Source organism: Trematomus bernacchii, unplaced genomic scaffold (assembly GCF_902827165.1).
Source record: "Trematomus bernacchii unplaced genomic scaffold, fTreBer1.1, whole genome shotgun sequence".
In the NCBI taxonomy this organism is placed as follows: domain Eukaryota; kingdom Metazoa; phylum Chordata; class Actinopteri; order Perciformes; family Nototheniidae; genus Trematomus; species Trematomus bernacchii.
Genome location: NW_022987609.1, coordinates 1,290,867 through 1,435,045, shown reverse-complemented (window position 1 = coordinate 1,435,045; position 144,179 = coordinate 1,290,867). Strand labels below are relative to the sequence as shown.

The 144,179-nt window shown below is 39.8% G+C and overlaps 4 protein-coding genes across 6 annotated transcripts in view; all 4 read right to left on the bottom strand.

Moving 5' to 3' along the window:
- The window catches only part of kcng1 (potassium voltage-gated channel, subfamily G, member 1), a 15,447-nt gene extending 11,512 nt beyond the window's left edge, over positions 1-3,935 (bottom strand). The window contains exon 1 of the mRNA XM_034131738.1: positions 3,802-3,935. The gene's annotated coding sequence lies outside the window, so the exon portion shown is untranslated. The remainder of the gene's footprint in view (positions 1-3,801) is intronic.
- Positions 3,936-34,659: 30,724 nt separating this feature from the next.
- On the bottom strand, positions 34,660-56,910 carry nfatc2a (nuclear factor of activated T cells 2a). 3 transcript variants are annotated; one of them, XM_034131823.1, is made up of 10 exons: positions 56,463-56,910; positions 53,708-54,635; positions 53,432-53,600; positions 50,555-50,757; positions 50,290-50,462; positions 48,263-48,403; positions 45,601-45,656; positions 45,344-45,476; positions 44,307-44,969; positions 34,660-36,677 (listed from the first exon to the last, which is right to left on the bottom strand). In XM_034131823.1, the coding sequence occupies exons 1-10, from the start codon at positions 56,518-56,520 to the stop codon at positions 36,622-36,624; spliced, it is 2,580 nt and encodes an 859-aa protein (XP_033987714.1). In that variant the 5' UTR covers positions 56,521-56,910; the 3' UTR covers positions 34,660-36,621. The 3 variants fall into 3 exon arrangements, with proteins under 3 accessions (XP_033987714.1, XP_033987712.1, XP_033987713.1); XM_034131821.1 differs by lacking the exon at positions 56,463-56,910 and adding an exon at positions 55,021-55,449; XM_034131822.1 differs by lacking the exon at positions 56,463-56,910 and adding an exon at positions 55,021-55,448 and having other exon boundaries at positions 44,313-44,969.
- A 9,405-nt stretch (positions 56,911-66,315) lies between these two features.
- LOC117483452 (probable phospholipid-transporting ATPase IIA) lies at positions 66,316-108,232 on the bottom strand. The gene is made up of 28 exons (XM_034131792.1): positions 108,079-108,232; positions 105,416-105,560; positions 103,573-103,686; positions 103,262-103,370; positions 101,640-101,698; positions 100,727-100,778; positions 98,368-98,462; positions 97,516-97,596; positions 96,446-96,521; positions 95,465-95,541; positions 94,125-94,285; positions 93,800-93,942; positions 91,533-91,645; positions 89,421-89,630; positions 86,336-86,497; positions 85,748-85,840; positions 85,579-85,662; positions 83,605-83,775; positions 81,161-81,259; positions 76,940-77,029; positions 76,564-76,708; positions 75,441-75,505; positions 73,879-74,034; positions 71,802-71,866; positions 71,484-71,592; positions 71,315-71,372; positions 70,171-70,374; positions 66,316-68,047 (listed from the first exon to the last, which is right to left on the bottom strand). Exons 1-28 carry the CDS (start codon positions 108,144-108,146, stop codon positions 67,911-67,913), a joined length of 3,141 nt encoding a protein of 1,046 aa, XP_033987683.1. The 5' UTR covers positions 108,147-108,232; the 3' UTR covers positions 66,316-67,910.
- Positions 108,233-109,683: 1,451 nt separating this feature from the next.
- On the bottom strand, positions 109,684-117,334 carry sall4 (spalt-like transcription factor 4). Its single transcript, XM_034131947.1, has 4 exons — positions 116,877-117,334; positions 112,146-114,602; positions 111,747-112,048; positions 109,684-111,657 (listed from the first exon to the last, which is right to left on the bottom strand). The coding sequence occupies exons 1-4, from the start codon at positions 116,941-116,943 to the stop codon at positions 111,223-111,225; spliced, it is 3,261 nt and encodes a 1,086-aa protein (XP_033987838.1). The 5' UTR covers positions 116,944-117,334; the 3' UTR covers positions 109,684-111,222.
- Between the last annotated feature and the right edge of the window lie 26,845 nt (positions 117,335-144,179).

The following is a 144,179-nucleotide window of genomic DNA, read 5'->3' as shown; positions in this document are numbered from 1 at the left end:
GAATGCTTATTAGGCACCTGCACTGTCAGCCTCTGTGAGCGCTGATTACAGTCAGCATCGTTTTCCATCCATGAAATTAAAGCAATATACCCCAAAGGTCTTCTCTCCCAAACTGATTTTGTGCATTATTAGATAGGAATATGTCTCTTTTGGAAACCCTTACATCTGCACATTCTCCATATTTTGAGTTCAGTTATTGTCTATCAAATCAACAATTGTCCATAACAACCAAAACACAAGCATGAAAATCATTTATCCAAACAGTGTAAAATCCCTGCTTTTTGCTGCTACAAATCCGTCAATTCTCACATTCTTCCTCCATGCAGCGGAGGTTATCGATACGCCCTCAATGCATCACCAGTGCTCATGTGCTCAGGCCTCCCCTGCTCTCCCTCTAGATTAAATCACACTTAACCCCTTGAGGCTGTTTGATTTCTCACTTTGCCTTCAAACCGACTGTGCTTTTGCCTCTCTGTACAGTCGCAGGAGCATTTTTTTTACAACATGTTGTTTTTTCTCTGCTCTGTTGTGCCTCAGATGTCTCCTCTGGGGGATGCAGTCTATCTGGGAAGGAGAGATGAAGCAGTGCAAAGACAGCGAGGGCTGTTCTCCCCCTCCAGATCGGCTAAGGTCTGGCCTCTCTCTGTGCCAGCGTTATCACAGCTAAGCCACAGGGCATGTTCTCCAGATTGCCTGGTGACTCACAGGGTTGCGAGTCTCTGTTGCCGTACTGCATTGAGTATGCATTTCCCACAGTGCACTCCTCGAGAGTCTTTGGAGAGCTTCACTACCGCCAATACTCATTGAAATTAATTTAATGAGCCCCATAATGATACCGAGCACTGCAAGGTTGATGCTTCAAATATTTCTGAGGCCTTTAGAAGCTGTTGGTCTGCAGAGCAATTTGTAGAACATTCCTGTTCAGTAAGGATTGTTATGATTTAGGATTCAAGATGGATATAAGCCATCCGTCGTCAACCGCGTATCCAGAGTCGGTCTCAGAGGAAGCAGCTTCAGCAGAAATATATATGGATATTAGCTTTTTGTTATAATCTGGCATATAGCATCTTTTCTCTCTTTGGAGAACATGTGCAAATCAACATGAATAGTTCATTTATTAATAATCATTGCTATTTATGGCTGCATATCTGCGCATGGGATGCGTAATTTGCAAAGAGTCAGAATTGGACAGATTTTTCCAATCTCTCTCTGAATGGAGGATTTGCAATTCAACTCGACTCAGTCTGTGAAACACAAACACATGGTAATTAAGCGGCTGATCATTTCAGAGGAAAAGTCTGAACCTCAGAGACTCACAATTACAGTGAAGCATATTTACCAGCTGTTAGCCTTCCGGTGACAGCTTGTTAGAGCGCCGTCTTCATTTTCGTGTACACAACCTAAGAACCATATTCAATGAACATAGCAATAACGCATGATTGTACAGTAAAAGAACGCTCTTTACTGAGATGCTTCAGTACTCTCTCAGGCTAAATGACCATTCAGATCACACGATGTCCCTTTATTCTCAACAACATTTCTCCTCCTGTTCCCTTAACAACCCACTGTTCTCTAATGGACTATTAGAGGATGGTTTTAGCAGAAATGGACTTGAAACCACAGAGACGTCTGTCTCATTCTCTCTCTCCCTCAGGAATCTAGTAAAGGTCAGGCCTGCCCGAAGCTGTTCCTGAAGCTGAAAAGGCAAAAGCCATTTTCTTACAGTAATTCCAGCAGGAATAGTTGTACACATAAATGTATTTTTGTGTTGTTGTTAGTGGGCGGCATTAATGCATACTGAAATCCCTGGAAGAAGAAACAGCTCCGGGGCAGTAAATGTCTCCCTAACTCTCGATGTGGTCCACCACACTGCGCTGCTCTCCGGTTCTGAGAGCAGAGAAGTACGCTGTGGATATCAAACCAAATGTAAATAATGAGCAATGTTAGCATGAACATTGCTTATTTTGTGTTCTTAACCATTTCAACTTCAACCCACACATGTGCTTAAAAAGTGCAGCGCATCTAAAACAGCTATCCTTTTCTTGAAATATCTGCATGATCTTATTGATCCTGTTATGCTTATTTTCAGATTAATATTTATATGTTGTGCTCCTACTGTAACATGTTTAATACGCTTTAAAAAGGTCTTTATTTTCCTCATACTGCCTGTGCTGCAGCACCTCTTTTCACCCTCTGTCTGAAACCAGAGCCCAGTCTGCTCTGATTGGTGAGCTGGCCAGCTCTGTTGTGATTGCTCAATCATTTAGAGAAGTCCCGCCCCTTAGCTAACCATATACACGTGTGTTGGAGCGCTAACCAATAGCAGCACAGGTGTTACAGAGTGATGTCACTACGTTTTTGAAGTAAACAAAGGACTACAATTGAGGCATTTCAGGCAAGCAGAGGGGGGGGGGGGGGGGGGGGACTTTGGGAATTGAGCCTCTGCAGACCATGTACATGCACTAAAACCTATATAACACACTAAAGGAAAGGGGAAACCCCAAAAAGCATAATAGGGCCCCTTAAATGCTTAAAAAAGGACAAACTTTTGAAATAAATGTCTCCGCAACAAAGAGCAAATGAGAAGCATCACACCTCTGTCATTTCCTGTGGACAGTTTAATTCTACCCCAACAAATCCCCCCTAAAGTCTGAGCAATCCGGGCAAATCCCAACATATCTGCATCACTGCACATTATGCCTCAGCACCGCTCCTCCTAACCCCAGCAAACTCTACAATAATAATTATTGTTCTGTTTGACTATATGTAATAAACCTACAAAACATCTCACCATCCCCTTTCCACCTTTACCGACTATTTCCGGTTTATTTAAATGTGTCCTGCCTGAGTGGATGATTGTACACTCACCATATGTGCTGATTATATAAAGATTGCGTAACATTAAGTTCTCTGCATTGTCTGTGTGTATTTTCATTTTTGATGTTCTTTTTTTCTGCAGATCTGAAATCATGTATAGAATGTATTTTTCACAGGCTGATAAGAAAAGTGGCGCTGAGGCCGGGGCGAGTGCAGGCACCTCATCACTGTGAAGACGGTCTGTCTGTCACTTTGGATCGAGTGTTTTCAAAGGCTTTCTGCAGCGGTACTCAGTGCACATCTCTGCGGGATGAGGTGACAGAAACATACAGGCACTGCCCGATCAAAGACAGGTGATGGAAAACTCTTCACACCATTACACTGACAGTGAAAAAGGGCTTTAGTTGAGGAGATGGAATAAATGGAACAGACAAATAACCACACAGGGATTACAGTCTGGCTTTGTTTGATGGCTGGAAAGAATGAAGAGTCCCCACTTGATGCGTATACACTTAAAGTGTTGATGTTGAGTGCAGAAAGTTATAGACTTCTAGACACAGAAAATGACAGTCCATGCCATATGAGAAAAGCTGCAAGTGACAGTTGTAATTTGGAGTGGATTGATAAAAAGTGATAAGAAATCTCATCAAAATATGCATCAAATATGCAGACTCAATGTCTTGGCAGAACGCTGTGACAGAAATCGGATGTTTGATGATAGGGACGAAGGGATGTCTCATACAGGAAATGATTATCACCATCAGAGCCTTTACGTTTTTGTTTAATGCTTCTGATCTTTTGTTCCAAATTGCCATTGAAGTCATGTCTTGTCTTCACATGATATGGCAGATGATAGTGTTTAAAATCAGAAAACAAAATACGAAACTGAAATGAAATGAAAAAGGTGCAAATAATTCAATGTTGAGAGAGGACATTTTTTCTTTTAAATTTGCAAAGCCTGTGAAAAAACGTGATCCTACTTACATTTCAAAGCACACCCATCCCTCAATTGGTGTTGACTCTGAGCCTTGAGCAAAGGTCTGTTTGTGTAGCTTCACACCCCGGTCCTCCTGGGAAATAGAGTTGCTGGTGACAGTGACACTTCGATCCGTTTTAATGACACTTCATGATATGTATCTCAGGTTCCCTCGAGACACCTGGGAATAGCAGATTATAATTAGTTTGCCGACCCTTTCTTTGTGGGGGAGAATCAGACCGGTCGCTGATAGTCATTAGTTCATCTCATTACAGTCACAATTACCTGGAGGAGGGAGAGAGAATGATGTAGTATCACGTATCATATATCACCGATCCAAAGTGAAAGAGCCATTTGCGTTGTGGAACTATAATCACATTATGGGGCATAATCTTCAAAGAGAGACCGTGTGCTGTACTGAAAATGACCACTTACGGAAACATAACATCAGCACTGAATCACTGTTTGAGGACTTAAAGTGGCTCTCAGATTGAAAAGTGACTATGCTTTTTACATTTTTGTTTTAAGTTGCAGCTAGTTTAAACTCTGCATTAATGAATAGTTGCGAAAATGTGTCTTTGCAGCAGTGGACCTTTTCTCCGATGAAATATCGGTAAATGTTGACAGATCATAATGAAGCGTCTTGTTACCATGGTGTAGAGTAAGGGTATTCATCCGCAAATAACTGCCATATCAGAATCAGAATACCTTTATTAGTCCCGCAGAGGGGAAATGTACATTGTTACAGCTGAAAAAGAGCCAAAGACAGCTTAATGTTACGTACAAATGTATGTTAGTGACATAAATACAAAAATAAAATAAAGTAATACCACTTTTAATCCAAAGTGGTCACTTCTTCTGTCAGAATATTACATGACAGTAAGAAGCACTGCTTGCATAGATCAGATTTGTTTTTAAGTGGAAACAAAACCATAGACGTGAAGGTGGTTATCTACTGTAACACGCACTAAGTAACGACATGATAAACAAACAATTTTCCTCATATCAACCCTTAGGAAATCAGCAGAAAATGTCAGTCAGCCCTGTCATCTCCAACTTCTTTCTGTGGAAACGAACGCTGCGCAGCATGTGACAAACTCTCAAAGTGCCACTTAGAGTGTGCGTCTTAATGTATTATTAATACGCACAGTATTGTAAAATAGAAATCAAAATACTCACTGTGCTCCAGATTCAGTTCCTGAGCAGCTGTTAGTTTGCTGAAGGCACAGAGAAGAATGCACATGAAGAAAAAAAATGTGTTTTCAGCGCCTGCTCCATCCGAACACAGGCACTATGCATGTGGAGTACGGGGAGGTTATTTGATGATCATGAGCAACAGGCTGCCTCCCCTCCATCCCTCCCTCCTTCCTCTCTCTCTCTCTCAACTCCATCCTCTCCCCCTCCTCTAACAATGACATCAGAAGTGGGTGTGCCATTATACAAAAAAAGCTTTTGAGAGAAATCCATGGCAACCAACATCTAGAGAGCCGTGCGTCCCCTAAATGAGAATAATCCCCGTCTTTTGATTATTGAATCACACACAGGTTTATATTTGTCCGGTGGGTTACCCTGCTGAGGGAGAGGGAGGGAGGCGAGGAGGAGGAAGGGCTGCAGTAGGCAGACTCACCAGGGTGTCCAATTTTAGACAAGTGGTGGGAATTCATGAGGTATGATGATAAGGATGAAGGGATGGCTCATACAGAGAATGTTTATCACCACCAGAGCAAATGCTGCCTTCATGGGGTTTTTTCTTATGTTCCCTATGTTCTCCCAAAGCACATTGAAGTCATATCTTGCCTTTAGATGATTTAGCAAATGGTAGTGTTTACATCCAGAGAAGGAAATGGTCACTTCATATCCAATGAATGCAATTTATAGAGCGTACCATAAAACAAATGTAACGTGCGCATGCAGGTTGTCCGCTGAGCATTAACTCAAAACTGTGTTCGGGTCTATTATCCCTTTATTGATCTTCCTGTCTTGAACTGAAGTGAAACTGCAGAGGTAAACACACATGACAAGTCAATCCCAGTGTGTTATATTCACTCCTGTCATGACCCACAGTGAAAACACCTAAATGTGTCATTTTCTGGTGAAGTTCCAATTTTCTTTCCATGTCTGCTGTGCATGACTAGAGTGTTAAAATAAATGGGATTATTATTTCATGGCTGTGGACCGAACAGGAAGTATGGGTTTTCAGAGATGTATTGTAAAGCAAAGGAAGCATGTCATTCATGTACTGTAAGCCAGGTATGTCTCCGGAGGATTGTGTTTTTCTAGCTGGATGACCAACTGAAAATAATGATACAGACCAGAATGAGAAAACAACAATCCCAACATCCTATAGGTATAGGTATAGAGAGAGAGAGAGAGAGAGAGAGAGAGAGAGAGAGAGAGAGAGAGAGAGAGAGAGAGAGAGAGAGAGAGAGAGAGAGAGAGAGAGAGAAATACATATGTGCGATGCCGCATAGGAGTTTAAATTCTTAAATGCTGATTTTATATTGAGCGATATGAGAGATGCAGTCCTTGTCAAAACAAACAAAGTTAAATAATTATATTTTACATGCACAGCTGCATCCGCCAGGCTGCATATTGATTTTGTCTGACTGATGGTACACAGCGCATTGCCAGGCCACAATGGCAAACAAGAGTCCTGTGTGATATACGATCATGCCCCATCATATCAAGACCAACAAGCAATTCTTAATTCCAGACATCCTTCACAAAAGGGCTGAAAGGCAAAAGCACATTACAAATAATGGAGGAGATTTTTTTTCAATTAAATTAAATGAACAAGACCAAGCCATTCTTGATTAACATTAGGCCTATTGGAGTAAATGAAATCCTAATAATAAATGTTCACAAAACATTTAAGTTTTACAGATCATCTTGTTGGTGATGTGAATTTGAACAAGGACAATCCACCTAATATTTGTGGAGGAATGTAACCAAATGTCAAACAAATGACTGACTCTTTGCCAGGAGGCGTTTAGTTGGGCATGAGTAACAGGGATGAGCTAAAAACATCCACTGCTGTACCATCTTTTATTTAGAGAAATATTTAAAATACACAACCTACTCCCTTTTCTGATCCCACATCTGTCCCATCTCCAGTCATTTCCCAAAGTCCTTATTGGAGAAACATTGGAGATTGTCAGTGTATCTCCAAAAAGACAATAGTCGTACAACATTTCATGCAAATGCTTAAATAGGTGTTGAGATTTGTCAGTATGGATGATTAAAATCCAAAGTGGTGGACCAACCAGACCCAGAACTGTATTGCCATTGATAGAACCATGCTGCAATTAAAAGTGCTCACGGAGCCAATATTTTAATTGTAGATTAAAGCTGACTTGTTCGTGACTAAATCTTAATATTTGCCAATTGTGGCTTGACATTTGAGTGGGCTTCAGTTAGAATCATGGCACAGAGAAGGGGTCGAAATATATTCAGAAATCACATCACGTTGCTGTATTTGCAATGCAAACTATTAATCACATTAGAATTCAGCTATGCTGTACAAATCAGGTAGAAGTAGGCTTTCTGGAATAGAAAATCATCCACACAAAGGATTAATAGACTTTTAAGAAACAAGCACCAGCAGTGATTGCACACACGTCTTCACTTGCTGATTATTGATAATAATAATTACTATATTTATTTAATACACTTTGTTCTGAGGATTGATGTACCAAATGTACACTTGACATTTTTCTCAGTTGTGAATTGCTGCCTTTCCACGGCTTCAAAAGAGGCCAAATGTTCAGCCTTACCCTTTGATCCCCCGGCTTTAGAAGAATTGTATTGGCATCATAATAAAAAACCCTTTTCAAAAGGCAGCTTTCATCTTTAAAATTTGCAAAACAAACATTGAGAAAGGTCATTCGTGTCGTCCTGACACTTTTTAAACTTCCCAGGTTACGAATAAAGAACACAGACGTGGTTCAATTTTGGTGGATCATTATTGATGGTGTTTGATACATGGTCAACAAACTATAGTCTTTTCTGTTAACATTTTAGCATGAAGTGAATCTTAACACATGCCTACTCTTAATCAATGTGGATTACATTTGTTCACATCTGGTGTGCCACAGGGCTCACTATTTGGGTGCCTGTTGTTTTCTTTATGCAGGACACTTTGAGCCAAATAATGCTAATAGTTCTGCTGCTCTAACTCAACAATAGCATCGACACAACATTTCAAATAATGGATCCAAGATCAAAATCACATAACATCTTTCTAATCCCATTTCATGTTGTGCCACTTTGTAAAGGTTCATCGCAATCATTATTTCCAAAATAAATTGGCTTTGCAATACATTTTGTATCAACATTACATTTAGATAACTCCTTCATTGAGTTTTAGGCGTACATTTTAGATGAATATTGAGTGGCATTAGCCAATTTTGGATATTGGTACACAGGCTTGTTATTGCTATTGGTCTTCACGTATCTCATTATACAATCTACACATCTCATCTTGAATCTACAGTAGAATGATATTAATCTGCTCATCAGACTCTTTGCAAGAAAGTGAACACGCTTATTTAAACCTAAGATTGAGCTAGTCTTTTAACTCTACTCTGAACCCTACATAGTTACTTGTTTGGCCATTTTTGCTTATGTAGTTGTGCTGAACGACTGCATTTCAACTACTCAGAAGAAAGGACCCACTGATTTATTTTTACAGAAGAAGCTCTGAGAGTGATTGCTTCGGTCTTCCAGTGAATTGGCATTTCCACCAAAGTGTTCAGGGGTAGGATAAAGCTGTGGCACCATTCATCAGTCACTATTTCAATCAGCGCTTTGAGGGATGGTATGTTGTATTGATCTGGACGACTCACATCTTTCTGTGTGTTGGAATAGACTTGGAACCCATAAAAATACAGATACATCTCATACATTTATTTCCTTTAATTAAATCAGTGTGGTTCTCAATAACAAGCATGCCAATACGTATTGAATTGTGTCCTAATGTCTCTCTATTAGCCAACTAACCTCTGAACATTTAACTGGAATAGGTCAAAATCTAGTAAGACATCCAAGAGGAGTACAATTGATCTAGTGATGCCATGTTTTGTAACCATGAAAAGCTAGGTGAAAACTTTGTGGCAGGCATTCTTTGAATATAAATTGTCTTTATTTCCATACGAACAGACACACTAGCTCTCTAACTCACATAATTGCATGGGTTCAACAGCTGGTCCCTATCATTGTAATCAGAGTAGCTGGAATGGCTTTCTTTGTTATTAGTGCTGCTTGCTCACTGCATATAAAGCAGGTCATGCAGCATTATTTTTCACAGTAACACAACAAGAATCTAATGATAGACAAAGACATTGCAGCTAATGACAATCACTCTCCTTATCATTCCGTGTTTTTCTAATGGTGTTAGCAAATGGAAACATTCAGCATGCCCTATCCTGGCTCTGAGGAATTAAGAAACGTAATGAGTGTAGGAGGGAAGATATAGATTGATTGTCTAATTTTCTCATTAGCTGACCTGCAGGAAAAGTATATGTTGCTCTGCCAGGAGCTGCACAAAGGTCAATACAACAGCAACAACGTGATGTGCAACCTGCAGAAATCCCTACATACATGTATATGAGCAAAAGCACAGCAGCTTTTCTCCTGTGATGTGTGAAAGCCCTGAGCCTGTTGTTCAGGTCTCAGGCTCGAAAATGACATTCCCAGAACAAATGACTATAACTTCACTTCTAAAAGGGGTAAATGAATAATCTTTTTTCTCAAAGCAATGATAAACCTGTGAGTTGGATGTAGAAGAGTCAGAATCAATATAGATGTTTTTATTTTAAAGTAAATTCAGATTGAACATAGTAAAACTATTTAAATTATAGTGTCCGTCCAAAAAAATAACATTACTTATGGTGAAAACCACCCTTGAATGATGGGATAGTAGACTAAAAGCTTTAGGAATCCAAATTATAACATATGATAAGTACCCTGTATCAAGATTGATGCAAAACAAGTGACATTTGACCTTTTTAGAGAGGTTTAGCAAGAACAAAAAAACACTTATGAAGCTCAGCATAAGTTCAACCAGGAAGACCGTCTTTACTCTTCATTTACTATTCCCATGTAACTACTCTCTCTGCTCTCAATAAGTGATCGGGGGCGTCACTCCGCAGCTTAACCAATCACTTCACTCTATTCCCAAGAGCCTATCATAGCGCTCTGCTAAACCTTTTAAACCTGCTCTCCCCCCTCTGACAGCTGTCATTTCAGGTGACTCGACGCAACCCCCCTCCACCCCTTTTCACCTCCTGCCCCTCTGAACCCAGGGTCAAGCTAAGCCACTCCCCTTCAGACCGAACCCAACTATCCATTCACCACCACCAGTGTCTAGACCCCGGGGGGTTTCATCGGATCGGTTCTCCCCTCCCGAATGATACTTCCTGCACAACGGGGCCTAATCGCCAAAATCACCATTACATTCATTTGTGTATCTCTGCAATAAATATGTATTCTTACATCAAAACCGTCTCTCCTGATTGAACTAGGGTCATTTGGGTGGATTTGCTCTTTGGGTGGATATCTCTGGCTCCCCCTCGGTCAATTTTGATGATTGACACCTCTTTTGAACCGTTAGAGCCAATAGAATCGAGGGGAAGTTCCTAAAATCCATCTAAACATTACCATTGGTGAATGCATGCCAGCACGCCCAAAACCGGAAGCTGGGTTGTAGCTCTCACAAGCATGCATATGAAATCTCAGTTTTTGAGGGTTTTTGACAAAAATGGAAGGATGGATTATCAGTAATAATTTTAAAGTGACACAGAGACATTGGATTAACCTTGAGCAGCGTTTTTATTCCCTTGAACACAACTTTTGATCACAAAACAGCAAAGGTAAGACGTAATTATTGTTATGGTTTTAAATACGGATGTTGTTTTCTTGCTCTGTTCTGGCTGCTAGCTCAGTGAGTTCTGGCCGTGCAGTGATGAGTTATGACCGGAAGTAGCATTAGCCCGTTTTAGCTAAGGGCTTATTTAGACGCTTCTTGTGAGAGTTGTGTTTTGTTTCGGTAAAAATGGTTCGTATCGTCAGTTAGCTCAGTTTGTTCCCGTTAGGTGGGTATGACACATTCATCGTTTTTTAAATGTTAAGAAGCCCTGAGACACAGTTTCGTGAACAAAAAAAGCCTGTAGCCCCCGCCGGCGGGGGCTATGGGGCTTAACAGGTGGTGAAAGAAGGGTTCAGATACAGTCTGTGGTTCAGATACATACTTCCATAAAAATAACAATACAATATTTTAAACATACTCCTTTAAAAGTAAAGGTATTGCATTCAATATCATAATTCAGTATATCAGCAATTTATCCAGAGTAAAGGGAGTCATGCTGCAGAAAATGCGCCCTTATGATACATACTGTATATTAATAATACATCTAAATTATAACGTCAACCTGATACAGAGCTATTTAAAGTTGTAAAGATGCTTTACATACTGTCGGATAAAAACAAGCAGACAACTCATTAAAATATAAGACAAAAAAAGAGACAGAGGACTGCAATTAAATTGTGTTGACAAAAAATGATAAAAGTATACATTATCTGCGACGTACTGTAATGATATGATTATTATGGTTTCAAGGCAGAATGAATAAGTGTACCACTCATATTGGTATTGACATGATTCAATCTTTGCTTTTATGGTGGAAACATTTAATTAAATTAGTTTCTTTGAAATCTGAACTCAGGGGGCCTTAACTTGATAATGCTTTCAATCCAAAACGGTTGGAAAGCACTGTCAAAATGTTTAAAGTGCATTGTTTTTTACAAATGTATTCCATGCAGTTAATGTAAAAACCTTAATGTGTAAAGTGACTAAAGCTATCAGGTCAATGTAGCCGTGTAGAAGTAAGAAGTATCATTAAGTGGAAAGACTCAAGTTATGTACCCAAATATTTACTTCAGCCAAGTTTATTTATGTATTTGTTGTTTATTTTGTACTTAATAAATGTACTTATTTACCTCCCACCACTGGTGATTCATAGATAATTTACAATGTAAGCATTACACTCAATATTATGTTTGCTAAAAGTCATTCAGATGTGGAAAACACATGAAAAATGGATGCATGATTTGCACCATCTGTAAAAATCCCCCTCAAATAAGGTTTAAGTGTGGAAGAGGCACATCTGTGTCTGTTTGACTGCGATCAGTCGTAATCTGAACTTTACTTTGCAAACACAATTGAGGTGATCTGGCACTGCATGTGTCAATATTGCAACTAACCTAAGTGCGAGTTGAAGATAAAGATAACCTCAGTGTGAGCTGGAATCAAACATGAGCAGAATGAGTATACAGTAAAGAGAGACCTGCTATCACGGAGCGAGAGTCAGAACATATAATGTATGACAGTGTGGAAACGTGTGGGTGGTGTTTGTGACCTCAGCCTATTTCTGACAGCTGTCAGGCCAAAGTGTTGGTTAAAACAATACACTCTTCATGCTACTAACATGTGAACATCTTCAAAGACGGCGACCATTAAGAGCTGTACATTGAAACAGATATGAGTTTTCAGCCCTCTGCATTCAGTTTCAGAGAAAGAATCTGCAAGATAACTTCAATTTATATTCAATGTCTAAGTTCAACCTTCTTGATATTAAATATTCAGGAAAAATAATTTAAAATCTTCACCCTGATTTAGTTTTTAATGTGATGACACATTTTTACCCTTTACGGTTTTCATTACATGTAAAACCGTCCACCTGGATGCTCTAAAAATGCCATCTTTCAGAAGTAGCTGACGGATCTATTTTAAACCCTTTTTGTTGGCAGGTAAAGTGGTCCATCTGTTGGGTGAACCACTTCTGATGGTTCCTAAAATATGAGCTTTTTGTTCCTCTTGAAGTAATGGCTTATTAAGCAGCTTTGTAAAGACTCGGAGCACACAGTCTCAAGAGGCTTAAAATGCAGCCGGATCAAACTGGCAAAAAGAGATTGATGGTTAAAAAAAACAATCACCCTTCATCTGATTCAAGTGCAGGCTTTTAAATTATCTGGATCAGTAGTGAAGCGAAGTGAATGTGTTGTACATAAGGCAAATAACTGTAATGTTGCCTTAAACTGCAGAAACAAGCTGTGAACACAACATAAACAACTCTTTTTAAGTCATATATTTGACTAAACATGTAAGAAAACTCCTGCAACACATCCGGACACAGAGCAACAAAAGCATTCATTTTGATCTGCGTTCCTGAGAAGTCCACTATTTACTCTCCTTAAAGTTCTACTTTTGGTGTCTAAACGTATCCGGTTCTACAATTTGCGTGCTGTTTGGAAATATTCTCTTATAAACAACCTGCGGTGATTGTAGATATTTCCTCGATGCCTGCTGCAAACAATGCTATGAGACCAAGAGAGTAAACAAAAGCAGTGCCAGAAAAATAAAACAATGGGCTAAAGGACGCCAAAAGAAGCAAAAAGCAGTCGGGTGATAATCAATCAATGCAGCTCATGACAGATGTCTAATAGATTATGGTTGAAAGTCAAAATGTCAAGTTCTATTGAGTGTTATTTTACACATAGAATAACAAGTTTCCATTACCTGCTACCTTCTCTATCATAGATACCTATATGTAAGACTATTTTCAACCACAGTAAGTGCAGTCTACATTCAAACATTGTGGTTGCCTCTGTGAGGAGAGGAAATTACAGGTTGTGAAAGGGAGAGACTGAGTGCTTGCGAAGAGAGGAAGTTGTCAAAAATAGTGTGATGAAAATGTTCCTCGTCTAACAGCACTCCATTTTAATTGAAGCCTGCATCTTAAATTAAAATTCCTACATTGATTTCCATGTTCTACTTTATAGATTTTCTTTTAATATTCAGTTTAAATGTAGGCTTTTCATTCATGTTTTTCCACTGTCAATATGTGACTTACAGGAGAGGATATGATGTGATGTTTCAGGACATAGATTAGAAAGGGGTTTTTTGTTACGGCACAGACAGCCTGCTGAACACATTAGAAAACTTCCATTGGATTATAAATTCACAAATGTAGTAAATACTTGAGATTAGTACATTTGAACATATTGAATCCAGTATAGAAAAGGTGTAATTATCTCAGAGGTGGTCCAAATGTTTACAAGTTATTAAAGGTAGGGTAGGTAAGTTTGAGAAACCGGCTCGAGATACACTTGTTGTTATATTCCATGGAATGCTCTTAACATCCCGATAGCAATGAATATCTTAAGTGCTTTGACAAAAAATCCATAAAAAATGTCATCTGTGGAAGCCGTAGTACTGTAAAAAGCACGACCAATCATTTTAGCCGGCCCGGCTAAAATAACTGGATGGCCTACCTGCCTGTCAGCCTTCCATCTGTGCACAAACTTATCTCGTGCCCTCATTGGTCATGTGCGCGTTCGTGTGTGTTGGAGGAGGGGCTCTGTAAGGAAGTGACAGATTTTCTCCGGTTGTGTATTTTCAAATTCTAGCGATCTCGAGCCGGTTTCTCAAACTACCTTTAAATGAAAAATCTAATACAAATCTTTTTTGCTGACCACCAGTGATGAAAGTGTCTCCTTGTAGTAATGTGAAGTATTATCTATCTATAATATCAAGTTACTTCATCTGCAAGAAAGCATATTAAAAAAAGGCCCCTATCGTGCTTTTTGGGGGTTTTCTCTTACAGGTTTTCGTGCATGTAAATGGTCAGCAAAGGCTAAAATCCCAAAGTTCCCTCAGAGGGAGTTTCTCTCCAACACTCCCCCCCCCCCCCCCTGCCTGAAACGCTTCAATTGTAGTCCTTTCTTTACTTCAACAACATAATGACATCACTCTGTAACTAACACGTGTGCTGTTATTGGCTAGCGCTCCAACACATTGTACGGGGCGGGACATCTCTAAGCAGTTGACCAATCAGAGCCGGGTTCAGACAGCACAGGCAGTATGAGAATATATAAATATCTTTTTGAACATTAAAGCTAAAACATGTCATAGAAAAGGCACAAAATACAAATATGAACCTGAAAATGAGCAGAATATGGCCCCTTTAAGATATTACTGCAGAAAGCTGCAAGATGACACGATCTTCTGCTGAAACGGATAAGGAACCAACCATTCAGCAGGAACAAAGCATGAGTTAGGAAGTCATTAGTGAGTTTAATGAACTGAGACTGTAATTGCACTATAATCCCTCTCTGCGTGTTCTATACTCTTCTCTACCAGAAGCATATTACACAATTTAAAGTTATTGTCTAATTCTTGTTAAGCCCTTTAGCTGACATTACACAACGAGACTATGTGTAAATGCAGCGTCTTGGAGCGTTACAGCTGTTAATGACAGAACATAAATGACTGCATCACATTAATAAAAGTAGAGAAAACACAGTTGGCATGGTGATATCATATCCACATATCTGCCCGCTTCATTCACACGCTCATTTGTCAAGAGTTCACATGGCTCGATACCAACAATGGCACAAGCTCTTAGCCCCGCATGAGGTTTTGTCAAGATGCTGGCTGCAGAATAATGATTTCTGTGTTATTAGTTGTGTTGTTGCCATGGACAAAATGTTTCCTTTCCGCCCCGCTCTTTCTCCAGGGACTGTATATTCAGCCTGACCTGCGTGACTTCCCTCTTAATTCCCTTAGCAGGCTAATCTTAGCTCTAGGATTTCTGTTAAAGCACACAATACCATTAAGAGGCTGAAAGATCTCAGAGCCACATACTGTACTGTTTCTGTCAATATTGTTTCCTAAGATTTCTTCCAGTGTTGTATGACGACTATGATGATTTTTAAACGACAGCTAAAGACACATCTTTTTAGATTAGCTTTTTATTAGCAACCCCTCACTTTAAATGTTCTTTTAGTTGCATCGACTCAGTTGTCTTGTGTCTTATCTGTCAGAGAGAAACCATTATTTATTTTGATTTTATTATCATACATTTGACCTCCTTGTGTCTATCTGATCAAATGTTATATTTAGCTCCATGTACCTTTTAAAGTTCTTAACAAATAATCTGAGGGGAATTTCTTGTTTGTTTTTGTGATGTGTCATTTTGTAAAGCACTTTGAGCTGCATGTGTTACATTATTATTATGATAAAGTATAATTTAACTTTGCCTGTGGCTATGTATAATTATGTACAATTATTTGTATTTAGTTTGTTTGGCTTTAAGATGGTTAAAATAGGAGGATCAGTTTTGTTTTCACATCATATTGAATTGTCAATTGCATGAAATTATGAGCTGTTTTGTTTTATGTATGTTTGACTGTGTGTGTGAGGAAGAATAGCCAATGCTCATGCTAGTGCTAATGGGGATCCTAATCAAATATAAGAATACGAATTTGAAATACAGAGCTCTGTCGAGGATAATAATAACAACGTTGAAAATACGATGTACATATGAAGATACATTTTCTATGCTGGCCAACCTGTTACGTACTTTAATACTCATTTCAAGAGATTCAAATCCCTTAGCTCAGACCACTTTAAATGCTAAACATCAAAACCTTTCCATAATCTTATATCATGACAGGAAAAATCACAGGTGGAAACATTTAATTAGCGATGGTTCTTTTCCATTAAGTGTCCCTGGAGGCTTCAACACTGACTCACTATTTGAAATACCAAACCCTGGAACTGGCTCAGCGAAATGAAACACATCCAGCATTCAATGTTATTGATTGGGACTGTGCTTTCTCTGCATTGACTTTTCTACATGTCTGCCATGTCATTGAATTAGTGTTTTAAAGTCGTATTTAAAATGGCATGGGGTGAAAATAGTATAAATATGCTTTACATTAAATGGTGCACCTTTCCAGACATTTTGATACAGAGATACATATTTGTTTATATTGTTTACTGCAGTCTGTGATTTCATTCGCGTCCAAATGTGCTTGTTTCAGTAAAAAAATGAACACGTTTTTATTCATTAAAACTCTGAAATGTTTAGCTTCTTTGTGAAATGTGTGACTATTCATCCCACTTTATTAAGCCCTGTATTCATCTTGTGCAAAATAATGCCATCATGGTTTAGGCGCTGGTTTTTAATACAAAGAGGAAACTACTTTCCTTCCCACTGTTTTTCTACATTTTCCACGGGAGTTATTCCTTATCCTTAATTCATCTGCAACCCACTGTTGGTCACGGAGAATGACTTCCACTCCAACACCCTACACTGCTCCTGATACCACCTAAGTGCAACCATTTTAGCTTAAAGTCTCTACATAATTAGCTCCACAAAAAACTGTGTGCAGATCGGATTATAAGGGTCAGTTTTAGCATATAGCTTTTGGTTAATGGCACTTCATTGTACTCTGTGTGAAACATTTGCTCAGATTGATTTAGTCTCCTACAGCACCAATCCCATTGGAATAAATTCAGATGCTATGACAATAAAAACTACAATCACTTTCTGTTTAAAGGGGACCTATCATGCAAAATGCACTTTTGTACGTCTTTTATACATGAATATGTGTCCCCGGTGTTCCAGGGAACTCACCAAGTGTCAGAAAACACAACCCTCTCTATTTTCCTCCATACCCAAATCTCTAAAAAAGGGGCTGCAACAGATCTGATCAAAACTGATCCAGATTTGAACACTGTCCTGACGTCAGGACAGTGGCGCTACGGCTATTGGGCCAACTCCACCAATCAGGAGGAGACAGCCACGGACATTGCCGTTTGAAAGCGCTGGAGACGCTGTAGTACATATGCCAGGCCAGTAGATGGTGCTGTTCTCACAGAATCTGCCCTTGCAAAAACAGAGCTAGAAATTGTCAAATTGAGCGAAATGAGGCATGGCTAAAATGCATGATCTGTTTGGTATTTTGAAAAAAAAAAAGTATAAATATGCCTTATATAGGTATGGTCCTACACTATATTATTCAAATATAGCATGATAGGTCCACTTTAATGATATCTTAGGTTTCAGTTTTTTCCCACAAATAGTTTGGATTGAGTTTGATTATGTCTTTATTTTTTTATAAAGTCAAACATAATTGCAGTTAATAGAAAAGAATGGAAAAAGAAAAACAAATGGTGAAGAGGACTACATTGTTTCTAGACAATTGTGACTGCTAGGCAGAGGTGGGAAGTAACTAAGTAGATTTACTCAAGTACTGTACTTCAGTACAATTTGGAGGTACTTGTACTTTACTTGAGTATTTCCATGTTATGCTACTTTGTACTTCAACCCCCCTACAATTCAGAGGTAAATCGAGTACTGCATTTATTTTGTACCTTAGTTACTTTGCAGATTTGGATTAATGATGTGAAATATAATCAACTCTTTTTAAAGGTGGGGTAGGTAATTCACTTCAGAAACACTTTTTGTTATATTCCATGGAATGCTCTTAACATCCCGATAGCAATGAATACATTAAATGCTTTGACAATAAATACATACAAATCTTCATCTGTGGAAGCCGTGGCGCTGTAAAAAGCATGACCAATCATCTGAGCCGGCCCGGCTAAAATAACTGGATGGCCTACCTGCCTGTCAGCCTTCCATATGTGCACAGACTTATCTCGTGCCCTCATTGGTCATGTGCGCGTTCGTGTGTGTTGGAGGAGGGGCTCTGTAAGGAAGTCTGAAGGAAGGGGCAGATTTTTTCCGGTTGTGTACTTTCAAATTCTAGCGCACTCGAGCTGGTTTCTCCATTCTTACCTACCCTACCTTTAAATCAGACTTTAGTTCCACCTGGAGTAAATTCACAAGCTACCCTGCAGTATACAATGTCATTAAAACTACCTTCACCTTCACCAGCTTTTTTATTTACTTTATTCCTCCTGCTTTCTTCACAAGAAACTCTAACGAAAGAAAGTGAGGTATCAAACTGTGCAGCTCCTCTTGCTCTCCTCCTGCTGACGGGGAGCAGCTGATGACCTTTGGTTTCACAGGGAGCAGCAGGATTCATCCCTGTAGAAACCGCATCGTCTGATCACTGGGAGAGTTGTGAAAATGAGTCACATGCACTCTAAATCAGCTTGAAAGTGGCATGATAGGTCACTCAGGTGTGGAGGTCGGTGACCAGAATGGGAGAAGGAGTGCATTTGTAAAAATAGCTGAGAGGTTTCTGAAGATCCGGCTGTTCAAAGACATATTCAGCTAAATGAAGCACAAAGTGCACTCGACATTCTCTCTGTCAGTCGTGAGCAGCATACATGGCTCTGTGGTGACGGAAATACGGTGTTTTTGAAAATGCCACGGACTGATATTGAATTATTTAGACTTTAGTTTGATGTAATTATGCAAATACATACTCTCCATTTGCATGATACATAGAGGGCCATCCCAATTTGTGACTGTAGTAGAGATAAGAGCCCCGCTGACCTTCTCCCGAGCCATCTGATCACGCAGCGTTTACACCTGGGATGCAAAGTATGGAGAAGGATAGAAAAACAGCTGTATGCTGAATCCCTGGGATCATAGCTGAAGACTACAGGGCTAAATGAATTAAATGTATTCAGGCTCTTGAGATTAATGCGCCTGTGTGAAGGAATGATTGCGAGCAGCAACAGTCAGGTGCAGAGTGGCATGTCAATCTTATTTTAGAGAATCACTTTCAATTCCAAAAGCCTTAAAGAATTCAGGCCAATCTACATTCCTGGAAATTAAAGTACCGCATTATTCTCCTAGTTAAATGTTAATCAATCTTGCAACCACTGGCTATTGGTCTGATGAATATAAGCCTTTGGGGGCAATGGGCTAAGAAATCCTTTTAATATGATGGATACATTATTGTACTGGCCTTATTATGCTCATTTCCAGTTTCTTATACATGTATGTAGTGTCTCTACCGTGACATGTCTCCATGCTTCAATGTCCAAAAAGCTCTTTATTTTTCTCATACTGCCTGTGCTGCAGCACCTCTTTTCACCCTCTGTCTGAAACCAGAGCCCAGTCTACTCTGATTGGTTAGCTGGCCTGCTCTGTTGTGATTGGTCAACCGCTTAGAGATGTCCCGCCCCTTAGCCTATCATGTACAATGTGTTGGAGTGCTAGCCAATAGAAGCCTGAATGTAACTAACTATGTTGTTGAAGTAAACAACAGAGTCCAACAGAGGCGTTATAGGTAGGGAGGGGGGGGGGGCAGGGATAGTGTTTGTGAGTGAAACTCCTTCTGGACTTTGGGATTTTAACCTTTGCAGACCATTAACATGCACAACAATCTAAAGGAAAGGGAAAACCCCCAAAAGCTTAAAAGGGCCCCTTTAAATCAATGGAGTAAAAAGCATACAGACAAAATGATATGAGCAAATGATCCATCCCTACTGACAGCTATTTTTACCGATGATATGTTATAAATACCCCTTGTTTAAGTTTAATTCTGTTGCTATGGATACGGTTTTGTTGCTATGTGACGGAGTTGACAGTTGGGGAGTATATGTAGCGTGTGAGGCGTAAATTATAAATGTAAATACAATTATAACAAAAAAGGAACAAATATCGTTTTTCCATCTATTTCACAATAAGGATATCATTGAATCCATGTTTATTATAATTATATTATCATAAGGATATTGATTTTTGTAGAATAAGCGTTATGTTTGAGTATTCATGGTTGAAATTCAGTTGTAGAGTGAAGACACTCACTGCTTTTTTTCTGCAAATATTCTCCTCAAATCAGATTTCTAATTATCCCGAGGTCGATGGTGAGGATTAACACCGACTATGGCCTGTTTGTCAAAGGGCTTAGATTGACCAAAAACCCAATTAGTCACCGTTCATTAATTCAATGGAACTGCTTTCCTCTTTCAGCATTACTTGGGAGCCTCTTTGTTTTGGTGATTAGGCTTCACAGAAATACAAAGTAATTAAAGAGAGAACATAAATATGCCAAAAATAAGATAATTTGTCCTTGCTTTTTCCTTCTGTTCTGCCTCTCTATCATCTGTAATTGATGTGTTCCCGTCGGCTGTCAGTGTCGAGGAGATGTCTGTTGATCACTATGTCTTTGATTACAGCTTCAGAAATAACAGCTTCTCTCTCAATGTGTGCAGGACTTCCTCTGTCTGCTCCGCTGTGTGCCGTTTAATGAGCTCCTCTGTTCCTGTGATGCCTTTCTGTGATAATAGTTATAACAAAGCTTTGTTCCCCTTGAAGGGTTAGTCATTAAACTCAACCATTTATCAATTTGAATATGCTTTCTCCATCCTTAGGTTATTATAGCAAAAGCTTTTTCAATATGGGAATATGGGAGCTACCGCCTGGTGATAGATATTAATATATTATCATTCTTATAACCATTTACATATTAGATGATGACATAATCTTTTAGAAATAATTCTGTGTAATAATAAACCCGTGAAACCATCGTTCTGTAGGTAACATAACTCAAGAAGGCTCTATTATGCTTTTTGGAGTTTTCCCTTGTGTGTTATATAATTATGTGTGCATGTAAATGGTCTGCAAAGGCTAAAAGTTGATCTCGGTAGAGGCCCAAAATACAATTATGAAAATTAGCATAATGTCCTCTTAAACAATTACCTTATTTAAAGGGGACCTATCATGCAAAATGCACTTTTGTACGTCTTTTATACATGAATATGTGTCCCCGGTGTTCCAGGGAACTCACCAAGTGTCAGAAAACACAACCCTCTCTATTTTCCTCCATACCCAAATCTCTAAAAAAGGGGCTGCAACGGATCTGATAAAAACTGATCCAGATTTGAACGCGCTACGGCTATTGGGCCAACTCCACCAATCAGGAGGAGACAGCCACGGCCATTGCCGTTCGAAAGCGCTGGAGACGCTGTAGTACATATGCCAGGCCAGTAGATGGTGCTGTTCTCACTGAATCTGCCCTTGCAGAGCAGAGCTAAAAAAAAGTGCAAATTGAGCGAAATGAGGCATGGCTAAAATGCATGATCTGTTTGGTATTTTGAAAACAGAAACGTATAAATATACCTTATATAGGTATGGCCCTACAATATATCATTTAAATATACCATGATAGGTCCACTTTAATTATTTAGACATTAAATGACTCTACATTTGAAATAAAATACATGTTGTTGTGACTTTTGCATTTTAGTTTGTTATCTGAACTGAGGTCTCTTATGGGATGTTAGCACAAGCTTTTTGATTTCTTCTCAAACTAAGAACTTGTGCCGTTTCTTCATGAAGACTACAAGGTTACTCGCACCAGTTGGGACTCAGATTCATGGCATCAGACGCGCTCTCTGCTGGATGTAAATTAGGTCTTGGATTCCCTTTGTATGTGAGATGAAGGAACAGGAGGCCTTTGGTGTCTGTTCTCGCTCGCCAGATGGACGACCCCCCGCAAGCCTTCGCTCAAACACAATATGGACTTTTAGAAAACAGCTCAAACGGAAGTTGAGTTCATTATAAGAAAAATTAAAAAATATAACAAAAATAATATTCTTATGATGTATAAATACTCAAAATGTGTGTACTGTCTCGTAGATCTTGACACACTATGTGTAATACATTCTACTTATAGAAGGTGGTGGAAGAAGTACTCATGTATTTAGATTAAAAGTACTTTATATATTGCTGCTGTACTGTATATCTGTATTTATAATTATATGTCAATATTTGTATTTATTAGTAGATTTACATAGTAACTTAATTTTTTTAAATAACTGTACTGTAGCAAAAACATTGTCTTCTGAACTGTAGTGGCATATAAATTGTACAGTACTTCCATAGTTAGATAGTTTTTCTCTTTTCTCTTCACTGTACATTTTACATTTATATATTCAGTCTAATATTTAATATTCCATCTGTCACATACTTGTGTAAATATAATGCCTTGCTTATATCTTATTGTTCATTTGTAAATTCAACATGTTGGTTTTCTACTTTTTGTTTATTTATTGTCTTTACATTTGTATTGTACAATGCCATATCTTGTTATGCTGCTGCAACACAAAAATGTCCCAAATTGGGATCAATAAAGTTCTATCTTATCTTATCTTATATTCCACCAATTCGTATAGAGCATCTTTGATTTAGACTTAGCCTCCTAATTGACACAAAACGCCACAAATAGCTTAAACTGAGGGACCACAATATTGGCCAAATTGTAAAAAGGTACCTGGTGATGGTAATTACTTCTAGGAGTACATGCAATATGTGGTACTGAAGGAAAAGCCAGTGAACAACCAATGTGAGTGTGATGAATCCTCTGGGGACCATGAATGTCAGCTCCAAATCTGTACAGTATGGATTGAAGTGGAGCATAGAGCACCATGGGTAAAATGTTTGTTAGTAACTTGGTTTGCCAATCACTTGACCTTAAGTCCCTTACACACCAAGCCGATTTCGGCCGTCGATAGATGTCAAGCCGTCGATGAGCGTCGTGTCGCCCTACTCAGATTGTTGTGTCGTGGTGTGTCCCGCACCGTCGTGTCTTTTCGGCCGCTTCTCGCTGTAGAGTGAAAATGGAACGCACACGCTATTTGTTGTTTGTTTATATCACGCAGTCTGTTCTTCTTCTCTCGGTGTATCACGCAGTCTGTCTTCCGGTTGTTGCCTCTTTTGAATGACGAATACACACTACCGCTGCCTGCTGGTAAGGAGAGTTATTGCTACTCACGCATGCGCAGTTCGTACGTGCAACTTGGCCGTCGGCTGAAGTCTTTGCGGTGTGTTCCAGTGCGAAACATGGCCAAGACGCAGGAGACGTGAGGCGACGTTCCTTCGGGGCGTGTTCTTTGGTGTCAGTTTGGTGTGTAAGGACCTTTGGATGTAAAAACTGTATACGTTTATTTAGAGCTTTAAGGTCGGCTGACCAGCTGCTGCTGATAGTGCCCAAGACCAGGCTCAAAACCCGAGGGCACCGAGCCTTCGCAGCTGCTGGCCCCAGGCTCTGGAACACTCTACCCCTCCATGTGAGGTCGGCCCAGACCCTAGGGGTTTTTAAATCCTCACTAAAGATTCACTTCTTCTCCCTGGCCTTCTAGTCAGAGCGGAGCACGACTCCTGACATTTCCCTGTGTGTGATTTTTATTTTAGCTGTTGTAATTTATTGTCTTCTGTTTGCCATTGTAGTAAAGTGTTTTTATTGCATGTACAGCACTTTAGCTCAACCAAAAATCGTTTTAGAATTATATAAATAAATGCTATATAAATAAAACTTGATTTGATTTGATAAGGCTGATTGACAGGAATTTAAAGTCAAGGATTATACAGAGTCCAAAAAACATTATTTGGTGTTGCCAAGTCACACATTTTTCAAAGTTAACATGGGATTTCTTTCTTTCAAAATGTGTACTGTATGTGATCAAAAAACATGATGTGTTTGTATGTATAAGGAAAAGACAGATGTGGACCGTTGTTTCTGCAGAAAGGAAGCAGATAGATGTTAAATGGTTTCTGAGCTGAAACCACGGATGCTACTTTATTCTCCTCTGAGACATCGCTACAGCTGAGTGCTTGTGAAATGTGAGAGGAAAGGAAGTCAGATTTCTATGTAATTTGACTTACAGGCAGCACTTGATGCTGGACATCCAATAATACTCCCTAATGAGGAATACATGGTAACATGAGATCAAACACATCGTGAGCAAACGCCTGAACACCAAATATGAAACTGCTTCTACTGAGTTTTAAAAATAAAATAAACAAATAAATAATACAGTGACCAACCACATAACACATAGGTTTTAAGAATAACTAAATATTGCTAAGCAGAAGCATTGAATCCAAATTGAAAGCACTTGTTATGTTTCTTGAATATATGTATACAAACCATGCAGGACTTTAATCAATATGCCTGGCATGTTATTTTATTTAGATTTCCTGAAATAATTACACTACTTTCTCAATGTTTTCGGTATACAACATGGTTGGAATAACAAAAAGTAACATATATTATGCATGTAGATTGTATAGGTCTGAATTTTAAAGTACAGTATGAGCTTGTGGGCAAAATAACTTGTGCTATATTAAAAAAATACCAACAACTATGGCTTCAAAAATTACCATAGACCCCAATTCTGACCAGTTACTCTGACAGACAAATGATACCAATACAGTAGTACAGGGTATGAGCAGTGGTGGAATATAATATAATATAATAATAATGTACTCAAGTACTTAGTGCAGCCAGTAGGTAACAAGATGTGACCAAGTCATGCTCATGAAATTGGCCTATGGTGGACTCAGCCATTCATTTAAAAACACCTAATTGTGGTTAAACACCAAACACTTGAAGCAGCTTTCCACAATATATTTTTAACTTGAAATTCCACTTACCGTGATTAAGTCAGTTGCTGCCAGCAGTCTCAAAAAAGCTCAAACTGTGCATAATGGTAACAGAAACAAAGATTTTAAAAGGTTTTCTGAATACATATGATTAGTAAATATGACTTGAAGTCAGACTACACAAATAATTCACCCTAAGATTAAAGAAATATATATACAAGTACTTGACATTTGATGGTAGCTGATTGTTGTTGTAAATTTGAGTACTTTTTTTGCTAGTGTTGCAGCTAACTTAGCAAACATTTGATGTGTCCTTACCACATTTCAGTCAGGGAACAGGTTTAAATACAGCTGCCCGACTCAGGGACTAGCATGATAATTCAACTTTACATTTACTTGAAATCAAAACACATATGAATTGCTCAAACAAGCAAAAGTCAGTCAGGCTGAGGGACAGAGGTCTGATGTTCAGTCAGGGTTCTGTACAGGATGAGCTACAGTATATCAGCTTTTACAACGCACAACATGGCTAGTAATGAGTGAAAGCTAGTGGGTGTTTCTCAATGTCGAGGACGCTTCCTTGGTAGGACAAGTCCCTCCGAGTCAGGTCCTTCAGAAGCGATGCAAGAATCCTTCCTAGCCTTGGAAAACGAAGAATTGTGAAACAGGCTAACAGGTGCGCAGGTGTGCGACATATGCGAGGCCCCGCCTTAAATGGAGCGCGATTTCCGGCAAAGATGACGTAGCATCCTTGAAATAGTGGCTCTGGAGCAGCCTTCCTCGACATTGAGAAACACCCCAAATGTGTGTGACAGGGCTGACGAGGTAAGTGGAACCAGGTGAGCAGGTGAGAGAGAGTCAGGTGACGTGAACAGGTGGGAAGGTCTGAGGGCATCTCGTGGATCGATCGGGAATAGCAAGTCAAGGATTTCCTAGCATGGGCTTGGAGGTAAGAAGTGGTTGGAGACAGGGTCCTGGGTGCAGACTGAGAAATATAAAAACTACGAGACAAAAGTTGTTACAGTAAAACCACAAAGAAAGAAAGACATAGGGGAAATTCAGTTCTTCACTCTGTTAGTATTTACATTACACATTAGGTCAATACATGAACACATGCACAAACATGACTCATGGTCCGATTGGGACTTGAACTGGCGACCCTACAGACTACCTCAAAAGGGCCAAATTCATGGAGGCACTGGAAAAGTCAGGGGATCACTGAAGTCATTTGGATACATTGCGTGAACATCATTTTGTGCCAGTCCATAAGATATAATAAGACATACTTTACTGTGCCCATAGGGACATTTGTTTATGAAGTATATGCAGGGATGCAAACTCATCAGGTATGAAAAAGGTGACAAGGATCCGAGCCCCCCGACCCCACGGAATATCGGCTTTAAAATGAGGAATAACAGAGGATTTTAGCAGTCAGAACAACTAAAGCAGCAGTTAATAATAACAGAAACGCCAAAGAGTCACATCTAATAGAAATATATTTAAGCATTTATTTTAATTGTGTAGCAGTCAGTTTATAATTTTGGCAGGACTGTTGAGCATTTTGAAAATGTATTTTCATGCCTCTGTGCAAGGCTGTCTTTCTATCTTTATAGCCAGTGGTGTAAAGTAACTAAGTTCATAAACTCAAGTACTATACTTGGGTACAATTTTTAGATACTTGTACTTTATTTAAGTATTTCAATGTTTTGCTACTTTGTTCTTCTTCTCCACTACAGTTCAGAGGTAAATGGTGTACTTTTACTCTACTACATGTATTTAATACCTTTAGTTACTTTACAGATGTGGATGAATGATGTGAAATATAATCAAGTGTTAAATCAGACTTTAGTTCCACCTGGAGTAAATTCACAAGCTACCCTGCAGTATACAAAGTCATTCAAACTAGCTGCACCTTTACCAGCTTTGAGAACACTTTCATGATCAATCATTATAAAACATATCATATATATTATTCTGAAATGGACCAATCTGCACAATGACTACTTTTGCTGTCGCTACTTTAACTATATTTTGATGATAATACTTTTCTACTTTTACTTGAGGAACATTTTGAATGCAGGACTTTTACTGTAACAGAGTATTCCTACACTCTGGTACTTCTACTTTTACTCAAGTACAAGATCTGAGTACTTCTACTTTTACTCAAGAACAAGATCTGAGTACTTCTACTTGTACTCAAGTACAAGACCTGAGTACTTCAACTTTTACTCAAGAACAAGATCTGAGTACTTCTACTTTTACTCAAGTACTCAAGTACAAGATACTATACCACCTCCGTTTATAGGCTATGAAAGAAACTATTTGAAAACGAAGGCTAAAGCTAACGTTAGCAGATAGTGACAATGTATGCTAGTTAGCTATCTCAACGATTCATTAAATAATATTGCGACAGAAACACTTTTCAGTGCACATCACGCTCTGCCGCTCCGACAGGGAGCTCTGCTCTGAACACCCCGTTCTAACCAGCGGTCCAGTCTGTGCCACAGTGACTCTGGACCGCACAGTTAATATTAACGAACGCACCGTAGGTAATGTAGCTGCTGAAGCTAGACCCTCATCCCGGAGCAGCAGAGCCTTATTATACATCCATGAGCAGAGCTGACAGGCAGGAAGACTTGTGCTCGCGCTTCATTATAATATATAAAAAAAGAACACCATGCGTGTCATGATGGCACATAACAGCTCGCGGCCGCAGATTACTCCGGGTCCCAGACCCCCCCCCCATACCCCAAAAATATTTTTATTGCAGATCTACATGAATCACACAAACGACCTATTTTGGAATCAAAACGGCGAAAGGTGACAAGTTTGCATCCCTGATATGTCTAGATACTTTACTTGATAAATATAACTTTAGCCTGTCATTTCATCTTCAGCTTCCTCTTGTGGAGTTCATGAACGTCAAAGTCTATCTTAACGAAATGTCATTTATATCTATTAAATCCTTTTTTTGTTTGTTATTTTAACTTATTTAGTTACCATCTCTAAAGGCAGACAGTTAGTTTTGTGGGGAAAAAACATACACAATTCACTCTTTTACTCTGGTACTGAACAATCCAGCTGATAAATCCATCATAGAACGAGCAGAGAATTTCCCCATCAGTTTTGTAATGTATGTATACCACTGCTGTGTGAGGAAGGAGGCCACCACGAGGGCAGGATGTTCACTAACTAGCCCGCTATACCTTGCCTGCTGCACCCACACACACACCCACCTTTGATTAGAGCTCACACCCGCTCTCTGCAGAAAGTCATTCTGGGAAACACAGGAAATTGCAGTAGGTACAAAGTGAAGTATGTGTAGGGGAGCTCTGTGCAGCAAAACAGAAACTCCTACAGAAGAGAGACGTATGATATCTGAGCGTTATTATCTCTACAGTGAGTCCCCACACTGCAGAGCTTTATATCCTATCTTTTTACATTGGCTTTTGTTTCTACTTGAGATGTGTGTTCTGCTCAGGACTCCACGTGGTCTGTGTTTTGTTTTTATGTTGACCTTAAATGTCTGCCTCATGTTGTTATTGTATTCATGCTTCTGTGGTCTTCATTTGAACTTTTGTTCTTTCTTGTGAAGCACTTTGTGAATTCTACATCTGTGAAAGGTGCTATACTAAATACACTTATTATTATATTATTATTATTATATGCAAAACATATACCAATGCAGCAGCTTTACAAAGTCTAATATTCACCTTTGTTAGCAAACACATGATTATGAGGTTTGAAATGATACTTTGATATAACTATATAACTTATACCTGTTATCTGTGGACTGTAGCGAGAGGGAAACATTGTGTAAACGCAGGAACTCTGACACCGGAGAGGGAACTGGAGTAATGATCTATGGAGCAGCCTGTGTTGTGTTGTTGTTGTTGTTGTTGTTGTTGTTGTTGTTGTTGTGTTGTTGTGTTGTTGGAGGTGGGCGGCAGCTGTATTTACCGCTGGAGCCGCTTGTTTCCTCTCACTTAATGAGCAGCGGGGCCACTTCAGAGCTGAGGTCAGCGCTCACCTCTGCAGAGCAACAGAGGGCTTTCACCAGCTGCTTCAATGGATAATAAAGAAACGTTAGAAAAATAGAAAAATAAATAAATAGTAATATAATAAAAAAATTAATACAAAATGATAATCATAAATAAATACAAAATGATAATAACAAATACATACATAAATAATAACTACAATAATCATAATTATAATTATCTGCATGAGTGCATTTTATAATTTGAAATGTGAATGCAAATTAACAAAAATATAGGCTGCACATGTTGTGGCATGTTTTAAGTTCATTTTGGGATGTAATTTGTTATAAAGTTCATTGTCAAGTCAATTAATAATATCTTTTTTTTTATCACATTAATATTGCTGGAATTGCAATTATTAATATCATCATTACTTATTGTGTTTATGTCCTGATGTGACATTCATCCTGCAGACATTGACTTACTAGTATAATATAATAACTCAGAGCTTAAGCCCTGGCTTAATGTTAATGACTTAATTAAATGAATAATACTTTTACTTTACTAATTGGTAAGTTGTCATTTTACGTGTAGATTTGTGTTCTTTATTTCTTTTTGTCAGTGTTCAAGCCTGTAGCTCAGTTTCTGATTTGGACTTCAGTTTCTAAAGAGAGGCGAGTGGTACATCACTTTGATTTTCTGGCTGTCAAATTGCAGTTAAAGTGGGTTGTCTCTCTTTGACATTGAAATATAGGTAAACAAAACACTATTCACTGAGTTTCTTGTGCATGACTAACTAACTAAAAATCACATTTGGTCCAGAAAAATGCAAATGTGGCTTTCATAACATACAAACGACTGAGCACCGGCAGCTGAATATAAAGAGGCTCTACAATGTTTGTCAAATCTGTATTTGCATCTTTGTCTGCTCCTTTATTTAACTCCCCTGCTGCTTCCTGATCCAAAAGAAGTCATTCTACTGAGGAAATTCAGACTTTTTTTTACAATTGGATTTAATATATGCACAAGCTGCACTGACTGGGTCTGACTACAACAGACTGACTATGTGTTGAAAATCTGCAACTCGTGACACGGTTAAATAGGATTATAGTTCATGCAAAACATCCTAAGAAAAGCTAAATAAGGCATGCAGCTGTTTAGTCAAAGACGCTTTTGTAATACTCACTAAATAACATTCAATTTGCAATTCTTAAGGGACTGATTTGTCTAGTTCAGTGTTAAAAATACACAGCGCTGAAGTATTCCCATTCCTCCACTGAGAGAGGCGCACTTCTGTTTGATAATGTACCTCAGTTATAATGTCTCTTGATTCACTGAGTGCGGTTGAAGAGCTTTTAGTTTTTTTAAATCACATTTCCACGTCCCTGTCTCCCCCTGCAGGAAGTCAGCAGAGCGCACGTCTGACTTTTACTTTCCTCTTGTTACACTAGCTGTCACTGTAGCACAGGGTATGAGCAGTGGTGGAATATAACTGAGAAAATGTACTCAAGTATCATTTTGGGGTACTTGTACTTTACTGGAGTACAGTATCTCCATTTTCTGCTACTCTACTAATCCACTACATTTATTTCACTTGCTGTTACTTTTTACATAAATAATGTTGGTTTAATATATTAACTATAAATACACTTTCAAAAAGAAAATGCTCCATATTGATGGATTACGACATTTAACAAAACATACATGCATTTTCTAATGATACAAACTGAGTAAAAGTGTGTGTAAGTTGCAATATAGACTGTACATTAATTAGATTCTAATTTTTAAACAGTTAACCCGGATGCAATATCATCTGCCTCAGGGCCGGCTCTAGACAATTTGCAGCCCTAGGCGAGATTTTAGCTGGCGCCCCCCCCCCCCTATAGAATATATAAAGAATAAATAAAAAATCTCTACAAAAGACGAATACACTACAAAAACAGTGTATTGACATAGGTAATATACATCAAAAAGGCTTCAAATGTATTCAGTATTGTATGAACATGTTTGAATTGGGGGATGGACGTCACATCCTCTAGGGGGGTCCGGGGGTATGCCCCCCCCGGGAAGAAATGTTTGAACATTTTAAAGTAAAATGCTTCAATCTGGTGCACTTTGAGCACACAATTACTAGGGGGTACAACAAGTATTCATATTTTTTTATCTCTCCAGTTTTAAACGATATTTTTGGTTTACTGTCCTATAGTATATATAGTAGCGCGTGCGTGCGTGCGTGTGTGCGTGCGTGCGTGCGTGCGTGTTACATTAACATGTACATTATTAGTAATACAGTAGAAGTGCTATTGTAATGTGCAATAATAAACTAGAAAATGGTGGTACTGTGCTGGGAAGCTTCCAGGTGTGAACGTGTGTATGAACTACCCACCACCCTAATAAACTCAACAGGCAATATCACAAAAAACTTGACTGAACTCACCTGCTACAGGCAGTGATGCAGTAGACTCAGGTTGTGCAGTGGTGGGAGTGGGATTACCCAGATATTTTAACAATGCACCTGGAAATTACACAGAGAATAATGTAGTAGGTATCTATCTGCAATAATACTGAGCAGTTCAGACTAGCTGACATAATTTCCTGTGCCCAGATATGCAAAATAATTGTTTTGAAGTGATAACCTAGCTAGTTAATGATTTAGCAGACTTATTTTGTGTCCATTACCATTTGTAAGCTACAGATGGAACAAAATAGATAGCTTTAATAATAATAAATATATATAATGAATACAAGAAAAACCACACAGTGCAATTTGTGTAAAAAGAGCTATCTAGCTACAGTAGATGGTAAAGCAGCTCATCTGCCAGCTTCTATCATACTATCAGCTGCTATCATTAGCTAACGTTAGCTAGCTAGCTTTAAACCTTTGCTTGAAAAATGCCAATAAACACAAACAGTCATCAGACATACCTCTGTTTTCCTGGTTTCCTCCTCTCTCTTTCTTCCCCTTTTCCAATGCGCCCCAGAAGGCTTTTTGTTGGGGTTACCCCTCTTCATGTTGTGATTCAGTGAAGTTCTAATTCTCGTTCAAGCCGTGAGCGCGCGCGACACGCGAAACACAAATGGACAGAACCAAAGAAAACATAGAGACATGGCTGCCTTGATATAATATGCCATAGTAATACACTTTTATAATAGCCATTATGCACAATGAGTACTTTAATTTGCTTTTAGCTGAGAATACTTCTGTTCATTTTTACTTAAGAAACAATTTGAAATTATTATTTATACTTGTAATGAAGTACATTTAGACTATGGTATTAGTACTTTTACTTAAGCAGAGGATAGGCACGGTCATTTTGTTGTAGCCTACTTACAGCGTTTCCTACATGTCTGGATTTTCATCATTCAGGTCATATGGAAAACGAATCAAACTGCATCCTGCATTTCCCCCCTGAGTGTTTCTCACGGGTCAAATAACGTTAAACTTAACCACTAAATAATTAAGAAGCTTGTTGCCCAATGAGCACATGAACACATTAGATTAACAACAACATCATTCATCACATTTTTATCCTTGCCTTTATTTGGATAATGTTTTGATGTAAATTCCCTCCACCTCAATAAAACTTCCTACTTTAGCGACCAGAGGGGAATTTACTCACCTGAAGCTGACTGAAGGAAACTGACTCACGTCTCTGAGAAAATGATGTGGAAGTGTCTGCACACGGACAATGTCATCTTTATTCCTCACAAACAGCCCGTTATACTGCCGCTCTGAAGCTAACCCTGACATTTAAAATAAAAATACTTCATTCGTTTTTTAACACTGTATCAAAAGGCATGGTTTGGGGGAAATGGCTGGCAAATCAGAGGTGAAATGAGTTCTTACTGAGGTGAAAGTAACACAACTCAAGTTTAAAAATACTCAGGTACAAAACATACTTAAAGTACCACAAGTAAAAGTACTCATTATGCAGTATGGCCCATTTCAGAATAATACTGTTATATTTATTGATGCATTAATGTGTTGCAGCTGGTGGGGTTAGGTTTAGATGACTATACACAGTGATGGGTAGCTTAAACTATAATAACAAATTGTGTTTAATGGTTGATTTATTTTTTGTTTAATAATCTAAATATAATCCGAAGTAGCCAGTAACTCTTGCTGTAAAATAAATGGAGGGAAAAGTGTTTGCCTACAACATGTACTGCAGTAAAAATAAGATACTCAAGTAAAGTACAACTACATCATTTTTTACAGTAGCCTACTTCAGTACAGTAAATGTGCTTTGTTCAATTTCGATTTAAAATCTGAATCCAGATACTTCATTAATCCCGGTGGGGTCAATTTCGGTTCTGTGATAGTTGCTTCATTTTAGATTAAAGTAAAATAAGATTATACAAAAAAGAGGAAGATACAAATTAATTCACATTTAAATAAGTAACAATAAGTGCAATAAAATAAAACAAAAATGAATAAAATATTAATGCATACGTAGGAATGTGAACTAAATGTGTGCAATATGTAGACATGTGTATATTACATTTAAAGCAAATGTGTATTAGGATTAATAAAACTGGGTACTAGGAAATACAACCAATGTTAGACATTATGTTAAACCTTCATTCGCCTGCTGGTAAGGAGAGTTATTGCCACTCACGCATGCGCAGTTCGTACGTGCTACTTGGCCGTCGGCGTCGGCTGAAGTCTTTGCGGTGTGTTCCAGTGCGACTGTTGGCCAAGACGCAGGAGACGTGAGGCGACACAACAGTCGTGTTCCGTCGGGACGTGTTCTTTGGTGTCAGTTTGGTGTGTCTGGGCCTAAGATGTAATCAACAGTTGACAGTGATGTTGGCCTGTTCAGCTTCATGCCCTTTGTGTCCCGATGAGCTCAGACCCCCTTTTTTTTTTTTTTTTACTAAATAACACAAAAGCGAGATGAATGAAATGCCAAGCTCATCATGTATTTCATTCTTGTTGGATTTCACACATAAAGCAGTATTCGCTCCGAACTCATTACAGCATCTGGAGCTAAAGGGCGCGTGAGTCACCGCTGCAGATCTGTGGGGGGGGGGGGGGGGGGGGGGGCTTTGAGAAGACCCACGTGCTGAGTTTTAGCCCGTGGTGATGTCATACAAGAGACTTCCTGAACACAGGGTTCATTCACAGAGACCTCATCCCAAACAAGCCGTCTCCATGGCAACTGCAGCCTCCGGGCATGAGAGTCCCCTTTTAGTTGTTGTTTGTTATTAAAGGGAAGGAATGGGCAGTTTGAAACTGTGTGCCTACTGTACACGGATATGTGTGTTTATGTAAATAGCACATAATGTAACCAATTTAAACTTTTAAGTTCATTTTTTTTATGTCAAATTATATAAATTATAAAGAAACATGTTGATTTTTCCCTTAGTCTGTCTGCTCAGAAGCTTGTGATGAGTCAGTGTCTACTGTGGGTCTGCTATATTTCAATGTTCCTCTCATGAGCATAGAGAGTGAAGAGACACCTCTGAGCTGCACACACACTCTCTATTATCTGAAATCGTCTAATGTTCTGGGCTCAGGACCTGAATGCATGTTAAATATTCATGCATTCATGAGAGTCAATGCTGGGGAAAGATAAATAAAAAAAGGGGACCTATTATGCTTTTTGGGGTTTTCCCTTTCCTGTAGTGTGTTATAATGGTTTCTGTGCATGTAAATGGTCTGCAAAGGCTAAAAGAGGGAGTTTTCTCTCCCACACATTTCTTCCTTGGGGCCCCATTGAAACAAGGACAATCGTGATGTATATGGTTATTATTTATTGCTACTTTTTACGGATACAAAAATAGCATAAAACAGAGATTTTTTAAGAAGGCACGAAGTCCAGTAGACTCAAAATGAAACCAATACATGACAACTATGAACACATCAAATAAAACGGTATTAAAAAAAGTTATCATTAACAATGATTTCTCTAAAGACTATACAATTATAATAACAAATGACTAAAGAAAAATAAAAACTATTAAAGTGAAAGTTTTAGGGAAAACCTTTTACATTGTAATAGAACAGACAAACCATATGATGATAACGACAACATTGTGTATGTTATTAACAGAAAAACATGGAAAATACTTGAAAGACAACAATTTACTTCTATTTGCGTCTACTGAAACTTTAAGGCAACACAATTTGTATGTCATATTTACAGAAAAGGGGATTTAATATAGATTACATTCAAGAAATGTCAAATGCACTGGCTCAATAAGAAATATCATGAATAGATCAATATAAGCTTTAATAATATTACAAAATAAATTCTCATTTTATTTTTCTATCGAATAGGTCCATATCAAATATTTAAAAAAATTAGATTCAGTCCTACAATTTAACTTCTTTTTAAAATTACATTTGTATATGCTTTACTTCATTTTCAACATTTTTTTACAATAAAAAAAAATTGCACTTGGCACTTTCAATGTACTCCAATTCACTCAGTGAAATCTTAGAAAAATATTCTATTAAAATACACTTTTATTTTAAATCAAACCAAGCTGTATTAGCCCATGATTTATACACACCGCTTCCCTCCTGTGAGTACAGTGTGTATAAAGTATAATGACGATTACAGAAAATATGAAAGCTCTTTACATTGGCAAGATTAAAGCTTCTGAATACAGCAACTGTCATTATGGGTAGACTCAAATTTCAACTATACACAAAACAATACACTCAGTATAAGCTTTGGGATATCTTGCTTTCAACTGATGAGCAATACAAATAGACACAATAAAGTTGCTCACTTTAGCTTGCATTAGCCAGCTTTTAAAATCAATGTCTATGCAAGACTGAAAACTAATGAACTAAAGCATATAAACCATTACAAAAAGTTATGCTACAAGCTATTGCTGTAGCATGACAGGCCCCTGTGAAGCCACTTTGGCATTATAACCTGAATATAATGCAATATATATTTTACGCATATAAATTGGCACATTATTCACAAATATTATATAAAAAAGTTATAACATTGACCCCCTGTTTTTAAAAACAGTGCATACTAGGAGGTGTCACAATATTTCATTTGTTTATGGTTAAGGCAGTGTGCGCTTCACTTCCATTAGAAAACTGCACTTAAAATGAGATGATCAGCATGTAAGCTTTGGACAATGTTTCCATGTAAAACTGCATATTGAGTTACACACAGATTAAATACACACTTTGTGCAAGAAGAATGAAAAGGTTTTTTTAGCAAAAGTGATTTGTTATATCGTTTTTGGTATGAATTGAAGCTGTTTACCAACTAGTTTACTACAAATGTATAACAGCTGCTACATGAGAGTCATTCACTAGTATCAGGCCAACATGTAGGAGGCAATCAGGTGTTTATTGCCTGGACAGAATGGCTAAGGCAATTAAGGGGAGACATTTAATTCCCCACATGTTGTCTCTTTATTTCTCTGTAAAATTAAATAAAATATGAAGTAGTTCGCCTGTTGTTTTTCATCGGTTTGCTGGAAACCTGCTGGGTGGCAGACGTTGTGAGTCAAAATAAATTCTTGCCAAATGAAACTGTTTATTGCAGGAAAATAAAAAAATCCAAAGCAAACACAGCAGCTGATATTTGTATCTCTATGGGTACAGAAAAGGAGGAAGAGAAGGTCTGATTGTTTGTGGATGTGCGTCACCTCACTGGAAGGTTGAAGACCGTGTGTGTGTGTGTCGAGGAGGGGGGGGGAGTGTTGTCACTTCCTGCCTCTATGTCTGCCCTCTCGCCTGAACGCCCGTCAGATCCTTTCTTATGATCTCATTCACTGTAAAGCAAACAAAAAGAGACATGTTAGACAATGACAGGATCAATACAATTGATTCACAATAACATTTCAAATTATTGTTAATAAAAACACAAAGTTAAATTGATCCTGAAATTCGATTGACAGAGAAGCATTTTGGTTCCATTGACATCTTTCTGCAAGGCATTGATGGAAGGCAGATAAATGCTGCAATAATGTTGAGTAACCACTAGAGGTGGAACTACTGTATGTAAGGGCCGTTCCTCCCTGTTGCTGGGATGATTAAAGTGTGTGTGTATACACCAATAGAAGAGGAAGGGGGTTGAAATGGAAACTTTCGCTGTCATGGTTCTAAAAATAGATTCACTATGTGCAAAGGGGGGCGTGAAGCCTGTCGAATGCAATTCAATAAAAGATCAAATATTACATTACAGTATTGACATTCTCAATCTTTGCCACCATGTTACTATTTAAAGCTTTGCTGTGTATGTGCGGAAATGACCCCTGATATCTAAGCGGTAACATGAAGAGGAAGTGTTACTACCTGTGTTTGCTCACCTCTGTTTTTTAAAAAGTCCCACGAGTAGTTCTGCATTAGGTTAAAAAATAATGGCAGGTATGTGTGACATGTCACCTCTGCAGATATTCAGTGTGTGTGTAGCTGCTGGGTTCATCTGAGCCTGGGAGCCTGCTGTGTGTACACTGGCGCTCTCAGACATTATAGTGTGTGTCCACTCTGCCTCGGGGAACTCATTAGGGTCGATGAGTAATATAGGTATTTCAAAGTGGGCCAAAATAACTTTTTGACTGTAACCAAGAAATTACGGAGCATTTTTGTCTGTGATATTATAACCATGGTTACAACAAGCTAAAAAACAACTTTGGTTGAATAGGGTTATTCAACTTAAAATAGTATTGTAAAAACATGTTAATATGTGAAAATCAGCATTGGTCATTCAGCTAGTACTTGAGCTATTTGTAAAAAAAGTTATTAGTCTAAACATTTTGCCATGATTTTGTTGTGTCATTCTTTATAAAATCATGTTGTTCCTGTTACACTTATTTGCCAGGATCAAATGAGAAGATTACAACTCTCAGTAAGCTTAATATGAAGCTAAAGCTAGCAGCCAGTTAGCTCAGTGTCGCATTAAAGGGCCCATGTCATGGCCATTTCCACTGATCATAATTCCATTGTTGAGGTCTACTAGAATATACTTATATTGTGCAATTTTCCAAACTCACATTGGTTTCTCATACAGCATCTCTGTAAACTACGTGTATTCACTGAATTTCACTCTCTGCCTTTAACGGCTCGTTGTAGCTCCAATAGCTCCAGCCCCCACCCTCCCTGTGAGCACAGTGTGCTCTGATTGGTCGGGACGTTGTGAATCGCGCTGAGCTCCGTTTGTTTAGGATACATAGCGAAACACAGCCAAACTCATCCTGAGCACACACAAAGTCACAGCCGAAGTAAAAACAATAAGTGTGGCTTGATATTGAGTAAGAAAAAGGTTGATAAACGCTGTGAGAATGGGTCTGCAGAGAGAATTTCGCCGCGATCCCAACTGTCTGTTATCAGCCTGCAGCCAGGGAGGAGAAATCAGCTGAGCTGCCTGCTCCCTGCACACAGATGTGTGTGTGAGGAAGTCCGTGGATTGGTCAATTTGGACCAATAAGCGGGGGCTTAACGTAACGGCTCCGCGGATGTAACGTAACGGCTCCACGGATTGGTCCATTTCGTTCCGGGTACGGCTTGACACCATGCCGTACCCGGAACGAAATGGAAGAATCAAATGGACAATGACGTATCTCCAACGAGGCGTTTTGGGGAGGTATTTTCTGTGTTAGAGTTTTACTCGCTACAGGGTGTACTTTGAGGGTTTGTGACTCTGCACACCGTTTACATGCATAAAAACCTTCATAACACACAAGGGGACGGGTAATAACCGGAAAAGCATGACATGGGCCCTTTAAGACTAGAAATTGTGGCAAACCGACTAACTCTACTCATTAAAAAAAATAAAAAGACAAATAAGAAATAATGTCTCGATAAGTTAGCTTATGAAGTGCTGGGATATACATTTGATTAGCCTTTGTATGGTCAACTATGCTCTTTTTCAGGTTCCAGTATTGCTAAGCTTAGCAAAGCTAATTGGCTGCTAATCGGTTGTAGCCTCATAATCAATTAAAAGATATTGGTATTGATATTCTCATCTGTTAGTAAGGGGGTTAATAAGTCAAACCATTCCCTACAACTCAACAGGATGAAAGATGAGAAAATACTAAGATAATAAGATGAGCCAGAGAACAGTAGTACACACAACTGAATGTTGCTAAATGCTAACTTGGAACATTTTTATTCTAGAGCTAGCATAACTTTAGACAGTAAGGGCTTGTGTTAGTTCTATTAAAAGCGTTGATTTACATAGTAGCTAAGGCAAAGGGTGCGACTATTAAAACCCATGTAAAACGATATCAGACACAATCTCCCCCACACACCATCTCTCTGAACAGATGATAGATTGGGGGGAACAGTTAGCCGCAAAAATGTTTTAAAGACTAGCAGCTTGGATGTGTAAATAAAAGCAAAGAAATCAATGGATGGAACATATTATTTATGACTGAAGAGATGAAGTAGCAGCCGCAACTGCAGTGAAGTGTTGTGAAATCTAACTAAGCGATGAAACAGATATCCTTTTCGAGCCAACAAACCAATTTTTTTTTTCCTATCTGATTATTTGCAGATGTGAAAGAGAAACAACCCGTTACAGCAGCTCAACACACTGAGCACAGTTTATAGCCGGAGCAGCATCTGAGGGTTTGCAAAACTGCGGGAGCAGCCAAACTGGGTGCTATGCTGTCGTCACAACATCAGCGTCCGTGTTTATTTTAGTCTGTAGTGGAATTCCCTCTGACACCTAATGCCTTAAAGAAACGTTCATATCCCCAACGGTGCCACAGAATTTTTCCTGAGCATAAAACAAGCTTAGAGAAGCAGCATGAGCGCCGCACTGGGGCAACATACACTGGGGCTTTACTGAATCTAATGAAGGGTTGGCACGGAGCGGCTATTTGAGGCCGGGGAACACTCGGTCTGTTCAATAGGTGAGTGTCTGGCTCCTGAGTTCTGCACCAATGAGCTGCACTGTTTACCGACTGTGAGAGGAGAGACACCCTGTACAGTAGCTGACTCTCTGCACACTGCCTGCCGCGACCTTCAATGTGTGTGTTTGTCTGTCTGCAAGCATTTGCATGTTAATACAGAGTACAAACAGCTTTTGTGTGTAGAAGGGTGTAAAGTACATTCATGTCTGATGAGGGATCGTAACGACAGCGTGAAGCTGAAAACCATAGAGAGGAAAGAGAAAGTAGAGTGAGTGGACTGAAAGCTAACCAACAACTTAACCACAAATCCGGTGTGTCAGCGCTCACATCTTTCATTGTCTGCCTTCGAACAATGCTTACACACACTCCTTTGTACAGTGCAAAAGTTATTGGTTGCCATTGTTGTTCCTATTTTTCACCAATCCTTTCTTATATGATTTCAATGAACATTTCAGCCTCTATGTGTATACACTTATTCTCACATTCAAATCAGTCTCAGTAAACTAGGTATTTATAATTTGACCATGTTTTCTAACAAAATGAACTCACGTAGATTAGCAACACTGAGTAGGGAAACACAAAGAGATCATTTTCCACAGAGAAAATGTGCTTGAAATATTTTATTTACCTAGACTACTTCAAATGAGCTTTTGAATAAATGTTTCGCTACTCATGCTAGCATCATGGCTTTGGGGATGGCAATGTCTTGGTTGGTTGGTTACCTGGTTCATTACATAACATATCTAAATTATTATAAAAATAATTGCCATGACATTTTGTACAGATTTTCATGGTCCACAGACGATTCATTTGAATGACCTAAATAAGACTCTGAAATGTCTTCTATCTAGCCTTGAGGTTGACATTTCAGTTTTCTTTTTACTGAAGTCTTGGAAGACATTAATGTTTTTCTCAGGATGAATTCTTGTGATCAACTGGCGATTTCCTTTTAGTGCCACCATCTACAGTACAGGTCAACATTTCAATGTATCTAATACTTTGGTTTAAAACTAAGGATATTCCCATCTATCTTAACTGTATTCTCTGTTTTGTGCTAATTAACTCATGTGTGCTTGCTAACATGCTAAACAGAGAAGGTGAACAAGGTATGGTGAATATTATCAGCATGTAAGCATTAGCTCAAAGCACCGCTGTGGCTAAGTGCAACATCACAGAGCCTGTAGTGTGGCTGCAGACTGTCTGTTTAGTTGTAAATGAAGAATGGACTTTGACCTCCTTGTCCTATAGTGAAATTGCATTTGAAAGAAGATCACTTCACAGTATGGAGTGAGGGAACAATCACAGATACTGATGAATCCTACACTTGGACAGGCTTTAGAAAAATGCTTTAGAATATTTTTAAGAGGCTGATCAATACAAAACTTGAATTACTCGTACACTGTAAATGAAACGACAACAAAGCAGTCGTCGTGCGCTCATCACTCGGTTGTAGCACCGTCTGGATACGGCAAAGAGTATTTGATCAAGCCTTTCAAATGGGTTGTAAGTGAGCTGAGACTAATGCGTGGCCAGCAGGCTGTTGCTGTGTGCTTTATCTCTCCTGCACTGATCTCTACCTGCTGGAACAATTTCACCTGCTCCACTGCCTCCGGGCTTTATTCCAGACCCACTAAATATGTCACTCTCTGCCTTTGTAGACTAGTCCAGTGGCTCTTTTACTGTTTTCACAAACGATGTGGCATGCAGTGAAATCTGTGAGACATTCTAGACCGTTGTAGTCTAACGGTAAGGCAGGCTCATACAGGTATCTTTTTTTAAGTTTGATATATAGATAGTTGAATTTATTTCTCACCAACATGAGGCATGGGAATTTGTGTGAGGCATGATGATATACACTGTTTGTGTGGGAGTCTTGGCACCAAAATGAAAATACCTGACTTTCATTTAACACTCTTCACTCAAGTTGACACACTTAAGGCATGTTCAGATGTGACAGTTATCGACCACAACACTGTGACGATACCAGGATGTGGCATCCCCCTTCTGTCTAAAATGACTACACACTGAAACACATGTCTCGATGAGTAATGTTGACATCTCACTTTGGTGAAAAACTGTTTGATGCTCCCAACTTGAATGATTATTTTGTGGTCAGGATCATATTTCGACACCTTTGCAGGCAAACACGGAGGGGATTTTTTTGACACCTCTTATCTTCTCACCATTTGTTTTATAAAATGTTTTGAATATCGGGAAGTCCCGACTTTTTCCTCGTTAATGACATGCTACCATGATGTGGGTGGGCGGATTATCACCTTTAAGAGAATAAACAGGGGCTGGAACCAATTGTATGTGATTTGCTAAGGGGCGGGACATCTCTAAGCGGTTGACCAATCACAACAGAGCCGGCCATTTAACCAATCAGAGCAGACTGGGCTCTGGTTTCAGACAGAGGGCGAAAAGAGGTGAAATAAAGAGCTTTTTGAACATCAAAGCATGGAAAATGTCAAAGAAGTGGCACAAAGTACAACTATGAACCTGAAAATATGTATAATAGGGCCCCTTTCATGCATTAGAAATTACAAATATGGAATTATAGATGTGGCAATCATCATATTGTAGCTTAAGATAATAAAATCGCCTGCAGTTCTTGGATAAAAAAGGCAATTAATGCGAAGTAACTGCTAATTCTGCAATATGATTTTTATGAGATTTCCAGAGAGAGGGTAATGTGCTATTTAAAATAAAATCTGAAATTGAAAAAAGATGCAGAGGCACTCTGGGAAGCAGACTGGCCGTCATCAACTTTTGATGGTGGGAGGATCAAACAGGAGGCCCAGTTTGCCTGTTCCTCTGACTGGTGGGGACACACACACACACACACACACACACACACACACACACACAACACACACACACAATACACACACACACACACACACACACACACACTACACACACACACACACACACACACTACACACAAACACAATACACACTACACAACACACACACACACACAACACACACAACACACACACACACACACACACACACACCACACACACACACACACACACACACACACACACACACACACACACACACACACACACACACACACACACACACACACACACACACACACACACACACACACACACACACACACACACACACACCACACACACACACACACACACACACACACACACACACACACACACACACACACACACACACACACACACACACACAATCTTACAGGGATCAGATCTGATTTCTGAAGGGGAGCAGCTGCAAATAGGAATTTCTAGTGCCAGATTGGCAGAATCCAGTGGTCGGAAAAAAATCTAATCCTCTGGTGGGTTCCCCTCACTAAATCGAGGGGCGTAAGGCCAAGGAGAAGCCCCGGGCCAACTATAACAAACAAAGAGGCTTTCCCCAGCTCTCCCAGGCAGCCCGTTCCACTGTTTGACAATGGTTGCCATGGAGGTTGTTTTTTAACTTCATAACAGTGTCAACATGTCCAGGCGGTCAGGAGAGCGACATTTTTCTTCTCCCCTTGCTCTGTCTTTAATGCGAGAAAGAAAAAAGCTAATTTCCTGATGTGTGGAGCTGCCAGACGAACCCCTGCGACCGACAGAGTGAACGCTGCTGAACGGAGCAACGCGATGACAACCTCAACCTGCATTTACCTCACCTGACCACACACAGTGATTTTACTGTAAAACAATACAGTTTGGAGAACCTTTAACTCCAAAGTGAGGAAGACGTCCAACCTCCTGCTGGATGTGGCCTGACATTAATTCTGTCAGAGGGTAATGGGGTTGACAAGAGTAAGTATAAACACATGACTCATAATCCCTGTTATTTCCACCTTGAGTGGAACATAATTACACCTCCTAGGGAGGATTGTTTTAACAGTACGGGGCCTTTTTCTTTTTGCTTTGTTCAGAGGGATACTATAGCACGCAGATCTTATTGTAAATATCCTTGAATTGTTCTTAGGAATCGTCAAATCTCTGATGGCGCGTCAAAAAAGGAACTGAGCAGATCCATCACTTGTCTGCCTTCACTGATAAAGACCAGAGGTGTAAAGTAATCACACTTCTTAAGTAAAATGTTGAGGTACTTGTACTTTACTTCAATTGCTACTTTGTACTTCTACCCCACTGCATTCAGAGGTACATTATGTATATTTACTCCACTAACTTTATTGAATACCTTTATTTACTTTGCAGATTTAGTTGAATGATGCTTAAGCTGCACCTTTCCCAGCTTTAATAACACTCTAATGCATCAATAATTACAACCAAAACATATCATTTACATTATTCTGTAATTGGCCAATCTGCATAATAAGTACTTCTACTTTTGGTACTTTAAGTGTCTTTTGATGCTTATACTTTTGTACTTTCACAGTAACATTTTGAATGCAGGACTTTTACTTGTAACAGAGTATTCTTACACTCTGGTACTTCTACTTTTACTCAAGTACTTCTTCCACCTCTCATAAACACACACACACACACACACACACACACCACACCACTCGCACAGAGTATAAAAGCATGAACTTACACTCACCATCATCTAGGTAGGCCTGGTCCAGGTTCTCCTCTTTCACCGTCACCCTCCGCTGCCCGTCAGCGTCCATCTGCCCCGTGCCGGGTGGATCTCTTCCTTTCTGCTGCCCTTTCTGCACCAATGGCTGCTGCTGGATCACGGTGGAGTAATGCTGAGGCTGGGGCACCTGGGGGGGAGTGGGGGAGTGTGCGGTTGCTGCTGCTTGTGGGGAGTAGCCGTCGCAGTAGATGATCTCCTGTGGATCAGGGTCTCCTCCCCGAAGCACCTGGTGGTTGGTGGGGGAGAACTGGATGATGGAGGGCTGGCCAACACTGATGGGCCCCACAGAGGAGCCCGTGTGGACCAGCACCGAGCGGTGGGGGTCCGGCAGCATCCCCCCGCTCTGCTGGTAGAGGCTGGGGCTGCCACTCACACTCTTCCCCCCGCGGGAGAACACGATGGCCGGGCTCTGCTGCTGGAAGCGAGCGTCCTGGGTGGGGAGGCTGGAGCTGAGGCGCTGGCAGGAGGCCAGGCTGGAGACCAGGCCGCTGTCCGGGTGGAGCGCGCTGCGGGGGGTGTGGTAGTAGGAATGAGGGGATAGACCCAGGATCTGAGGCATGGCAAAACCCATGTGGTCCGCTTCATACTCATCCAGGGGCTCCGTCTTGATGGAAGGAGCTGTGAGGAAGTAGAAAGCATTGTATTTGATATTCAAGATTCAAGGCTTTCATTGTCATTTGTACATAGCTACAGTGTAGATATGTCAATGAAGATCTTAGGTCACAGGCTCCTCCAACGGTGCAACATAATAAAACAGACAAAATAGTTAAAATAGTGCAAGTAATACAAATAATATAGAATAGAAATAGAAATTATATATTGATATTTGGGTTATTGGAAAAAGCAACAGAGGGAATGTGGTTACTTTTATATGGTGATACTTAGATTAGGTTACATTTTCATAGAAAGCTAGTAATTGTAACAGGATACATTTTTTAATTAACCCTCCCAACCCTGGTATACGCCACAAAGAGGCTGAGCAGCATTCTTACATGCCAGTGGTGTGTAAGCGAAGTGCTGAGGCTGACTGCGCTTCCTCTTGCCATTGATGACGTAAAAGTTGACTTTGACAGGATGGCAGACAGAGGAGTCCTGGTAGGACGGCACCTCCACAAACAGCATACTCTGCAAGACAAGACAATGCTCTGTTATAGCCTGAAACTGACCTATAATTTGAATCAAGCATGACAACTGGTCTGTTTTACAGGTATTATGCAATTATTCAACATATCACGTTTCTAATACATACGGGCTGGCTCTTGTCTTTGTCTACTGTTGCTTCCATTTCCCAGATTTGCTGTCCGTCTAGAAAGAAGAGAAGAGAGAAAAGAGTATATGTAAGGTTGAATGTTTCAAGATGTACCAGATGGTCATATGTGTCACTTAAGCATCCATGTACCCATCCGTTTTCAAAGGTATAAATTGTTAAAATTGTTCTTTCGAATAGCATGCACAAGGAGATGTTATTAATGAGAACACTTTGGTTTTTTGAAAACATGTACAATCTTGAGAACAGTTTGTTCATTCACAGCGATAAGGTGTAATATGTTTTCATCACCTATGGTAGGCTCACGTAAGTAGATACGCAAGTATACAGCGATATGATGTAATATATTGTTTCGCAGGCGGTAGGCTTATGTAATTTTCTTGTCATCAAGTGGTTGTTTTTTTTAAAACATTAAGCCATTCTCTATCATCTGTGCCAGGATGTGTGATATGGTGGAAGTCCTGTTTGATAAGGAATACAGGTTGATATGCTACTATTTGATATAGGTCTGCACGCAGAATGAGTGTGTGTGAGTGTGAGTGTCAGTGTCAGTGTGAGTGTGAGTGTGAGTGTGTGTGTGTGCGTGTGTGTGTGTGTGTGTGTGTGTGTGTGTGTGTGTGTGTGTGTGAGAGAGAGACTGGGCTCTGGTTTCAGACAGAGGGTGAAGAGAGGTGCTGCAGCACAGGCAGTATGAGGAAAGAAAAGACCTTTTTGAACATTAAAGCATGGAGACATGTCACAGTAGAGACACTACATACAAAAATGAACCTGAAAGTGAGCACAATAGGGCCCCTTTAATTTTTCTGACACCATTAAGTACACGAAAAGGTGGAGATGCTCTGCAGGTGTAGCCAAAACACAACTTTATTCACACCCGTGTGCTCTCCACTGCAGCGCTGACAGGAACGTAACACTAGCAGGGACGTGATGAGAAGTGCAGGCTTTGCTCTGCTTCTGCTCTTTAACGATTATAGTTAATGTATTGTTACAGTAAACCTCTTCAGATGACATTAGAGCTGCCATTTAGGTAGAAAAGTAGAAAGGCTAATGTCCCGTTAAATATAAACTCCATATGCCCTGACACATGACACGACATGTGCTGCAGGGAGTTCTGTCTGAATGTTAGCGTAGGTGGGAAGCCCTGTGTCAAATTAAAAACACATGGCGTATGTGAGTCAGCAGGAGAAAGGGGGGATTCCAAACATCTTGCCAACGTTTTTTCCTAAACTTTATTTTTTATGATCAACTCTCTCCACGTCTTACAAAGTGTGATGACTCTTGCTTTCTTGGCGTTTGTGTTTGTTTTGTTGAAAGTCTACTCTCAGGGATACCCCGATTCTGGTTTTCCCTGGAGGTGGAAAGGAGAGAAAGCCCGAGCAGTCTCGATTTGGCGGAAGAAGGTTTCCTTCTCTCCGTAAAAAAACCCTCCCTGTCGGAGCACATCAGCCAGAGGAGCTCCGGCCAGAGGCAGCTGTCTCTCATCCAGAGGGATTTCACAGCTGCACTGCTCCAGAGCTTTGTGTCATACAGAAACCCTCCAAAACAATGGCAATCCCTGCTCGTAAGATCTATTTTTCCGTCTCTGTCGTACTATCCATTACTGTGGAGTGTCGTAACGCAGGGCCAGGGAACCCTCGGAGAAAAGAGGCTGGGGTAGCCTGTGGAGCGCCTGCTTTAACCCCTGTGTTTCCTCCCTTTTTACAAAGCATAAAATGTATAAATTATCCCCCAAATCTATGTTACACCTTTTAAGGCAACTTTTTTCTTACTTATAACCACAAGTTTTACTCTTCTTTTTTAAATGTATGGTCAATAGATTTCATGTATGCTAAATCTCTGAGTTAGAAAAGGAAGAAATGTTGGTTGATTTTACAAAATTGACCCCAGTAGACAACAGATGCTATACATTTGAATAAAACCCAAAACCTATTGAGAATGATCATATTTCTTTTCTCATGGAAAAATGTAGTATAAAAGTATATTGGCACTAACATAAAATAAAACTTTATACCGATATAAAAACATTTGGGAACGTGTCATTTTAACCAAGGACAACAGGAGAAAACTAAGCTCTCAGACAGCAGTGGAGTCAGTGAGTCATTTAAGTATGTTAACACAACTGTCCTTCCACAGAACCAAATATTAGTTCAAAGGAAATGGATTTCAATGCCATTTATAAAAATGAATCATTTCAGTGTCAACCAGGATTGTCATACGATACGTCATGTGACACATAACTATTAATCACATGACAAAAGGCCCCATCTGCGCAGAGATAAGACATCACGGCACTCAGGGAGGAAGAAGAATTGCGAAAGGAAGCGAGGCAGCCGTGTTATCATTTCAATCATGCAAAAAGCTCATATGTCTCCATTCTATACAATGATACTGGTTAAAAGGTGAACGCAGAGTGACAATGAGTCATTGTTATCACTTACTGTTGTGGTGTTACTGTGACAATGCGTTGTGTAATAGCAGAACTAACAGATGCATAGACCGTAAAGGTTTTATAGACTCAGTCATAGATTTCCCGGCAACGTATGTCTTTATTGTTACCAAAAGAACAATTAAAATCCGTTATTTGAGAATGGGAAATGACTATCTCCCGTGGGAAAATGCGATGATGGGATTTGATGGCACTCACCCTGGGTTTTCTCCAAGAAGATGACCTTGGAATCGGAGCTGAAGTTCTGCCCGGTCAGGATCATCTGCTGGCCTCCGAGCACGGAGCAGCTGTCCAGGTCCTGCTTCTCCACCATGGGAAGCTCATGAGCCGAGCGCTGGGCTACAGGGACACAGAGGGGGAGGGGTGGGGGTTACATTTACTGACTATCTGCTGTCACACACACTCGCATAAAGAGACCATTAAGCACCTTAACTAGCATTAAACTGCATACAGAAATGAATTAATTTCATATTCTGTTCTTGTATATATCCCATATTCTATTGACATGTATATAGACTTTTTGCACTACTTTTTATTTTGTATTTTTGTATTTTATTATATATGTTGCATTGTTGGAGGAGCTCAGGTCAGAATAATTTCATTGCTACACTGTAGCTTTGTGAATATGACAATAAAACCTTTGAATCTTGCATCTTGAATTAGACAATTGGCAACAATTTGATTTCATTTATTGTTTCAGACACGTTTTTAAAGCAAAAATAGTGAAAAGGATGCAGAAAATCATCAGTTTAATTCATCAAATGGGAGAATTGCTGCTATTCTCTACTCAACCACAGTAAAGTAATGAATTGACAGAAGAATAATTGGAAACTATTTGATTTCATTCATTGTTTCAGCAATTCTTTATATAAAAATAGTGAAAAACCCTCAGAAAAACCAATCCAATGTGAGTATATCCCTTACTTTTAATCATTAAAAACAGAATATCTTTGACTTTTCTGAGACAGAACTATCAATCGATGACTGTAAATCTTTAAAAGCAGTCTAAAGATGACTCGCCCTAAACTACCGTGAAAAAAAACATGCAACATCTCTTTTGAAAGCTCTGTATTTGATGTAACAGGAGAAAAATAAAGGTTTTAACAAGAAGTGTCATTTAGTTTTACAATAAAAAGCTGCTGCTCAGTCATTCAAAGATCACAGCAATCACTTTCTATCCAATCACAATTTAGGAGAGGTTACACTGGAGGCCGCTTTGGTTTACAGTGAAGTGCTGCACAGCTAAATAACAGGAACAACTAACAGTCTGATGCAATCTGATAACCCAATTCGGCAACAAATACTTCCTACTGTAGTGAAGATTAAAATGCTGAAAGATATTAAGTAAAGTCGTGCTATGCAGTTACATTTTGTACATTCTCAAGGGAAGTGTCTGAAGATGCCAAATATGTATGATTTTTTGTGAAATGTGCATAAAACGATGCACACAACTATTTATTTTCTATTTCAAGGAACGGGTATGTTGAGGGGTTAATGTCAGTGTTACTCTCTCATGTTATTATCACCCATTAGTTCAGCTGAAACTCCACACTCACTGAGGCGAGCTGAGGTGTCGACAAACAACCCTGTGACCTTTGAACGGGATTTTCTGGCCTTACTGCACCACGAGCGGAGACAACACAGACACCCTCATCAGGCCTGACAGATGTGTCACTGTATAAACTCTACACGTGACAGTGTTCATCTCAACAGGTTATTACCATTGTTCTGTCCTTTTTCTGTGATCGGGAAACAGATGGGAAACGCCAATTCTAAAATGATATCATATGCGTCATGATTTTTTACAATGACACGAGCATATTGCACCCAAGCTATCTCGCCTTGACTAGGGTGTTAGTCAAGGCGAGATAAAAGGACCTTCTTGTTTGAGATTTGATTACACCAGGTGCTTTAATAACACTGTGTACACACGCACTGATGTACCCAAACACACACTTTACTACAGCGCACACACAGAAACATGCAGCGCCCACCAATTGGATAGAAGCCATGATTTCATAAAGACATCTCTGTGTGCAGGACTCCGGACTCATTTGAGTTCAGGTTCCTTTTTTTATGATGTTTATAAAGTTTTGTTAACTGATAAAAACATCAGCAGGAAGCATACATAGGGAATCCATAAAGCCTTCACTGTATTCAACTATTTTATTAAAGATCAGGTTAAAAAAGCATATATTTAAAGTGTTTAATGTGACGCTGCTTACAGCACTCGATGGGATGCGAGGCCACTTGGAGAGAGACGTGCTGTCCTCCGGGTTGAGGTATGTGCACACGAAACACAAGACGAACACGCGTGTTTTTCCGACCGACGTCCGTCTCGCCCTTCCTCAGCTCGATGTCGGCGTTCCTGAGCTTCAGGATCCCTGCACAGTCGATTCTGCAAGAAAGGCATATATTTGTAAGAAAAACAGACAAAGAAAAAGGAGTTTGAGTGGAAAATATTCAGAAATCAAATGATTGTATTCTCACATTGCTTTCATGTTGTTCTTTGGCTCCAGTGGGATCTCAAGGACTTTGGTGCCGTGGATAACCTTCTCATAACTGGTGGTGGTAACCGTCTTCCCAGTGATGCGGTGCACTTGATAAAAGGCGTGCGGCTTGAGGATGCGCTCATCTGCTGTACCAATGAAGATCTGCAGGCCAAGTGGCTCCTTGCCTCTGTAGCCATGTAACTGCAGACATTAAAAACAATCATAAATCACTAAAAAGCGTCCGCTACAAGGCGATGAAACAGAGATACAGTACGAAGGAAATGTTCAAGTTGCTTTAAACTGGCTGTGTTCCAACTCTTGCTTTCCACATGTTGTTTCCCCAGAGGTGGCTAATCAGTGTCAGACCCACGTGGAAAAGCACGAGTCTCCTTTCTGCAGCCTTGAAGAGGAACCAGCAGAGAGCCACTTCATATATCCTTGTGATCTAGTACTTTCCTAACTGAGTAAAGTATTTAGCAGGGGTCCTGATCATTCAACCTGAAAAACACATTTAGTATTAAAATAATCAGATAGGTGAAGCTGTGAGCTGGTGATAGATATAGAGCCAGATAGGAGGTGAGAGAGATGTTACTTTTAACCTGAAAGTGCCACCTGAGGAAACCTGCAAAAACCACAAAGCATCAGCTTGCATCTAAATGCTGGTTTTTGTGCAAACAGTGTAGCGCATAACCTTTATCACTGAATATAACCCTCAACTGGTTGCAGAAGTGTGGCACAAACACAACAGGGAACTATTTTTTTTAAGAGGTGTATTCTAAATATAGAAAAGGTTGCTGCAGTAAGCACAGGTTATTTAAATGTAAGTCTACTTCATTTGCCATTTTATTCTATTAATCCCATTAAGACTGCTTGTTTTAAAAGCAGCACAATTTTACCTTAAATAACAGATTTAAAATATTCCAAACGCTTGATCTTGTGCTATGTCAAATTACGTAACACTTTATGGTACTAAGTTGATATTTGCTGTAACAAGCTCATATTTTATAGAAATAAAAGTGTCTGGTCTTCTCTCTGATGTATTTCGGCTTCTCTACCTCAAATGTCTTATTTACAGAGGTTCCTGATGGTCAGAAAGCTCTACTTGTTGCTAAAGTACAGTAACCGCAAACTGCAGCTAACAGAAGCCGCTATCGGCTAGTTAGCTCAGTTAGCCCAGTTAGCCGTTATGCTAAGACTGGAAGAGCACCAGGTGAGTGTTGGTGTTTATTAATCTTTACATCGCTAGGACAGTGGCAATAAATTGTGGGGGGGGGGGTGGTTTCAGGCCTGTATGAACCAGAGCCAGGTGGGCAAGCTTTTGAACCAGGTTAGCAATTTGAGCTAACTTGCAATGTCTTGTCTTGTTGCACATGCTAAAAATGTTGCTATTTTATCAACGTCGTTGCGGTTTTTGAAATATAAGTAATGTAATCTTAACAGATGCTTTCCATATTTACGAAAGATGTGTATAAGAGATTAGCAATCTATAACTTTGAGGGCACTAAACCACAAAAGTACTGAAATCTACATTATGTTGCTTTAATGTAGTTAGAAAAACTACAAACAGCGTGTACATCAATCACATTTCAGAAATGATTATCTGAGTGGATGTAGCTGACAGGCTTCACAGCAGCTGCTGGATGTGAGCAGGAACTATGGCAACATGAATGAGCATGTGGCTCCATATCCAGGTAGCACACACACACACACACACACACAGACACAGACACACACACACACACACACACAGAGAGAGGAAGCTGCCTGCAAACACTCAACAGGCCATGTGAGCAGTCGGCCCGTTGTCATGGCAGTGCAGGAGCAGTGAGTCATGACAGAAAGCAGCGTAGGAAAAGTAAAGTGGAGGGTACGGGGCTCAGAGCGAGAAAGAGGGATGAAGAAGGAAAAACATAAGGAGTGAAGGAGGAGAGGAGGAAGGGAAAGATGAGGTGGAGGAGGGCGGCCGTGGCTACTCAAGCCTGACCATCTGATTGGCCGGGCAAACCGGGCAGAACTGACCTCAGGGTGAGGCTTTTGGGATGGACAGAAAATGGAAAAGATGCAGGAGAAGCTTCTATTCCCCCATGTCTTAACTATATCCAACAAAACAGCCACAGTAACACAGAGAACCTATTCTTGGACCATGCAGCGTACAACATGCTGTGTTTAATTTTAAATGTTGTGACTGTGAGAGTAATATTAGCACATTTCCTGATCTACAATTATCCTAACCACAGGCACTATTCATTTGCTTTTACACGCGTCGAGAGAGTGTTTCAACACTTTGAGTCCGCTTCCTAATATGAGACCCACGCAGTCAACAAACCAGTGTGTAAGAGGAAGTCACGGACAACATGAACACAGACCTGTCTGTGTGGTTAAAATAAACACAGGGGCGGGGGCGGGGGCGGGGGCGCGGGCGCACAACAGAAAACTATTTTAAGCAGCAAAGCAGAAGAAAAAAAGCTTGTGTCGCTCACTGACCTGAGTTCAGTTGTGAGGGTTTTCACGAGGCTACTGGGTGGTTAACATTGTGTCATATGTCTGGGGTGAGAGCGTGCTGTATGATTTGTTTTAGACAGTTTTGAAATAGGAAAGGAGTTATGAGATGAGCCAGAGTAACTCACATAAAGTCATTTTCATACAGCTGGCCCTGGGCAATAGCACCACCACCACTGAGTGCATAATGAGTGGAAATACCATTACACAGCGCTGCCTGAGGCTCACACACTGGAAGGCTACTGTAATGTAATGGACAAGCCTCACAGCATCCTTTCATATGGCCATTCAACACTTTATATATATATATATATATATATATATATATAAAGGATATCAAGTACTTTTATGCATTGAATCCAGTTTTTGGTCGTACCTGCACAACAGTATGTCCTCCTGTGGGGGCTTTGACCGCCCCCCTGCTTCCCTCCGTCTCATAGTGAGCCCTGTGGTGCGGTTTGGGCTGCACCTCGATGAGGAGTTCATACTGGTCCGTGCGTCTGGGCATCGGCCATTCCAGAGGAGGGAGAGAAGCCACAGGGATGCTAAAGAATAGGGATACAAAAAAGAATATAAATCATGGAAATCAATAGTGTTATGCAGCTTGGAAGATGGGAATGTTTCTTTTGACCCGGCATTCATCCTGATTTACCTGCGGATGCTGGAAACCAGCGGCTTGGACCAGATTGGGGGGATAACAAAGAAAGGCTCTGTGGTTTTTAAGTCCTGGTCGCAGGAGACCAGGTAGTTCCCTTCTGCGTGGTTCTCTGGGTACAGAGTGTAAACCTGGTTGGACGTCTTGACTATTTTAGTGGGCATGAGGCCTTGCTGACCGGGGCCAAAACCATTCATGGCCTCGGCCAGGCTGCTGTGTGTATAGTGGGCGCTTATGTTGTGATCTTCATGGCCGCTGTGGGGAGAGGGGCTGCGGGAGCGGTGCCCCAGGACCAGGCCCGGGTTCCTGTACATGTCGTAGGTGCGTTTGCCCTGCGGGGAGGTGGAGCGGGAGCTGGGTCTGGAGGAGGGCGAGCGGGCCCCCAGGCAGCCGTCCTCCGCTAGGCTGGTGCGGGGCGAGGTTCCCGGGGAGGTACGGGGGGAGCCAGTGTGGATGTTCTGTAATCTGGGGCACAGGTCTCCGGGGTTCTGGCCGCTGCTGGGGGACACACAGGGGGACGTCCAGGGGGAGTAGCTCTCAGAGTGCCAGCTGGTGGAGGAGTTGCTGCTAGCGGGACTCAGGCACTGAGGCTCTCGGTAGGTGAGGCTGTCATGGCCCGGCACGGTGAGGGTGGGTCGGGGGCTGATGTTCAGGTTCTGGTTCTGCAGGGAATCCCGGACATAGTTGTAGTGCTCGCGGGACGGGGTGATCTCGATGCGGGGGCTCAGGGCCAGGCCTGCAGGCCGGGTGCTGTCCAGGTAGTGTCGGGCCTCCTGGTTCTCATATCCCGAGAGAACCTCTGTGATGTTGTGGTCGATGTAGGAGGGGCTGCAGGACTTGAGGCCGTACGGCGAGGCCTCCTGCAGGGGGTACACCTGCTCAGACTCAGGATTGAAGATTTTGTGAGGTGTGAGGTTGGGGTCATCTGCAGGGGAGGTAAGAGGGGAAATCGTTACAAACCACATGTTTGCAAATCGTCAGTGTTGCAGATATATTTCCCATTTTCCAATACAGCAATGTTTCTCAATCATTTCAACACAAGTGAAGCTTTTTGAACCACACAGACAACTTCACCTGTTGACAAAGATCGTGTTATTTTAACTTTTGAAAGAAAAACACACACATTCTTCAGCTGAAACAAACTCTTCATGTTGACATTTTCTGCGAACCATTACCCAGTAGACTGTCAAATGTACTTCCTGTTTTTATTTTTAGCCACATGAATAAGCCTCAGGCCACACATTCATTATGAGTCTCGAATAACCAAGACAGATTAAGGAGTGATTGTCAACAAAAAGCCCCGGACAAACCTTGATCTCCCGCAGCAAAGTCGCTGCAAGGTGGTTCATATTCAAACAAGTACTCAAACTCCAAATCCTCATCAGGACAGTTCACTCGACTGAGATCTTCCTCCAAGTCTTTCTCGTCGTAAAAAGAGGTCATCTGTCTCAGTGTTTTCCTCACGACTCCTCAGAGTTCAGGCGAAGCGACAAAGTTGGAGGTGTAGCGCTGAGGTGGGTTTGGGGAACCTGTTCAAGTGTCAAATGATGCATCGGTGAGCCTGCAGGAGGTGAGGCGTTCAGGTTTCCTGTTTCTGCCGCGTTATTTTCAGATGAAGGCGGATCTGTTTTCACACTCAGTGCAGAGTTGTCGGGTTCATCTGTGTGTCTGATCACGCCTCTGCTTTGATGCGTCGAGGAAGAGTAAACACACAGCTTGGCGGAGATGAATTGCCAGCACCGTTCAAAGTTATCCCTGTGAGGTTTGACAGGCTGTGCTGCCCCCGGGTGTCTGACACGTGATAGTGACACAGCAGGGATCACCTGACCTACAACCATCCATTCAAACTGGGTTGAGATTCAGGTGAGTTTACACGGGTACTTGGGTGGATTAACCAGGTTCCCTGACTGGATTGGATTTCATGATATTTACCGGTTAACGTGTGGATACTTTTTTTGCACTTCATAAAAAAAATGCACTCCTGAGGGAATCCCCAGTTTTACGCACGACGCAGCACACACCAGGGCGTTTCTTCCTCTTTGAGTAGCATACATGCTCAGTCAGCAAAATATACAGACGTACTAAACTCCAATAATAAATTTACATTTTGGGGATTTAATGGTGAAGTATGGAAATCGTGTGGCAAACCAGAAGAAAACATATCGGACAGGATATACATCTTAAAAATAATGAAAGCACTTTTACTCTTTTAATTTTAAGAGACAACCTGGATTTATATTTTGCACCGTTATTATTCTTATAGAGTTTTAAACCTTGGCCAATACCTTCTTAGACAGTAAAATCATAAGCGGACCGAAATGTAATGTTACATAATACTCACACCCAGGTGACTTTAAATGTGACTTTTTGTTTTCCTATTACAAACCCATGTCATCTTTTACTCTAAATGTTGACATCATGTCTATATTAAACGTCTTTTTGCATCCATATCCAAAGTGCCTTTCTCTTTTACTCTGATAAAATAAAGTTATTTCCATATTAATAACTACCATTATGCTTCTGGTATCTCCCCCCTCCAGCATCTCGGTGTTTCCCGGGGATGCCCACGCACCAACGCGCGGCAGCTTCTCTCCCCAAATATCAACATCCCATGTATCTATGAACAGTTACACAGATCCCTCACACATGACATTACAGCTCGTATCATCGCAGATAACACACTCCAGGGATACTCTATCAATTAAAAATCAAATTGTTTGATTACCAGATAATCACAACACTTCAGCAGTACCTTGATCCATCGACCTCATGGTGTGGTACTGTGCCAGCCTCCAAGTCTCTCTAAACATCTGGGAGAAAAAGCGAAAAAATAAATAAAAAGGAAAAATACTTTCCGCTGAAAGTCAAAGCAGAAGTAGCTCTCTTCAGTTTAAAAAAAGATGTTGAAAGAAGGTCGATGAAAAACCTCTGTAAGTGTTAAAAAAGTTCAAGCTGCGACACAGCAGCTGTGCGCAAATGTCCTTTTCTTTTGGAGAAACACGCAGCCCCAGCAGCCACAGCAGCGCTTCTGGTATGAAGTCCCCCTTCCTAGAGCTCTATAAGGATTACTTGTGTATCAAGAGCGGCTTCCTTCCCCGCTCTGGGTGTTTATAATGCTTCAATGCTGTAAAATAACGGGATTCCCTCAGTGTTTCCTCCTGTTTGTGCGCCTTTGCCATGGAAACCTGGAGCCGGTCCATGTCGGAGACTCAGGGCTTTCCTGCAAAGCCACACACTCAGGAATCCATGACGTCTCCAGCTCCTGCGCCAAAGCATTTCTGCGGCTTCTCTCAGACAGTAGCACACAAGAACTTCATTGTGGAGATGAAGAAATTACTGTAGGACACTGTAGGAGAGAGGGAGAAAAAAAAGAAATAGTTTCATGTTTGAGTACGGGGTACACTATGAAATGTACTTAACACGGTTTATAAGACTTTTCTGTCTAGTTCAGATTTGTAAATGACTTTAAAGCAGACAGCTTTTACATGTTTCTGTGTTTATAGTAATTTAAGACGCTGTGGTTTGTGTTGAACATGGAATATAGAGAATTCCATTGTTCCCATTGAGGGAAGAAGCTGCTCTCCATTTCCATTTCCTAATGGAAATTTGCAGCATCTTCTGACTGGAAAAAAAGACAGAACAAGACTGACCCCAGCAGCCATCAGGAATACATTCTGCATTGCAATACAAGTTACATAAAGTAGCATCCATGGAAAAACAGCATTTTGATATTTGTTAAGCCTTTTAAAGAAGTTTCCTGTTGAAAAGTATTGACTCACTTTTTCATTTCCACACAAAACTTCATTAGTTGCTGGTGATGTGGAGGGTGTGTCACTCAGGTCAACGAAACATACACACTTTAAACCATTCTTCACTTCTTTAACCAAGCACATCTTTTACATAACAGTAAGAGGGATATTTCTAGTTCAACATGTCATGGGGAACTGTCTAATGCCGCTTTTAATCCAACAATGACCTTACTCCAGTGTTGGCAAACAATATGTTAGTAAATCCAATATGACTAATTTCTCAGTTTATGTGCCGTCGAGTGTATTAATAGCTGTGTCACTTCATCAAGAATTAGCTGGGAAAAGGGCCAGCCATGTCTCGTTTATTGAGGTTTAAACCCACAACTAATTGACCTTTGTAGGAATAACTTGTAGTTTCTATCACTTTTAATAATCCAGCACTTGCCATATTATAAGAAATGCTCGACTAGCAGCGACGGGTCTTTGTTTCATTAAGAAAAGTTTGTTCAGTCTAGCTTTGAAACTGCCGCAGTTTTACAATCACATGAATACATTAATATGTTTTCAGGGAGTCGATAATGCACAGCTAAATATCTATCCTGAATACATTGGTTTGTGTCGAGTAATAGGTGGTGTAGGGCTGGTAGGAGTTGTTTTAACATTAACAACCTCACATATTGCCCAGGAGAGGAAGCTGTAGAATAAGTCCGTCAGAGGAGCCAAGTTAAACTATACATTTCTGTTTCTGTGCCATGATTTCATGCCTGCTCTGTGCTTTTAGTGCAGAGCTGGGCTTGAAGTGCGGGTTCCAATATATAAAAGAAAAATGAAAAGAAACATGTGATTGGATTCAGCAAAACGGTTTCCCCTTTTTAACATGTTCAAACTGAGATAAACCTTTCCAATTTCCGCTTAGCTTTTAAGATGTCCCCTTACTCAGCATAGCACATGGATGAGGCTTTCTAAAAACCATGAAGAAGGTTTGAACAGTTTTTTATTTGTTTATTGGGATATAGGTGATATATGCAGTACACATGCAGTTAAGGCCAGGTTAGAGTTTTTTTTATCTGTAACACATTGGGGTGTTTAAAAGAAAACTCCCAAAGGTCACACAAACTCCTAAATAGAGATGAATCCAGTCAGCTTAAAGGTCACTTATTATGCAAAATCCACTTTTTCATGTCTTCTATACATCAACACGTGTCCCCTCTGTGGAAAGAGATTCTGAACGTTTCAGGAAAAAAGATTCTCTCACTTTTTGTCCTGATCCATTTATATAAAAACCTGTCTGAAAATGAGCTGATCAGATTTTGGCCACTCTGTAATGTCATAATGATGTGTTGGCTTGTGTAACCATTAGCCAATCACCAACCAAGGTAACCCCCCCCCCCCCGCTTATCACCTGAATCTCCTCCTAGAGCACCATTGTGTTCTTTTTAACCAAATATCTCTCAGAGGGGCGTGGGGAGGGGCTCCTTATTTTCATCTAAAGTAACAGACAAAGAATCAGCACTTTTGAAACAGGGCTGAAACAGAGGGGATTATGGGATGCTGCAATGATCTGTTTGGTGTTTGGAGCCAAACACTTCAGAGACATGTTTGTATATATCTGAGACCTATAATATATTGATGAAAAACAGTATAATAGGGGACCTTTAAGCTAAAAATAACTTTAAGCAATGCTGCTGTACCCTTATAAACTATTTGTACAATATGATTTGGCTATAGCTCTTCGTAATTCATCTAAGGTGAATCGACTGATTTATACGGTACTTTTCCAGTCTTTGAGAACCCTCAAAGCACTTTACATATATAAGTCAGCATTTACCCATTCACACACATTCATACAGACGCAGAGGCTGCCATACAAGGTGGTAAACTAACATTCACACACACTCACACACACACCTTTGGCCATAGGGAGCAACCTGGGGTTAAGTATCTTGCCCAAGGACACATCGACATGTTGACTGCAGGGCTGCATTGGTGGAAGACATTTACCTCGTGAACCACAGCCGCCCCATAGGTATTCATTTTATGTTATCATATTTAAACATGGTGTAATTGCCTATGTAGCTGCTGTGGACGACATACATATTGTAACATGGTGTTGAAATGTGTAAAGTGGTCCAAAAAAGGTTTGTTTAGTACTATTAAAAATACTTCTGGGCATGCAAACGAATACAAATGGTTTTAATCTGGCCCAGTATTTCGTCTGACGTCATTAAAGATACTTTTTGTATCCCTGACGTATGGCAGAACACATCATCCAGCAATTTTTTACAACTCCATTGAACATCAGGACAAACATCTTTATCGCATTTGATGTGGGGAACCTTGTGCATAGCCTCAGTGAGTGATCCCATGCTTACATCAGACATGTCAGACTGAAGGCCATTCATAGGAAAATCTGTGTACTACAGAAAGGAGGAGGGGGGGGTAATCAGAGGGTCTGTTTTGGATTGAGACATGGATTAGGTGACTGCAATGAGTCTGTAAAACCTGCGGCGGTCATAGCCTTAGTTTTGGGGGGTTACTATCCAGCAGCCTTGTGTACCAGATGTAAATTCCTCCACTGTTACGGAGCTCTTATGCAACCCAAATTATGAATGAGTAAATGAACACGGCACAAGCTCCAGAAGGGAAAACCGCCCTGTGTCCAGACGGCCGAGTTTGCACTTCCGTCTTCTTCATTTTTCGATCAAAGCACACTTTTTCCAAGTTCATGCAGTATTTTCCACCACTGTTAAACAGCTCATTAAGGTAGGGTTGTCTGGGTTAGAGCACTGCCCTGCTTCACTTTTCCAAGAGTAACGGGTGTGATGGAGCTTTTAAATCCGAGCAGTGGAACTTTGATATGGAAAGGGTTCATTGTATCGTGTCTCATCGCAACCTCATGGAAATGATTCCGAGGAGGTTCAGGGGGCAAAGGGAAGCGTGGACTTTTGCCTCCCTTTGGGTCTTTGATCTGCTCTCTTAAAGGCCAGGAACAGTTTACTTTTCTCCTTTGCATCAACTCTGATTAAGCTTCTTTTTTTTTTGTAGGTTGTGACAACATTTGGATTAAAGCATGCATACATTTTCTATTATGCTTATCCCTTTCAGAGTCTCAGATGGCTGGATGATGTCCCAGCATGCTCTGGGTGAACAGCAGGGCAATCCTGGACAGTTTTCCACTCTGTCACAACCAATTGGGGTCAAACATATTTTCATAATTAGACTGCATACAATGGTTTTTAAAGGGGCCCTATTGTGCTTTTTGGGGAGTTTCCCTTTCCTGTTGCATGTTCTATAGGTTTTAGTGCATGTAAATGGTCTACAAAGGCTAAAATCCCTGTGTTTCTCTCCCACACACTCCCCACCTGAAACACCTCCATTGGACTCCTTTGTTTACTTCCTGATCATAGTGACATCACTATGTAGCACTCGGCCTCTATTGTTTAGCGCTCCAACACATTGTACGTGATAGGCTAAGGGTCGGGATATCTCTAAGCGGTTGACCAATCACAACAGAGCCGGCCAGCTAACCAATCAGAGCAGACTGGGCTCTGGTTTCAGACAGAGGGTGAAAAGAGGCGCTGCAGAACAGACAGTTTGAGAAAAATAAAGAGCTTTTTGAACATTAAAGCATGGAGACATGTCACAGAAGAGACACACAACACAAATATGAACCTGAAGATCAGTATTAATATGTCCTCTTTAAAGGGGACCTATCATGCAAAATGCACTTTTGTACGTCTTTTATACATGAACATGTGTCCCCGGTGTTCCAGGGAACTCACCAAGTGTCAGAAAACACAACCCTCTCTATTTCCCTCCATACCCAAATCTCTAAAAAAGGGGCTGCAACGGATCTGATAAAAACTGATCCAGATTTGAACCCTGTCCTGACGTCAGGACGGTGGCGCTACGGCTATTGGGCCAACTCCACCAATCAGGAGGAGACAGCCACGGCCATTGCCGTTCGAAAGCGCTGGAGACGCTGTAGTACATATGCCAGGCCTGTAGGTGGTGCTGTTCTCACAGAATCAGCCCTTGCAAAAACAAGTGCAAATTGAGCAAAATGAGGCATGGCTAAAATGCATGATCTGTTTGGTATTTTGAAAAAAAGAAAGTATAAATATGCCTTATATAGGTATTTTCCTACACTATATTATTAAAATATAGCATGATAGGTCCACTTTAATTTAAAAAGCTAATTTCTCCAAATGTAAAAAATGTAAATGACTGGATTATGATTATTGAAGTATTACTTCGTCTCAGCGGGTTATTGTGGAGCTTTTTTTCATGACGTTATTTACTGCTGGATATCTTAACCATTAGTTTAATATGTTTCACTAGATAATAATCAGATTCTCTAAAATAACTAAAGCAGTTCAATAAGTGTAAAAAGTACAATATTGGCTTCTAAAATGAAGTGGAGTGAGTGGGAGTTTAAGGTAGCATTAAATGAAAATACTCATAAAGAACCTCAAAATTGGACTCTAATTCAGTACTTGAGTAAAAGAACTTTATTCTTTTCCACCAATGCTTAATATAAATGATTTCCATGTGGGATCCGTAGTCACAGCTTCATCACGAGGTCACACATATCCTCCTAGGATTACACGCCACATTAAACTTGTCTACTTGAATGCTAACATAACAGAAACCCATGATGGATGGCACCGAATAATGAAGTTAGTTCAGATGAATTGTTTACTACACCCTGTTATGGCTCTGTGTAAACACTGGATCTCTGCTCCACACAGAAACATCTCAAAGCATGAACACACCCTCCACCCGATCTATTTAGAGCTCTGCGAGTCAGGAATGCTTTGATTTGCCTTAGCACCCATGACTGTTAAAGAAGAGCTGCAGATGTGTTTCCTCTGCCTCTCCCAATGATCTCTGATGACACCGCTTAATGCTCCCCGAAACCACCCAAATCACTTCAAGAATGATCGGATTAAAGATATTAATTTTAACTGCTGCAGCCAAAATGATTAATTGTGATCGTTAAAGCTGAGATGCATTCACTTGTTATGAATGCAGTTGCAATGGGAAGAGTGAGTTTCTCTTACGGCTTTGTTTTGACTACCAAATGTTGACTTCTGTGCATCCATGTTCTGCTGATACACGATACAGAGAGACGTTGAAGTTATGATATATTGTAGGATGGAATTGGAAAGCTGGACAAGACATAAAAAAGTGTCGACAAAGGGGGGGGGTTATTTTGTTTCATGGGATTTTATACTGCTCAAGAGGAAAAATCCATGAGGTAGTCGTCCGCCACTTTTCCACTGGATCCAGTAACTTGAATTCTTTCTAAACACACATTAGAGTATCGATCAGGGTCCGGTTTCATAACGAGGCGTTTCCACCCAGCGAGGATGTATGCAGTTTCCATGTTGATGGAACATATTAGTTCATTTATACAAATCGGAAAAAGAAGGAAAATGTTTTCCATGGATCTCAAGTTGTGGCAGGAAGGAAATACGATTCCTTATTGCACAACGACATGCCAGCACTGCCCGACTGAAAAGTCCTGTCAGCAGCACTGACGGTCTATTTATTAGAAATTATAAAACAAAACCACATTTTATTATGATGCTTCATCATTAAAACAAATTAATTCCTGAGTTAACGGCTAAACGTCCTTTTAAACCGTTTTTTAAACAAATCTATCCACTATAGTGCTGATGTTAAAGAGGGCCCACAATGCTTTTTGGGGGTTTTCCCTTTCCTGTAGTGTGATTTTTATGCATTTAAATGGTCTGCCAAGGTTAAAATCACAAATGACTTTTCTCTTCCTCACACTCCCCCCCCCCCCTGCCTGAAACACCGCCATTGGACTCCTTTGTTAACTTCTGCAACAAAGTGACATCACACTGTAACACTTCTATTGTCTAGCGCTCAAAGACATTGTACGTGATAGGCTAAGGGGCGGGACATCTCTAAAAGGTTGACCAATCACAACAGAGCCGGCCAGCTAACCAATCAGAGCAGACTGGGCTCTGGTTTCAGACAGAGGGTGAAAAGAGGTGCTGCAGCACAGGCAGTATGAGAAAAATAAAGAGCTTTTTGAACATTAAAGCAAGGAGACACATCACAGTAGAGACACTACATACAAATATGAACCTGAGAATGAGCATTAAAATGTAACTTAAAACCATTTCTATGAAGTGCTCCAGTCAGGCCTGTGTGACAGTTTGTGGTTTACTCTGCGGCTCATTCATGGACGTGTCTCTTTTTTCTGCTCTGTTCCACTGGGAGCAGCGTGTAAGATGTTTCCAGGCTGGAAACTAATCCCTGTCTTGAAGTGCCAAAGATAAAATGCACCGACCTTGTGATAATTAGCCTGGTTTTGTTACATAACAGCTGTTTTGTTAAAGGGCTGAAAATTCAAACCTTGTAAAACGCAAAGTAAATTTCAAAACTAACTCTGATTGGATTGTGGATTTGGCAGCGAGAGGAAGGCAAGAGCGCGGATGTTAAGGTTAGCGCTGTTGACTCTGGAGTGGAATTTCACTTTTCATGGGACTGATTAAGTTAAATGGTTTCTTTTAATGGTATAACTTACGCATGTGGGCAATGGAACAAGAAAAAACAAACTTGGACTTACGCTGGAGATTTAATTTGAACATGCAGTCCTGAGGTGCTTGGCTGCAAGTGGAAAAAAAGGGAAAATATTTTACGACTGAGGATTTAGTCCAACTAAAACCATCTCTGAGCTAAAGTAAACTTTAACATTTTGATAACGTGCAAGGATAATTAATAAAGCTCCTAACAAGACTACATAGAGTAAATAATAAAAAAAGGTTTGTATTTGGTTAGTGATTTATTAACATTTATTGAAGTCACCTACCTCTTTGCTTTTTGATTCCTTATTTTGTTTAATGTTAGTAATGTTACATTCAAACCGTTTCATTTTTTACTTCCTATTCTTATAGCACAAACTTCAAAAAGTACCATTTGAAACACGGCGTGGACATGTACGGTGGCTGACAGGTGCAAACGTGCTACAATGGCCGAAAACACACAAATGTGCCAAAACACAAAATGAAGGAACATTTTCACCAACTTGAAAAAAAACATGATTGGTTAGCTAGCACACCTATAGTCATTTAAAATATACTGACAAAACACGTCGACAAGCGCTCCGGTCCCAGCTGAGTGCATCACTTTTTAGTGTCCCCGTTGCCATTTGTGTTTTAAACTTCTTGCAGCGTTTTGTGTTGCATCGCTTTTAGTAAATGCTGGGCTTTTTTGTGAAGTTGGTGAAGATGTTTCTTCATTTTGTGTGGTTTGGCACATTGGTGATTTTTATTTTTGCATAGTTTTTTTTAAACTGCAGCACGTGTCATGTTAGTGTTTTGAGCCGTAGTAATGTGTTTGCCCCTGTTGGCCAACGTAGAATACCATATTAAAAAAAAAAGTTTTCTGTGGAGTGGTTGTTAATTTGTAATGAAGTCAAATTCGTTTGTGTTAATTTACTTTTTGAATAATTTGTATGTGAACATTCGGGAACAGGAGATTATTACACTTAAAGGTAGGGTAGGTAAGTTTGAGAAACCGGCTTGAGATACACTTTTTGTTATATTCCATGAAAGTGCTTTGACAAAAAATCCATAAAAAAATGTCATCTGTGGAAGCCGTAATACTGTAAAAAGCACGACCAATCATTTTAGCCGGCCCGGCTAAAATAACTGGATGGCCTACCTGCCTGTCAGCCTTCCATCTGTGCACAAACTTATCTCGTGCCCTCATTGGTCATGTGCGCGTTCGTGTGTGTTGGAGGAGGGGCTCTGTAAGGAAGTGGCAGATTTTCTCCGGTTGTGTATTTTCAAATTCGAGCGATCTCGAGCCTGTTTCTCAAACTTACCTACCCTACCTTTAAACTATTGTATTTTTGTACTTATATGCTTATGGAAAACATTCTTCAAAAAGCACAACTTCTACTAGGCATGGAAATTACAGTTTAAATTAAAGGGAAATATAGGAATGTTTCCTGTGGAGTGATTTCTCATGAAGTCTCATACTATATATGACTTTTCTTTTTGATTTATAATTATATTAAGAGATAAAGGTTGAGTCTGTCTGACATTATGATGCGTGTGTCTGCGAGGAGTGGAAACACAGCTCCGGCCTCAGGGACTCCCTCCTCTGGCGACTCCGGGCCGAACACCCAGCCCTCTCAGTGTTCTGTGTAAATCACACCTCATCAGAAGCTGGGCTGCAGAGGAGCTCAGCCACAACAACTCTTAATTGTTTCTGCATACCAACTGTGGATCAGTCTCTCAGTCCAAATGCAGTTTCCAGTTATGTGTAATGTCATGGGAAAAGGGGCCACAAAGCCCCTTTAGGTTATATTAAAGTATTTTATCATTTGCAAAAATGTCATTTAGCCACATTATTACATTTTGTGGCTATGTGCTTTACCAAATGACGTCTAAGTGCCCAAAACAATCTCATAATGCAAATCCCATAAAACCATGTGATCATACTGAGACGTCAATCCCAGATACATTTACTCTTAAAGAACCAATTTTGGATTCATCCGCCGCTGAAAGTAGTCCCCAAACGATGCAATTTGTTATCCTGGTTCTGTAAAAACTACATTACCCATCTATTTAAGGATCTACTTAGCGTTTAAAGGGGGCTTAGAAGCTCCTAAATGCACCAGTCAGTCAGCTCCACTCTTCTTTCATTAATAGGCATGGCACTGAGAGAACATCAACACATATTTAAAAGAACATTGCATACTCCTGATTTTTGTTGACACCATAAAAAATATAAACTCAAACCATCCTTATTCTTTAAGTTGTTCGGAAACTGTTCAAATGGTCACAGAGACGACAAAAGAAATGGCAGAAGTAAAGAAAACATGAGATTTATTATTAATCATCACAACATTGACACAGTTCTCCCTTTTTGTTCTGCTCATTTTAGTGCAATCAACACCATTAAATAAAACATGTTAATACATTAAAAAAACAATTATTGTTATTTACAAGCAACCAAATTCTTTTAGCTTCATTTTTGTTTTGCCAACATAAAAATATAATAAATCAGTAGTACAAAAGAAAAGTCTGTGCAAACAGCTCGCTGAAATCAGAGATAAAACTTTTCTTGAACATTTTACAGACGGTATTATTCATGGCACGCTCTGTTCGACACTTTCAAATTCATCAAGTCACATCAGACTTTTTTTTACAGCTCAATCTAAATCATTTGAAAGTAATTTAAGTGACATCGTACTCATGGTTTTCTGTTAGTTGCCGATTATTTACAGTATCTCTTCAATCAAACCACCATTCAAATGAAATATGAGGAGTGTGTATCGTATTCTCTCCCACTGTGCAGTAGTAATACTTATTAACACTTGAGTTGTTTTAACTGAGGAGAGGTGATTCAATCCCTTTTTTCTTTCACAGCTGAACTGTGGAGGTTAGTAGCAGTGAGGAGTGAGGGGGGGGGGTCACCGGGTGTTTTCAGTTATGGCTTCAGGAGGTCACCGGTACAGTGAGTCATCATGCAAAGTTAAAGTGTGGCCCACCACTTCAAAGGCTGCACACACACACACACACGTACACACACACACGTACACACACACACACACACCGCCTGACGGGAGCTGCACATAAGGGCCTCTCCTCTGTGGTTGCTCTCACCGCGCTCCACACACACACACACACACACACACACACCAACATCTCGGGGTCCGAACACACAGAGACAGATTTAACATCACGGGTCATGCTAAAAGAAACGACCGCACCACCTCCGGCTGTGTCGCGCTGACGCATAAACAAATAAACACAAACTCACAGGCCTGTGTTCTATGCAAAGTCTAGTCACTTTTTTTGTATCATATAATGAGAAATCAGTGTTGAGGAGAGTGTGAATCAGGTCCTGAGTGAGAATGCTACGTCAGTTTCAGTGTCTAACAATAAATGTGGTTCGACTATTTTGGATGGAAATGGAAAAGAGTTAGTTTCCAGCCCGAATGACACATACACAGAAACAGGGGAGACGTCCAACTTTCCAGTTACTTCCCTTTGATATGATTTCTGATATTTTTAAATAAACAGGATGTGCATAATTTACTGAACTGACTCTGTGCCTTAGTTATTTTTACATTACATATTTACATTTCTGTTCAGGACAGTTTTTATGCTCATAATTCTAGGACGAATAAATAAGTGGGTCAAACTAACTCTTCCTCCAGTTCACTGCAAGTCTTCTCCACACAGAGGAATCATTAGTCTTTGCATCAAACACGTGCAGCAAGTAGCATTTTAGCCTAAAAACTCTCCCCCTCAGTAGCACCCCTGACAAAATTGTCCCGTCTTTCTCATTTCCAAGTAGGAATTTCAGGACAAATGAAAGGGGATGAATCCGTGTTTGATCCCCGGGTCTAAGCGCAGGCCCCTCTGTTTCCCCGCAGTAAGTGAGGCTCCTCCCACTCTTTAGGTGCTCAGCTTGGAGTAGTTTGGGGGGGAGAAGCGTCTGCGCAGGTACTTCAGGATGTAGAGAGGCAGACAGCTCACCAGCGTGATCACCGTCACCTTCCACAGGAACGACACCGTGGTGATGAAGTAAATGTCTGGAGGGGCAGAGATCAGAAAGAGAGTTGTAGGATTTTTCAAACGAGGCATTCAAATGTTATTATTTGTTTTGGAAGTCGACAGTTTAATCATATCTGTAGCTAAGCTCGACTCAAGCCTTCTTAAATGATCCATTTTGGGTCACTTTGTGTCGATTTTTGGATAATCATACTTTAGGTGAATTTTGAGTTGACTTCTTGAGGAAGAGGGAGAGATCAGAAAGAGCAGGATTCTACAACCACACATTGAAGAGTAATTTAACCTTTTCATTATGTATTTTGAAAGTCAACAGTATAATCAAATCTGCAGCTAAGCTCTACTTATTTCTTCAAGTCATGTACATTTTAGTAAATCACTTTGGGGCACCACAAAGAGAGTTGAGACAACTTCCCCCTTTTTCGATTTTAGGATAATCATGCCTATCGTTCTCATAGTTTGGGCACTGTAACGTAAAATGATAATGTTGATAGGAAAAAGTTCTCTATGTTATCGTGTATTTGTTAACATTTTGGATAATGGGCACCATTAAAAGCATGCCTCATTAAACTCATTCTTGAGTTTTTGATCAGATATAACGGAGTAAGAAAAGGACGTTGGCATAAATGGCGGCAAATGAGTGTCTTATCTACAATAACAAATGTCCTTTTTACTGATTTCAACACCGGCATTCACCTTTCTGTTTCACCTCACCATTACATCTCATCTCCTAGGCCACGCCTTTCTTTCAACTATACACTAGGGGTGAACGATTCATCGATTTTAAATCGAAATCGCGATTTGAAATGATGCAATTATCAAATCGCAAAGCCTATTATTATTTTTTTTTTTTCTTCTTGTGTGTCAGTCATCCACACCAATCAGAAGTGCTGTGCTCCACATGTACCAGCCATTGTTAACCAATCAGAAGTGGCCCATGATAGAAGGTGATAGACAGATTGATCCAATCACCTGCCAAGTATTTTTGAAAGTGCCTGCTCTTTTCCAAATGGCTTCCAATGGAGAAACAAAGCATCTGAGTCAGGTTAGTAATGCTCCATCACATGTTTCTATTACAGGGTGAACCTTAAACTGAAGCTTGACTTTAAAGCAACCCAACAGAAGTTTCATGTAAGTTTAGTTCTTTCACTCGTAGCTCGGGCTGCGGGGGTGCTAGAGACGGGAGCACGTTGATACGACCTTCCTAGCCGGAGACATGGCTGCATTTTACAATAAACTTCCGTTGGGTCGCTTAAAAAAATATATATCGCAATTCGATTATTTCTCCAAATCGTGCAGCCCTACTCGACACACAGCTTCAAGAGCTCTGGCATACAGCAGGTTAAAAGTGAGTGAACAGTGAATCTGATGTTGAAACGAAGAAACAATTGTTGAAGGCATGAGACAGAAAACTCAACCTATACAGTTTTTACTTTTTTTGTTTGCAAAAAGTGCAATTAAAGTTGCGTAAACACCACACACACGACAGAAAATAACCTTTACATTCTATTCCTGTCTGACTTCAAGAGGGAGGAAAAGTGTCCAGAAAGGGTTCTCTTGACCACATGCCAGTCATGATGCTCAGTGGTGGAGATTGAATGCTGAGAATAAAACTCCACGCCTCACATAAAGCTGAAAATAAAGGTTTGGGAAGCTCCTGGTCAGGGTATTGGATATGTCACGGGTCTCATAATGGCACGGGCCGTTATACAGAAACCCCAACAACAATCTGCTTTTAAAGGTTGTTTATGTTTCAGTCGTCTAATTGCTATAAGAACATTTCTAGGGTTTTATTTTTGTAATTTCCTAGTTTCCTAAGTAAAGAGATAAACACACTGGTGGTTCAGGAAGCTCACAGCACTGTTGGCACTTCCTGTTTGATACGACGGCATGCCTGAGCTCAGTCCACACTCACACACTTTGTCAATGCACCTTTAACCTTCCTCATATCCAGCATGCCACCACTAACTGTACACCAGAGGCGTGATGTGAATAGGCACGTCCACCTTACTGCTGACGCACCATTTCAAGGTCGGCAAAAGCACAATAACATGAATGCTATTTATTTCTCGTCTCGATAAAAACCCCCACTGCATTCTGTGTGAGGGAAGTAGCAGTTAATGTGCGAGTGTTGGTGCTCTCTCACCTATGAGGCTGGGCAAGAAGACGAGCGAGGCGATGTAGCAGGACAAGCTGAGGAGCTCGCCCACGATCATGAGCCAGTGCCACGTCTGGATGGTGAGCGCCACCATCAGCAGCTCCGTCAGGATCAGAGAGGTGAAGGAGATGGAGACGATGTGCAGGAACTCAGAGTCGAAGAGCAGCAGCGCTCCGTACATGATGATGCTCCCTGTGGAGAGGAAACAGGGGACAGGCTGAACATGAGGCCGACGTGCTGCATCAGGGTATATGCAGGAATCCTGAAGTCAAATGTAATACCTTTTAAGACCTCTTTTAAGACCCTTTCCATACATTTTAAGACCTCATCGCCACTTGGAGTTTTAACCGGTTACCTTGGCGACACACTTTACCTCACATTTACTATATACAGTATTGATTGTCCTTCCTCCTTATCTTCCAACCATTTGGACGCAGACTTGCATTTCCCCATAACGATGTTGTTTAACAACCGGCGTAAACGGACCTTCGCGCGCTATCAAGCAGTGAGCGTGCGATGTCCTGTTCAGATGACGTCACATCCAACGGGATGCCATAAATAAACTACACAGAATCACACTACACACCTACGCAATGATTACATTCAGGCAGACTGTAGAATACAACCTCTTTGGACAATTGATATACTTATTGAAAACAAGCTACAAAATGTAATACCTTGGAAAATGCCCTTTAATACTTTTTAATAGCCTTCATTTTCGCTAAATTGATTTATCAACTTTTTGTGCATGGACAGGAGTTTTCTTAAAAAAGAGTGAGGGAAGTATGAATAAAATACTATACTGCAGAATCAAAATGATGCTACAAAAGGCAAAAAACAGCTATCAGAAGAGACAAAAATATAAAATATATCAAGTTTTGTGTTTCCTAAACCCTCCAATCAGTTCATGAAATCAATTAAAATACAATATCTTTCTCTAAATATTGCCTTGGTGAAGATTTAACCATTTATCAATATTCTTTTCCCCAAGCACATGTCCTCATGTGGGGTTGGGATATGTGAACAACATCCATTTTTGAAACCTTTTCACCGAATACGAAAATATTGTAACGATATTGCTGAGTTTTTATTGACTGTGATTATCAGCAAGTTGAACTAAACTCTTCCTTACCTTGATAGATACTTATTAGTACCCATGTTAGAAAGGTCTTGAAAGATAGTGGTCGGCCCTGTGGGAGGAATAGAATATATTAAACATCATAATTTGCCTTTTACATATATTTTGTTATGTTGTGTTTGGCTGCATTGTGGAAGTCCGTCTGTTTTCATGTATAGAATACCTTTAAGAGATCTTTGTATAACTCAGGGTACAACATGGCCACCTCTGACTTGACATCTTTGTCCAACACCAGGGAGAACACGGGGAACATGGTGTAGATCGTGGAGTAGCTGAAAGAGACAAAACATTGTGTGAGGGATATTCCCCAGATATAATGGTGCATATTCAACAAGTTGCACAAACATCATAGTTGGATTTAGTGCAACTATTTTTCCCTTCTCGCATTTCAACAGTGCTTTATCACTGAGGAAATGCCAGGGAGACATGGGAGCCAAATGTTTTAATAATAAATCACTGCCTTACAGAGTTTGTTTCTCACCCAATAATCAGGAATCCTTGATAGAGAGGGACTGAAGCAAAGTAGAAAACAGAGGAGAAGACCGCCTAGGGAGACCGGAACAGAAGAAAGGTGAAAGTCAGTCTGCTTCAGCGTTTCCGCCAGGGGCGCGTCTTGCCGTCATTTGACGCTCTTATTCAGTTCGGAGCGCCCTGAACTCGAGCCGAGGGCATCCAAAAATGTTTATAATTCGAGAGAAGATCGAGTTTTTATCGCTTGAAATGAGGAAAAGGAAAAAGGACAAGGACATCCCTCTGTTGGAGGGGCGAAGCAGTCTGGTGGGATTCTTTTCGCCGCCAGCAAAGTGTGTTCCTGTGACGGAAAGTGTACTGTCTGCCTTGACGGGGGGTGCTAGTGGAGCACGTGCGTGAACTGTGGTAAACTGTGGTAACATGAAGAGCTGTTTAGGAGCCAAATGATCCGGCTCACTAAAAAGAGCCAGAATTCCCATCAGTAAAAGAGATAGTATCTATAAGGGACGGCTCAATTCAAAATTCAAGTCACGTGACACGACGTGACGTCACACAACCGCAATCCCCCCCCGTCCCCCCAGCCCTGGTCTGGCGGAAACACTGGTCTGTGGACATATCAATACTCAAATGGCACAACAGAGTATAATTGAACACATTGGGGGCATCCCTTTTCCAAATGTTTAACGTCATCTATGTTGGAGAATTAGGAGGAACTGAAAAAGCAGAATGAACCGGTAACAAAACAATGACAGGGTAACCACACTTTGACTAACCAATGAGCCAGATCCCGCACATGAGATGAACTACTTTCAATAAGTCAACCACAGCACTACTGCAGGAGAAAGTTAAGCGTCACTGACTGACTCCAACATGTGTCTTGACCAGATGGATGTTAGCATTATTGAGCGTCTCACAGCAGACAGGTCACAGCTGCGGTCTGATGTGAGACATGCGGAGGAGAAGTCCTCGATGCAGTGAGTCACGGCCCTCTGAGGCGGGGGCTGAGGTTGGCCTGGGACATGGGAACTGGACTGGGTATGGTGCCGTGTGTGTGTGTGTGTGTGTGTGTGTGTGTGTGTGTGTGTGTGTGTGTGTGTGTGTGTGTGTGTGTGTGTGTGTGTGTGTGTGTGTGTGTGTGTGTGTGTGTGTGTTGGGGAGAGGGGGGGTTCAGAAGGGCACTGCGGGCTCTACTGAGTCATCATGCAGCTCCACCCTACCATGACCACCCATGAAACCTCTCCCTGCCTCACCCCAATCACTCCCTCCTCACATTTTAGTTTGAAGGTGCTGGAAATAAACAGTTCCTAGAATTCCTTACCCAAATGTTGAAATAGCTTACATTCTTTTTCAGACATCTTACTGTGATTTAGGATTGCTTTGGTTCAGGGTACCTCAGATGGAAATGAGCTAATAGCAAAAGGCATAATTAATCTCTTCCCTTTTTGAGATAATAGATTTTGTTAAATAATAATAATAATAATAATAATAATAATAATAATAATAAATGCACAACTTGTTACATCTTTCTGTCCTTCCTTATACTCTGTATTATGAAAAATGTAACTTTCTTGAGACTATTTTGCTAATTTCTGCACAATATAAGCACTTTTTACTGCTTACACTTTTAAATTCAGATATAATTCACTTTTTTTCAAATTCTTATTGTATTTCCTTTTTCATAATTATTTTAAATATTTGTTTTTTATTTTATAGTAATTTATTACAATCGTTTTTACTAAGAATCATTGCTATCTGTATAATTGTGTGGAAACAACCATTGTTGACGTCGATGAGAATTAGTTACATTATTTGATGAATGTATTAATCTAATTTAAATTGAAACATGGACAGTACAATTCATGGGGAGACAAAAAAAGTGTTATGCTAAAATTATGAAGTTTGAGATTTAATATCTAATAAGATACAGATGTTTTTAATGTTCTTTGTTAACTTTGGAGGGAGTATTTTGTGGTTTTGCAAACTGATACTGATTGAGCCAAAATATTTGAAACGCTTGTAATTCACAAGGATCATTTCAACATGAATGATGAACACAAATCTAATGTCTGTGTTTATTTGTACTGTACCTGCATGGCGCTGATGCACAGGCTCCTGTGGATGACGAACTGGCTGAGCGCTGCCGATCTCTTGTAGCTGTTGCGTCCGTGGACCATGAGGAGACGGCCCAAATGTTTGAACTGAGTCACGGAGAAGTCTGCGGCGAGCGAGGCCTGCTTGCCTTCCTGTGGGACACACAGAGGGCAGTGAGGGCGCGCTGCAAGACGTCTGAGCCGCGCAGCAGGTCTGAGGGGCTTTTATTACTGCACAGTGACAGGTATACAGACACAGGGTGGACACATGATCCCTGACATGTATAAACACTTGGAATATCCCTTTTTAAATACAAGGTTTTTTTATATTCTTATGATTGTTTTGTCAATCACTTGATATTGTTTTGTTCTCCTAAATGCAAGTGAAATATGACATGTCCCAAAGAAGTTGATGTATTATAATTGCTTGTCTTTTTCCAACCAACAGTCACACAAATGATTTGCAACCGTTGCCCTTAACAACACTGTTGGCATGGCCTCCTTTCTGGAGCTGCTAAAAACTGAAGTGCAGCATCTCTCACTCAGATAGATAGATAGATAGATGGATAGATGGATAGATGGATAGATGGATAGATGGATAGATGGATAGATGGATAGATGGATAGATGGATAGATGGATAGATGGATAGATGGATAGATGGATAGATGGATAGATGGATAGATAGATAGATAGATACATGGATAGATAGATAGATGGATAGATGGATAGATAGATAGATAGATAGATAGATAGATAGATAGATAGATAGATAGATAGATAGATAGATAGATAGATAGATAGATAGATAGATAGATAGATAGATAGATAGATAGATAGATAGATAGATAGATATAGATATAGATATAGATAGATAGATAGATAGATAGATAGATAGATAGATAGATAGATAGATAGATAGATAGATAGATAGATAGATATAGATAGATAGATAGATAGATAGATAGATAGATAGATGGACATAACCTCAAACTTTTGTTTTTACCCTTTAGATTATTGAACGGATTTCACATTTAAAATATATAAGTGTTAATCTTTGAGTTAAAGCTAGGGAGATGTAGTCTTCTAACCGTTTCTACCAGGCTAAATGTTTCCCCGTTTCCAGTCTTTATGCTAAGCTAACTGGTTCTATCTCTTATAGATAGATGTAAGAGTGGTATCAACAATTGGTTCTCAACTAACTCTTAGCAAGAAAGGAAATGAGTACATTTACAAAAAGGTAGGTCAAGAAATGTCTCTTAGTAGTACTAATGCTGACACATGCCTGAGGTCCAAACTAGCCGTCTTCAGGGGGAATTCACCGAGACCACCATGAGTAGAAGGCTGATAACAGACTCTTACTTTTACTCGAGCACAACAGCATCCTGTCATTTTAGTTTCCTCTCCTCGGACAATGGATCCTCATAAAGAGGAATCATCTGTGCGCCTGTCTCTCTACATGTCTCTGAACGTGAGAGAGATCTTGACAGGAAGCACAAAGTAAAAAAAATCTGTGAGAGCGGCATGTCAATGTGAAGCGATGAGATGGACAGAGTCTTACTTTTCCCTCCACTCCCACGCCACAGTCCGCTTCCTGGATCATGCTGACATCGTTTCCTCCGTCCCCTAAGAGGCAACAAAAGCCATGGAGGTGTCAGGATTCACATCAGTGACTCACAAACCCTTAGTGAGAGTGTTAGAGTATGAAACACTCCCTTCATTTGGACAGATTAGGAGATAATAACCGCAGCGATAGACGGGGAAATACAATGTAAGGTTAGGAAGCTTGGGGTTTAACAGATAATGAGTAAGAAAAACGGGCCATTGATAAGGCTTAAAAAGACACTTATCTTTCCAATGAAATAACGTATGAAATGATTGATTCAGTGAGCTGTGTTGCACTGTGACGCATCACACAACTATTCATGTGAAACAAAAAAAAGGAAGTGCAAGTTTCTAGGAATCAACTACTTCACATTTTTTTGAATAGTCTTTTTGTCATTTTAATTATTTTGTATTTCTTGTATTTGGTTTACTAACATGTTTAGTACAAATCATTCTGTGGTCATTTATATTATCTTGAAATAATATATGTATGTATTCAAAGCAATAAAGGTTATATATGTTAAGACCCAGCCAAAGGTGTCATCATCATAAATGAATTAATTATATATAATAATAATAATAATAATAATAATTGGAACACTCTGCCCCTCCATGTGAGGTCGGCCCAGACCCTAGGGGTTTTTAAATCTACTCTTAAAACACACTTCTTCTCCCTGGCCTTTTAGTCAGAGCGGAGCACGACTCCTGACTTTTCCCTGTGTTTTTGATATATCTCTTTTATTGTGATTATAGAAATGTGTTTTTATGTGATTGTAGTATTTATTACATGTACAGCACTTTGGCCCGACCAAATATCGCTTTTAAATGTGCTTTATAAATAAACTTTGATTTGATTTGATTTGATAAAGCAAATTTAAAATCAGCTTTGTTTAATTATGGCAGTTTATCAAAGCTCAAACGGGGAGTGTTAGTTTGTGGCTGCAACAGATACATACGTTCGGAGGAGGATGTGGTGAAGGGTTGTAAAATGTAAAATAAAAAAACCAATACAATTTAAATAACTGAAAAATGTATCCCCTCATCGAAAGCTTTTGGGACAGTTTCTTTTACCGACTCACCTACAGCGCAGGTGAGTTTCCCTGTGCGCTCCTGCAGCAGCCGCACTATCTGAGCCTTCTGGGTGGGGGTGCATCGGCAGCAAACCACAGCGGGACACTGACACGCAAGCTCCATGAACTCATACTCGTAGTATTTCAGACAAACCTGCAAGAAAAACAACCAGATCGGACAGATTAGGCCACCACATATAACCGATCTCAGCTGTGGGTCTCATCTTGACTGACAGTTACACTCCTACTGCCTTATAGAGTGTGACTCTAACCACAAACACCACTTCCAGAGATACTTCAGGTGGCAGCGATTGTATCAGGCGTCACACAGAAAACATGTCAGAGTTTCATAAAGAGAGATAAGTCAGTGCGAGGAGAGTTTTACCTCAAGCGAGTCCCCCGATATCACCAGAGCGCAGTCGTGTTTTCTCCTGAAGGCGTTGAGCTCCAGGTGGGCTTCCCCTCGGGTTGTCACCTATAGCAATGATAACCACATTTAATAAACACGCACACAACACACTCGCAATGAGGAGTTATCAAGGGGGACAATCTGTCAGCCTCAGCATCCTGATTGGTTTCACACCGGCAGCTTTTAAAGACTGTCAGTCTGTTTTTCTTCAGCTGCAATGATGGCAAGCGTTATATATCACAACATTAAACTGAATCTTTGTGCACATTTTAATTGAAGTCGCACCATTCAGAATTGTTCTCCAGATAGCATTTCTGATCTGTAAAACATTCACATTGTATGTACTATGTAGTGCCTCTCCATGCTTCACTGTTCAAACAGCTCTTTATTGTTCTCATACTGCCTGTGCTGCAGCACCTCTTTTCACCCTCTGTCTGAAACCAGAGCCCAGTCTGCTCTGATTGGTTAGCTGGCCAGCTCTGTTGTGATTGGTCAACCGCTTAGAGATGTCCCGGCCCTAAGCCTATCACTAGCCAATCGTAACACAAGTGTTCCAAGGTGATGTCGCTATGTTCAGGAAGTTACAAAAGGAGTCCAATAGAGCGCCACAGTGACGCGTCCTAAAACCCGGAAGTAAGTTAGCATTTTACCACTTCTGGTTCCTTCGACAAAAAGCAATGGGATTTCTCCATAGGATTTTGGAAAATATCTGTAAATAAGGTCTGTGGTTGAGACACATTGAAGAGACGGATCACGTTTTGTTCTACGACATTAAATACATCAGCAGTGACCCCGCTGGTGATTTCTGAAGAGTTTACATGTCTGAAAAACGATGGTTGTTACCAAGTGGCTGAATAGGACTACAGAAGTTGAGGACGTTGTACGTCATTACACCGAACACGTAAACACTCCCGCTAAGTTTGTTTTCCCCGTGTTCTGCTTGAAAGCAAGTACCTGCCTCCTGCAAACTGTTCAAACAAACGCTTCAACTTGCACCATTTAGAATCTGTAGTTTTGAATATGGATCTTAAAGGTGGGGTAGGTAAGTTGGAGAAACCGGCTCGAGATCGCTAGAATTTGAAAATACACAACCGGAGAAAATCTGCCACTTCCTTACAGAGCCCCTCCTCCAACACACACGAACGCGCACATGACCAATGAGGGCACGAGATAAGTTTGTGCACAGATGGAAGGCTGACAGGCAGGTAGGCCATCCAGTTATTTTAGCCGGGCCGGCTAAAATGATTGGTCGTGCTTTTTACAGTACGGCTTCCACAGATGAAATTTAAGATAAGACATTCATTGCTATCGGGATGTTAAGAGCATTCCATGGAATATAACAAAAAGTGTATCTCGAGCCGGTTTCTCAAACTTACCTACCCCACCTTTAAGTTGGCGTGATGTTGAAGCAGCGACCGTGCTGTAGTTCGTTTATAGCAGAACGTTAGCATTTTGCTTCTGGCGACTAGATTTATGATTAGAAAATTATAAAAGTAGGTTAGACATGTGGGGATTATCCGGCTGAACAAAACGTGATCCGTCTCTTAAATGTGTGTCAACCATCAGTACCTTATATCCAGCTATTTTCCAAAATCCTATGGATGGATGGATATTCGAAGGAACCGGAAGGAGTTTACTTCCGGGTTTTAGGACGCGTCACTGTGGCACTCTATGGAGGCATTACAGGCAGGGGGGGGAGAGTGTGTGCGAGAGTTTATGCTACATGACGTGGTTGTTTCCCAAACATGGTTGATATTTATAGTTTTTATTTCTGCATTTTATTGTTTTAATTGCTGCTGTTGTTGTTGTTTTATGTCTTTCCTTCTTGGCAGACTTGTTTGGTATTTAAATGTTTGTTATTCAACTTAGCGTGTACGAATGTGAATTCAAGGTGTTTCTGTAAAACAGCTTAATGCTCAGTCAGTTTTTCCCAGAGTAAACAATGGATGATGATGATGATTTTTTAATGGTACAATTCTTGTTATAATGCGTCAACCTCATTTCAATGTTGAGCTCAACACAGCAGGAAAGAAAGGATTAATTCAATGTAAGAACTGTAGATAATGAATCCTCATGGTTGATAAGTGCTTAATAGAGAGGGGATTAAATAATGAAATCGAAATTGGAATGACAAACTGGGAAAATACATAGTAACATAAAACAAACAATAGGTCAGGTTCAAATATAGACCTAGAAAATCTCCAGAAATGCAGCTCTGACAAGGCACGGTGTTAATCTGTCAGCAGGAGTCATGCTCTGGTATGAATATCCTTCAGCCGCTCACTATTCATACGTCAATCCAGATCAGACCATTGGTGGCCACCAGGAAGCTAATCCAGATGTATGTGTAGCCGGCCCCGTCAGCACTCCTCGTCCACTGGGACTGAGGTTTTCAAGCCGTGCCAACCATTGTTATTCTCTTCCAGTAACCGCAGTTGTGCGCAAGTTGTAACCTTCCTACATGGCAGGCTCTCCTTCAGCTCTGGCTCGCTGCCAGAGGGGAAAGGCAGAAAGGGGGATTATCAAAGCGGCAAAAAGAGACCGCAACCTGCAAAACAAATTAGGAAGTGAGCCCTCTGCGTGTTCCCTGTGGGAGTGGTTCAGCTGGTTTCTCCTCTCTGTTTGTTCTCTCTGACAGCGGCTCGGATGCTTTCTCTGGTGGGAGGTGATTTATTCAGCTGAGGATGCTGGCTCGGGCTGCATGTTTAGTTATGTGAGGCTGAATGACCACTAGCTAATGGGTCTGGCCTCACAGAGGATGGATGCCCGTGGGTCGAGGGAGTCAGGAAGCATTCTGCATTCAACTTGGATGAACCCTTTGGTGCTGGAATCAAGTATTACCCACTATAGCGGCTGTAGTGGGTCCAAAAAGATCCAAGGGGGCCTAACTTTTCACTCCTTGTGTGTGTTTAGCAACAAATATAATTGGTACCAGCAGGAGAGGACTCTTTAAAGTAGAGACACTACTTACTGATATACACCTGAACATCAGCACGAGAGAACTCTTTAAAGTAGAGACACTACTTACTGATATACACCTGAACATCAGCAGGAGAGGACTCTTTAAAGTAGAGACACTACTTACTGATATACACCTGAACATCAGCAGGAGAGGACTCTTTAAAGTAGAGACACTACTTACTGATATACACCTGAACATCAGCAGGAGAGGACTCTTTAAAGTAGAGACACTACATACTGATATACACCTGAAAATCAGCAGGAGAGGACTATTTAAAGTAGAGACACTACATACTGATATACACCTGAACATCAGCAGGAGAGGACTCTTTAAAGTAGAGACACTACATACTGATATACACCTGAACATCAGCAGGAGAGGACTCTTTAAATTAGAGACACTACATACTGATATACACCTGAACATCAGCAGGAGAGGACTCTTTAAAGTAGAGACACTACATACTGATATACACCTGAACATCAGCAGGAGAGGACTCTTTAAAGTAGAGACACTACATACTGATATACACCTGAACATCAGCAGGAGAGGACTCTTTAAAGTAGAGACACTACATACTGATATACACCTGAACATCAGCAGGAGAGGACTCTTTAAAGTAGAGACACTACTTACTGATATACACCTGAACATCAGCAGGAGAGGACTCTTTAAAGTAGAGACACTACATACTGATATACACCTGAACATCAGCAGGAGAGGACTCTTTAAAGTAGAGACACTACATACTGATATACACCTGAACATCAGCAGGAGAGGACTCTTTAAAGTAGAGACACTACATACTGATATACACCTGAACATCAGCAGGAGAGGACTCTTTAAAGTAGAGACACTACATACTGATATACACCTGAACATCAGCAGGAGAGGACTCTTTAAAGTAGAGACACTACATACTGATAAACACCTGAACATCAGCTGGAGAGGACTCTTTAAAGTAGAGACACTACATACTGATATACACCTGAACATCAGCAGGAGAGGACTCTTTAAAGTAGAGACACTACATACTGATATACACCTGAACATCAGCAGGAGAGGACTCTAAACTAATAACTTCTGTATGGGATTGAGAGTGCAAGTGCCATCAAGAAAATGTGAAAGCAGTAAAATACAACATAATAAAGATAGAAAATACAGAGACTTGACATGTGGCTCCTCCCACTTTATATGTATAAAAGAGAGGGGGGGGGTCCTTGTCCTGCACTCACGGATCTGAAGATGTGGATGTCCTGGTTGCGGGTGATCAGATGTGCGTTCTTCGCCGTGCATGTGGCCGTCTCGAGCTTGTCTCCTGTCAGCATCCACACCTACAAAGAATCCAGAGTAACATGATTATTTTTTTGATTCCTGAGACGCACCGTTTGAAGAGAAATTCCACACAAATGTGAAACAACAATCAGTCTGTGAATCAGCTAAAAAAAGCTAAATTCCAGGGATCAAAGAGTCTAATCAGTAACCTGAACTGCTCTGTCTGCGAGCGTCAGTTTGTGAACTTATCTGACGATCAAACACACTTACTTTATTGTAGTGCTTCAAACAGAAGACAAACACCTGATTGATATCAGAATCCTAATTCATTCTCAGACTATCTCAATGGTGCCGTTTTTGATGTGGCTTATTTAAGGTTACAGCAGGATTCAAATGGTTAATTAACCCCCCAAAAAACAACTGTCCTAATAAAATGTCCTCATTAAGAGTCAAATGTTTTGTCAGATGCATCTAAGAGATTATTTCATCTAATAAAACAAATTCAGCAGTAACATGTCACACCCGATCAATGTTCCTGTTATTTTGAAAATGTGGAACTACTTTCTAGAGATGAAGAAGTCCCAATTTAAAATGGTTTGTAGCCTGCTCTGTAATGTATTAGTTATTCATTTATTTAATTTCAAAGCTGTGAGCGTCAGGCTCTGTGTATATAATAGCTAATATATTATAATAACTCCTAATACTGGTATGGGATAAATGTCACTGGGTGTTTCTCAATGTCAAGGAAGGATGCTCCAGAGCCACTATTTCAAGGATGCTACGTCATCGAGTCCCGCCGAAGGACTGTTCCAGGCTCCTTGGAATTCTACCGAGCCCGGGGTACTTTGTAGCGAGAAATTTCGAGGCTGCACATGTGTATCCTCCGCGGTCTTAAAATCCCCACAATGCTTTGCGCACGGACCAATTTCCCAAAATCTGTGGCGGAAAATTTAAGGCGGGGCTTCTCATATGACGCACACCTGCACACTTGCTCGCCTGTTCCACTCTTCGTTCTCGGAATGCCAGGACGGATTCTTGCCTAGCTTCTGAAGGAAGTGACTCGGAAGACATGTCCTACCAAGGAAGCGTCCTCGACATTGAGAAACACCCACTGTGTGTGTGGGGTAATTTCAATGTGTGACTATTGACCATAGATTAGCTTTTTGATCCTCTATTTCCTATCTGTACCTAAATGCCATTAACCTCCACTGTACTGTTGTTGAAGGCAAACATCACAGACACATATCTTTAAACCTGAGTAAAACACATATCTGCTCTGCTATGACTCGAGTTAAAGGTAGGGTAGGTAAGAATGGAGAAACCAGCTCGAGTGCGCTAGAATTTGAAAGTACGCAGCCGAAAAAAATCTGCCCCTTCCTTCAGACTTCCTTACAGAGCCCCTCCTCCAACACACACGGACGCGCACATGACCAATGAGGGCACGAGATAAGTCTGTGCACAGATGGAAGGCTGACAGGCAGGTAGGCCATCCAGTTATTTTAGCCGGGCCGGCTCAGATAATTGGTCGTGCTTTTCACAGCGCCACGGCTTCCACAGATGCCATTTTTTTAATGTATTAATTATCAAAGCATTTAATGTATTCATTGCTATCGGGATGTTAAGAGCATTCCATGGAATATAACAAAAAGTGTTTCTGAAGTGAATTACCTACCCCACCTTTAAGTGAGAACATGAGTTTTGACTTATTCTGGGTGAATATGAAACAACACGCACCTAAGTATTGCATTGTTGTGAAATAGCAATAATTATGTGCAATACATACATTTGTTTCAGCTTAGTATTGTTGTTACTGATTGCTACGTATCTACCTAACAACACTGTTGTGAAATAAAACAATATCACCTTCAAAATGTAATAATGATAAAAGTGGCAGATCAACACTTATTATATGTTCACTAACTCGCATGCTGCTACTCATTTCTATACCTTGGATATGTACTTAATTGATCGGTATTTTATTGACATGTGTTTCTTATTTATTTGCCTTTTATCTGCACTGCTTACAGTTTCTTGGACAAAAAGGATTTCCGATTCTGAACCGACCCTTTAAATTAAAAACAGCAACTCTGACTATCAGCTCAACGTTTATCACAGTGACTGGTCAGATTTCTAGTTCCCTTGCAGAAAACCAAATGCTTTTTTCCATTCAAATGTGGGTTGAAGAACTTCCCGTCAACCATGTGAAGCGTGCCAACCCAAACCACGAACAAATGTCTCTATAATTCATTCAAATTCACTATAATCTTGGTTGTTAAACATGAAGGAGCTGCTTGGATGTGGCTGGTTCCTGTAGGTAGATGAGGAAAACATATGCTCTGGTCTTGTTTCTATATTTTGTTTTCTTAGTTTGTTGCTACTGTGAGCCCCCCCCCCCCTTCAAGACCTTGATTCCTGCGTTGCGGAGGATCTCCAGTGTGGGCCGCACATCCGTCTGGAGCTGGTCCTCCACCCCGGTCAGACACAACAGCTCCATCTCCATCTCCAGACTCTCGATCACTGTGGCCACCTTCAGAGAGCGGTCATGCACGCTGAGCTTGGCCTGGACGTAACGTGCCTGAGGAGGGACGGGAAGATTTTGAGTGGGGGGGAGATGAAAGTAATACAAATTAGGTAGAATCACTTTTTATATAGCCCCCTTTCAAACAGAGTTACAAAGTGCTTTCACATACGGTTCACACAGAGAATGAAATCAACTAAAAACATTATAAAATACAGAGAGTAAAACAAACATAATAGTAATAAAAAATAAATAAAAATCAAAGCGACAAAATGGCGGGTTGAACAAGAACAAGCAGGAAAACAGCCAGGGATAGAGAGACAAGTTACAAACTGCAACAGAAATGTTTCACACACATTTTGTACAGATATTATATTATGTGCAGCATAAATATGCAAAAAAATGTCCTTATAAAGATATCAACATTTCCCTTAAAGGTGGGGTATGTAAGTTTGAGAAACCGGCTCGAGATACACTTTTTGTTATATTCCATGGAATGCTCTTAACATCCCGATAGCAATGAATATCTTAAGTGCTTTGACAAAAAATCCATAAAAAACATTCATCTGTGGAAGCCGTAGTACTGTAAAAAGCACGACCAATCATCTGAGCCGGCCCGGCTAAAATAACTGGATGGCCTACCTGCCTGTCAACCTTCCATCTGTGCACAAACTTATCTCGTGCCCTCATTGGTCATGTGCGCGTTCGTGTGTGTTGGAGTAGGGGCTCTGTAAGGAAGTGGCAGATTTTCTCCGGTCGTGTATTTTCAAATTCTAGCGCACTCGAGCCGGTTTCTCAAACGTACATACCCCACCTTTAAGCTATACAGTGATTGCCTGCATTTAATTCTACTGTGATTTATAAATCTGAAAATCCCCAAAAGACAATATCAATCGGTTAACGCCCCTCTCCAGCCTTCCAGCTTCAGGGCAATATGTGAGAGAGATAAAGCAAAAACAATCTGAGAGTGACTCATACAGGAACACAAACTATGTGTGTGACTCAGTGTGTGTGTGACTCACTGCTGCCCACCAGCTCTGCTCACACAATTACTCTTCAGAAACGGGCCTGGGGCCGAAGACTGCAAGGGGAGACGGCCCTGCCCTGCTCACACAATGAGAGGGTGTGTGTGTGTGGGAGGGTGGGGTGTGTGGACTGAAGGGCCGGGGGTCAGAGGTGAGTCTAATTAGTCAGCAACACACTCTGACATTTAAAAATGCTGAAAATGTCTGCATAAAACATCATTATACATTTGTGGGGGTTTTGAGGGCAATTTGAGTTGAACAAATATTGAACAATGTGTTGATATTTCTGCTATTTATTGCACAGCTATGATGGCTTTTTTTTGGACATAATTCAGACAAACTATAGGAGTGTGAGTAGTGTCAAAGGTCCTCAGTTTAGCCCCAGGTCACTGTGTGTTAATGTTATGGCAAAAGAGGCACAGGTCATACAGGCATACATTTTTAAAATCAAATTAAAAGGTCAACACTTATTAAACTCAGTACATATGTACCTGAAATGAATATCTTCCTTGGCTTTGCAGAACCAGTTCAAATCATTTGTCATGCACCTTGAACCTAATGGCAAGATGCTTCTGTTGGTTGTTCATATTGACCTATTCTAGTTCTCGTTCCTTCTTAAACTTCTATGTATCCTTTCCTGTGTGTTTTATGTACAGAGATGTTGTTTTTGGAATGTGTTGATTTGTCTATGATAGGTAATAATGCCATTTCTGTACTTGTTTCAATAAGAGGACTCTCAATAACCCTTTCAGGCTTCCTTTCGTCTCCTGCACTGAAGTGAATTGTAGCTTTAGTCATTGATATCTTCATTAGTGTGCAAATACACTAAACTTACCTCAAAATCTTGATACTGCTCCTCTGTCAGGGACTTCTTTGACACCACAAGGACCCTGAGGCCTTCCCTCGCCATGTTCCCGCACTGGAAACAAAGTCAGCAACATCTGGATTAGCCTATCACCAAGTCTGTACATTCATATATAATAGTTATACTATCACGATTGTACCTCCTCTTCCAGCCAGTCGTTATACTGCACGATGCCTGCCATCACCACATCTGCACCCTTCATGTAGAAAGTGATCTCTCCAGTAGATTCATCCTAAAAAAACAATGTATTCACATAGAAATAGAAATGAAATAGACAAATCTTATACATGTTAAATTGAATAACCCAGTTTGTTTCAGGATTTCCACTCCTAACCCACTATTCAATGATTTTGGGTTGCCTAGAAATGCTCAACTTATTTTGGTATACACAAGGGGTTTCACAAAGCGTTCAAAAATATTATCCTGAGGAAGTTTTAACATCCAGGCTTCCTGAGGTAAATCCCAGCCAACAAAAGTAAAGTTAGTCATCAGACTTAGTCAGAGGTTAGGAGGTGAGGTTTCTATCAGATAATGAGGATCACATTCTGTTTGTCTTGGTAAAGTATTGAGACACAGTCGCCCACATAGCAACAACCACTGAGATACACTGTAAACAAAAGAAGATTAAGCAAACTATGAAGTCTATTGAATTTATTTTAAGCACATACACACAACATACACAACCTGCAATTAGCTGACAGACAAACTGAGTGATCTTGTCACTCACTCGCACTATGATGCCCATCCTCTTGCTCTCGTAGGTGAAGGGGAATATCTGCAGGATGGTGAAGTTCAGTATTTGTCCAGTAGGGGTCCGCAGCTGCATGGAGGACTGGTCTCTTCCCACCAGAGTGAGGCCCACGCTCTCAGTCCACTGCACCAGCGACACCTACCAACACCAAGGGGAAAAGCTTTACTGGCTGCTCATTGATACGTGACTGTAGGAGAGGAAACACATGGACAGGCTGCAGTATTGATCTGATACTGGTTTTAGGTTGTTATCAAATAATAAAACATCATTGTACTGCACACAGCAAGAGGGGAAAGTAACCAGTGATTTGTTTGTTCTCAATAGGGCTGCACAATAAATGGATTTTAAATTGCAGTATTGATAAGTGCAATATCCAAATTGTATCCAAGGACAATATTTGGCTTAATACTTGAAAGTATCTGCATGAAGTATAGTCGTAATGCTAATAAATCCCGGCGCAAATTCAGTATTCTTTCTGATTTGTCCTTGTTTAAGATGGATAACGTAAATGAAAAGAACAAATGATTATGTGTAAGCCTTTTATATCAATATGTTCCATTACTTGGAATACAAAACAAACAATTAAAGGCACTTTGGACTGAGTAGAAAGCACAGTAACCATTTAGTCTTAATCAATAACGCAAAAATGTCCAGCACTCAACACTATTGATTGATAAGCTCCGTAAATGTCAATTTCTGAAGTGAAAATATAGTTTTGTCTCCTCTCTGAAGGACACAACAGACGACTTCCATTAAATCAATGTTACGTGTGTGAGGGAGAAGACTTCCAGACCTGAAGTCACTTCACATCCCCAATCCATCATCCATCTTCTGACAGGCCTAATAGCACACGGCCAAATGGACACAGATGAGAGTAAACAACAAAATGTCAATGTTAACGCTAAACCGCACATTTTTTTATTGTTGAGAAATCACTTATTATACAAATACGTGACCATGTAGTCTGACAATGCCAGGCCAGGAGTACTTTCACGTCATAAAAGCTCTCACTACCGTAATGTTGGTCACGCATTTTGGGAAATAAGACTTAGTCACAGTCTAGAAATGCTCACTGACAGGGGATTCTTGGATCTGGTTACCACAACAGCACTGCATTGTAATCGCAGTTTCAAAATCCACTGCAGATTTCTAACTGGACTGACTAATGCTGTATCCATTCGGCTTGACTCAGAACAATCGCACAACGGACGTTTTTTACGAGAGTAGAGGAAAGTGATTCAGAACTATCTTGGTTGGATAACACATCATTTCAATCATCCGTTTGATTACTATTACCAGAGCAAAAACTCCTATTATCATTGGCATGCAGACATCTTAAAAGATGTTTCAGTTTTGACAGCATTTAGCGGTAACTGGCATTGTGTCCATAACACTCACAACCAAAACCAGATCTATTTGAAGACTTCCTGAAAGCTGTTGGAGAGCAAACTGAATCTTACTGTACTGTTTCAGGACAAATAAACGGTTACCTTTCTATCCACCTAAAACTGCTCAATTTCCTTTCCACCATGTAAACCACAGTGTTTTAATCGCAGCAGACGTCCTACGCTCTATTAAAATATGCTATCAAAGAGGAAATTCAAAAGGGTATAAGTGCAATGGCCTGGGGAGCCCATTAAGGAAATCCGTATTTACATCGCAGGAAATGGATACAAGTCGGATTCCTGCAGCCCTCTTCCTGAAGTTCAAACAATTCATACAGATCAAGGACATGAATGTGGAAGGTCGTTATGGCTTGTGAAATCAGGGAAGACGCTCGAGATAATGGCCTTTACTGAGAAAGAGCGAGAACACCGTCTTAAGATCGGAAGTCTGATCACAGACTGTCAATGTTTGTCCTTGAGAAAAATTATGTTCAAGTAGATACGGTGTACATTTCCCAACATGCCAAGATGACGTGTTTGGACAACATATATTTCCTGTGTAGCTTCCATGTGAATTCAGGTATATCATTTGATGGATGTACTGCACAAAGACGCAGGACAAAAGGAGAGGAATTAAATAGTTGTAGTTGGTGTAAGACAGGGGTGTCCAAACTACGGCCCGGGGACCATTTTGAATCGGCCCTCATCAAATTAAAAAAGTATAATGGAATATGTTCCCACAAATCAAACTTGTGCTTGTCTTATATTGTACTTCTTAAATATACATGTACAAATATATTACACAGTAGTATTCATGTGTTAATAAGAACACTTTTCAAATAAATTCAGTCAATTAAAGTTGGAAAACATTTTCTAACAAATCTTAGTTGATATGTAAATAAGTTATTGGGCTTTTTTCTTAACAAGCTTGAAATAGACCCTTCATATTTCTCCTTATTATAATCAATCTGAGCTTCTGTTTTAAGGGATGAGCTGCCAACACTCACACGCATCAATTACCTACATTTGATTGATTTTGCTAACTTATAACTGAACTTATGAGGCGATATACCTCTAGTGCAGGGGTGTCAAACTCAAGGCCCGGGGGCCAAATCCGGACCGTGCCTTCATTTTATGAGGCCCCACAAGAGCTTGCAAATACGGTTACATGTCGATTTACAGAAGCACGTTGCCCATAAACTACATGTCCCACAATGCATCTCAGATTGGACTTTTTCCTCAGAATTTGACTTTTTTTTCAAAATGTTACTTTTTTTTCAAATTTCACTTTGATTTTGACTTTCTTTTAAAATCATTTTGTGACATTCTCACTGAAGAGACTTGCAATTATTTGCTCTAGACTTCTGCTTTCAGACGTAGTTAATTATGAAGTTATTACCCTATCCGATAATCCAATGCAGAGGCAATAATGTAATATAATACATTATTTTATATATATTAAATATTTATATATGTATTTTTATATAGTATAAAGTTACAACCGGCCCTTTGAGTGCAACCATAATGCTAATGTGGCCCGTGATGAAATTGAGTTTGACACCCCTGCTCTAGTGAGTGACCCAGCCCTTTGTATATTTTTCTGTATGTGGCCCTCAGTGAAAAAGGTTTGGACACCCCTAGTGTAAGGTACATGTTCCTGTGTCGGACCATCGTACCTCATCGGGGCTGGAGGCCTGGTACACTCTGCACGTGTCTTCATAGTGCTGCTCCGCCTCGGCCTGGTCCGTCACTCCGTTGGCTTCGTACACGGGCGTCACGTTGTGCACCAGCGCGATGGCCTTCACCGCCTCGTGGACTCTGCTGCTGATGGTCTTGCGGACCTTAGTGGCTGCTGGAGCTCTGGAGGCTTGGAGGTCATGGCTGGGCTGCAGGAAAAGGACAGAAGGCAGTGTGATCAAAAGGTGACATACTAGAGGGATCTGAAAAGACGTATTACCTTTTCTAATGGGAATCTTTCAGAGTGGTTTCAAGGTTTTTTTCTCCAAGTGAAGGCAGCTTTTGAAGCCAGTACAGTTTATAATCTGTAAAGTCAAACTGTACTGACTATAGAGTGGTGCAGGGATGACGTATTTACCCGGAAGTAAGCTGCATGGGTTCCCTCGACAAAAAAGCAATGGGATTTCTCCATAGGATTTTGGAAAATAGCTCGAAATAAGGTCTGTGGAAAACAAACCTGTATGATGAATGCACGTTTTGTTCAGCCGGATAATATCCACATGTCTACCCTACTTTTATAATTTTCTAATCATAAATCTAATCGCCAGAAGCAAAATGCTAACGTTATGCTATAAACGAACTACAGCAGGGTCGCTGCTTCAACGTCACGCCAACTTAAGATCCATATTCAAACATACAGATTCTAAATTGTTGAAGCGTTTGTTTGAACAGTTTGCAGGAGGCAGGTACTTGCTTTCAAGCAGAACACGGGGAAAACAAACTTAGCGGGAGTATTTACGTGTTCGCCGTAATGACGTTCAATGTCCTCCACAACTTCTGTAGTCCTATTCAGCCACTTGGTAACAACCATCGTTTTTCAGACACGTAAACTCTTCAGAAATCACCAGTGGGGTCACTGCTGATGTATTAAATGTCGTAGAACAAAACGTGATCCGTCTCTTAAATGTGTGTCAACCACAGACCTTATTTCCAGATATTTTCCAAAATCCTATGGAGAAATCCCATTGGCTCTGAGACGAGGGAACAGGAAGTGGTAAAATGCTAACTCAGGACTCGTCACTGCACCACTCTATAAACAAACTATATGAACACACTTTATGGGTCATTCCGGATTTGGAGGAAATGTTCTGTCCCACGTATGAAATGCTCAAAATGCTTCAACATACAATGGATGCACTATCAAATCTCTCAAACTCCCCATAAAATGGCATTTTTCTATTGTCCCTCCTTCTAGGCTTTTGCTATCATTGTTAAATGCAACCCCTTTTCAATAATTAGAATATTAACAGTTCAAGAGTTGCATTTTCTGCAGTTCAATTCATTATCTGCAGTCAAATTAAATGTGTATGTATCATTTAGCATAATCTATTTCCACAGAATATAAACTGCTTTTTATTTATTGCCACCAGGTAGCCTAAGCATGATGCAACAACTTATAATATTTTCTTCAAAATGAATACAACTGTGTTTAAATTATAGTTGGATCAAAAGGTTCAAATACTTTAATACATACATACCATTTCTACAGGCTTCTAGCACACCAATAAGCGCTGCAGGGTTAACTTCTCAGAAGGTTTGATGTCTAAATTGTCCTCCAATTGTGAAATGACCCATGAACACACTTTGTTCACTTTAAACTGGAGTTTTTAGTCTGAGAAACGAGCCGTTTCGCTAACGGCAGTTCCCATGATTGCTGTGATAGTGGCCTGTAAACATAACCAGATGTGAGAAGTACATTTGAACAATTTGCTTCTGCATTGTGCCCTTGCTATTTTTAGCCGCCTGTGCGTGCCAGGGGTTAATGGTAGCGTCATTTAAGAAGTCCGGTCAGCGCTTTGCTTGTGGGCTAATCCTGTTTCCTGCTTCGCTAACCTCTGGTGTCAAGGGGGACAAAGAGTGTCATCTGAGGTCAGGAAGCATTCAACCAAACAATAATCACAAACCGATACGTTTCTTAAAACAATGCTCGCGGCTGTTTGTTTTAGCCTTTCCCAAGATTTTGGAATTTCAATCTTTTCTTCTTTGTTTGTTTTTTCTAAATGAGTGATGTTCAGTGATTTCTTCTCACTGCGTAGACATGTTGTTCTTACCTGTGTGTAGGCGCTGAACACGTGGCTCTGTACTTCATCCATCGAGTCCATCCCGTACGCCACCGTTCCAAGATGGAGGCGCCTGAACACCATTTCATTCAGAGTGAGAGTTCCTGGTAAAGATTGGATTAAAAAGGTGTTCAAAAAAGTATGAATATCCCCTTAAAATATTAGATGTAATTAAGCATACTGTGCTACATGTGATACTTATGCATTTGAATTTTGATCAATTTCAAAATATGGACTAGTGTAATATTTAAATCTCAGGGAGCAGAGTAAAGCTGAATATGTTTTAAAGAACTATTTTGGGTGGCTGTCATCACTCCTTGTTCAATGCTATCAATCCATTCGAGCCATAGAGATATCCCAGCCTACAAACGGTAATCTACAGACTTAATAAAACATATTAGTTTGGCAAATATCTTCCTGAAACCAAACCCTACATTTATTTATATACTGTATATAGATATATTTCAAGGACAATGTGAATTATGATGCAAAAATGAGCAATATCGTGAATCCTAATGCACTGAAAAGTACAAATAAAAATCCCAATCAGATATCTTTCAAAATCATGCAGCCTTAATTTATAGGAAAAAACAGTTTTACATTTTGGTTTCGAAATGAAAACATTTGAAACAAATATTTTCTTCACTTAAAGGTGGGGTAGGTAATTCACTTCAGAAACACTTTTTGTTATATTCCATGGAATGCTCTTAACATCCCGATAGCAATGAATACATTAAATGCTTTGACAATGAATACATTAAAAAAAATGTCGTCTGTGGAAGCCGTGGCGCTGTAAAAAGCACGACCAATCATCTGAGCCGGCCCGGCTAAAATAACTGGATGGCCTACCTGCCTGTCTGCCTTCCATCTGTGCACAAACTTATCTCGTGCCCTCATTGGTCATGTGCGCGTTCGTGTGTGTTGGAGGAGGGGCTCTGTAAGGAAGTCTGAAGGAAGGGGCAGATTTTTTTCGGCTGCGTACTTTAAAATTCTATCGCACTCAAGCTGGTTTCTCCATTCTTACCTACCCTACCTTTAAGTGTACGACGATTAAATGTTATGTCATAAAATGCATGGATTATAAATGTCTCTGTATGTTAATGTCATCTTGTGAAAAAGGGTGGAAAATGTAATAAAAACTTGGTCACAAAAGATATCTAAAAGTACGTCTACAGTGTTTGGATTTACAAGCAGTTACTAAAAACAGAGTTAGCATGTCACATATGGTGATTGGAAAAATATGGTAAGGAAGCCAGAAGCCTTCCCTCTGTATCCTCACACTCACTTTAAAAGCATTTTCCGCCAGTATATCAAAAAGACCTCAGGGGCCTCGCGCGTACATTAGCCTGACCCGCGGACCCCGCCGGCCTTATCACGCTCTGGGTAGGGGGAGAGGCTGATCACTTTATTGGGCATGAGGGCTATAAATCTGACCTGTAACACCTCGCGCCTGAGGAAGTGCACTGGTGGAGGTGTTGTGCTCTGAAGGTGTGTATGGATGAGAGGCTTTTTTTATGATTTAAGGGTCCAATAAGTAGCAGGGAGCAGAGACCCCACCGCAGAGCTAAACCCCCCAGGGAAGGAAACGACTTAACTCTGTCCTACTGGATACTTCCTCGGCAAATCCTCTGCACTATAACTCCTCACTTTACTGCTCCACATGCTGGCTTCTGTGCTTCTATAAGCCACAAGACTACGGCTTTTTTAATATCAAGTATGCTGCTTTTAACCAGTTGGAGAGTAACGGAGTATATTTACTCTGAGTATTGCACTTGGGTAGACATTTTAGGTACCTGTACTTTATTTTCTCAACTCCACTACAGTTCGAACTGTAATATTGTCCTTTTTACTCCACAACATTTATGGATTAGGAAGATTTAGTTCCTAGTAACTTTACAAATGGCGATTTCTAGACAAAACACTCGGGAATAGAATGTGAAATATAATGCTTTGATATTGATTTAACTACCCAACATTATATTGAGGTACCTTAAACAACGAGCAAAACCGTTTTTTGTGAGAACATTTCACACTTCCAGATTCTAAATTGTGAGGATTTACTGCTTTCCCCTTTAAATATGTTGTCATTTTGATGTGCAACAAGTACTTTTACTCCTTACACTTTGAGTACCATTCTTTATGAGGTACTTTGACTTGTTATGCAATGTTTTTACAGTGTCGTATTAGTATGTTTACTTAAGTAAAGGTTCTGAATACTTTAACCAACCCTGCTCCTTACTGCCACTTCCCAGTCTAACCTGTTTTGTCCGTCAGCAGGTAGGAGATGCGTCCAAGCTGCTCCGGTATGGTGCTCGCTCTCACCACCGTCCCGGGGATCTTGGAGTCTTTCTTTATCATCCAACTGAAAACCATTTTCCCCATATCCAGGTTGACACGCAAACTGCATAAAAAAAAAATTAGTGGGAGGTTTTTTGCCCCTTATATGTACCCAAGGCAAGGCAGGGCAAGGCAATTGTATTTATATAGCACTTTTCAACACAAGTGCTATACACAAATGAAAGACATTAAGAGCATGAAAGCAAGAATACAGATGTCTTTAAAGTCCAGGATATGAAGTCGTACCTGATGGGCACGATGTTGGAGAAGAGCAGCAGGAAGCGAATGATTTGGAGGTACCAACGGCCGGTAAAGTGCTGAAGGGCCACCATGACCAGCGACACCACCACAAGGGCCCCGAACAGGATCTTAGTCAAACAGTTCACCTCCAAGTCAAACAAACCCACCTAGAGTGAGCAACAGAGGCAGAAATGATGAGTTAAAATAATGTAAAACTAATCTGTGTATGTCCAATATACAGGTCTAAGCACATTAGAAATATAAACAAGTTATTTTATTATTTTAAGGATGAATTCCATTCAAATCCTCAATCTTCATTTCAACTAGATTAGATTAGATATATGCTATCCATCCAAAATTGGGATTTTGTTTGTTGTCAAAGTGGCATTATAGCAGGCCCTACATATGGGTTAAACATATAAACAATAACATAAAAATGGAATAAAATACAAAATAAACAGTAGTATCTAAAAATACACAATATAAAATATACAGAATAAGTTACAATACCATATAATAGACTAACCTTCTACTTAAACAAACATTTATAAACATAGGATACTATATATATTATAAAAAGGCAGACCAAAAATGTGCCTTGATGGTTAAATCTGGCATATTTACATGATGAACTCAAGTGCTCGTGATGATTAATCTGCATGTTTCCTTCTCCAACTAATAAATAATAGCAATAAGTGTTGGAGTTATTAAATGTAAAAGCAGGTAGTGCGATTACGATATGTGCAAATTGTTCTGTGTGTAACTACAGGGTATATGCAGGAATCCTGAAGTCAAATGTAATACCTTTTAAGACCTTTTTTAAGACCCTTTCCATACATTTTAAGACCTCATCGCCACTTGGAGTTTTAACCGGTTCCATTGGCGACACACTTTACCTCACATTGACTATATACAGTATTGATTGTCCTTCCTCCTTATCTTCCAACCATTTGGACGCAAACTTGCATTTCCCCATAACGATGTTGTTTAACAACCGGCGTAAACGGGCCTTCGCGCGCTATCAAGCAGTGAGCGTGCGATGTCCTGTTCAGATGACGTAAAATCCAACGGGATGCCATAAATAAACTACACAGAATCACACTACACACCTACGCAATGATTACATTCAGGCAGACTGTAGAATACAACCTCTTTGGAATATTTATATACTTATTGAAAACAAGCTACAAAATGTAATACCTTGGAAAATGCCGTTTAATACTTTTTAATAGCCTTTATTTTCACTAAATTGATTTATCAACTTGTAATACTTTGTAAGACCCCGCGGACACCCTGAACTAAGTGATCTAATGTTGTTGTTCAGGCTGTGCTTCACACTACTGTACCTTGTGCCGGGGGTTGGAGGTGTTCATGACGCTGCGCAGCTCCCTGCCGGTGTAGATCACCACCCCCACCACCGTGCCTGCAGAGAGGGAGAGGAAAGAGACTTTAAAAAGCTGCCTCAGGTCAATATATATAATGAAGGTACAACATAAAACACAGAACGTCAAGAAGATGTTTCCCAGACTTCTAATCTTGACAAGAATATGTTTAAATGATGAATGTCATTTGGATTATAGGATGCAGATTTACAATTGTTTAATGGATAACATTTGATATAGCCTATAGTGACGTTAGATATGTTTGCCACTTCATGTCTCCTACTATAGATACACACTTTCTTTACCATTACGGTAAGCTAGGCTTCATAATTAATGATGAGATTACCGACGCAACATTTGTTACAAGAATATGTGTACAAATTATTCTAAAATTAAGGATTGTGGTATTGCGTAAGGCAAGGCAAGGCAAGTTTATTTATATAGCACATTTCAACACAAGGCAATTCAAAGTGCTTTGCAAAAATGAAAGACATTAAGAAACATATTATAAAATGATATCTAAAAACACTAATTTAAAAGCAATGATATGAAATTACATTTAAAAACACTCACACGGAGTAGATATTCCATTTTACAAATTGTATCCTATGGACTTAGTTTGATATCATTGCTTGGAACAGCTCCTTTTAAAAAAACTCACACCATGGTCTTTTAAAATATATCTTTCAATGATTATGAGAATAATGTTGAATCTCTCCAATATTGTGATTCATAGCACACAATGCAATCTCAGTCAAAATAAACACTTATTTTTTTTAAATCGTTCAGAGCCAATTGGGAGCTGTCAAAGATCTGTTTTTGGTTAGACAGGTCATAGCTTCAGTCAGCCCCTATGCCCTAAAGGCAAAAGTGGGTCCTGGTTACTTCCTGGGTTTTAATCCCCCCCCCCTAACAGAAGGGCAGCGCCCCAGGTCAGTTATTTACCAGAGGCAACAACAGTGCTGGCCCACAGAGTGTTTTCAATGCTGAGACTCTCGTTGACTGGAGGGTCTCCGTCTTCCTGTAACAGTCGAGATGACAAATTGTTATGGTTGTTTTAAAGAAGTTTTGCACGTCTGCTTTATACAAGAAAACTATGATTTTATAACCATTCTCACTGCCTGAACGTTAGACACAGGTCCACACTGCAAGTCTAACCATAGTGTGTTAAATAGTCATTAGTTTTGAAATTATGAGAGCCATACATTTGATAGATAGATAGATAGATAGATAGATAGGTAGATAGGTAGATAGGTAGATAGGTAGATAGGTAGATAGGTAGATAGGTAGATAGGTAGATAGGTAGATAGGTAGATAGGTAGATAGGTAGATAGGTAGATAGGTAGGTAGGTAGGTAGGTAGGTAGGTAGGTAGGTAGGTAGGTAGGTAGGTAGGTAGGTAGGTAGGTAGGTAGGTAGGTAGGTAGGTAGGTAGATAGGTAGATAGGTAGGTAGGTAGGTAGGTAGATAGGTAGGTAGATAGGTAGGTAGGTAGGTAGGTAGGTAGGTAGGTAGGTAGGTAGGTAGGTAGGTAGGTAGGTAGGTAGGTAGGTAGGTAGGTAGGTAGGTAGGTAGGTAGATAGGTAGATAGGTAGATAGGTAGATAGGTAGATAGGTAGATAGGTAGATAACGTTAACCAGCTAAATAGCTACAATTCGCTATCGAAATAGCTAATGTTCCCTAGCTAAGTACTGTAGCTAACATTGCTGGCCTAATATATCTGTCACCTAACAAATATTAGGATAAGGAGGAAGAAGGCAATCTTTGATCTTCCAAAAGGTTGCATGACTCATGGATATCTAACTTATAAGCCGAACACTCAACACTTCTAAACAGTGAATCCAATTAATTCACATTATCACAAATAACTCTGCTAGCTGTTTCATTAAAGTGTAGGACTCGCATGCTGTATGTAAAACGTTCTGCCAGATTTCTTCATTCATGAAAATAAAAAGGGTAAAATGGTTGCACACAAGGGGCTAAGGCTTCAACAGAATAGTAGTGTTAGCACTCACCCTGGTGAAAGTTCCAACAAAGTTATGGATATCAATGTTTGGCTCTTCTGCATACACATATGATCTGATTTGTAGAAGGTCCTGTAAACATCAAACACATGGTCATTTAAAAAAAAAAAAAATGTGTCTTACTAATAATATACCAAAAGCCAAAGATATTCACGTTTATTTACAAATAATAAAATATCAAAATAGTTGTAATTTTCGACGCTTGAATAATTGATTCTGCTCTTGACCAATGAGTTAGCTTGATAAGAGCAGCCATGTTAAGCCTTTTACTACATACTAAATAAACTGTATTGCTGTCCATCAAAACTAATTAGGTTTCGTAATAATAGTAAAAAGATCTGTTACAATAGTTTGTCAAGCCTATAGTCAAACGTCACAATCCTTCAGCTGTTATTTATTTGTATTAATTGGTAAGTAATACAAATGAAGTCGCTCACTGCTAACAAACCGAATACCAATTGTAGACTAAAGCCAAATGAAATGTAAGCAGTTAACACTTATTTGTTTAATATTGATTGAAACTGTTAAATAGAGACCACTGTCATGACTATAGAATATTAAAATAAAATAAAAATTAATTTAAAACCCCTAACTGATTTAACACTCATGGGGAGCATAGAGTACGGGCCTGAGGTTAACCTTTGAACTTTAAGTCACTCTGTGATGAGCGGGCCACCCTGCACTCAGTCAAATAACTCCTCTGTCCTAATGACGCACTTCTCTGAGACCATAGTGCAATTACACGTCTTCATCAGCACTTATTTTGCTAAACACAAAGCACAGCAATGGCATAAACACAGCATATAATTTACTCCTGAGCCTCTCCTCTATTTTATGACTCACAGCAGCAGTGGGCAGTCTCTGAGTGCAGGCCACTGGGAGGCGTAGTTTCCAGTCCGTCTCTCCGTCCAGCTGGTCAGTGCGCAGGAAGCAGGAGCCTGGGGAGGAGAGACGAGAGCTGAAGACTCATGGAGGAAACACATTCACCCCTAGGGGGCAACAATAGATAAGCTTGTATCCATCTGACATTCATCAGATACAATAGGTCCATTTAAAGTCAGACTACTATCACCTTTACAAACAATGACAGGGTATATTCAGGAATCCTGAAGTCAAATGTAATAAGACCTTTTTTAAGACCCTTTCCATACATTTTAAGACCTCATCACCACTTGGAGTTTTAACCGGTTACATTGGCGACACACTTTACCTCACATTTACTATATACAGTATTGATTGTCCTTCCTCCTTATCTTCCAACCATTTGGACGCAAACTTGCATTTCCCCATAACGATGTTGTTTAACAACCGGCGTAAACGGACCTTAGCGCGCTATCAAGCAGTGAGCGTGCGATGTCCTGTTCAGATGACGTCAAATCCAACGGGACGCCATAAATAAACTACACAGAATCACACTACACACCTACGCAATGATTACATTCAGGCACACTGTAGAATACAACCTCTTTGGACAGTTGATATACTTATTGAAAACAAGCTACCAAATGTAATACCTTGGAAAATGCCGTTTAATACTTTTTAATAGCCTTAATTGTCGCTAAATTGATTTATCAACTTTTAATACTTTTTAAGACCCCGCGGACACCCTGAATGAAGGATTAAAAGACTTGTGTCTCAGCAGGGTTTGGTAAAAACTTGTCCATGCATTTATCTTATTCATCAGACTGAACTACTGTAACTTAGCAAGTCTTGTGCCAGACAGCTGCATCTTGAGAACTAAATAAAATCAACAAGGGAGATCCATGACTGAAGATTGGAGCTCACTGGTTCCCTGTATGTCAAATAATTAACTCCAAAATATAATCATTGGTTTATAAAGCACTAGATGTATTCGGCCCAAAATACATTTCTTATCTTCTGATACTTGATACTCTAGATTGCTAGATCGTCTGGTAAGGGTCTGCTTTCTGTCTGCGGAGTCAAAACTAAACATGGAAAAGCAGCGTTTAGTTATTAAACTCCATATATCTGGAACAAAACTCTCAGAAATCTGCAATTCTAACTTATTTCAATTAAGACTGAAGACTTTTATTTTGCCAATGACTTCTCACTGCCTTATAAATCAAATAACTATTCATATCTTACACTGCACTGTAACTTATTCTTGTAATTTATACCTTAGTTTGTTTAATTGCTATTCTCTTGGCTTTTCTATGACATTTTCTAATGTGTTTATGTTGCACTTCATCCAAATGTTTTTTGTTAAGCACTCTGAATTGCCTTGTGTTGCAATGCGCTGTATAAATAAACATGCCATGCCTTGCCCGAAGAGAGGACATCCCACTCTATTCTAGGACGTGCAAGTCACTATTTTTACATTTCAACAGATACTGAAAGCTTCTGTCGACTGTTGCTGCTTTCTGAGTTTGTTCTGACGTTTCAAGTTAACAACCGAAAGGGCAATAAAATAATTTAGCACAAATGAACAGCAGCAACTCCTGTGAATGGGACACAGCTGCATATCACTTCTGGGATAGAAGTGGATCCCATCCCCCCACACACCGGCTTACGTGCGTCATCCTGCCCAAAACTCCCAATCCTGGCCTAGGCTCTTCATAATTGACCTAATGGCCTCCACATGGAAGAGAGATAACCAAGCTGCACATTTCCAGTAAAACAAAGCTGTTGTTTTCCTTCCTCCAACAGGAAGTGGCAACAACAACAACAACAACATGCGTCTCGATTTACCTCAACATGCCCCTGTGATGTGATGTTTGATGTGCTGTTCCTTGGAGGTACTTTGAATTCAATTGTAATGTATTTTGTATATGTGCAAATAAATAAGTGCAATGCAATTCCCCATCTTCGTGTCATCACAAATCTTGTCTTAATCCTTATTTGATTATTCAGATTAAGCCTGCTGTTTTCTCTTTGCATTTGATATCTGTGTGTCCTTCCATCTTCCTTTTCACGATCTTCTCATTTGAAAGACAAAACGGGTTAGCGAAGATGAGGAGGGAGCCATGTTTTGTCTACATGACCCACTCTCCACTACGCTGCACTTTGAGTGATAGTTTAGTACTGGACTCAATTACAATTTAGACATTGTAGGACTTCCTGTGCTGGCTCAGGGCTAATCCCTGCACCTCAGCGCCTTTTCTTTTAAACAAGTCATTTCCCCCGGCCAGCCAGCCATCCAGCCCGTTGTGGTGATCTGGATGAATGACCAGCAGATGTTTACCATTTCTTTCCGAGGTCCTTAAAAAGATCATGTCAGCAGGAACTCGCTGGTTCTACAAAAAGAAAAGCAGAAAGAAAAACATCACTTTAACATCACTTCCTGATCCTGCACTTTTCTGTAGAGACGTTTAGCTTTTCATGTGCCACATTACCGGCAGCCAGTCAGTCAAAATAATAAGCCCTGCGGCAAATCATCCTGTCGTGGCCCGAGCAGGACCCTTACCAGGTTTTTTACACTCTGCCTGACCCGCTCCGTCCACGACACAAAACACATTCTGCATCCACTCATCTGGACAGCTTCCCAAAAACTGAACCGTGCATGGATTATTGATCAGTGGTGAAGAATAAAGTCAAAAATATGACAGCTATTTTTGGTTTAGCCATTGCTGCTTCTGAGTCCTAACATAACTCTGCATCACTCAGTCATATTAGAGAAACGTCTAGGACAACACGTGTGACCTTTCCTTCAGCTGCTTTGAAATGAGTGATTCAGAAAGAAGCCTGCCGTTTGGAAACAGGTCTCACTTCTCATGTTTCATGTACAAAGACCTTAGAGAATTTACTCTGCGACACAACAGATTCCCTCAGAAAACACACACTAAATTAGATATCTTAAAATAAACTACACTATCAGATTTCATGATGTCAAAAAAAAAAAGACATATCAATAAATAGTACTTAATCGAATTTGTTTGGGATCTAATTAAAAAGGTATTTTAGGTTCAGTTTGACAGGCGGAGAGTCAGCATTGATCAGAAGATTACAAAATCTTTACTAACTCTTTTCACCTCTCTCCCCAGCAGAGCACAGAACATTAACAACCCCCTCGTTATTCGCTGTCATATAACTGCTAACTGGACAGTTGGGAAAAGCAAAACTGTTCACAGATGTGGATGAAACGATCTTTAACAAACCTTCTCCACGATTATAAGATCTCCAACCTGGATGCCGCTGCTTTTAACCTTCACTGTGCCTGAAATAAAGAACAAAATGTCATGTTAATAAAGTGTGTTTATGAAAAAGATATAACAATCAAGAATGGGACCATCTTATAAATAATTGAACATAGATTTGAGAGCATTTATAGGATTGATCCTCGAAGATCATATCGAAAAACACTCTCCTGTGTTTTTTGGTTAATGAAATGTGATTTAAGAACATGAGTTTCTTCTCCTCGGTGAACCGTTGTCCTGCATGCCTCGGCAGTAACCCCAGTGAATTTGGGAACGTAATTTTCTGTGCAGATTTGAAAGAATGCAGGGGGAGTTGATCCTTTTCTCTCATTCCATTTGGAAAGAGCAGACAAAATTGTTTGGAAGAGATCACTGACCCCTGACCTGTGTCGTGACCTCAGGGCTTTGCATATGTAAGACATTAAAGCACATTAATATTGCTATGCGCCCGGGCTTCACGGGACTTCAAATGAGTGCCTCGCTCCACTATTACAAAAAAAACATTTTACACATTTTCACAGCAGCCTTATCATTCAGAAACTAAATGTGGCAATATATACTTTAAAGTCAGAGATGACGCTTTGATCTATACATTTATCTCACGCACATGCTTCGCTTAACACGTGATCAGAGCTGCGACATTACTATCTATTTAACTGATGTGTTGATCAAACGAAGATTAGCCTGCAACAATGTCCATTATTGATGAATCTATTTACATTTTTCATTCAGTTTTGATACATTCACAAGCTCAATCTACATACATGTGAATATGTATAGGTTTTTTTTTCTCAGAAAATGGATTATCTTTGCTTCTTCAAGCGTTTTTTCAACACAAAAAAAAAGAATAAATCTGTTTAAGTCATGTGAATTCATTTTATATATTTAAAAAAAACAATTTAATTAATAATAAGACAACTCAAGCACATTCTTCCTATGCTAGAAAACAACACACCAAGTCCTGACACCATAAACTTTCTATAAACCGCGAGATATTCTCGGGGGCCGCTATCATGGAGGCAAGCAGTAGTCGTGTTTATGGGTAAAACAAGCTGCCACATCAAAGGGACAAAGTGATGGAAACCACAAGAGGTCCCCTGCTTTTTATTGCTGGTAGCACTTTATACCGAGGCCTCTTATGTACACTTTTACATCTCTGCTTTGAATTACCCCACCATTTCCCCTAGCCCCAATAAGTTTGAACAGGATCAACCTCGTACAGTTAATAGACGCTGATGCTGAGGAATAAGCAACATGGTTCATCAACACAACCGAAACATATTCACTGTTTTCCTTTGAGTTTCTGATCCAAGGTTCAAGGTTCTTTATTTGTCAAACGAACATAGCTACAGTGTAGTTATGTCGATGAAAATCTTGTGTCACAGGCTTCTCCAACACACAAAACACAGATAAACAGACAAATATAGTGCAAGTAAATAGTAAATACAAGAAGAAAAATAGTTTAAAAAAGTGAAATAGTGCAATAAGAGTCGATATGCAAGTCATTGAAATATGATATATTAGGTAAATAGATAAATAAGTAGCAGCCAGATGAATATTGTGAATGTTGTTTCAATCCGTACCTCTTGTTGAAAGCTTGCTGTAAATCTGAGAGTTCACTTCTTTGTCTCGAAGGTAGCATCTTATTTCTTCAACTGCCTCTCTCATGATGGTAATAGCCAAAACCAGACCCTGAAGAGTGAAACATGTCCAAATTAAATAGTTATTTCTCCTAAATATAGAACAACAAATCAACTTCATACATGCTAGTGCTGTGGCTACCGTTACATTATTTCCATCAAAACTAAATACTATCAGAATAACTTCTAAACACTGATAAAGTCAAATGAGTTGATAGAGGGTGATAATTATCAGTCAGTGAAATGTCACACACCAGAGGGACCCAGTAGGTGTAGAGCGCTCCTAGTCGTAGCTCGTTGATAAACTGAGAGCAGGCCAGGAGCAAAAAGTACAAGTTGAAGAAGTACTTGAACTGATTAAACAGCACCTGTGGAAATAAAACAGAGAAGCAGAGAGTTCAATATTTGTTCAGAATTCCGCTTCAACTATACATTTGCTGGAAAAACAGGGTTCCTACAACCTACAAGTTAGATTTTAGAGTTTATTAATGCAGGATTACATTTAAAACCAGTTTCGTTTTTAGAAAAAAAAGGGTTAGGGTTAGTTTTTTTTGAGAATCCCATGAGTCCTGATACATTCATCAAGAAACGTTTTTTGGAAAATAACAGCCATCAATTTATAAAAAATTTAAAAAATGAATCCAAAATTGTTTACAGTGTATTCCTACTCTTTGTCCTTATGAACAATCTATGTCTATGTGACACTATGCACACACACTTTCATTAGTGTCCTTCTTAAAATGAACACTTTGCCCAATTGAATGTGTGCAGGATTACTACCAAAGGAAACTGTATGTGTTCACATTACTTCTGTACGTCATTTCCAAAACGACGAAAGTGGAGAGTAGAAGCAATGAAAACACAAACATAACGACTTCAATATGTTCCAGTGAGAAGATGTTCTTGGCATGACCAAGGAAAATAAAAAGCATCACAATTTGCAATGCAAAAAGGCTTTGCAAATGTGAGCTACCTTCAATGTCTGACTTCATAAACACGAAAAAGGTCATAAGATCTTAAGACAACTGAATGTCTGAAAAACAAATTCATATGTAAATCAAGCCGGGGAAATGCGAGGGTCAAAATCACAACGCTTAGAAAGAAAAACCTCCAACCAAATAACATTATGCATCTTCCATATTCTTCTAAGGATGTGATCTGGTGCTATGGGAAATGTTTTTGTTTTGCCAAATGTGATCTAGATGTACATCTGAACCCAAGACATCCCACCATGTCTAATATTTGTACTTTTGCTGTTCTTGTTAAAAACAATTGTTCTCAATGAGACTGTGTGATAAAATTAACAAACAACATGAAAGCAAAAGCTAACATTCTGTATATTCATACATACATACTTATGGCAGTGCATCTGTCAGGAACTGCCCTCTCGCATAAGTCACAAAGTTAGGTTAAAAATGTGTGCTAGCATAAGGAGGAATGCTAATATGTCGAAATTTTGGGTTAGACTAACAATTAGCAAACAAGACTACATTAGGAAGGAATGTATATTTATGTATATTTATGTATCTAAGCTAAGACAATTATTCACTGTATCAACTAGTCAATTAACAGAAAGCTTAACATAAACTCACTGATAACAACAATTGATTTATTGTTTGTCACTTTTTACACCAAAATGATAAACATTTGCTAGTTACAACCTCTTTAATGTGAGCTTTTTCTGCTTTTTTGTGTTTTATATTATTTTAACCTGAATGTATTTGGGTTTGATCTAATGGTTGGAATCCATTTCTGATATCTAGACACAGTCTTGGGTTATAATGGTCCTCTTTCACTAAGTTATAGACTAAATTATGAATCTATATCCGTAAAATAACTATCAGATCCACCATGATTTGACTCTCTGATGCTCATTTAAAATAAGTCATGAATACAATGTCCAGTTTTTGTCCCTGGTTAATATTTTGGTACAAGAAGACAGCCAAGATGATGGTTCCTAAGATAGTGTATGATAGTGTTTTTGGTGAAATGTAACCAAAAAGGGACAATGAGTAAGAGCCACGCTGGAGAGGTGGGTGGTGGTTTTGGGGGTGAACAGGAGGGAGGGTGGAGGGGTGACCTTTGACTGACACTAACCGCAGGCAGGAAGGTGAAGAAGTTGTACTTCTGGTTGTTAATGACATTCCTCGGGTACCTCTGCTCCCTCTTTTCTGGGTGGCCGAGCCACACGGTGCGGGGACGGAAGTCGCCCATGCCACAGCATCGCGACCACGGGCAGCACCTGAGAGCAAGAGTGGGAGAAACATTAAGGAATATCTCCAGAGAAACATCCAATCATTTAATATTCTTAACTTTAGAAAGAACATCTATAGTGTGACTCATTACCCTGTGTTGTTTTGTGTGAAGCTGTCATGTAATGGATTTCCAGTCACATCTCTGAGTTAATATGTTGCTTATTTCAGCTTCAAACTAAAGAAGAGACAAGGCTTAGCTAAAGGTCCATGACCATGAAGTCGGAAGAGATTATGCTTTACAAGATAAATATGAACTTAATCAGGAAAAGGGTGGCCACTCCCTCCGCTCTACACAAACATACACTCCATATCAATAAACTAAGAGTCCAGTGACCTCGGGATTAACAATCAAACTACTTTCTTAGTATAATACACACCTATAAACACAATAGGCCTCACAAAACAGATCATTTGTTTAGAGATTGTTGTGATAACCTTGCAGTGGACACTAACCAGTTCCTCTCCAATTAAATACGCAATTGCTGGATTTCCAGTATAGCTTGTATCAAGTGAGAAACCACATTTATCAGGTCCACATATGAAGAGATATTTCAGTGTTATGATAGATACTGTATTTAAAGATGCATATATGCACAGCATGCAAGTTTGTAGTATTTGGTATAGGATCAAATACAATAAGGTCCAAGAGATGATTTACTTTGTGGTACAATTTTATCATTGTAAAGCAACTTCTGATTTCTGTAATCTTGATTAAAAGATCAAGCTGTTGCTGTTTTTAGACCACGCACTTCCTTGCAAATAGATTGAGGCTGCGACTAATGACAGGCCTTTTACACAGAAGATATGTTGACATGTCACTGAAAGCAAGGACACAGGTGTAAATAATAAAATCAACGATGGCTGAGTTGACAGTTTACTGTGACAGCTGAATAAAAATGCGCCATCGTTAATTATATAAACAACAACTGTGCTGTTCCCACCATGACGAGTCAACATTCCTGCTGTGAAAAACGCACTTTTGTTGTGGGTATTCTGCCAATAGTTTCTTGATCAATTGTTTACATGGTATAAAACTAAGCCCAACATGGTGGAGAGGGAAAAAAGTGCTACACCTTGTTTTACTTCTATAAAATATTTTGTACAAATTCCCTAGAAAGGAATTTAACAAATGTAAATATCTTGTTTTGTCTGCTAAACTGTTTAACATTCGCTGTATACGATTTGTTCATTGTCAAAACCAATACATTTTTCGTCAACCTACTAATTAATCAAACAACTTATCAAGCTTTAGTGCAGATCTTGTGTTTTCAATGTTTGGTTTGTTGTTTTCAGCAGATTTATGGAACAACTATCTGCTCAATTTTCATGAAACATGATGGAAGGGAGTATCAAGGGCCAAGAAGCACTTCATTACACAGTGGGGAGTATCCGAATCACATTGCGGATAAACAAATTATTTTCCCCTTTCATTAACATTGCGAGACAGGTCATTTGGCAACAGCTGAGGTCTGCATTCTCAAAGCTCCCTTCTACTTGATATATAGGACACTTCAGCTTTATTTGGTACATCTAGCTACAGCAAATGCAGTCTAATACAACAGTCCTGGAATAAATGCTCCCTTCATGGAGATTATAATGCCCAGCTTTTGTTAAAACTGGTTTTGAGTCCCCTTTGCGATGATTTAAGGTGTAGTTTGTGGAGCATTATAAAGAGATATGTTTCTATAGTTTAGCATAGCCCATTGATAAGAAAAATAACTGAAAGCCACACATTACAACCTTTGTGAAGGTGAGATCTGTTGGAGGACTATTGTATATAAACTGGTAACTGAGAGTTTAACCACCATGTCAGTCAGGTTGGACAGGTGAATTGGACACAATGATAGCCATCATGCTTGACTAGTTATACTGCAAACTCAAGAACATACTGTAGACAAAGCCGCTAGCTACAGGCCAGTATCTATGCATAATAAACAGCTTATTTTCAGACATTTTGTCTTTGTATTATGTGATTATTAGAGGAGGTGACATCACCATGACAGCCTGGTCAGATTATTGGCTGCATTTCAGCACTGTGTCTGCCCTGTGCGTGTTTTCTCCATCATCAAGAGGCCTGCCCCTTTATGTGCAAATCACAAATAACCATACAAAAGGCATCATTTAGCCAGCATGTTAATTTAAAACATGGTATCGTTTTAAATCAGGGCCTATATTTCAGCGTAGTATCTGCTCTAGGACAGTTTCAGTCTACCGGGCACATATTGACATGGGCGTCAAATGCACTTGCTACCCCGGAACAAGGATGTCTCTTGGAGCTAAAGCTAGCAGTTTCTGAGCTACTATAAACGGCCAGAACATGCTCAAAAACATGAATTTGTATATTAGCCGTTGGTTTTCCCCTAACTGATATTTCAAATACCTCCACTGCTAAGCTAGTTTTAGACAATGTCTCGCGCTCCGGTAAACAATTTAACGTTAGCCGACCAGCGAAATACGTCAACAAACGGCTCCATATTAATATTCTATGCCGTATAACACCCTTACCCATTTCTGTTTTTACTGTCGTTTCTTTTCGGCCGCCTCACGGGTTGTAGGGGGATATTGTCGGTCATTCCTGCAGCTCCCGGTTAGCGGGTGGAGGCTGTTGTCAGTCCGCCTGGCAGGAGCGGTTTCTGGGCGGAGGCTCCCCGGCTGTCACTCACACGGGACGGTGGGGACAGTGAGCAGGTTAGCACTGATGCTGGGTCTGTTAGCTTACAATACACCAAGCACACTGTATCTCATCATGATTCACTGATACTTCTATTTGATCATAAATATAGTTGACTTTTGTTTCTAATATTTGTTTCAAGGGCTGAATGCTTATTTATTTATTTTCATTTTTCGTAGGAGTTTCATTTGAGTCACTATAAACATCAATTTCATAGTTTAGCTGTTGATAATGTCTAGGGAAAGGCACCATCAGAAGCAACAGGGGATAATGTGTTTATACAAATACCTGTCATCATACTTCCATATAGACTAAGGCATATTTTTAGGAAATAACTAAGCAGTGGTCGACATCAGGCTTAGCCTACCAAAGTAATCCCACTGCACCTAATGATACTTTTGAGGTTCCATTTTCTGCTACTATATTTATGTTCCAATACATTTTCATATTGTTTGTCCAGGACCCTTATTTAAGCAGCTTTTGTTACTTGTAACTCGGATTTTTCTAGACTAACCTCTACCAGTTGCCTAGTAGAAGTAGCTGATACTCTTTTATACCGAAATGTCAAGTAGCAAAGTAGCCTACAGGTCATGCATTTAAAATGTTACTTCAGTTTGAGTGCCAGTATTAGCATAAACATATTTATAAAGTGCCTAAAGTATTAGTTGCCTACTAGTTATGCAGAATTCCCCTTCTAATACTAGCAGCAAGCATATGCTTCTAAAACAGGTGTAAGACCTATGCCAATATAGCTAAATGTAGTAATGTAGTGATACAGCTTTGAATTCAGATTCAACCAAGTAAGAGGAAGAGCCATCTTGTTATGATTTTTTTGACAGTAGCCTACTATCTCTTAGTGTTTCTATCTCTCGCCATGCATCAAATTCATGCTTAAAACTGTTATTGTATGTTCTTATTTTACTTTGAATGTTTGGGGTTTTGATGTCTTTGACAGAATTAAACCAAATGGTTTCATACACAACAAAAACTGAACATGACTTATTGTAAAGTTGTCATATCTAGTGCAGGCAGTGCTGCTTACTCTGTAAATTGGTTTAAATGCACCAAAAGATTTGTTTCATGTCAAATATGCCACTGTATAGTTGACCTTAATGAATTGTGAACATGATTGGCAAGTAGGCAAGTATGCTTCAGTTGTAGATGCAAATAGTTGTTCGTTGAGAATGCAAAATGAGAAGGGATTAATGGCTACTGGTGGGTCATGAGCATACTAAGAAATACCCGAGTCAACTGAAGGTGAATTGATGTAAATAAGGGATTTTTATTTTATTTAAACTGCGGGCATTTCAGTTGGCAAAGGGGGAGATAATACAAAATTACACTATCAAATTGGCTCCCTGCCAGCTGTGTTCAGTCAGAGATTTTGTCCTTCAATAAGTTTGGGTACAGCACCAGTGGTGAAGTGAAGACAGCAAAAGTATTGAAAAAGTCAACCTGATTTTATTTTTCAAAATCAGAAAATATTAAGGTGTAGGAAACATTTGAAAAACAAAAAACATTTACATTGTAAACAGGCCAAATTGGCTCAACATCACTTTAATTGTAGAGACCAACCTGAAAGCAGTTTTGACATGGTTTGCTAAAGAAAGGCACAACTTGGCAAATGCATATCGATAAGGAATGTACAGCAGGGGCCTACAAAGTACTCTGACCATTCTGAGTTGTGTAAAGTGTCCAGTGATACATTCATTACTGTTCAACTCAGCAGGTTGAGAATGAAAATCTCATCATGTACTCGAGAATGTATCAGAAAACATACAGCGCATTGCGTTGAGAGAAGGGGGCACGGAGGACAACTAAAATCTAAACGAGGTAGAACTTACCCCCTAACCTCAAGCATTTTGTGAATTATAAATAAATTAATGATGCTACAAGTTGATACGAAAAAAATGAGTCTGACAATTACACTCAATGGTTGTAACACACAAAATTGACAGGAAGGAAAAGTTAACTAAATTGTTGATTAGCCTTTTCCCCTCTTAGCCATCACAATAAAAGCAGTGAAATGTAACTATAAAAATGTAAATGTGACTAAAACCTGATATAAAGTGCAGGCATGAGAACATCGACCATATAGAAGCCTTCAGAACTCAGCCAACTAAATTTGAATCTTCAGATTTACAAGTGGAATATGTTACTTTTGTTGATGAAAATATGAAATACAATGCTATATTATTAAACGGTGCAACACATAAATGTATCAGTATGAGCCTCAATTACAACCTTATTGTTCAGTCAAAGACACAGCAACAATAAACAAGTATAGGCACTTGACAAAAGCTTGAAATCATTACCTATCTTAGCACTGACAACAATAATGAAAGCCTATTTTGTATTAAATGAGATCCAAAATAGATGAGTGAACTGTTGCACCTTGATTTAATGGACAAGACACTGGAATAAGTCAGTCTGATCAAAAGCCCTTTCAAAATGAGACCAGCTAATGACATTTACCACTACAAAAATGAACAATGTCATAAAACCTTTGGCACACAATGAGTTAAAGTAGTCATTCTAGATATATACGGTTAACTACACCAATATTTCTGAACAGTGATACACGGTTTCCTTTAAAAATTCATGCCCTGAAACTTCCTATTAAAGTCAAAATCCTTCACAAAGTATCAAGGAGACAGTCTGAATTAAAGCAGTTTCAAGTAAGTTGTACATTCAAACTTCTGGATAGACAGCAAAACAAAAGTCACAGGAAAAATACCCGCATATATATTTATATCAAATAAAATACAACTACAGTAGTTATATCAATTCCAACAAAAAAAACAAAAAACACTTGAGAATCATTCAGATGAGGAGAGAGACCGCTGCAATGAAATTACAGGAAACATTCAACCTATCTAGCAGATTCTCACTGAATATTGATTGTACCTCATTCAAAAAAGGGAGACATTCAAAAACTGAGTTCATTTGGTAAATTGAGTAAAGGCTAAGAAAAAAGCCTAGTTAACTGCAATTTTACCCTCCTCCATGAAATGTTGGAACTGCAATTTTGGCACGCTGCTGGAGCCGTTCTTCTCCATTTCGGCCATTGAGCCAGGCAAGCCCGAGTGGGATCCATCCATCTTCATGAGGCCCCCAGTGGAGCCAATCAGAGGCCCACCAGCAGGGCTCCCTGGAAGGGGGATGCCACCCCCTTGGATGACAGAGATCTCGTTGGTCTTCATGGCCAGGCCTCCACTGAAGGCAGCAGCATACTGGTTCCACAGAGACTGTTCAAAGTTCATTGGTGGAGGACCCAGGTCTTTGGGGGCCTGCATCATTTCTGGAATCATCTTTGCCTCGGAGCTCATTGCCATCAGCGCCATGGGATTATCCAGAGACAGGCGCTGGCCACGCCGCGACGTGTTGTTCCACATGTGAGTGCCGATGTGTACCTAGAGACAAGACATAGTTCATATTAATCCCATCACAATGCTCGATAACTTCAAAATACTCAGCCCTTTGTCAGACCATTATGACTTACCTTTAAGTTTCCCTTGGTGGTGAAAGCCCTGCCACAGATATTGCAGGCAAATGGCTTCTCCCCTGTATGAGTGCGCTCGTGGATCTGCAAGGCGCTGGCAGATGAGAAGTTCTTGCAGCAGACATGACAAATGTGTTGTTTGGATGATCGTCGAGGTGCGCTGGAGATGGACGAGGGCATGGCGGTTCCCTGAGGCATATGGGAGCTGAACAAACCGTGAGGGCCCAACGGATTCTCTGAAGAAAGCTTCATCTCCAGACTATCCAGACTTGATGGCATCCTCATGAACATGTTGCCAGATACTTAAAAAAAAAAAAAAAGGGTGAAATATTAGATCTAACCATCCAACATGACAACCTCTAAAATACTTTGATTAAAATGGTTTTCTAATAAACTCACCATAGTCTCCATTTGTGTATGGCATGCCAGGTTCCTCTTTGATTGCTTTGGGGGTGAAGCTGCTGGAAGATGTGAGGTCAAGAGCTCCACTTGACTCAGTGCCACCTTGAGCACCGCCATCACCCTCTGGTCTAGAAGAACTGTGGGCAAATTCATTACTGGGAGCCTCAGGAGATTTGCTACAATTTGTGTTGTTGTTTAGTGGGGAAGATGAGTGATAGGACATGGCCGAATGGTCAGAAATGGCAGGGCTGCGGCCGTTCTGATACTCCTGCTCTCTGGGAGGAGGTAGGGATGGTCCCTCACTCTCCGAAGCGGTGCTGCTCTGTCGTTTCAATTCAAGAGCCGAGGTCAGACTCTTTAAAACTTCAAGGCTCGAAAACAGGATGGGGGGAGTCTGATTCTGTGGTGGTTCCTCAGAGGCGGGCGGGAGGGAATCTGAGGTGTCGTCTGGTTTCTGGGAGTTCAGCTCTGGCTCGGGATCTTCCAAGCTTGCTTCAAAACCAAGGATATCTGTAGAGTTCTCCTCCGACAGAGATAATTCCATGGCTTCTGCTGCTTCAAACGGGGTTTCTGGCATAGGGGTGTTAGGGATCTGCCCACCCATGTGCATGCGGATGTGCTGCTGCAGAACCACAGCATTTGTGAACTTCTTCTGGCAGATGGGACACGAGTGCTGCATTTTAAGAGGAGAGTTAGCCCTGTGCACTCCGTAATGGGCTTTAAGGTTACCCTTGGTGGAGAATGCGCGTCCACAGATTTTGCACTTGTAGGGTCTCTCGCCGGTGTGTGTGCGGTAATGCATTTTGAGCGAGCTCTGGCAACTGAGGACTCTATGGCAGATGACACACTCGTTGGGGTCGTTGGTCCTCTTCTCCAGGCCATCCACCATCTGCTGAAGTTTTGCAGTTCCAGAGCTTTGTTCACCTATAAGGGAATTACTGTTCATATGATGCAGGGCGCCCATCAGTTCTTTAGTATCCTTCTGATGCAGATCCACTGCTGTTTCTTGTCCGAACACATGAGAGGAAATGGTTGGGGAGATGTCGCTTGTTGATGGGGAAGGTCTCTGGGGAAATGGGTCCCCTGCGTAGCTGTCAAATGTCTTCAATGATGGTACAGGTGACTGTTGGAAGCCAGCAGCTGGCTGAGGCAACATAGGCTTAATGTCGGTCATATTTGACTCGTCCATGGGCATAGACATGCCATAGGGAATGCCACTGGTGGTGGGGATGTTGTCAAGGTGCTCGGGCACAGGATGTGGGTTCATGCCGATGTTAGGATACTTGTCTCTATGCCTCTGGAAATGCACTTTGAGGTTTCCTTTGGTTGTGAAGCGGTTGCCGCAAATATTACACTTGAAAGGCCTCTCGCCGGTGTGAGAACGCAAGTGAATCTGGAGAGCACTGTCATTGCCAAATGACTTTCCGCAGTACTTACACTTGTGCCTGTATGCCGAGTCGCCATTCTTTGGTTCTGGAGGGACAATCGGCATCGCCGGCTTCATTTTTTTAGAGGACTCAATGTCGGCTTGGATACCGTTGGAGCCGTTAGTGAAACCCATGACAACTGGTGACTGTGGAAGTTGTCCTGGTAAACGGCTAGCCAGATCTGGGATTGCTTTCAAAAGGTCAGTTTTAGAAGTAAAAGATTCCACTGCTTCAGGTAGACAGGGATGGATGCCAACTGGCAGAGTTAATTTACCTAGCTTCATTGCCTCCATAGAAAGGCTTTGACTGCCTGTCCTTTTTCCTATCAGAGCAGCTGCAGCTGACAACTGCTGAGAGAGATGTGCGCCAAGGGCTTTCAGAGGGTCCATTACTGCCCCTACCGATGACTGCAGACAGTTTGGAGTCATCATGGATACTTGGATTCTAATCTGTTCTGTGATCTGGATTTGCTGTAGCTGCTGTTGCTGAAGGCAAACTAACTGTTCCAAGATCATCGGGATGGCTTGTATGGCTTCCTGTGATGAGATCAGAGCTGTATTATTGGAATAATGTTGGGAGACCGCCACTTTGGTGTCTGCCATGGTTTCAAGAGTGACATTTGTATCTTGCATTTTGAGCGAGTGATGATAATTCATCTCAGGGCTAGTAGGCATCCCCGTCTGATCATGCTGTCCCGAGTCCTCTGCGTTCATGTTGGACTCGTCCTCTGTTCTTTGCAGCTGGTCTGGATTGGCATTTAATGGGGATTGGCTGCTGGACTGGCTGTCGTCCTGGTCACTCATAAGGTCGTCGGGGGAGCCTTGTAAATATCCCTCAGGCACTCCATTGCCATCTCCATTTTTCAGGATGAGCCCTTGCGGTTTTTTTGTGCATTTTTTCTCATGCTCAATATATTCTTCTTCATCGAAGAATTCGGCACAACACTTTTTGCAGACCCTGGTGTCGTCCATTCTGATCCTTTTCCCTTCATTTCCAATCTCCTCAACTTGATCATCAGGAGGAATTCCTTGAGAAAAAAAAAGAGGGTACAAGGATTTAATAATATGCTTTGAATACAGTAATGACAATATCTGACCAATACAATTAGTATAACAAGTATTGTAAAAATATTCCCATTGGTAATCACCAAGAAAAATCTAATTGTGGTAAGAACAAGAAATTCTCTAAAGCATTTTTTTTATAAATTATTGTTGCCATTGTGACACATAGATAATTCAATTCAGTGGTAAACTTTATTCATTTGTATTGTATGATGTTCCCTTTCTTTTGTCATTGCATTGGGTTGTTAAAGTCTTTGAATTTGCCTGCAGGGCCAGCAGAGGGCAACCCTCTACCTTTGACATTACCCTAAACAATGTCCAGGAAGACTTAAAGAGCCACTGGCATTACATTACTGTGTTTCTGAAATACTCCACCAAGGTACTTTGCTCAAAATCAGATCAGTTGCCAGTGTGGGACAAAACGTGTAACTCCTATAACACGCAGAGAAATGTAAATCTAGTTTCTGCAATAATTCATGATAATCTATAAACTGAATTTTAAGTTCTTGTTTGTAACAAAGAGTAGAAAGGAAAAACAAGTTTACATTTAGTATGCAAACATGGGTTTTTAAAAAAAATGGTAATTCTATGTTGATTAGCATGAAGCAGTTTCACAGCCTGATAAGTGCTCCAAGTGAGCATTTTAATTTGTCTGCTAACCAAGAGGCCATTTCACAACTGGGTGTATTGTTAAATGCTAATGCCTCAAAGAAAGGGGGTAGACCACCTGTTTGCATTTGCCCGAGGAAACTCGGAGACTTGTTAATTGCTCACCAGGAGGCATTGAAGCAGAGTAGCAAAAAGAAAAGTTGCAAACGGCATTACACTCTGAGCTTTGAGGAAACAGTACGAAGGACTCAGCCACCCATTTACGCACCAATACAGTCGCTCTTATCATAATGTAATTAACTTCGACAGAGTTGAATTTGTAAATAGAGATAATATTTAACAACTATTGATCCCCCAAAAGTCCCAATTTGTCGATTATGAAGTAAAAATTAGGAGGCAACGCTCTAGTTTACCACTTGACGGCGCATGACCTGCATCTGATCACCTATGGTGGGGTACATGACACGAGGTCAGACTAACCATTCAATGCATGGACCTAAGTGGTTCACAAAATATGAAATATTTCATCAAAAACGCTTTTTTCCTGAAATGTAGGTACACATCACAAAGCTCAGTAGCTGTCCTACGCAGTGTTAGCAAACTTTCCTAATTATAAGGTGAGGTCTAACTTGCGCCAGCAGCTACGGGAGCTTGCATATGGCAACACCAAAACGCACCCCCACCCAGTCTCCACAAAAAGGCCACTGCTCCATCCCCCACCTCTCCACATACGTACGAAAGGAAACAGTCATGCATTAAACTGGGGGATTTATTGCCTTTAGGTCAGCTTACTCCAGAGTCACATTTCATACAGTTCTTTTTGGGAAGCTTTCTTTAAAACCCTCAATATCGACGAACGCTTGCAAACAAATTCCACCAAAACATGAATGATCAATGTAGTTACATTAGATTCAGCAACGTACTCGGCGAAGTTGAAATATAATTTACAATACAAACAATTTCAACAAAACCACTTTAAATTCAGTCAAAGAGCGTTGAAGGCATACGCACTAATATTTGCCACCAAATAAAAGCGACGTTTCATTGACAAAATGTAGAATATCAGAATTATATGAAAGTAAAATGATAGGCCTACACATAAAATACACCCAGACCATCGTAGACATTCATTCTTAGCCACACAACTACTCGAGTAAATGTTCAATATATCAATAAATCAACAGGCAGCAAAAGAGGCTTTAATTAAGCCAAATAAGTTCAAAAATAATTTCAATGTTTGCCTTCGAAACTACTGCTCAAACGATATCGGTTTAGGAAGAAATTGTAAAATAGTTGAACATTAATCAAACTGAAAAAGTTACAAAATGTATCAATGTATCGTCTTTCTGTGAACAAAGTAAAACAAATTACAGTGTAGTCGTTTAAAACCCTCCTCGCGGAACACCTGTATCGTGTTAAAAATGATTTCAGATTTTGGTCCAGTGACTGAGGCTCAGTTCTTATTTCTGGTCAATTCAAACAGACAGCAACAGGTCAAAGTGCGAGTGGAACGATGTGAAATGCAGCCCCCAACTTTTGAGATAAAATGTCGATAGTTTTGCAACATGGCATGGCGAAGCTGTATGTTACGTTTTTCGGGAAACAAACAAATATGTTGTGCGTAAACTTACCATTCTCTAACGCACCGGGCTCGTCGGAGTTGATGTGCTGCGGTTTGGCTTGCTTGCGCCTCGACATGATGCAACCATCAGGAGCAAAGAGTTGCCAACAATATTTCCTCTCCTTCTTCTACAAATTTCTTCTGCTTGGCAAATTAGTCCCCCTCAAGTAGAAATGCGCATGTCAACGTAATTATTATTATCAATAATGCATTGCGATTCATCACGGTCCTCTGACAGCTGATTGGCTCCAGTCCAAGTGCTCACACATTATTCAAATGTGCTCCCTATTGATGAGCGGAGCGCGGAGCCGGGAGGGGGCGGGAGGAGCTCTGCGAGTGGCCGGGCTGGGGATGGAGGCAGGGTTAATAACACCCAACTCATCGCTCTCTCCCTTGTTCCCGAAAAAAAAAAATATTGTCACCGACAAACTCAAGCGACATAAAGATCAGTCAAACAACATGATCTTAAACTGGTAGTCTGCTTTCAACCTGTGGCACATTTGACCCAAAACACTGACATATTAAAAGTACATCACCAGATGCGTAATGTACATGCGTATAGGCTACTGTTTAAAAAAAAGTTATTTCCCAAATTCATACATACAATGTGTGTAGTGTTTTTCTGTTCATGCCCACAATTTACCTTGATGCTCCTACAGCATAACAGGGTTTTATTGCCATGTAGGTTTGCACATACAAGGATTTGTCTTGGTGATTGGTCCACAGTCGAAAAGTAAAAAAACAATGTAAAAAATACAATCAAAAATTAAACAAGACTTCAAACCTAATTAAAACATACACAATTTAAAAAATATATATCATATAGTGGAAGGAACCTTTATGATCTGTGTTGCAGTTTTGGTACAGTCAAGGCACGTTATATTAATCTGATCATCCTTCTGTATATGGTATGACAATATACTCTTATAATAATCCTTGGAGCAGTTACAGATTTCCAAATAAAGTCAAAAGGTTAGAGCAAAGTTAGATTAATGTACAGCAATAGAGGTTACATACACATCAACTCTGTTTGCACAACTTCTTTTAGGCTGACATGTATTTATGATGTACTCCAACTATGATAGGAATATGACATAAGGTGCATTATTGGTTCATGGAGGTTGCTTAGGTTAAACAAGGTTGTAATTTACAACTATGCAAAGTAACTTGTGCCGCAGCCACAGAATGTATCCTTTGGCTATTATTCAGGTTAATGCAAACGATCTTAAGCCATTTCATTGGTGGTTATGTGCATTTTTAACATTAAAATCATACAATTTCCTATTTATGAGGCTGTTTGTCACATATCTTTTCAAAATGCTGATCTCTAATGCTCTAAATCATACTTCTATGTCAGGAAAAATGACATGTGACCGCAATTTTCGTATCTTTTGTGGCTAATGTAGAGTGTCAAAAATGTAAAAGAGATGTCATGGAGTAGGGCATATGCTGAATATGCTGTTTCAACATTCAAACATTCCGGAAAGTTCACCACACGTAATTGAAGATCATTTCTACAAGGGGAAAACTTTAATCATAATACCAGAAGAGGTATAGTTAGGTATGATCAAACAACTGAATAGATGATCAGCTAATCAATAAACCAACCTAACATCTTCTAAAACTAAAATCTCACAATCAATAAACCACATCTTCTAAAACTAAAATCTCACAGTGATTCCTCTTCAAACCTGAGGGTAAAGATCCCGACATGTGCGATGATAACACAGAATGTACGTTGATCTGGCTTTACAAAACAATCCCAGACCAATACTTTAATCTTATGGATGTTCAGAGCATGAGGATATGAAGTATGCTGGTACAGGACATATAACCTACTTTTACTTCATTCTCAGATTACTTTAGTCATTTATTTTTGGAATGTGACAGAGACGACATACCAATCTGTGTTGAAACGCTGCTGAACGCACACCGAGAGGTCATCTGAGATCATAGCAGTGTGGGAAAATGCATTATGGATACACATTTAGTATTCATGAGGAGTAGAAGAAAGAAAGGAGACAAATCCTCAATGGGGCTGAGATATAAACAAGAATGATATCATAAACTGCTCCTGGCTTTCAGAGAGTAAACAGTGCAAAATAAACATCACACATTTGTGCAGAAAGAAGAGTGTAAAGGGCATAAAAAAATAAGACAAAGTCAAGGACACAGCATAAACAAATTGAAATATTTACGTTCACAATAATGCAAAAACAAGTATTAAGCCATGCAAATAAGGCACAATTCATACACAAGGCAGTTTGAAAGGGCTTTTTTGACATGTAAATGATTTGGAAATACAATGTAGAAGATACAAATAAAAAGGGAAAATACTTTTAGATATATTCATTAATTTGATCTGAAATATCAGAATCATGTTTGTTTCTGAGTTTTCCTGTACAAGCTAATTGCATATAATGGTGCACATATTAACACTGTAACACATATTAACACTGTAACACATATTAACACTGTAACACTGTAACACATATTAACACTGTAACATTGTAACACATATTAACACTGTAACACTGTAACACATATTAACACTAACACTGTAACACATATTCAACACTGTAACACTGTAACACATATTAACACTGTAACACATATTAACACTGTAACACATATTAACACTGTAACACTGTAACACATATTAAGACTGTAACACTGTAACACATATTAACACTGTAACACATATTAACACTGTAACACATATTAACACTGTAACACATATTAACACTGTAACACTGTAACACATATTAACACTGTAACACTAACACTGTAACACTGTAACACAAGTAAAGATGTCACATAAGACCAAACAAAGTATATAAAATAAATGAGAACATTGATCACAACACAAAATGAAGATTAATAATGAAGTCATCAGTTTTTACTTAATTTCTTTACTTAAAATATTAATTTCAAGGACAAAACATTACATTAAACATTTAAGGACAAGACTATAAACAAGCAAAAGATACAAACAGTATCCAAGAATGACAATTGTAAACAGTTGTAACGTACAATTTAACTCTTGGAGTTTAGGTGAGCAACAGTAATTGCTTGATTTGAAATGTAATAAGTAACTCTTATCATGCATGATATTGACCTTTTATCATTCAATTTCAGTGTTAAACTCCTCTACATAATAATAATAATAATGGGTTCCATTTATAAAGCACCTCATATTTGATTTCAAATCCCGAAGTGCTACAAGCAGTGAGCATGAACAGTATAAATAGACATTACAAAACACGGTAGAATTAATTAAAAGCAATAAAAAAATAAATAAAAGGGTGGTAAAAAGGTCTAGGCAAAGGCTCTGTTATATAATGCCACAGCTGATAAGTGTGAGACAAAGACAAGCCAATATATTCAGATCAACAAATGCCCTCTTAAGAGAGTGGGCTGAAGGTGAAAAAGAGGGGAGTGCTGTCTAGACGCTTTATTGCCCCAATAAGAAACTACGCTTGAATACGCTGCGTTCAATCTAAACAACCCAAACTGTGTGCAGCTGTAAAACTGCAGTTGTGGGAACCGGAGTAGTATATCATCCACATGGCATAAACATTTTGGAAAAAAACCATTATATCATAGTAAATCTTTAAAAATAGTGAGTGATATATAAGATACATTAATCGAAAATCAAAATAGCTGTTCATATGACTCACAGGAAAGACGAGTGGAAAATCCATCTTGCTGCTTTGTACCTTTTCTGTGAAGGCAATAACCCATAAAGAGCCTTTTAGAGTTTCCTGCATCTTCTGTTAAAGTGATAATTGCTGCTGAGGTGAATTGTGGGGATTTTGTAATGGTCAATGTCAACAATAACTGTTGCAGTGAGCACAGAATCCATTCCATATATCGCATCCTTGACCTGACGTGACCTATCAGACAATACTGAATATATATTGGTCACTGATGGACCCCAAACATTTACTATTGAGTATGTTCTATATCCTGACCTTTCTCTCATTCCCTCTGGAGTTTACAAAAGAGAACTCTGCGAGATGGACGGATGTCATGTTTTTCTCACATATGTCATTTGCCGAGCTTTACGATGACCTTGCAGTGGGCAAACAATAACAGCCTCAACACTTGCTGAGGAATTGTGAATTGAACATGTGTTTTTTAGGACTCAGTAAAAGATGAAAGGCACAGGCCAAACTTGGGAATGATGAGCTGTTTCACATCAGTGTGAAAATTAGAACTACGGTTCGAACAAGCCACATTTTTATGAAAAGAGCCTGCTTTACTTATCAGAGTTTTTGTATGAGAATGCAGTCAACTAACTAGATTTTACATTGAATTAGCTTAATCTTGAGATAAAATAAAATAACTTAATGCCGCCCTTCACTTGTTTTCTTTGCTTATTTTCCCTTAAAGCCCAGTCTGCTCTGATGGGTTAGCTGGCCGGCTCTTTTGTGATTGGTCAACCGCTTGAACATGTCCCGTCCCTTAGCCTATTAATAAGAATGTGTTGGACTGCTAGTCAATATATATATAGACTTTGTAGACCATTTACATGCACAAAACCTAAATAACACACTAAAGGAAAGGGAAAACCCCAAAGAGCATAAAAGGGCCATGTAAATGCATATTTTTGGGGATTTCACAACAACCTTGAAAGTCGATCATGGTCCAATATGTAAATTAGTTGTAAATAATTGACATTCGAATGAAGACAGAGCGACTTGTGTCCAGCATATGAATGTAACATCATTTGCATTCTTGTGCCTTTCAAGTAGGTTGTATCTCTGGTGAAGAAACCATAACAGTCTTACAATAAGTATCTTTATTGTCCTCAAACGTTGGGGGAAACAAAAATACTATGATTATAATATTTAACAAGCATTGGTTCAAAATGTACCAGGAAACACTCTAAAACTTGTAAAAAAAACTTTTAACATTTCAGTATAAAGCTCCTCTCCTTGCATTGAATCACACACATTTAACAAATGATTACAAATAATGAAGTGCCTTTTGGAGAAACACAATGAAAGAGGGCTTTTCCCTATGAAAGGACCTGAAATCACAGCCAGGCGGTTCATTTCTCACCGTTTCAGATGTGTTCTCTCAAACAGTGGGACATCACAAATAGTCTTTTAATGGTTGACCGGTTCCTTGCTCACTGACACCAGGATTTCTTCAGGAGTGTATTTCCTATATCCTGTTTTATTATTTTATCCTCTGTTGGTTTTCTTCAGGTGCCCCATAGAACATTTCCTCCCTTGTAGTCATAAATAAGGTCATTAAACTCACACAAAGGACAAAGGGAAAAGTTAGTTTTTTCATGCAAGACTTGAATCCCATGGAAAGGGTAAGTAATGCTGAGGATGGACGAGCACAAATGAAAACAGTCCCGGTGACCTTTTGTTGTTTCTTACACTACCTAATGTCCTGTGGGTGGTTTTTTCCACTCATATGAATCACATCATGACTTACACTTTGCTACGCCATCCATTAACCTTTTTCTACGAGAGCACTATTAAGAGTATACAGATATTTCCCCTGCTACTCTTTGTTTTCAGTGTACAATCACCCCAACATGGCATTATCCAGCAAAACCAAGTATAGAGGCTCACAGCAATCACTATAGTCAGACTGTTTTCATTATCGATCAGTAAACACCCTTTCAAATGTCCTCCTTTTCATGAACACATGTATTTAGTTCTTTTGTTGGGCAACATCAGCCTAGAAAATAACTAGAGGGCATCGGGGTGAAAGGTATTGGATGTTTGTCTGCTGTACCAATATTGTTTTTTTCCCCCATTGAATGGAGCTGTTTTTAAAAGCATCACCAATATGAGCCATATAGCAGGCCACATAGTATATACTGGTCAACTGACCATATGGATGTTGATATGTCAACACACTGTAGTGTAGCATATGTATATATAGTGGATTTTCTGTATTCAATAGGATTTAGTAAGCCTTCTACAAATGTGTTTATTGATTTGTGTTATATTGATGTGTTGTGGAGTTTGATACAAAGAGGCTGTTATCAAATGTATCGGTTTACGGCAAACACTCTGAGTTTAAAGAGGCCCTATTATTATTTTTGGGGTTTTCTCTTTCCTGTATTGTTGCCTCCATTGGACTCCTTTGTTTACTTCCTAAACAAAGTGACATCACTATGTAACTCACGCTTCTATTGGCTAGCGCTCCAACACATTGTACGTGATAGGCTAAGGGGCGGGACATCTCTAAGCGGTTGACCAATCACGACACAGCTGACCAATCAGAGCAGACTGGGCTCTGGTTTCAGACAGAGGGTGAAAAGAGGTGCTGCAGCACAGGCAGTATGAGAAAAATAAAGAGCTTTTTGAACGCATGGAGACATGTCACAGTAGAGACACTACATACAAATATGAACCTGAAAATGATCATTATCCCCTTTAAGAAACAATCTCACACAAGTCTTACATGGAAGCTTTTCACATGGAAAAATTGACTTTTCGGTCAAATAAATAAAAAGCATTTTCTTTTTTGGTGTAGAATAATCATATCCAACACATATGATTATTCAAAGAGTCTTCATAAATGTCTCTCCAGAGGATCTTTGCATATATAGGTGACTGCAACAGCATATGACTAAACAAAAAGTCAACTTTAACCGAAACCATTTGCATGTTAAGAGTTTACCCGGAGATGGTTGTAACACCTGGGTGCAACAGGAAGTATAAATGACTCAGATCTGTGTCCTCAGAGATAACAAGATGACTGCTTATTTGTCTCACACTGTTGACCGGGAGGTTGGGGCTGGAGGAAATTATATGTCACAGCATTCCACAAACAACTTCGGCTCTGATCACGAATCCTTAAAAAAAGACTTTACGATTATTGTTTTCCCCATATTTTTCTAGCATTTCCTCGTAACCGATGACAGGATAAAAGAAAGCCAATGTGTTATTTTTAGAGTCTTGGTTTATAGGGATGTTAACAGTCTAATATCCTGAGTGTGTGTGTGTGTGTGGTGCAAGAGAGGGCGGGTGAGGGGAGAGAGCAGTGGCCCACACATGGCTGTAATTTAATGGAGAATTGCCCAGTGGTTCCTGTGCAGAGGTAAACACAGCAATAGTCAGGCTTTTGTTATTGCATGACTATGACAAGCACCTCCATCAATAAACAATAGAGTGTTAGGGGGCAACAAGGACTCACTGTATGAAGAGAACCCCGCTGTGTCCACTTCTCCCTTTCTCTTCAGCGGAGGAGCGTATGATGGGTCAGTTAAATAACGAGCCTGGAGAGAGAAAGTGAAGCGTTACAGTGGTGGTTAAAGTATTCATATCCAATACTTAAGTCAAATCTAAATACTACATTAAGAATGGTCCTTAAGTGAAAGTATGTACGTTTTAGGAGTAGAAGGACTCATTGCCGGACATAACTCTAAAATATATTTCAATATTAAAAAGGAAAAGCAGCAAAAACTTCAGATTTGAGGAGCTAAAACTTTAAGATGTTTTCCCAAATAACATTTTAAAAACTTTTTTGTCAACCCAGTCATTGTTTAAGATACTGGAGCGATGTAAAACATCATATTTTACAAGTTTTCCCATGTGTTGTGTGTAAAAATCTGGATTTATAACGTAACAAAATCTGTAAAATAACTCAAGTGAAGTAAAAATTACAACATTTTCATTTTAATTGTATCATAGTCAAAGTAGGAAGTGGCAAAGAAAGTAAAGTACTTAGTTAATTTCCAACAATGACATAAATTAATGCTCATTCAGTGATGTTTTAAGATTGACCCAACCGCTCTGCTATAAATTCACAAATTTCCATACTTTTTTTCAAGATGAATTGTAGTCTTTGGGCATGGGGAGGTCCAACTTGAAGAATTTGAGACACAATAAACAAAGAGATAGGGAGAGCTGGGCAGTCACCGTCAAGCTGTGAGTCAACAGGGGGCCAATCCTTCAAATCTCAGATGCAATCTGGGCCGGGGTCATAAACATTTACATGGTGGGAAGTGCTGAGGCTGCAGGATATCAGTCCTTTCTCATTTCTAATTAGCTTATGAGAAAGTACCAGATATACAATAGTGTCCTGCCAACTCCTATCTTTGGGGGATTTACAAGTGTCAATTTCAGTTAAATGCTTCTTTAAATGCCTTTAGTTTCCGCACAACTTAAGTAACATCTGAAAAGTCATCCTGTTATTGGTTGGTTTGTTTTTAAGTCAAATGTTTTTTACCACATGTTATGCTCCTTCGAATTGATGGATTAAGGATTTTTTTGGAAAGTGCAGCCAGATGGCAGGGACCAGAGTAAATATGGCGCTGATGAAACATTGATGACTGTAACACGCCCGTGTTAACATGATCTCACGCTGGCACACCTTCAGATGACATATGCACACATAGCTTACATACCTACAATGAAGCAGAAAGGGTCCTCGGAATATTGATTGATCCTATTGAGATCACATTTATTTCATGCACACAAACAATTGCAAAATGTGCAGAAAATTAATAATAACGCACTTTAGAAATGTACTTTTTGTATCCCAAATATATGTAATAATCAATGTATGTCTTAATTCACAAAGTTGACCTTTAAAACTGAAACTGACACTTCCCCCTAAAATCCTCCCAGAATAATTATTGATCAGATTCAGGTCTTAATGAAAACAATTCTAAATGTGGTAAATAATGCACTTTACTTTTTTTTGTGTTTTAAATGTACTTTATTTCCCCCAAGTTGGTTAAATCTTTGTATACATTAAATGTATGAATGTCAACAGTCGACAGATATATATCTATAGAATACACAAAATTAAATATAAGGATAAGTCAGAATACAGGATATTAGACAAACCTACTATAAAAATATAAACATTGGTTACTAAATACATGACAAGTTTGCGTAGCTGTTGCATTTTTTCTAAGTGTTTCTGATTTAATTGTTATGTGTCATCCCTAGCAGACGTTGCGACATGCATCACAGACATGGTCCAAGTTGAATTAAATCAATGCAAATGTCATAGGTCCAATTTAGCTTAAGCCAAAAGCTCTCCAAAGTGTCCTTGGGTGTTAAAGGGTAAACACGTCCTTGGAAACAAAAGAAAGACGCAGCTCAGAGCACTTGACAGTGAATGTGGTCGTTCTTCTGCGGCTCACAGGCTGTAAGACACCTGGTGGGGTTCCAGGCTCTTCAATGTAGTTTTACAGCGGCCATTGACAAAGACAGCTGCGGACCTCAGAGGTAATGACTGCCTTCTGTGACCGCTGAAAAGAAAACCTCCTAATCCCCTCCGCCTCCGCCTGTACTGTAGGCATCATATCCACTGCCTGGTTCCTGAAATCTGCTCACATTTCCTAAAAGACGATTAAAAGATTCCACTGTCCTCGATGTGAACATGGTATGGTATCTGCTTCCTGGTGATTAAGTCTCTTGCACTATTTATTTGTATGTATAATAATGTCTCTCATGTTTAAATGTACCTTTTGATTTGAATGTTTAATTGAGGTTGTCTGTTGTATATTTTAAGTGTGTTGATTGAAATTATGTATTTATGATGATTTTAACTCAGCATATGTAAAAGTCGTTGACTTCCTTAATAAGAGCTCGAGGAAAATGTGTATTATTATATATTTTATCTTATTGATTTATTAGTTTTCTCCAATTAGTATTATTAATATTAGGAGTAGTGTAGGCTTTTTTTTTCATGTTAACCATTTATTTTTTAACTATTCTTTTTAGAAAAGGTTTTGTCAAATTATTATTATTTTTATTTTTTTTAAATGTTTGCACACATTTCTTATTTAATTTGTGTGTGGTTTGTTTTCTATTATTATTGTTTGTGGTTTTGATAAACCCTGGGACATTATGACTTCTGACATGACAATAAAGCTTCCGAATTTGAATTGAATAATGTCTTAAACTGAATAAGATAAACATTAAAATAAATGTAAGAAGAAAAAATGTTTTAAAAAGCCAGGTTTGAGTTTGTTTCCTCCCAACACACTTCAGGAGTCAGGCCTCACACTACCACGAGCACAGGGACATGGATAACAGTATATTATGGTTGTTATAGAAACCACAGAAATGGCTTCTTTGCTGAACAATAGTCAGATGGGCCTTGAGCGGGGGGGGGGGGGGGGGGCTAATGGTAACCCCCTCCCCACCCACATCTGCTGCCCCCACATTCAGACTTATGGGATGTTCTGCCGATTATTTTCTGTCCTGCTTGCCTCTTTTCAGCGGTGACAGGCTGAGAGAATGAGAGTGAAATTAGGGATTCTGCCAACATCTGTGCAGGAACTGTGATGGCGTATAAGCTCCTGTAGCAGGCGATTTGATAGGAAGTGGAGAAAAAGGAAAAGATGCATAATAAGTTATTCAGCTAAATGGGGTTAAAGAGTGTGTGTGACAAAAGTTGTTATGTGGCCTGCACGGGTTTATAATGGCAAACAATCCCAGAGGAAGAGCCAGAAACCTCCAGCTGGACGGGCTGTAAATAATAACAGAGCATAGCAACCAGAGAGGTATGCAGAGGTAGAATATGTAAGCTTCCATGTCTTTCTTTTTAGGTCACACATAAAGGGACATAAACACAACAGGTGAATAAACAGAGGCAGATGCAACAGAACAAACACACCTCAAGACAGTTAAGATCATTCAAAGAGGGAAGAATGTGTGTGTGAGCTATGATCATGAATGTGTGTGTTGTAGGGGTGTGAGAGCATGTGTTTAAAGACGTTTTCAGATCCTTGACTTCAAGTAAAATGACAAATACCACCAAGGTCATAAATTACTCCATTACAGGTACAAGTCCTCATTTCAAACTTTTAAGTCAGTAAAAGTAAGCAAGTGTTAGCATCAAAATGTACTTAAAGTACAAGTGTACTCATTCTGTACAATGTAAAGTGCATTAGTATTATCAGCTAAATGTACGTCAAGTATCAAAAGTAAAGGTACTCGTTATGCAGCATGGATTTTTTTCACAGATATATATTGTTATGTTTATTATCACTAACACATATATGTAAAAGCATGACATTAGTAGTACAGTACTGCATTATACCGTATCATGTGTTTCTATATGACAAAGTTGCCAGTAGCTGTGAGTGTTAAAATAAATATATCAATATTTGCCTCTGAAGTGTGAAGTATAAAGTAGCGTCAATAGGTCAAAAAAGTACAATACTTGAATAAATATACTTAGTTACTTTCCATTACTGTGTGAGAGTTGATGTCAGTTTAGTGGTTTCTTTCTGAAATGAAACGGATGAGACCAGAGCAGCCTCACTTTGCACTCAGAGGAGTGAGCAGAAGCTGAGGGTGAGAGAGAGGGTGGTTTACTTTATGGGAGGCACAACTGTAAATCACAAGCTGGACACAAAAAAGGAGAAAAAACCCCACCGCGCCTTTTGTCCTGTGATTCCTCCTGGACAGCAGCCACGGTAGAATTGGATTGAAGCCACCTGCCTGTCTGTAAGCCACCGTGCACGCCGAATAAAAGAAAGACCACTGTGGCTTCCCGAATGATGGAGGTATAGGATTTAAGCTTTAGGTGGAAACGACGAAGCATCCACAATGTGTGAGTTTAACAGATATGTATACACAACTATCACAAATATTGTCAAAGGAAATCTGAGATGGTTTTCTAATATCAAACCAGGGCTCATGATATTAAACGTTTGATTTTCACTGAGAAGTAGTAGCTAGAAATTAACTCATGGAGGTCAATTGGATGTCATTTGTGTGGCCAATAAGCCTTAAAAAAACGTATTTTTTGGGGGGTAAAAAAGAGCAAAGTAGATGCACAAGTCCCAATATTTGTTGTAAGGAAGTCCAAACTTGTTTGAATATATATTGTTGACTATTGTTAATAATCACTAACGGGTCCACAATCTCCGAAAAGCCTCCAAAATGTTTACATAAAAAAAAAAAATCCTTATAAATGTATAAAGTTTTAAAGAGAGAACATTATGAGGGGGGTCCTTCTTTAAAGACACACACAGTCGCACAAATGTTTTACCCCTCATAATCACTAACAAGCCCATGCAGCATCTCCAAACCTCACCAAATATACAACTTTAAAATGCATAGCAAAGTGAAGGATCCCTTCTGAAGCACAAAGACGCAAAACATGATGTGAAGAAGTTCAAACTTGTATAACTTCGACATACCTCTCATAATCACTAACCGACCCACAATCTCTAAAAAAAAAGCCTCAGCTTTACAAACCAAAACCTGCCAAACATTAACACAAAGGGAGAAATAAGTGAACTCAAATGTGCAGAAGAGGAGGATGTCCTTCTTCCATGACGCCCAAAGAAGATAAATATGTTGTAAAGAATTCCATACTTGTAATACTTGAATATACTCTTCACACAATCACTCACTTTGATCTCAGGTATGCATCCCCTCCTCTCTCAGATACAAACTGAAGTTAATCCTAATACATGGAGACCACTGATGCGTTCAGAGGCAAGAAAAAAAAAGGGGGGAAAGAAAGACTTGTGTCTGAAACCCCCACATCCATATTGATTAAACAAATTTGCCACAAATCATATTACAAATGCCCAGCGGGGGGCTATAGAGGTTGGTGGAAATAGCCCATTCACGCTCTGTCCCCCCCCGCAGGGCTGAAGCTTCGACTCTTGGCTCGTTTAAGCGTGCTGACAGCCTCTGATCCTCTGGCCATCTGCAGGGTGGGCTGGCCCGCGCTCAGGGGGCTTTGTATTTTAAACTTCAGGAGATTTTAAACAGTGGAAGAGAAAGAAGAACAACATCTTAAGGTGGAGGATCCCCCCTCCTCATAATTCTGGTTCTAGCTCATTTGCAAGACACACAGATCATACTGTGAAGTCAAAATGGCATAGAGCACGTACTCATAAATGCACCGATAGGAGTCTTTATTCAAGGTGTTATGGGCAAGAAAGAGATCAGCATGCTAAGTCGCTGGCTCCTTTAACAGTGCAGCATACAATAGACTTATAGATATATACAAATTAACATAAAATGGTGCAAGAAAAAAAGTGAAAATTGCATAAAAGTGCCAGATAATGCAGGGCAAAGTCAACTTTGTGCATGTAACATATAATAAAACAAAAACAATTAAACATTGTAAACTGGAATAAAATACTTCTTATTGTAAAAATATATGAACATGTGGATTGTAAACAGATGCTAAAAACAAATAAAGGTTAAGACACTTTCAGGAATCTTAGGAATATCACTATCTTTTAACATTGTGTTTAGAGATTATTGGATATTCTCTCTCTCTCTCTCTCTCTCTCTCTCTCTCTCTCTCTCTCTCTCTCTCATACTCTCCTCTCTCTCATCTCTATCTCTCTCTCTCTCTCTCTCTCTCTCTCTCTCTCTCTCTCTCTCTCTCTCTCTCTCTCTCTCTCTCTCTCTCTCTCTCTCTCTCTCTCTCGTTTGAAACTCCGCCCTCCCCTCCACCACGCTTCTCTTTGTGAATGAAAATGGGTGGAGACAGCTATGTGGAGAGTGTGTGTGAGTGTGTGTGTGTGTGTGAGTATTTTGGAAAGCAGGCTAGTGTGTTCATGTCTGTGTACATGTGCTCAGCCGTTGGCCTGCAGGGGAAAGTAAACAGGCGGTGTGTACAGACTTTAAACACACTACAACTAGAGTTACCATATTCATTTTTGAATACTTTTTTTAGTTGATCATTTGCAATATGTTTGTATGTACTTTAGTTAAAATGTTTGTATCTATTTTGCTCTGATATATCTTCTTTAACTCAGGTATTACGCAATCATCCTTTTAAATATTGTACCAGAATGTACAATCAATCAACATGAACTAATATTGCTATTCAAAACTGAATTTGATATGTTGTTTATAATGTAAATTACTGTACGTTGGGATCTGAGCAGTTAAAACTAAATCTTCATAACTGATGTTTTATGCTCATATTTTCTGGGTTCTTGTGATGTTAAAGTGAACTGCATGTGGCTGTTGTGGCTCTGTGGAGGGGGCAGTCCTTCCCCTCCTCATAACCTCAAACACATGGTCAGCTCTTATTATTTTAACTGCTTCCAGTGACTTCAGATCTGCCCGACCTCTGAGTGCAATCAGGAGGAGGAATGGCCACATTAAAGAGCCGGCCGGCGACAGCTTGGGTTTCTGCAGTTATGAAGGGGAGGACGCTGCTTCAAAAGCTGCTCATTCCCATAAATGATATCAGTGTCTTTGGGACTGCACTGCAATTTGTCATATATTGTATTTTTTGTTTACTTGATAGCATTTGTTTCTATAATTATGTTGTATCATAGTAACTTCATTCCTCCTTCTCACTAAGCCAATTCATTGTATGTGTAAATCTTTTTGGTAATAGATCCGATTCTGATCACTTTGAAAGGTGAATGATAACAAAAAATAATACATTTACCATTTTATTTTCTGAAAAAAGCACATATTTTGAAGAGTATTTTCTATGTAACTCGTTGTGTTGCCTTTGTTGTGATTAACCTATTCTCTATGTACTTTTTTTTTAATTCTGAGCAAAGTGAATATGTTAATTAAATAAGCTGATGAATAAAAAGTATAAAACTAAAAAATATATTTTTTATGATTTTATAAAATATATTATAATATATAAATGTATACTTTTTCTTGTTCCTATCTTATAAATTTAGTTTTTACTATAATACACCAAAGCAACTATCTTGTATTTGTAAACAAACTTGTTTTATCATTACTAAATGCTATAAATAACCAAATATGATAGATATTCACATTTTAGCAACATCATTTTTAGTACCATAGTAAAATGGAAGAGGGTTCTTTTGAATCTTTTACAAACATCACAGCCCTGGTTTTAAAACTGCTGTGTATCCCATTTCCACTCATGTGGAGTAGATGTCTGGAAATTATGTTGCTGCTGTTCATCCAGAGGTCAGCGGGCGTATGATGAGTAGGCTCAGAGGGAGCAGCTGATTTGGTGTCTGCAGAGAACAACAAACAGGTAATGCTTACAACAGCTGTGTGACTATTCATGTGTGGATAGGAAGGCACCACTTCCTGCTGAGCGGGGTTTCCACCACTACATCAATATTGTTGCATTTGTATCAATCCCAAAGTCAAACTCACGTAAACACACACATACAAACATGTGCACTGGATTATATGCATATCAAGCGTCATGTCAAACATATACAAGGATCCTGAATCCACTCCTGTATTGCCCTGCGAGGAGTCCGGCCCTAAATGCTTCCCCAGAAACCTAATCCAACAAAACAGCCCATCGCTCATAAAGACGCCACATGAGTGATGTGAGCAGAGCGAGTTATAGTGACCCGGGGACACACAACTCTTCCCTTTTCTCCAAAACACAAATTCCTCTGATTTGCGCTCATCTGTGATCTCAGGTAACTGTCACATCGGTTTCAGGGTCGCATTTATAAAATCTCTGGTTTTACATTTCCTGTAAAAACGGTCAGGTTTAGTTTGCAAATAGAAAAAGCAGCAGCCCTCATTCGACAAACATGCAGTTGAGATAATTGTACCGTCTGATTGCTTCTATTGACAAGCAGCTGCCTTTTTCAGAAGCAGAAATCAATCCATTTTTTTTATGTTTGCTGCTGCTGTTAGTGGTCGCAGTGGATTGAGGACTAAGCTGCTAAAGAATGGAGACTCATAGATATTTTTTTGTAGGATTGCTAATCCAAACTATGTGCAAAATCTAGTTTTTAAATATATCACATTGTCAAATAAATCAACGTTATGTTATCAGCATTATTATGGTTGTGTTCAATATGAAAAATCTGAAAGTGTGGGAGTATAGAGGCCAATAGGTTAAACAAAAAAGCTACCTGGCTTGTACATTTACGACCAAACTGATATTATTGATGAGAGGTCCAACTGACAACTCTTCAGATGTTTGGCAGAAGTAAGTGGGCTGGCACACACCCACACACACCCACACCCACACCCACCCGTCTGTGTCTCCAACTTTTTTCTCGACCCACCTATCGGAAGTTACAGATTCTTCGTCCTCCACACAATGAGATAAATATACCACTGCACTCTTGCCTGCAGATTTTTCTCATAAAAAAACCCTTTGATAGTTTAGCCATCTGGCCAGAGCCAAAAAAGTTCTCATAAAAGAGGCCCAAATAAGGTCAGGGGTCACTCCCTCCCTAGGTCAGGGGCCCTGGAAGGTTGTTATAGTGGACTTTACTAAAGTTGTCAGCTCAGATCCCCTTGACAAATTAAAGCACATTCTTAGTTGTTCATACTTAGTTTCTGTGTAGGGAGAGGGGAGGTGAGTGACCTAAAATATGGGAAATAAACTCCCCTTTTTGGCATATGATGAGTTACATTCATATAAATCATAAGAGAATGACACATTCATCTTACCAGTCATAATTTACCTGCAGTTTGTGGTATTTTAACCACTGTTGTCATCAGCAAAATCCTTTTATGTTGGGGTTTCTTTTTCTTTTCAGTCCAAAACCATTATCCATAAATGCCCTTTACTCAACACGTAGTACATTAAAGGTGCATTGACAGGCCGTCATTAACCCTGACCTGTCTGTGTCTCTGTCCGAGCGTCCGGAGGATGAAAGGCTTTGGGCTGGACTTATCACACAGACACATTAAGCTGGCTGCTGTGTGTGTGTCAGAGACAGAGTCTGCCTGCTAACATGACACAGGCTATCTCAAGTTAAGTATGAGATATGGATTTCTAGCTAATGTATTCTTTCTTTAAAGTTTAAAATGGGGAATCCGTCCACATTTGGGGGTTGAATTTGACATTTTGGTGACTATACTTATCCGAAATTCTTATGTTAGATGAGAAGATTGAACCACTCTTATGTATGTATTGGTTACTACAAAAGTAAACTATATTCCTCAATTTACGAGAAAAACACATTTTCTCAAGAATAACGCGTTGGTTGGAGCAAATCAAATCAATACTCAACAACCTGGTTTAGGTTAATGAATTATCATGGTTTGCCTTAGAATAAGTATGATAATTATGTTTAAGTATTGGGCGTAAAACAAAACAAGTAAACATAGACATGTGGCTTCACACGAGCCCTGAACAGCTGCATTATGGGTAAAAAGTCCTATTTGTTTCACCCTAGTGTTTCTACACTTCTACATCCTAGATGAATTTCCGCAGACTATGATATGATAAAAACCAAACATAACCAAAAGTTCAGGAATTATTTTGTCTGTCCATTACTTAGGAATTGTAAGAAGCGTACATATTTTAATTCTAACCGAGGTGTTTCACTAAACTTAACCAAGTATTTTTGTTACTGAGTTTTGGTTTGTCTTAATCTACAATTTGAAAACCGTAAGAAAATATGATATCCTTGAAACTTGATAGAAAATGCAGATTTGTTGTATGGGAACTCAGGTTTTAGAAGAGCAGGTTTCTAGATCAAACCAACAGCTTAGCACAAAGACTGGAAACAGCTAGCCTGACTTTGCATAAAAACATACGTTGAGCTAAACACTTTTAATTAATTAGCTTTTGGGGTAACGGTAGGTGGATTTTGTTACCATTGGGAAGAGCAATGTCAGCTGTTTCCTACTACCTCAACTCTTGAAGCTAAGCTAAGCTAAGCTAACAAGCTGCTAGCTGTAGTTTGATATTTACTCAAAATACATGAAAATGGTAAAGATTTTCTAAACTCATGGAATAAATGAAGGGAAGAGTATTAATTAATTTCTTATTTTAAAGTTACTTACCTGTATATCATTTTATTTGTATCTTTAATTTGATTAATCTCTAATCTGTATGAATCTGTGCCGTCCTGTTTTTCATTCTTACCCTGTTGCTGTTAAACTACTGAATTTCCCCACGGGGATTAATAAAGGTCCTTCTTATCTTATCTTATCTCCCAAAAAAATCACTGCTTTATCAACACAAATATTATTATTGGTTAAAGGTAGGTAAGAATGGAGAAACCAGCTCGAGTGCGCTAGCATTTGAAAGTACGCAGCCGAAAAAAATCTGCCCCTTCCTTCAGACTTCCTTACAGAGCCCCTCCTCCAACACACTCGAACACGCACATGACCAATGAGGGCACGAGATAGGTTTGTGCACAGATGGAAGGCTGACAGGCAGGTAGGCCATCCAGTTATTTTAGCCGGGCCGGCTCAGATGATTGGTCGTGCGTTTTACAGTACTACGGCTTCCACAGATGACATTTTTTTATGTATTTATTGTCAAAGCATTTAATATATTCATTGCTATCGGGATGTTAAGAGCATTCCATGGAATATGACAAAAAGTGTTTCTGAAGTGAATTACCTACCCCACCTTTAAAAGTAGCTTACATGATACAAAAATCCAAAAGCACTTCCCCCAGCTGATTCCCTCAGGACACCGTAACTATCACAGAGGAGGTGGGAGAACAGGAGTTGGGCAACACTACATCTGTCTTTATACCCTGTGACTTTCACACACGTAAGAATGTGTTTGGTTCCACCCCACATGCATTCAAAAACCCATCCGAAACAGTCAAACAAATTGCTCGGCGTATGACAGCCCCTATGTGACTGTGGGAAGGATCGCACAAAGGCAAGTGTTTTGAACCACACAGCTGCTCAGTTGGAAATGTGTCTTTCGCTCATTGTCTTTTTCAAAAAAAGTGTTAAAGCTCTCACTCCATGCTCCAGTCGCTTCCTAAGAAAGGTGCCGCTGGATGAAACATGGGCAGGAGTGTCCAGTTTCAGAGGAAATGGTGAGTGGATTGGTCGGGGACGATGAGCTCCATTAAACACCACAGAAGAAGTGGAGCTCGCAGAGGCAATCAATACTTCAGAAGCTACAGGTGGGGAGTGGGGAGGGAGGCCTAGTGTGTAGTGTTTCCTTTAAAAGGCACTCATGTAGCGTAGAATGGGATTTATTCATCAAGATCAGCAGGAATAGAATAGGTAATTTGTATAATAAATAATAGGTATAAAATATTGATTCAACATTTAAAAATAAGGCAGAGTGGTGCAGTGATGACATCTTTTTGTAGGCGGACAGGGAAGTTAGCATCACAAGGGGTTTCTTGACAAAATCCAATTACATTTTTGAATATTGCCGAATATAAAATCATTGGAAAACACACGTTGATGATAATTACACATTCTGTTCATCAGGATATCGCCAAATCGCTAGAGTTAAAAAGCTATAAACGAACTACATCACAGTCACATGACTTCTCTTCACCCAGGGTATATGCAGGAATCCTGAAGTCAAATGTAATACCTTTTAAGACCTTTTTTAAGACCCTTTCCATACATTTTAAGACCTCATAGCTACTTCGAGTTTTAACCGGTTACATTGGCGACACACTTTACCTCACATTTACTATATACAGTATTGATTGTCCTTCCTCCTTATCTTCCAACCATTTGGACGCAAACTTGCATTTCCCCATAACGATGTTGTTTAACAACCGGCGTAAACGGACCTTCGCGCGCTATCAAGCAGTGAGCGTGCGATGTCCTGTTCAGATGACGTCAAATCCAACGGGATGCCATAAATAAACTACAAAGAATCACACTGCACACCTACGCAATGATTACATTCAGGCAGACTGTAGAATACAACCTCTTTGGACAATTGATATACTTATTGAAAACAAGCTACAACATGTAATACCTTGGAAAATGCTGTTTAATACTTTTTAAAAGCCTTAATCTTCGCTAAATTGATTTATCAACTTGTAATACTTTTTAAGACCCCGCGGACACCCTAATGGTGGCTAATGTTTGGTGTGATGACGTTTAGTAATCTCATTCAGTCACTTGTTAGCAATCGCCGTTTTTATGAAACACAGAAGCTTCAGACATTCACCTGTAGGATATCCAACTATTTTATATCAAAGAACACAATCTGAGACAACCAGAGATCTTATTTCAGGCATCTAACCAAAATCACGATCAAAAAACTGTTGAGTTCAAAGGGAGGGGAACATAAGTGCTAATATGCTAACCAATTTCTGGTTACTAGAAATCTTTCCCGCACCACTCTATGTCTTCTAATCTTTTAAATCCCTTTTTCAAAACCCATTTTTATAAAACAGACTTTTATGTAAATCCCACCCTTTCAAACATCTTGAATTATTATTTTTGCCTAGGTTTTATGGTGTGCAAACATTTAAAAGTGCTATAGCAGTTTTATGGTGTGCAAACCTAGGCAAAAATAACACATAATGATTATGATAATAAAAACCAAAAAGCTCTCTTTTGTTCAGTTTTCCAATGAACTGATGATGAAAGGTGACAGGGGGGAAAAACACTTCAAATTCCACGCAGACAAGAATGCAACGTCTCCAGTTTCTTATAATCAGTGTGACTATGAAGGCTGAAAAAAAACAAACACTTTTTTTTTCTCACAGAACTTTGCCTGAGGGACTGAGAGTGAGGAGGGGCTTCATCGCAGCGCACCGTTATTAATCTTTGTTAATTGTAGGCTTGTCCATTCAAACGTCACACAGCTGTATTTCTCACCATAAAGCCTCTGTTTAGAGTGGCAGCACACGGACCTACAACATAAGGAGATAATCAAATCACAAGGACACAGTTTTGTTCAGCTATTGTGAAATAGTACAAAGGGTCGCAAATAACTTGTTTCAAACTCGCAATGATTATCCACATGAACGCAAATCTGAATTTATATGAATCCATGAACACATGTTTGAATGCCTAGGAGTTTAAAGGGCTTAATATGAGTTTTGCGATTAATTTTTGGCATTTTAATTAGCTTTTTATGACAGAAGTTTAGATAGGATTACATATATTTTATTGATTCCCAAATTGGGAAATTATTTTGTTAAAGCAGTATGTAAAAAATAGCCAATACAAATAAAGAAAAAAATGTAAAATAAAGAAAAAAAACAAATAAATATATAAATATTAACAATAAAAATATATGTACAGCACATAATATTAGAAAAATACACTATTTAAAAAAAGAATAAAAAATGATAAGTTATAGTATATAATAGACTTAAATATATAAAGTATTTGCAGTTTAAATAAAAAATATATAAATGAAAACGTTTTTGACCTCCCGTCCCACTTCACTTGGCTGTTTGATAAACGAGCCTTGAGTGACCACAGAGTAAATAACCACACTAAGCATATTGGAAAAGCATTTACATGCAAGCCGTTTCCCCCCCCCCCCCCCCACATATTTTGTTTCCCGCAGTGCACGCTGCACTTTATGTCTTTGTGAGCACCTGTTTTGCTGTTTCTGATGCACTGCTCTTTTTTCTTTTTAGGAGGATGTGACATGCCTTCAGTGCCCATAACACAGCTTGCATTCCATGTGTTGAACAGTGATGGTATCCTCTTTTGTGAAGGAATGCATCATGGTGGAATAATTGCCCTTACTCCTCTCTGGGCACTTAGTTAAAAGGGATTCAGATGGTTTGGGATCTCCCTCTCTGCACCACCCCTCCTCCCATGGGGCAGGGAGAGGAGGAGAACTTGGGGGGATGGGTGTGTTTGACTTAGGAGAATTTGGAAAGGGGGTATTAGCATTTACATAAAAGGCTAAACTAAGTTTTTTGGCCTCCATGTTTCGCCCATAGAGAGATACTGTTTTGTTGTTTGACGACTTTCAATCACAGCTGTCCCTCCCCCGAATCGGTGCTAATGCTACAGCTGGCATTCCTCAGAGATTCCTCAAATTAACTTTCCAAAAGAAGGTGACCCGCACCGCAGACATGGATTTTGGATTAAAGTGGCGTTTTAAAGGTCACATGATCCCTCTTGGATCAGGTGAAGGCTTCTTGTCACCTCTTGTTGGCTGTCTGGCTGCTGGGAGGTCCACGCTGCCAGAGTGTGGGGGACAAGCAAATGCATGTGGCTGTGGCTTATCGGACCCTACACGTGCATGGTCACACACACACACACACACACACACACACACACACACACACACACACACACACACACACACACACACACACACACACACACACACACACACACCACACACACACACACACACAACACACACACACACAACACACAACACACACACACACACACACACACACACACACACACACACACACACACACACACACACACACACACACACACACACACACACACACACACACACACACACACACCATTTGTTTAGTGGTCCATGGGCCAGCAAGCACAACAGGTTTTGGAGTTTTGCAAAGAGTGACATTTGAGGAAATTCAGTTTTTAAGGTCATTGTCTTGTGTTTGTTTTGAAGCAGGTTTATCCACTAAAGAAATATCCATAACTGGCAACTTAAAGGGAAACACCACCTAAATTAGGACTGAAAGTTAAATCAATAATTGGAAAAATGCGCTACTTTCTCTCGCAGCCAGAAACCAGATAAGTCTCAAACATGTGATGCAATTAGAATATGAAGCTTCTCCATAGACAATGAATGGGAGATTGTGGATCTACATATACATTACTTTATTCTGTTGTGGTTTCTTCAGTTATGAAACATCAATTGCACCAATATACTCCAGGACATCACCCTGGTTGCTCTCATTATCTTCTATAATACCTTTCCCAAAAACAGCTTCTTTGTAGAAATGTTAGACTTTATACTTAATAAAATCCAAGATAAGCTATTTCGCTTTTAGATTTGGTTATTTTTACTTATTACTTAATATTCTTGGACTGTCTTAGATCGTTTATACATTTTGGAAATAGGCGTAGTTCCCCTTTCATTTCATTTCATTTCAAACCTTTATTTAACCAGATTGGTCCCATTGAGATCATAGATCTCTTTTTCAAGGGAGACCTGCAGACCCTTTCTTTGTGGGAGGTTCACACACCCAAGTGTATTTATAAAATATTCAGATCCTTTATTAAAGTCAATCACTTAATTATAGTTCAGGATAATTAGATGTTTTAAATACTTTTATTAATCTAAATTCAGGCATTTCCAAACTGTTTAATATTCTATTTAATACCTGTATGACTTAATCATGATTTAAAATCCTGCGTTAATTCCAGATTGGTCGCTTTATTATCCATTTTATTACAGACGCCATGTTCCACACGCGTGTCTGTCATCTCCGAGTCTGTAGTATCATGCTGCCGTGATTTTGTCAATCCCATTGAGTCAGTCTTATGTTTGCAGCCCCAACCCCCGCCGTGGGGCTAATTAAAACAATTTCAAGGACAAAGGAGGGGAGTCTATTGTATCACACAACCAGCAGTGCAACGGATATGCTGCCAGAGGGGCACAGTTGTCAAGGATTAGCGTCCCTTTGCAGGCGCAGATGGATATATCAGCCTCCCACCGTCATGATGAGTGTCAGAGTGGGACAACTGCATCCAATGAGCCTTAACAGGAATGCAGATGCACGGAAAACACTGGAAATGATATAATGAGATAGTTTCTGATTAACCTGTTGCTCAACACAACCTGTTCGAGCGTGACTGAATAAGCAGCTTTTTCTAGGTCTCATAAACGGGCTTGTTTTGTTGGTTCATTCAATTGTGATGGTGCAGTGTAGAAAGGGAAATAAATATCAGAGTATCCAAAGTCAAATGTAAGCACTTAACAAGCATGTTATGGTGCGGTTTCCAACTTTTCTAGCACATACAGCACAGAATAATGACTTTTTCACAAAAAATAATATGATTATGGGCTATTAAAAACAACACAAAGGTTTCAAACTGTGACAAATTAAAGTAAAAACTACAAACGTTTCGTGTTTCAAAAAGTGTCACCTGTTCATAGTCTTCGCATCCTAACTAAACTTCTGTCACTCAAAGGAGAAGCACTATTAAAACCCTCAAAACAACATCAAATTCAAGTGTGTTCAAAGATTTGCCAGTACAGATCACATAAATGTGAAATCCAAAATAAATATTTGAGTTTTCATAAGTTTGTATTAACTATTAAACAACACCCACATAGACAGAATCTGGTGACTAGTTATTCTTATATATGAAATCTCCCATCACCCAATTTTGTTGTTGTTTCTTTTACATTCCTGAACCATACAGAGCCCGCCCCCTTCCTAAAACTGAGAGATCTGCTAGTGACAAATCTTCAAACCAACTTCCTCTCCTTCCTTTCAACTCCAATAATGGCCAAATGAGCTAAATTCTCTCGGTCCTGACTCACATCCTCTGTGCCATAATATTTATGCAGCCTATTGAGACGCTGCCCTCATCAAACTGCTCTGTGTGTGAATCACACCACAGGCCGCCCTAACATCCTGAATACCAGTCTGATGAATATTAGTCAGAGACAAAGTGATACTAACAATGGCTTCCCACAGAGTCTCAATAATACCTTTCATACACACCCTGTTCATTTGAATCATTTTCTTCCACTGTTTATCTGCGCAGGAGTCTACGACTGAGGCCCCGGCTCCACGAGGACGAAAACGGGTTGAATCCGCATATTTCTCATGCGTATAGCCCTCTAAGCTCGACGACGCCGTAAGGGAAACGTAGAAACAGACCCCGCAAACGACAACGGGTCCAAAGGTGGATAGATCTGGGAACGGAGCGCTCTGGGGGGTCCAACGGGGCCGTGGAGTCGCCTATACGGTCATTCGTTTTCATAGCCCCGCCTCTCCCCCGCAGGGTTGCTATCGTGCTCCAGTCGCTACTGACCATGCTACAGTTCTTTGTGCAACATCTACAGGAGCTCCTCCTTGAATTCAGATTATTTATCTTTATCTCGATATGGACATAAACGCGAGAATCTGACAGGACGGAGACACGCAGCTCCTCACACTTCAAGTCAGATCATCACCCTTAGCTATTTTAATTACCTCTCAAACTACCTAAACTAGTTATAAATATGTTCATTTTTACTGTCGGGTCACTCATTACAGGATCAGCTGCTGCATGAGACAGACACTGACGCTGTCAGAAGAGAGGAAAAAGAGACAGGCTCTGTGTATTTGATGATTATATATCATTATATCGTCGTTATTCATTTGTTTTAAAGCTCAATAAATAACAATGAAGACCTTTGACCGGCACTTTTATAATTTTGTCCGGAAGATTTAAACTTTAACACACGCTGACCGGCGAAAAACTCTGCCCGGTTCTGTCGGCCCCCACCGCGGAGAATACACAGAAGTGCAGCCATGACAACCATTCTTCTTCGCTGCTTTTGTGGAGGAAGTTGCTGCTTTTGGGGAGGAAGTTACAGCGCCACGTACAGGTTCGGCATATGTACTGCAGCTTTTCCAGCGTTTGGATGTAAACGGAGCCGTCTCGTGGAGCTTGACACAATCCGGTGTATATTGCGTGGGGACGGAAGGTTTTTTGCGGTTGCATTTCCGTTACTCCGATGCGTTTTGCCGTATTTGTCCTCGTGGAGCCGGGGCCTGAGGTGTTGACAGTGAACGTCTCATCCATGCTTTTAAGGCTGCTTTTACACGGGAACGTTTGCATTTATGCACAGTATGCGTTTTCAAAAAAGTCTTCCGTTCACATGCATTTGTTTCATTTAACGTGTCTGTTCACACGAGACCGCTGGAAACGCTGTAGTACATATGCCGGGACTCTAGGTGGCGCTGTAACTTCCACACGAGACCGCTCGAGACCGCTGGACACGCTGTAGTACATATGCCGGGACTGTAAGTGGTGCTGTAACTTCCGCCACAAAATACACCAAAAGCAGCGAAGAAGACCCCGGAGCATGGTTGCCATGGCTACCCTTCTGTTTATGCCCCGCGGTGGATTTAGCAACATGTAGTAGTTCATGTAATTCTCCATGTCCACTTGTTGCTGATGGTTGTGGTAGAGGAGCTGTAGATTTTGCACTAACATCTGTAGCATGGTCGAGCTGTAGATGTTGTACTAACATCTGTAGCATGGTCAGTAGCAGTAGCACTAGCACTAGCTACTGACAGTAGCTACTGGCCATGCTACAGCAGTGAGCAGCAGAGGCGGGGAGAGGCGGGGCTATCGTTATTTTTTCAGGAAATTATCGTATAGAGGCGATTACACGGAGCCGTTTGACCCCCCAGAGAGTTTCGTTTGCAAATCTATCCACCTTGGGACCCGTTATCGTTTGTGGGGTCCGTTTCTATCGTTTTGTTACGGCCTCGTGTAAATAATAGGGCTATACGCAAGAGAAACTATGCAGATACAAGCCGTTTCGTTCTCGTGTAAAGGGGGTCTAAGGCATTGTTGTTATCTCGGGGGCCGGGCTACTTATCTCACAGAGGGAACTGTATGTGAGCAGAAACAATAGGCTTGATTGAGTGCATTCCCTTAAAGGTGTTAGGTTACACAGGCCTGCTCTATTTAATAGATGATATCTGTCTGAGGAGACTTTGCCGTGTGATCCTTATCACCGGGCTTTTTTTTTTTTTTCATTCATAAACTAATTAATTATTCTGAAGGAAGTTGTGTTAGCTGGGAAAAACCCTAAGGCTGTGTTGGGGGTCCGCCCAGGGTGATATTAGGGAAGAATTAGTTAAATATTTGCTAAAAATACATATATTTTGCAGCAAATATTGTATTAACTTCAAGCGGGAATTGTACTTTTTAAAACTAAGTCTACTAACACCTTTATTGCCCACAGTATAAAAAGTTTTAATTCCATTTGAGGAAAATACATCTCATGATAGTTGGTTGTATATTAATGCATAGGCCAAAAAGAAAACGTAATATTGTATTCAATATCTTATCATGCTTAAATTGAAATGAATTAAGTTGACTTATTTTTGCGTTTTCTTGCACCATTGCATTCCTTACGCCATTACCAACTTATTTCGTAATCTTCTTGCACTATTTTTTATAATTTGTCATTCATACGTGACCCACATACCCCCAAATATTGTATAAATGATCTTATTTTGTATGAAGTAAGCTTATTTCTGCATTTTAATTGCACCAATGTGTTTCTTGCACCATCCTCTCACTTCTTTTGATGTGCGTTAAGTAGAATTTGTTTCACTGTAGGAGGAGCCTGGGACATTTATTGCCAAAACTAAACTCAGCTTTTGTGCACATGACAATAAAGCCTTTGACTCTTGAATTAATTCGAAGCAGAATCCCCCCCAAAACCCCTTAATTCTCCACGGTAAATACTATTTCATTTCCATTTGAAGAAAACAAATCTCATTCATATGTGTTTGTACATTCATTCTTACCCCCACATGCCCCCTACTTGATTTTTTTTTCTTCAAAAAGCCACAATAATGCAATTAGCCTAACAAAGGCAATGGTAATCCACGAGCCAGTCACAGTGCATGGGTGGGATGCATCTGTAATGACCTGAGAATGACTGAGGAATTTTCACACCAATAAGCTGCAGGAGATCCCAGACTCAAACTCAGCAGCAGTAACATTCGTATAGTGCTAATCGCTCTGTGGTAAAATTGAAA

Coding starts and splice junctions, on each gene's coding strand:
- nfatc2a (XM_034131821.1), bottom strand. CDS start 55,153: ATGACCTCTTTTTACGACGAGAAAGACTTGGAGGAAGATCTCAGTCGA. Junction 54,636..55,020: donor CTTTGCTGCGGGAGATCAAG/GTTTGTCCGGGG, acceptor CCTCCCCTGCAG/ATGACCCCAACCTCACACCT. Junction 50,463..50,554: donor AAGAACAACATGAAAGCAAT/GTGAGAATACAA, acceptor CCTTTCTTGCAG/AATCGACTGTGCAGGGATCC.
- LOC117483452 (XM_034131792.1), bottom strand. CDS start 108,146: ATGACCGACAATATCCCCCTACAACCCGTGAGGCGGCCGAAAAGAAAC. Junction 95,542..96,445: donor CAGCACTGTTGTTGCCTCTG/GTAAATAACTGA, acceptor CCCTCTCTGCAG/GCACGGTGGTGGGGGTGGTG. Junction 71,373..71,483: donor TATACAAAGATCTCTTAAAG/GTATTCTATACA, acceptor TTCCTCCCACAG/GGCCGACCACTATCTTTCAA.
- sall4 (XM_034131947.1), bottom strand. CDS start 116,943: ATGTCGAGGCGCAAGCAAGCCAAACCGCAGCACATCAACTCCGACGAG. Junction 114,603..116,876: donor GCCCGGTGCGTTAGAGAATG/GTAAGTTTACGC, acceptor TTTTTTCTCAAG/GAATTCCTCCTGATGATCAA. Junction 112,049..112,145: donor ATACACAAATGGAGACTATG/GTGAGTTTATTA, acceptor TTTTTTTTTAAG/TATCTGGCAACATGTTCATG.